Below are 123,211 nucleotides of genomic sequence, written 5' to 3'. Positions count from 1 at the left end.
TAATTAAACCGATGTGTACCCTGGCTAGGAGAGCAGGGAGCCAGCGCTACGTGTGTGCGCTGGTAACCAAGGTAAATATCGGGTAATGGTTACCTGATATTTACCTTAGTTGCCAAGTGCAGCATGGCTTCCACAGTGACGCGTGTCATTAAGATTGCTGCTGTGTCTGCTGTGTTTGATAGCTAAGCAGCGATCATAACAGCGACTTACTAGGTCGCTGTTGCGTCACAGACAATGGTGACGTAACAGCGACGTCATTGTCGCTGTCGCTATGTGTGATCCCAGCTTAAGTCTTTTTTCAACCTGTGTAACTACAGTATATAACTAATTGTATATAGTTAGAGATAAGTAGATAATTACAATTTTACCATTTTGTCCTTCTGTTATATACTGATAAATAATATATAATTTTGTCTTGTCCTCCTCATTACCAGTATATAAGGCATATGCCCAGCATCTCACCTGCCCGTGTACACACTGTAGATTTCTTCTTAGTGACTGTTCCAGCCAGGGAGAATAGATCAGCAGTGTTCAGCAATGCTAGGAGCCTCCTGCTGCCCGCTCTTTCCTCTGCACTTACCCCCATGACCCCCCGTATTATGGAGATAATGGAAGAAACTAATCTTGGTTGGACCTTTCAATGCCAGAAAAAGGAAAATGAAACTGTAGCTCCTTGTAATGCCAATTCTTGACAGCAAGTGTCACCAGTAACATGACTCAGGAATGTCTGACTAAAGGCCTTATCATTCACCCAACATCCCCTACCCACTAGGGTTCTTATCTAAAACAAACACAAACACTGCGTGACATTGGATATAAAGGCCACAGCAGCCCCATTTATTAATAACAAAACATAAGCAATATAACAATACAAATCTTCATTGAAGAACACCCGAAAAAGGAGGGGGGGTACCTGAAGGTTGACCAAACTGTTCCTTGCAACATCGGCCCACCTCCTGACCCTCAGCCGCAAAACACAGACTCGAGAGCCCTGGCCAGATGTTGCCCACACCATGTCCCGCTGAGACTCAACCCAGCAAGGACCCGTTTCACCAAACATTTGCACCGCTAGAGGTAACCCACTCCGGCACTGGGTTCCGTCCTCTCCTCTGTGCAAACCCCCACCCTCAGACACCCCCCTCCTTTCCGCCACTGCGACAAATGACAATCTTCCTCCTCTTCTTCGTCGATGTTGAATCTACCATCAGGGCCGGCGGGCGAGAATGATTCCAGTAACCGTTCAGGTAAGAATGCCCACCCACACCCCTGACCTGACCTATATACGACCCCTCAACAGCACCACCCCCTGACCAATCAAACTGACCCCTAGTCCTAACTGCCCATTAGTTCCTCCCCAAGATTTCCTGCTCAAACTAAACTTTCTACATTAACCCCTTACTGACCCTATTGCCTGGCATCCCTCCTAGTAATGGTGCCCTCCCTTGAGCCCCTTTGGGGCAGCAGTCCGGGCTATTCCTTGACTCCGGAATGTCTGACTAAAGGCCTTATCATTCACCCAACATCCCCTACCCACTAGGGTTCTTATGTAAAACAAACACAAACACTGCGTGACATTGGATATAAAGGCCACAGCAGCCCCATTTATTAATAACAAAACATAAGCAATATAACAATACAAATCTTCATTGAAGAACACCCGAAAAAGGGGGGGGTACCAGAAGGTTGACCAAACTGTTCTTTGCAACATCGGCCCACCTCCTGACCCTCAACCGCAAAACACCGACTCGAGAGCCCTGGCCAGATGTTGCCCACACCATGTCCCATTGAGACTCAACCCAGCAAGGACCCGTTTCACCAAACATTTGCACCACTAGAGGTAACTCGCTCTGGCACTGGGTTCCGTCCTCTCCTCTGTGCAAACCCCCGCCTTCAGACATTCCCCTCCTTTCCGCCACCGCGAGTGCGCATGACCCCTTGTGCGCGCGAGTCCTCCCACAACACCAAAGCCTTCTCAACCCCTTCCATAAGCCCTAAGGCCCAGATATCATTCCCAACCGAATTTAAATGGACCTTGTCCCGCCGCAACAAGTCGATTCCAACTCCAGGTGCCGAACCGAGACACCCCCGACCCGAGAAACAAAACGCCCAATCTCACGATTCACTTTACTTCGCGCTCTGTTAACAGCCTCCATCGACCTGGCGCGCCGCCATGCCCGCCGCGCAACAATATCAGACCACACGATCACTAGACCCGGGTGGGATGACAGGAGGCGCAGGCAGTCGCACTTTATGTCCTGGATCAGGTCCCTGGACGCCTGAAGACTCAAGTCATTCCCACCCGCGTGTAGCACTACCACGTCCGGTGGTGTATCCAACTCTGCATGGTGGCGCCAGGTAGGCAAAACTTCACTCCACAGCATACCCCTGACGCCGATCCATCGCACTGTTGCCTTTTCCCTGGGGACCCCCAACTAACGGCCGTTCGGTCTTATTCCCGCACGAAAAGCACCCCAGTACACATACGAGTGACCGAACACCCACACCAACAATGGTAAACCTACGAGACATAAGGTGAAAACATGGGGGGGGGGCAAAAAGGGGGGGGGACATGGGGAAGAAAGGGTAATGAGGACCAAGCAAATATCGCCCCGACCTGTCCCCCCAACATCTTACAACAAGGTTGGCCGCACGTAGGATCTATACCTAGCCGATTCCCAGCGTCCAATCTTATGGACAACCTGCGTGCCCAGGCCCCAACAAGCCACCTGAGTCGCAGCCCCAATCCGAAAGGAATGAGACGCGAACTCAGCCTCGTTGAGACCGCAACACTGCAGGCACCTCCGAAAGATGCAGACAAACTGGTAACTGGACAAGGCTGACCCGTCTTGATGAGACAAAAGGGACCCCGGGCGAGTTCCCCTCACCTCTAAAAATGACGACACCTGTTTAACGGGGCACTCCGCTAGGCCAGGTACACCCCATAGTTCCACCACACGACCTCTACCCAGCTGATCCATCTTTGACCGTCTCAAGCAACACCGTACCGCATCCACACCACATGCCACATGCTCCAACAACAAACCTCCGTGACTCCTCGTGTTCCTACTCACCAGTTCACTGATTCTGAATGCATCAAAGAAGGCCAAAACGAAAGCGGTCCCAAACAAACGGCATTCATACGCCGAAAAACACACATGGGGCAAAACAGACAACAAATTGCCCAGCAGTTCAAAAGAAACCGGGCGCGTAAGGTCTCAGCACGCCCTTGCCCTATGGTAGCCCTTCAATGCCTGGCGCACCATGAAATCCTTAGTGACGTCCTTCCAGCCCAGTAACCTAAAAAAGAAAGCCATGCCAGCCAGCCTGCCAGCAACTGCCGACCATGACAGGCCTTCTTCCTTCGCTCTACCCATCATGAATAAAACTAAATAAACCCTGTCACCTTCAGGTACATCACCTCCAACCTCGGCAACCAACTCGAGCCAACGATCCCACGCCGCAGTATAGCTGCGCCACGTACTGGGTGCCACCGATTGTTTGATCAATTCCCAGGCCAGCTGCAAACCAGGTCCCACAACCAGACCGGCCACACGGTCTCCTGCTGCTCCATGTCCGGCGCCAGCATTCAAAAATGGTCCCACTGGAAGCGAGATAAATCATCAGCCACGGAATTCCAAACCCCCGGCACATGCACAGCACAAATCCACAAGTTAAGCTCCAGACATTGCAACACCAAATGCCGCAAGAGATCCACCACCGGAGGGGAATCTGCTGTCAACTTGTTAACAAACTGAACAACCCCCAGGTTGTCACACATAAAACGCACCTTTCTGTTTCTCAGATCCTGTCCCCAAACCTCTATGGCCACAACAATAGGAAAAAGTTTCAACAAAGCCAAATTCCTGGTCAAACCGGAAACCCGCCAAGATTCAGGCCACCTGCCGACACACCATCTCCTGCCAAAATATGCCCCAAAGCCACTGGACCCCGCCGCGTCCGTAGAAAGGACCAACTCATTATTGGACACCACCTCACGAAGCCACAATGACCGTCCATTATACAATTGTAAAAAACGGGACCACACTCTCAGGTCCGCCTTGTGCTCGACCATCAAACGTACAAAATGCAAAGGATGCAACACACCGGTAGTGGCTTGAGCCAAGCGATGGGAAAAAACTCTTCCCATCGGCAAAATCCTACAAGCAAAATTCAACTTCCCCAACAGAGAGACTGCAAATCCCGTAAATGGATTTTATTCGCCTCCATGGCCCTTTGAACACAACGCCTCAAATCCCCCAGCTAGTCCTCCGGCAAGCGGCACTCCGTGGCAACTGTATCTAACTCAATTCCCAGAAATTTCAAAACCGTAACAGGACCTACCGTCTTCTCAGGCGCCAACGGAATGCCAAAGCGGCGAGCAACCTACCCTGTCCGACGCAAAAGGGAACACTGTGGAGATCCAGCAGGCCCCATACACAAAAAGTCATCCAAGTAGTGCAATACTGAATCCAAGCCCGCCTCCTCCTTAATTACCCACTCCAAAAAACAGCTAAACTTCTCAAAATAAGAACATGAAATTGAACAGCCCATAGGCAAACAACAATGTACATAAAACTTGTCCTCCCACAAACACTCCAACAGGTGAAAACTGTCCGGGTGCACCGGTAACAGACGGAAGGCGGCTTCCACATCCGTTTTCGCCAAAAGCGAGCCACGACCCAACTTCTTTAGCCATTCCACCTCTCTATCAAAACGAACATACAATACTGAAACCAGCTCAGGATCAATACCGTCATTCACCGACCTGCCAGTAGGATATGACAAATGGTGGATCAGCCGAAACCTGTTAGGTTCCTTTTTTGGGACCAACCCCAAGGGGGACACCACCAAGTCAGGCAATGGAGGAGCATCAAAAGGCCCCGCCATCCGTCCTAATTCCACCTCCTTCCGCAACTTATTTGCAACTATCTCGCCATGTAAGCTAGTCGACTGTAAATTTTTCAAACGAATCTCGCCAGGCTTAACAACTGACGGTATCTTGAAACCAGAACTAAAACCTTCACTCAACAACTCCGCCGTCACCCGATCCGGGTATCTACTTAGAAACGGCGCCATCCGATCTACCCTCACTGGGGTCCTCCCTTTTTGACGAAGACTCTGCGGCCTTCGCTTTTCACTTCCTGAAGCACTTGAGATAACTGTGGGCGCCGCCACAGCCCGAACATTCATGCTTAAATTGGCAGGAGGACCCAAAACGGCAGTCCTTTTTGTTGAACTGCCAGAAAACGCCCTTTTTGGGCCCCGGCGAGGTGCCAAATGATCCCCCGCCGGAACCCCAAGGAAAGGACTGCGATGACGACTTCGGCGCTGCCATCAGCCATATCCAGAGACTGATTTCTTTGTGGTCTCACCGTAAACTGGGTCTGATCGCTTTCCTCTGGTGAAAATGCTCATCATATCGTAGCCAAGCAGTCCTCCCATAGGTCATAGGTCCTGTACGCTTCACAGATAGAATCCAGATAGCAAAAAAGCGCCGAACAGTTGTCCGGAGCCATTTCCCCCACCACGCTGGCCAGTATCACAAACGCCTGTAACCAATTCTGAAAAGTGCAAGGAATAAGGCGATAACGCCGCCGCTCTTCCTCATCCTTTTTACTCTCATCCGGTTTAACCCGATCAAGGTTAAACTTCTCCAAAGGAAGTAACGAGAATATTTCAACATATTCGTCCTTCCATATTTTCTCCCTAAACTCCTGCTTCAAATGCGCCCCCAACGGCCCATCAAAGCAGACATACCAAAGCCAGGTTTGCATCATTGTCGCACACGGCTGTTAAGTCACCACCGGAGTCCGCTCCAGCAACTTGTACTACGATCGCCAGGTGACACCGTGTTCTTTTCGTAGATAGTGCTGATGATGGGAGAGGAGTCGATGCCAGCGGCGCCGGTGGCCGCAGGTTCCGCTCAGCCACTGGGTTGGGTTACTTTGAGATATGCAGAACCACTGGCTGACTGTAGGTGGTGGTTGTCTCACAGCTGAAGTACCATCATTCAGCTGTAAACAATGGGAAGACCCCACACCCTTTTTTAAGCGCCCTTTTGTCTGCTGACCACTGCCAGACATAGTTCTGAACTTCTGGTTCCTCTTCCACCCAGTTCTGTTTTGTGATTTTGTGTGCTGACTACGGCTTGTTTCCTGACTACGTCTCCTGCCTGCTGTTTATGTACCTCGTTGCCCGATCCGCATTTGACCTCTGCTTGTTTTCTGACTAAGTCCTGGCCGTCCGATTCTGTTCATGTTCCTCAATTCATGGTTTGACCCTGCCTGACTACTACTCTCTCGGACTGCAGCCTTCCACAGGTATTGATCACCTTGGGCCCTGTGTAATTCCAAATCCCTGTATAGGGGTTAAAGGATTTCAGGATTCTGGGGGTCCTGCTTAGTGAGTGGCTTCCCTCTAGCCCATCCTTTACAGCCCGTCTGAGTGTGTGGATCCAGGCAGGCGTTACACCGTGCCCTCTGCAGAAGTCCATATAGGCCGGGATAGTGGTTTAAAAATTGCTGGATAACCAGGTTGAACACGTGAGCCATACAAGGCACGTGTGTCACATTGTCACGGCGAAGGGCTGCAACCAGGTTTGCATCATTGTCGCACCCGGCCTTCCCTGGCTGCTGGTTGAGTGGAGACCACCATTGATGAAACTCTGTCACACTCTCCAGAGCTTACCGTCCACAACTCCTCAGCGGTGTGACTCACATTTCACAGACAATTCAAAGTAAAGAGTAGACCACCTGATGCCGTTGAGCTCTGCTGCCAGCATAGTAAGGAGGTGTGCGGGATTCCTTGTGCACAGTTACAACACCGGTGGCCTTACAGTACAGGTTTTGAGCGGAGGTTGAGGACCTATACGAGGTTGAGGAGGCAGAAGCAGTGGAGGAACTTCTACATACAGAGGAAGGATTGACACACAACTCGTGGGGACGGAAAGACATGTACAGCAGACCATTCTCCATCTCTCACCATAGTTACCCAGTGCCCAGTCAGCAACCTGTAACGCCCCTGTCTATGCTTACTGGTCCAAGTATCTGTGTTGAAATGCACCCTGTCACACACAGAGTTTCTCAAGGAAGCGGTGATGTTGTGTGCGACATGCTGATGTAGTGCGGGCATGCCTTTCTTGGAGAAGGAGTGGCGACTGGGCGTCGGCTCTTGAGGCACTGCGATGGGCATAAGGTTTCGAAAATCCTCGGTTCTAAAGGTTGGAAAGGCAGCATTTCTGTAGCAAAAAGTTTTCAGATGCTGAAAGTCAACCTCAAAGCCATTTCATGCCCTTCTAAAAGCATGTAAAACACAGCAAGGGACTCCAACCACAGTCTCCCTCGATTCCAAAAATTGGGCCACACACACCACTTCACTGGCATAAGTTGTCCCCCATTTTCAATCTTAAAAAGATGCTTTGCATGAAGCACTCTCAAAAAAATACACCAACTTTTCGCCTCCCCTGGATGACACAGGGGTAGAAACGTCCTCTGTGATCCATGACTTGTTCATCTTGGTTCTTTTTGAAAAAAGCAAGGGGACTCATACTACAGTCTCCCTCGTTTCCAAAAATTGGGCCACACACACACACCACTTCACTGGCACAGTTGTACCCCATTTTCAATCTTAAAAAGATGCTTTGCATGAAGCACTCTCAAAAATACACCAGACTTTCGCCTTACGTCTCATACGCCTCACGGGCATACTTGGGTATGTCAAAGTATCATGCAAATGAATCAAGGACCCAATGTTCCCGAGTAGAACATTGGATGTCACACTGCCTTGTATTCTTTCTTTAGTACCGCAGGACCCATCTCTTCCAACAGATAAGTGGGTGTGGTCCTCAACCCTCCTCTGCGAGAGTTTTAAAGATCACACCCATTTGGCTAAAAAGATTACATTTATATTAAAGGAAGATTGGGTCATATCTCAGGATCAGAGATGCACAGGAACAAAAAATAAAAAATGCCAGATTCAGGAGAACAGTGGCATTTACAACAGGTGCAAAGAGTATAAATTCATTCCAAGTGACAGGTCCTCTTTAAAGAGAATAAACATCACACAACATAGTCGGTTATAAATGGTTTAGTGACAAAATGTATAATTGGTGGAGGAAGGTTGAACTAGATGAACCTAAGTCTTTTTTCAACCTGTGTAACTACAGTAAATACAGTCATATGAAAAAGTTTGGGCACCCCTATTAATGTTAACCTTTTTCTTTATAACAATTTGGGTTTTTGCAACAGCTATTTCAGTTTCATATATCTAATAACTGATGGACTGAGTAATATTTCTGGATTGAAATGAGGTTTATTGTACTAACAAAAAATGTGCAATCCGCATTTAAACAAAATTTGACCGGTGCAAAAGTATGGGCACCCTTATCAATTTCTTGATTTGAACACTCCTAACTACTTTTTACGGACTTACTAAAGCCCTAAATTGGTTTTGTAACCTCATTGAGATTTGAACTTCATAGGCAGGTGTATCCAATCATGAGAAAAGGTATTTAAGGTGGCCACTTGCAAGTTGTTCTCCTATTTGAATCTCCTATGAAGAGTGGCATCATGGGCTCCTCAAAACAACTCTCAAATGATCTGAAAACAAAGATTATTCAACATAGTTGTTCAGGGGAAGGATACAAAAAGTTGTCTCAGAGATTTAAACTGTCAGTTTCCACTGTGAGTAACATAGTAAGGAAATGGAAGAACACAGGTACAGTTCTTGTTAAGCCCAGAAGTGGCAGGCCAAGAAAAATATCAGAAAGGCAGAGAAGAAGAATGGTGAGAACAGTCAAGGACAATCCACAGACCACCTCCAAAGACCTGCAGCATTATCTTGCTGCAGATGGTGTCAATGTGCATCGGTCAACAATACAGCGCACCACAAGGAGAAGCTGTATGGGAGAGTGATGCGAAAGAACCCGTTTCTGCAAGCACACACAGAGTTGCCTGAGGTATGCAAAAGCACATTTGGACAAGCCAGTTACATTTTGGAAGAAGGTCCTGTGGACTGATGAAACCAAGATTGAGTTGTTTGATCATACAAAAAGGCGTTACGCATGGAGGCAAAAAAACACGGCATTCCAAGAAAAGCACTTGCTACCCACAGTAAAATTTGGTGGAGATTCCATCATGCTTTGGGGCTGTGTGGCCAATGCCGGCACCGGGAATCTTGTTAAAGTTGAGGGTCGCATGGATTCAACTCAGTATCAGCAGATTCTTGATAATAATGTGCAAGAATCAGTGACAAAGTTGAAGTTACGCAGGGGAAGGATATTTCAGCAAGACAATGGTCCAAAACACCGCTCCAAATCTACTCAGGCATTCATGCAGAGGAACAATTACAATGTTCTGGAATGGCCATTCCAGTCCCCAGGCCTGAATATCATTGAACATCTGTGGGATGATTTGAAGTGTGGTGTCCATGCTCGGCGACCATCAAACTTAACTGAACTGGAATTGTTTTATAAACAGGAATGGTCAAATATACCTTCATCCAGGATCCAGGAACTCATTAAAAGCTATAGGAAGCGACTAGAGGCTGTTATTTTTGCAAAAGGAGGATCTACAAAATATTAATGTCGCTTTTATGTTGAGGTGCCCATACTTTTGCACCGGTCAAATTTTGTTTAAATGTGGATTGCACATTTTCTGTTTGTACAATAAACCTCATTTCAATCCAGAAATATTACTCAGTCCATCAGTTATTAGATATATGAAACTGAAATATTTGTTGCAAAAACCCAAATTGTTATAAAGAAAAAAGGTCAACATTAATAGGGGTGCCCAAACTTTTTCATATGACTGTAACTAATTGTATATAGTTAGAGATAAGTAGATAATTACAATTTTACCATTTTGTCCTTCTGTTATATACTGATATATAATATATAATTTTGTCTTGTCCTCCTGATTACCAGTATATAAGGCATATGCCCAGCATCTCACCTGCCCGTGTACACACTGTAGATTTCTTCTTAGTGACTGTTTCAGCCAGGGAGAATAGATCAGCAGTGTTCAGCAATGCTAGGAGCCTCCTGCTGCCCGCTCTTTCCTCTGCACTTAGCCCCATGACCCCCCCGTATTATGGAGATAATGGAAGAAACTAAACTTGCTTGGACCTTTCAATGCCGGAAAAAGGAAAATGAAACTGTAGCTCCTTGTAATGCCAATTCTTGACAGAAAGTGTCGCCAGTAACATAACTCCGGAATGTCTGACTAAAGGCCTTATCATTCACCCAACATCCCCTACCCACTAGGGTTCTTATCTAAAAAAAACACAAACACTGCGTGACATTGGATATAAAGGCCACAGCAGCCCCATTTATTAATAACAAAACATAAGCAATATAACAATACAAATCTTCATTGAAGAACACCCGAAAAAGGAGGGGGGGTACCTGAAGGTTGACCAAACTGTTCCTTGCAACATCGGCCCACCTCCTGACCCTCAGCCGCAACACACCGACTCGAGAGCCCTGGCCAGATGTTGCCCACACCATGTCCCACTGAGACTCAACCCAGCAAGGACCCGTTTCACCAAACATTTGCACCGCTAGAGGTAACCCGCTCCGGCACTGGGTTCCGTCCTCTCCTCTGTGCAAACCCCCACCTTCAGACACCCCCCTCCTTTCCACCGCTGCGAGAAATCACGGTCTTCCTAGTCTTCTTCGTCGATGTTGAATCTACCATCATGGCCGGCGGGCGGGAACGATTCCAGTCACCGTCCAGGTAGGAATGCCCACCCACACCCCTGACCTGACCTATATACGACCCCTCAACAGCTCCACCCCTGACCAATCAAACTGACCCCTAGTCCTAACTGCCCCTTAGTTCCACCCCCAGATTTCCTGCTCAAACTAAACTTTCTACATTAACCCCTTACTGACCCTATGGCATGGCATCCCTCCTAGTCATGCTGCAATCCCTTGAGCCCCTTTGGGGCAGCTGTCCGGGCTATTCCTATAGTTTACTAACCACTGATGTGTATTACTCAGTTTTCGATGCACACAAAGATCTTAGGAGGTGGTCAAATAGTTTTTCTATTAGAATGCTCTTCAGTGCAGTTTTTGTAGAAGATTTTAGTTTACTGAGGTTTTACCGGAAGACGTTGTAAAGTAGTTTGTAAGAGGTTTTTTTTTGTGACATGTACGGTACTTTCTTTCTTTCCCACCAGATGTTTTTTGATAGGCTGAAACTCTAAAACTGTTGGGATTGGCAGCACTCAAGCACTAGTTGACTAAACAGAAATGTGGATCTGCAGTTGGTAAAGGAGGTCACGTGCAAATTGACCTTCTAGGGATATAATAGATGAGAAAAAAAACACGGAACCAATGCGCTGCACACACACACACAAATTGTAGAGAATTAATCTAGCTGACGCATGATACTGGTGTAATTAGACTTTTATCTAGCCTGTTGGATAGGCCAGCCTCACAGGACCGACTATATAGGTGTCTACAGACCAAGAGTCTAAGGCCGGCTTTGCACACTACGACATCGCAGGTGCGATGTCGGTGGGGTCAAATCGAAAGTGAAGCACATCCGGCGTCACTTGCAATGTCGTAGTGTGTAAAACCTTTTTGATACGATGAATGAGCGCAAAAGCGTCGTTATTGTATCATCGGTGTAGTCTCCAACATTTCCATAATGCCGGTGCAGCGACAGGTACGATGTTGTTCCTCGTTCCTGCGGCAGCACACATCGCTGTGTGTAAAGCCGCAAGAGCGAGGAACATCACCTTATCTGCGTCCCGGCTGCCATGAGAAGGAAGGAGGTGGGCGGGCTGTTTACATCCTGCTCATCTCTGCCCCTCCGTTGCTATTGGCCACCTGCCGTATAACGTCGCTGTGACGCCGCACGACCCGCCCCCTTAGGAAGGAGGCGGTTCACCGGCCAGAGCGACGTCGCAGGACAGGTGAGTGCATGTGAAGCTGCCATAGCGATAATGTTCGCTACGGCAGCTATCACAAGATATCACACGTACGACAGGGGCAGGGACTATCGTACTCAACATTGCAGCATCGGCATGCGATGTCGTAATGTGCAAAGCCCACCTAATTACACCAGCATCATGCGTTAGCTAGATTAATTCTCTACAATTTGTGTGTGTGTGCAGCGAATTGGTTTCGCATTTTTTAATAGGGCTTTAAGGAAAAAACTCACATGAAACAGTTTTCCAAGCATTTTTGAAGCAGGTTGAGCAGTTTGAGATTTTTTTACTCCAGTTTTCTGGCAATCGATCCCATAGTGTTTACATAGATCTGCTGCTGGCGTGAGTAAAGCCTGCTTTACACCATACGATTAAGCATACGATATCGTATGCAATCGTACCCGCCCCCATCATATGTGTGGCACGTTCAATTTGTTGAACGTGTCACACAAATGATTTTTTCCCATCACACGTACTTACCCGTCCATACGACCTCGATGTGAGCGGCAAACATCCACTTCCTGGAGTGGGAGGGACGTTCGGCGTCACAGCAACGTCACGCGGCAGCCGGCCAATAGAAGCGCAGGGGCGGAGACGAGCAGGACGTAAACATCCCACCCACCTCCTTCCTTCCACATTGCCGGCCGGGAGCCGCGGGATGCAGGTAAGCGGCTGTTCATCGTTCCCAGGGTGTCACACACTGCGATGTGTGCTACCCCGGGTACGATGAACAACCTGACGTTCAATTTTTAGGAAATGAACGACGTGCATGCGATGAACGTTTTACCGTTCAATCGCAATCGCACGTAGCTGTCACACGCTACAATGTAACTTACGATGCCGGATGTGAGTCACGACGTGACCCCGCCGACACATCGTAAGATATATTGTAGCGTGTAAAGCGGGCTTAATAGTTGATCAGCGGGGGACAGGTGTCGAATCGCCACCGATCTGATATTGATGACCTTTTATCATTGATGAGAGGTCAATATGTTGTGACAAGACAACTCCTTTATTTTTAAAGGCTGGTTAGATAATTTATCAGCTTCAAGAACACAGCATGCTATTTTTTTACAGTCTATTTCCATGAAAGGTGTTAGTAAATCGAGACACTAACTATGTAAAGATTTTGAGAGACTTTGCTCCTGTTTTGTTAAAATATTAATCATACATATGTGGTGGCTGGCCACTGGGCTACAGTATTTTTAACTATAGAAACTGTGCCTTTCAGATCAGCTGTTCTGGGTGCCCATCATAATTTTAGGTGTACCTGTTTTGTTAAAATAAAATGTGCTCCACTGCAGACATTCACTCAATTTACTTTATAGTTAGTTTACTGGAAGGAATCTATGATATGAAAACAACTTAATTATAAGGGAAGGATTTCCCCTGTGACTTGAGCTTCTGCAAGTAATTGTTCCAGGAAGGCTAATACTCGCACACTGAGTATTTGGTGAATTTTTATTTCAGTATTTGTAAGACAAAACCAGGAATAGGACAATCAGAGGAAAATTGTAACAGAAGCATGAGCACAGGGCCGGCGTCACCACCCGGCATACCCGGGCAAATGCCGGGGCCCTGGACAGCCGGGGGGGGCCCATTCGCGAGTTCTGGGAACCGCAGTCCTCTGCAGGAAACTGCGGATGCTGTCCCTTTAAGGTACGCTGTCCACAGTGTTCCCTGTAAACTCCTTGTCTGAACTTCATCTGTGGGCGGAGCTATCGCGCAGCGTCCTGCTCCAGTCACTGTCCCACAGATGAAGACAAGGAACAGTGCCAGCCAGCGACCCCCAGCACAACGCTGCCCTCCAGCGCTGTGTGGGCCCCCTCTCCACAGTGATTTGATTGGTATGTTCTACACCCCTCCCCGCCCCCCGATTTATGGGCCCCAGTGAGCTGTATGGGCTTTTTCCCCCTGGAGATGTAGGTCCTGGCTCCCCCTCCCCCCCGGAGATGTAGGTCTTGGCCCCCAACTATGCGTAGGCCCCCCAGAGCTGTGTGTTCGAGCCCTCCAGAGCCGAGTGTGTGGGGCCCCCAGAGCCGAGTGTGTGGGGCCCCTAGAGCCAAGTGTGTGGGGCCCCCAGAGCAGCGTGTGCACATGTCTCACATCATGTCCCATCATAATCTAAAACCCCTTGCATTAAAAGGAGATAACTACAACAGTAAGTATGTGTCTGGGTGAAGCAGAGCCGAGTGTGTGTCTGGGTGAAGCAGAGCCGAGTGTGTGTCTGGGTGAAGCAGAGCCGAGTGGGTGTCTGGGTGAAGCAGAGCTGTGTGTGTCTGGGTGCAGCAGAGCCGAGTATGTGTCTGTCTACAGTAGAGATGTGTGTAATTATACTCTTTGGGCAGCAGAGTGTGTATTTACTCTGGGCAGCAGAGCTTTATGACTATGTACTGTTTGGGCAGCGTAGCAGAGATGTGTGCAGCAAAACTGTGTGTATATATAGTCTTCGGTCAACAGTGATGTGTATATATGCAGCAGAGCTGTGTGTGTGTTTGTGTCTGTACATATGCAGCAGAGATGTGTGCAACAGTGCTATAAAGGGGTGTGTGTAGCAGAGCTGTGTGAGTGTGTATGTATGGATCAGAGCTGTGCGTGCGCCCCCCCCCATACCCATGTGTGCAGCCCCCCAGAGCCGTATGTGCAACCCACCCCAGTAATGTGTATACCCCCAGAGCTGTTTGCTACTCCAGTAACATCTATGCCCTCCAGTAATGTCTATGCCCCCTGCCCCTCAAGTGATGTATATATTGTAGCCCCCAGCCTCTCTTGTGATGTATATACAGCAGTGTCAGTGTGCACTGTACACGGCCATGTCTGTTAGTGATGGCCATCATGCAGCACAGCCACATGCCCAGGAGGAGCTGGATGGAGACAAGCGGGAATGTCTGTATGCATGTATGATGTGTATCTATGTATATCACTGTATATGACTGTATAGATTTGTCTGTTTATAAGTATTTTTGTGAGTTTGTCTTCAAATATGTATATGTATGTATGCCTGTATGTGTATGTATCTGTATGTGCGTGTCTGTGTGTGGATGGGGCCCAGTGAGACTCTTCCGCCCGGGGCCCACAAAAACCTGGAGCCGGCCCTGCATGAGCACCACTTCTGTATTTATTACCCACTCCTGGTTTTGGTTACAAATACTCACCGTGTGCACGTGGCTTAAGGCTACATTCCCACAATGAGTTTTCAGTGTATTATTTGCTATGTCAAAGGGTTAGATGCCACTGCCGTGCATAAAGACAATCCAGGTATAACCAGAGAGTGATTTATTGTGAACGTGTTTTTCTGATGAAGGAGATGGAATCTCTCAAAACACACTCACAATAAATCACTCTGGTTATACCTTGATTGTCTTTTTTGCACGGCAGCATGAGATTTAACCCTTTTATTGCCTCTTCATTTCTTGCACACAGTCAAGGCACTCAGTGCCAGAAGCAGCAAATAAAAAAACAACAAAACATCTTTGAGCCTCCAACATACTTGACTGTAGATAATGTGTTATTTTCTTTTTAGACCTCATGGCTTTTTCTTTAAACAGTAGAATGATGTGCTTTACCTAAAAGCTGCTTTATCTTGGTCTCATTTGTCCACAAGATGCTTTCCCGGAAACATTTTGACTTACTCACATACATTGTGGTAAACTGCAGTCTAGCTTTTTTATGTCTCTGTGTCAGCAGTGGGGTCTTCCTGGGTCTCCTGTGTTTCATTTCATTCAAATACCAATGGATAATTTGTGCTGACACTGATGCACCCTTAGCCTTCAAGACAGCTTGAATTTCTTTTGAACTTGATTAGGGCTGCTTACCCACCATCTTGAATATCCTGCGCTGCAGCCTTTCATGTCTGCCATCCACATACAGGGAGATTAGCTATACTGCCAAGGGTTGTATACTTCTTGATTACGCTGTGCACTGTGGACAAAGGAACACCAAGATCTCTGGAAATGGACTTATACCCTTGAGAGTGTTGATATTTTGCTTCAATTTTGGTTCTCAAGTCCTTAGACAGTTTTCTTCTCTTTCTGACTTCCATGCTTCAATGAATAATACTACTGAAAAGACAAAAAAGCACGGATAGGGTCTTATCCTAATATGATGGAAGATATCGGAGTTGCTCACCTGAGTAGGTTGTGAGGGTAGTTTCACACTTGCGTTGAATGGCATCTGTTGTATTGCGTTTGTGACGGATGCAACAGATGTGTTGCATTTAGTGGCACAACGGATGCAATGGATCATACAAAACAACGGAATCTTTTTTTTTTTTCGTCTTTACAGTTTTACCGGCGGCAGACTATTGTGAACGATCAGCTGATCACTCACAGCAGCCGGTCGCCGGGTGATCAGCTGATCACTCACAGCAGCCGGTCGCCGGGTGATCAGCTGATTGCTCACAGCAGCCGGTCGCCGGGTGATCAGCTGATCGCTCACAGCAGCCGGTCGTTGGGTGATCAGCTGATCACTCACAGCAGCAGGTCGCCGGGTGATCAGCTGATCCTTCGGCTGCTGAGAATGTGTGAGGGGGCGGAGTGCGGGGTGGGTGGAGCCGAGTGGGAACATGGCGCTGAGGACGTCAGTGCAGCGAGGAATGCAAAGCTGGGGACAGGTGAGTGTGAGTGTGAGTGTGTGTGTGTGTGTGTGTGTGTGTGTGTCTGTGTGCGTGCGTGTATACATGTGGAGTGGAATGTGAGAGGGGGCGGAGCCGAGCGGGAAAGTGTCAGGCTCCCTGCACACGTAGCTAGGGTAAATATCGGGTAACTAGGCAAAGCGCATTGCTTAGTAACCCGATGTTTATCCTGGTTACGTGTGCAGGGAGCCAGAGAGAGCATGAGCAGCGAAATCCTACGGATTGCGCTGCTCAAAAAACGTTACATGCTGCGCTCCTTCCGCCCAGCGGAAGCAACGCAGCATTGGCCAGCGGAAGCAACGCAGGTCCATTAATCGCAATCCGTTAACGGATTCCACTGTTTCCCAAAATGGCGGATTGCAACTGAAGGAAAACAACGCAAGTGTGAAAGTACGCTCAGTCACAACCACTTAGAAAATCTTCAGAAAAACAGCTACTACAGTCCCAAAGGAGGATTTCATAAACAAAGAGATCAAGGGGTAAAAATACTGTGTTTCTGTCAAACTAAACGATGCAGGGAATCCTGGATAGTGATCATTATTATTGATACATTTAGGAGAAAGTATCTCCTTCTTCAGGACAAAAAGTCACAGACGTACCTTTGTAATTTTTTTCAATCATGAAGAAGGAGATACTTTCTCCGAAATGCATCAATAATAAAGATTACTATCCAGGATTTCCTGCATCATTTATTTTCACAGCAGCGCGGTATGTTAACCTCTTCAATTCTTCATTTATGATGTTCTCTATGCTTAGTGTGGCACACACAGACACACAATGCAAACATTGAGTCAACTTCTCTTCTTTTTATTTGGTTTCAGGTGTGATTTTCATATTGTCACAGGTGAGTTTCATTAAGCATCACATGCTTGAAGCAAAGTTGTTTACCCACAATTTTGGAAAGCTGCCACCGAATTTGTTTAGCTCATTTTGGGGGTTTTGTGTGAAAATATGTTCAATTTACATGTGTAACTGCAAATATTCTGGGTGAAATACATTCTGGAACAATTTAAAGGGTGCCAACACTTTCAGGCATAACTGTATATATATATATATATATATATATATATATATATATATATATATATATATATATATATATATATATATATATATATATATATATATATATATATATGTATATATATATATATATATATATATATATATATATATCCAGAGTTACAATTTATACTAGTCATGTACTTGAAACTTATGCCTCCGTAAGGCTAGATAAGGCATCAGGAGACTGGTAATAACCAGAGCCGCTTCCTGCAGACATTAATTTTTTTCATTAACAAACAATCTAGGGACTGCATGAAAGAAACAAAGAGAGCATTGTCGTACTGTAAAGAGATGATTTGTTAGAAATTGTGTCTGCTGCTTTAAAATGTAATATTTAAATGGTTATCCACTTTCAGAAAAGTGGGCTCCAGAGTATGTAAAGTACATAAAAATAATAATCTCAGCAGGTAGTCACCCTCACTGGGTCCAGCACTGGCTCTCCGTTGTTGCTCCAGTGTTTTGACTACAGCGGTGATGTCACGTCAACTGCGCACATCACCGATCTAGCCAATCACTGAGCTTAGCGTCGTGAGCTGTCACCCTCACTGCATGATCACTGAGCTCAGTGATTGACTAGAGCGGTGACTGCACTGTTGACACAATGTCACCAACATAGTTACCTGTTAAAGTTGACAACCACTTTATCAAAGAGTTTTTGGGGCAATTTTTTTGAGGAATGGTACTAAAGAGAAGACATTTTTTAAATAAACCACTAATACCTTTTGTAGCCAGTGTTGTTTGTAGAGCAACATGAAATTATTATATTACATTAATTATAAACATTTGTTATTTGGACACCTTAACAGCATAAGAAAATACACATTGAATAATCTGGATTTACTGAAGCAATTTCACTAGAATTCTGCAGTAAATTCCTTGAAAAGTCTCAAAATTGTATCACAATTCTGAGTTGAGCAAAAAATTTGCTGGGACACATGTAAGATTCATAGCATGGTGCACATCACTCATCAGACGCTTCAGATAGAGAGAAGCCTGTAATTGACATCATAGACCACATCTATGAGAGACATAATGTGAAAACAAATCCAGAAAATCACCGCGTCTGATTTGGCAAAAAAAAAAATTTGTGCAAATTATGGTGGAAAATAAATATTTGGTCAAGAACAAAAGTTCATCTCAATATTTTGTTCCATATCCTTTGTTGGCAATAACAGAGGTCAAACGTTTTCTTTAAGTCTTCACAAGGTTGGCACACACTGTTGGTGGTATGTTGGCCCATTCCTCCATGCATATCTCCCCTAGAGCAGTGATGTTTTGGGCCTGTTGCTGGGCAACACAGACTTACAACTCCCTCCAAAGGTTTTCTATGGGGTTGAGATCTGGAGACTGGCTAGGCCACTCCAGGACCTTCATATGCTTCTTACAAAGCCACTTCTTCGTTGCCCTGGCAGTGTGCTTGGGATCATTATCATGCTGAAAGATCCAGCCACATTTCATCTTCAATGCCCTTGCTGATGGGAGGAGGTTTGCGCTTAAAATCTCACGATACATGGCTACATGTCTCCATTCATTCTTTCATGTACATGGCTCAGTCATCCTGGTCCTTTTGCAGAGAAACAGCCCCAAAGCATGATGTTGATACCCCCATGCTTCACAGTAGGTATGGTGTTGTATGGTTGCAACTCAGCTTTAATGCTGCCACCAGGGGGAGCCAGAGCTCTGTAGCATAATACACTACACAGAGCAATGAGAACCAGGAAGTGAATTCACAGCGTTCTCATGCATTACCTCAAAGCACAGCTGAGAAGCAGAGCTGCAGAGCATGCAAGGAATAGTCAGACAGGCTGGGTCAAACACCTTACGGGCAGAAGCAGGACCGGAGGAACGAGCAAAAGTGGAGTCAAAGCCAGGCCAAGGTCAGTACCGGAGGAAGCAACCGAGTGGGAAAATAGGAGAGGGGACAGAGGACAGGAGGGACGACCAGGGGATGGAACACAGACAAGGGCACGGGGGCACAGGAACAGACAGATCAGGATATCACTCACAGGACCAGCAATCACAGGCAAAGCAGTGCTAAGCTTATAGCCGGAACTGGTTCACTGGAAATGCCAGCTTTTAAGGCATCCAGGGTCTGGAAGTGAGGCTCGAGAGAAGGCTCCTCCCCCTAGCCATGTGGACAGGGAGGCGAACCATGACATCAGCATTCTGTCTCCTCCAAACACGACGAGTTGTGTTTCTACCAAAGAGTTCTAATTTGGTTTCATCAGACCATATGACATTCTCCCAATACTCTTCTGGATAATCCAAATTCTCTCTATCAAAGTTCAGACGCGCCCGGACATGTACTGGGTTAAGCAGGGGAACACTTCTGGCACTAAAGGATCTGAGTCCCTGGCGGCGTAGTGTGTTACTGATGGTAGCCTTCGTTATCATGGTCCCAGCTTCCCAGCTTTATGCAGGTCATTCACTAGGTACCCCTTGTGGTTCTGGGATTTTTACTTCCCAGTCTTCTAATCATTTTGACCCCACGAGGTGAGATCTTGCATGGAGCCCAGATCGAGGGAGATTATCAGTGGTCATGTATGTCTTTCATTTTCTTATAATTACTCCGCTAGTTGATTTCATCACACCGAGCTGCTTGCCTATTGCAGATTCAGTCTTCCCAGCCTGGTGCAGGGCTACAATTTTGTTTCTGGTGTCCTTCAACAGCACTTTGGTCTTCACCATAGTGGAGTTTGGAGTGTAACTGTATGAGGCTGTGACAGGTGTCTTTTATATTGATAACAAGTTCAAACAGGTGCCATTACTACAGGTAATGAGTGGAGGACAGAGGAGCCTCTTAAAGAAGAAGTTACAGGTCTGTGAGAGACAAAAATCTTGCATGTTTTTTGATGACTAAATACTTATTTTCCACCATAATTTGCAAAACAAAATCTTGCCAAATCAGACAAAGTCATTTTCTTGATTTGTTTTCTCATTTTGTCTCTCATAGTTGTGGTCTACCTATGATGTCAATTACAGGCCTCACTCATCTTTTAAAGTGGGAGAACTTGCACAATTGGTGGCTGACTAAATACTTTTTTCCCCACTGTACCTCTTCATTGATCAAAAGCTTCTTACTCCACCACACCCCTTCATAAAGACCAGAGAAAATTCGGCAATCTTGATGAATCGGGGCCATTTGGAACATCATTCATTTTATTTATCAGAATTCCATTAATTCGCAGTAATACAAACTGTTTATTTGATAGCAATAACTACGGTAATATCTAATCTTCTACTATACGACATACAAAGTAACTAGAGAATAAACCACAGAAGCCACAAATATTGAAAAGCACACATCATTTAGTGAAAAGAAAACCTGGAGACAAAATGTATCTGTAGAAAAGAATCTTTAATAAAACAAAAAGGTATGCAGTAACAAGCAATATGCAGTATAACATAAAAACATACAAAAAAATATCCAATCCTTATCCATGTACAAAAGAAAATGTATATAGTGATGTTATGGAGACACAGACAAAATGTTTACTTTACGTTGATTTTCCCCTATCCATCACAGACGTAAGGCTGCTAAACACATTACACTAATGTATGCCAAATCTGCTAATATTGATGGGTCCAGCCACGGTGTTAAGGAAATACCACCACACCAAGAACTCTCTCTCCACATATGACATCAGGGAAGAGAAGGACACAGCATGTCTGATTTTGAACTACTGATTCTTTTGTTCTCTAAGAGATAAAGGTAATCTGTCGCCAGGTTTTTGCTATGCAATGTGAGAGCAGCATAATGTAGGGGCAGAGAACCGCATTTCAGAAATGTATCACTTATTTTACTGGTTGCTGCAGCTTTGAAACATATTGTTTACTGCAGATCTCTGAAGTTTGAAGTGTTAGCTCTGTATTGCCCCACCCACATAACTGATTAGCAGCTTTCTGTGTACACTGTGCATAGGCAGAAATCTGCCAATCAGGGGTGGGGGTGTGGCTGACTTACTTGGTGGCAGGACAACTAGTCCTTTAGTGATCATCTCTTGCTAATAAAATGGTGAATTTATAAAAAAAAACAACACTAATCAGCCCAGTGAGTAACCCATTGCTGGAATCATGGTCTCTGTCTCCACATTATACTGCTCTCAGATTAGATAGTGAAAACCTGATGACAGAATCTCTTTAACACTAGAACTACTGAGGTAGTCATTTTGACTACTTCGCACTATGTAGTTCTAGTAGGTGTCACGAGTCCAGTAGTTCTAGTGTTAAGGCCCCCTTCACACGCACGTGTCTCTGGTACGTGCTAGGTCCATGCCCGCATGTACCAGAGACACGGGCACACGTAAACCCATTAAAATCAATGAGTTTATGTACACGCACGTGTACAGCCATTGGGCCGTGCCTCCGTGTGGAGCACATGTGAGCCCGTGTGCTCCACACGGATGCATGTCCGTGTTCCTCCGGCAGCACGGGTGTCACGTGGCCCGCACACGTACCACACGGAACTAGTGTGGATGCAGGCCCACGTGACATGCGCCGGAGAAACACACGTGTCATTCTAAAAAAAAAAAAAACCATATACCTCCACGAGCCCTGCAGTCTCTGCCGCAGCTGTCACCTGCATCTATCCCCCAGTGAATTTGAACAACTCATCTTCTTCAATGGGGGCCGGAAGCAGCGTCAGCTGGGCGTGGCCTGTGCCGGACACTGTCATTCAGCACCACAGATAGCTCCGGAAGAAACAGGTAAGGCTAGTTTCACACTTGCGTTCAGCGCATTCCGTCACTATGGAGAATAGCGCAGTCCGTTAACGGACTACGCTATTCTCCATAGAGTTGTATGGACGACGCACTGTAACACAAGTGTCTGCGTTGCATCCGCTGAACGACGCAGTGTCGTTATTTTGACACTGCGTCGGGCGGATGGAACGCTGCATGTAGCGTTTTTCTGTGCTTGGCGGAGTGTCAAAAAAACGCAAATTGCAGGAATCCGTTAGGCGTCCGTTGTTTTTATAATGGACGCCTATGGTGGCGGATTCCGTTAGAATGCGTCATTTGACAGATTCCGTTAACGCAGCTGACTTTACACAACTGCGCATGCTCAGATCAAACTACAACAGATTGCGTTATTTTGTACGATCTGTAGCATGCGTTGTGCCACTATATGCAACGCATCCGTTGCATGCGTCACACAATGCAATGCTACGGATCCCATCCAACGCAAGTGTGAAACTAGCCTAAGGCGGGGCTTTCTGTTCTCTGTGTGTTATTACGTATAACACACGGCGAACACACGTAGTGCCATAAACACGGCACACGGAGGGGAACACGTACCCTTGACACGTCCGTGAAACACGTGCGTGATTTTCACGGACGTGTGAAGGGGGCCTAAGACAGAGGTGTTTGGTAGTGGCTCTCTCATAGAAATCACAGGAGCACTTGGCAAAGCTTTGTGAGTTGGCCAAGACAGCTACCATCACTAATTGACCTCCATTATACTTGTTACACAAGTTAAACAGGTCAGACACTCTGACAGAGTCAACTTGAGTTACGAACATAATGGAAGTCAATTAATGATAGGCAGTCCGGCTCTCTGCCCACATACAGGCAGCCCTAAACAGAGCATTTTCCAGGTGGAGGGAGATTTTTGCTTGCTTTTTTTTTTTTTTTTTTACACACAGCATCCCAGTGAGAACCATTTAGAGACTGCAAGCCGCTCTCACTGGGGCTCCTACCATTCACTGAAGTTAGTCGGCTCGTTTTTTTGGATCATTCATAAATGACACATGTGAGGACCCGTGATACTCGGCCAAGCACCAAGTGTACCCAAATACCCCGAAACTTGATTGAGTATCCAGTAGTGGCGAGCATGACGCTCGATCATCATTAGCTAAAACCAAATCTTCAAGGATTATTTCTTCAAACTAGTCTTTTAATATAAAGTGACGATTTATATAACGAAAATATGTTTCTAAAATACTAGTGACACTTTCTATTGATTGTGAGTGTTATATGGTACATTCATAGTTTTTACATAAATATCATCTGAGATATAAAGTAAATAATTCCCAAGGACACTTATATTCCACTGTTTTCTTTGGCAGACACTTATACGCTTTTCATATCTAAACCACATGCATATGGTCAGGTTTACTGGACAAAGCAATCGAGATTCCTCAATATCAGTTAGGTTATTGAGGGATGTGCATGCCAATATTGCTGATGTCTTTGTGAGGCCTCTTTCACACGTCAGTGAAAAACACATAAGTTTTTCACTGACGTGATAAAGGTGCGTATGTACCTCCATGTGCCATGACTTTGGCACATGTGTGATCTTCATGTACTATCCGTGATAATACATTGAGATCAGGCACTTATGTTCACCTGTCCATGCCGCTGCTGTCTGTGGTGATGATATCTCCCGCGATGCTGTGTCCAGCCGTCGCTGTATCCCCTCTGCAGCTACTTCTGGGTCGGCTATACAGTACATATGCATGAGCATAATTAACCGGACTGGAAGCAGGAGACAGCAGCGGCTGGAAACAGCATCACTGGAGACGGGTGAGTTTAAAAAGCTTTTTATTTTAAATGTACATGTTTTTCTGGTATGTGTTTCATGGATCACACTATAGTGTGGTCCGTGGGACATCAGTGATACCAGAAAAAAATGGACTTGTCTCCGTGCGGAGCACACGGACACACATGTGCGCCGCACGGAAACATGTCAGTGAGAAATCACTGATGTGTACACAGAGTCATTGATTTTAATGGGTCTGCATATGTCCATCATTCTGGTACGTAGAAAAACTGCAACACACGTACCAATATCAGTGACGTGTGCAGGCAGTCTAATATGAAGGTCGTTTTATTAAAACTTATGACTGTTCTCTCTATTTTTAGAAAAAACAGAGGAAATGGGTCTGCACTACTGCAATATAGTAGAAAGATAATAAATGGTTCCATGCACCCCACAAAGGTCATATATAGAAAAGCACAGAGGAAAATTTGTGTCTAAACGAGCACTGGAAGCACATAAATGCTCAATACTTATACTCATAATGCTCAGAAACATGTCCATATACAGTATGTTCTCACTATTTGCTCTTCCTCAGAGAAGCAGGACCCCCCAATTCTGGTAGGGCCAGCAATTCAATGAAAATGATGCAAATGATTGAAATAAGGCAAGGGGTTTACGTAGGTTTTGCACACTCCATAACTGACATTTTCTAGAATCTCATGTGATTACTAATTATGTGTGATGGGTGATCTGTGTGTGTAGTGATTGCAGATCACAAATAAGTGATGTTGAGCCATATTTTATACCATCAATGATGCATTTGGTTATGGCTATATAATTTATGAGTATTATTTCAGGATAAAGAATCTCATGAACTTTTCTGGATATTTAGATCAATAAATTGTATTTTCCATTTGTTGTTCGTAGAATTCCACACTACCTGAAAGATCTGATCAAATGTGCCTAGAAAGGAGTTATTCATGAAGACGCTGCCGCTTACCATCATCATCACCATACCTTTCGGGGACCTCTCACACTTTATGCCTTTACTGGTGAGATTTGGTTGAAAAGAAAGTTTGTCTTCTTGTACGAGAGCAAGTAGACGTGTACTTGCACTTCTGCCACCATTGTACTGTCTCTGGGCTGACATGTACATTAGTTGTAGTTCAGCATTTTCCATGAAGTGCTGAGGACCCCAGTCTCCTTTCCGTAGTCGGGAGGTTTCATGTTGGGAGTTGAGCAGAGTATAGAACCACTTACAGAAATCACATGTAAACTTTTCACAGTCAACTGGCCAAATACATGATGTCTGCGTGTAAACCTGTAAAAAATAGAAAAATAAGCCACAGCATGGTACTTATATTTATGATGACTGCTATTCCTTTGCTAATTGATGTTGCATTAATGATTTTCTACTGTACAAATAAAAGTTTGGCAACTTTCCAAAATACATAGTGGGTGATTCATTAATAAAGCGTTCTCTGGAGTAAAACACTTAATTCATTAAAGGGAACCTGTTAGTGCAATATGCACCCACAACCACGAGCAGTTCTGGGTGCATATTTCTAATCCCTGCCTAAGCATCCCTGTGAACACTAACATAAATAAACATAAAGTATTTCTAAAGATCGTTTATTATATGCTAATGAGGCCAGCAACTAGCAAGGGCGTTACTTCCCTTGGCTAGTCGGTCCACATAGCATGTTCGCACACCTCTGTGAGCATACTAACATGCTTATGAATGCGCAGTGACATCGCAAATACCTCACTCTTGATGGCTGCTGGTAGAGAATGAATGCGCACGGCGTATGATCCATAGTCCTCAGGACTTCTGATCATGCACACTAAACTGATACTGAGTGTAAGCTTCCTGGTTTCAATGAGGTATCGTGCGCAGAACCAGAAGTGCATAACCAGATCATACACCATGTGCATCCATCCTCTACCAGCCGCCAACAAGAGTGAGGTATTGGTGGCATTGCTGTGCATTCATTAGCATGTTAGTACACCCACAAGGGCATGCTAAAATGCTATGTGGGCCGACTAGCCAAGGGAGCTAACACCTTTGCGACTAGTCCCTGGCCTCATTAGCATATAATAAATGATCTTTAAAAATACTTTTTCTAAAGATCTCTTTATCTATGCTTCTAGATGCAGAGACAGTTAGGTGGGGATTAGCAATATGTACCCAGAACTGCTCGTGGTTCTGGGTGCATATTGCACCTGACAAGTTCATATAAAGGAGTGTGAAGCTTTTAATAAATTTGACACGTGTATTGCCAATTGTGTGTCAGCAGTAGAAATGTACATTTCTGGAGTAAGTTACACCAGTTCAGTCATATAACGTATGTTGAATTTGACAGACAGGCGAGACCACGGCATGTCCATGACCATATAAGCTGGCCAAAACTGGGGAGTAAATGTAAAATGTCACAAATATTTTTGTGTGACTTCTAAGATGTGTAAAAATAATCTGTTTTTGTAAGATGTCTAAAATTTCTGGCGTAAACACCTTGGTGGCTTGCCCCCTTAATGTTCTTATTACTAGAAAATGATGAGTGTGCAGTAAAAGTGCTAGAGTGCTCTTTATTCGAGTTGAGCAGGTTGAATGCTCTTTTGGGCTCAACCCGAGTAACGAGCATAATGCAAATCAATTATTGGGCAGATCGGCACTCTGAGACTGGAAGCAACTCTCAATGGGATCCCAGCTCTCATCATTCACTGAAGGGAGCTGGCCTTTTGTGTCGATCGCTCATGAATGACACATCCGAGCACCCGCGATACTCTGCTGAGCAACGAGCGTACTTAAGCACCCCAATGCTCAATCAAGTATCGATTAGTGGCGAGCACGCTCACTCATCATTATTCCTAACTATTTCTCTGCTTGCTATATGGTAAATACGTTTTCAGGATTCAGTCCATACCCACACCACACATTGCATAAGGCCGGAGTTCCACTTGCATATGACTCGCGTGAGTCTCGCATCGCATTGAATAGGTTAGTCTTGTCTGATTTACGCATCCACTCGCACCACGCTGAGATTTTTTCCTCAGGTTGCACACAGGTGAAAAAAATACTCAGATCTGCTCTGCCTCATTGAAAGATATTGGTCCGAGGACAATCCCTTTTTTCCTCATGTTACACTCATCCAAGTTATATGCTAGTGAGGCCGTGTACATACATTGAGTATTTGGTGAGTTTTTTACTTCAGTATTTGTAGCTAGAACAAGGAGTGGGTGATGGATAGAGAAGTGGTGCCATGTTTATATTATGCATTTCCTCTGATTATTCCACTCCTGATTTTGGCTACAAATACTGAGGTAAAAAACTCACCAAATACTCAATGTGTGCACGTGGCCTTACAAATACTGAGGTAAGAAACTCACCAAATACTCAATGTGTGCACGTGGACTTATAAATACTGAGGTAAGACTCACCAAATACTCATCATGTGCTTGGGGCCTCACCAAATACTCAACGTGTGCACAGGGCCTTAATGTCATCTTTCACAGAATTATCAAGCCTTACCTTGCTGGCTGTGAAAGGTGAAGTCACAACTTCATTAGCACTTATTTTATGTGTTGCAGATGGATGTACAGTCGGAGGTTGGAAGACGTTTTTGTTGTATTGCTAAAAATGTGAAAACAATATTACTATAATATATAAAAAAAATTATACTGATAACTAGTAGATCCGTATGATCAAAAATCTAGTTGAAATCTGCGTTAGCAATAGGACTATATCATACTACAAAAGTAGTCACAATTTATAAAACAGCACATGGTGCATTTAGGAGCACTTCCTTATAGACAGTCCTTCTTCAAGTGTGCTTTATCCCCATTGCAAAACAACGTAAATACACACTACCGTTCAAAAGTTTGGGGTCACCCAATTTTGTGTTTTCCATGAAAAATCATACTTTTATGTATCAAATGAGTTGCATAATGAATATAAAATATAGTCCAGACATTGATGAGGTTAGAAATAATGATTTTTACTTGAAATAATATTTTTTTCCTTCAGACTTTGCTTTCGTCACAGAATGCTCCTTTGCAGCAATTACAGCTTTGCAGACCTTTGGCATTCTAGCTGTTAATTTGCTGAGGTAATCTGGAGATATTTCACCCCACGCTCCCCCATGCAACAAGTTGGATTGGCTTGATGGGCCCTTTTTGCGTACCATATGGTCAAGCTGCTCCCACAACAGCTCAATAGGGTTGAGATCTGGTGACTGGGCTGGCCACTTCATTACAGATAGAATACCAGCTGCCTGCTTCTTCCCTAAATAGCTCATGCATAATTTTGAGCTGTGCTTTGAGTCATTGTCCTGTTGTAGGATGAAATTGGCTCCAGTCAAGCGCTGTCCACAGGGTATAGCATGGAGTTGCAAAATGGAGTGATAGCCTTCCTTATTCAAAATCCCTTTTACCTTCTACAAATCTCCCACTTTACCAGCACCAAAGCAACCTCAGACCATCACATTACCTCCACCATGCTTAACAGATGGTGTCAGGCACTCTTCCAGCATCTTTTCAGTTGTTCTGCATCTCACAAATGTTCTTCTGTGTGATCCAAACACCTCAAACTTCGATTTGTCTGTCCATAACACTTTTTTCCAATCTACCTCTGTCCAATGTCTATGTTCTTTTGCCCATATCAATCTTTTCCTTTTATTAGCCAGTCTCAGATATGGCTTTTTCTTTGCCACTCTGCCCTGAAGACCAGCATCCTGGAGTTCCCTCTTCACTGTAAACACTGACACTGGCGTTTGCGGGTATTATTTAATGAAGTTGCCAGTTGAGGACCTGTGAGGCGTCAATTTCTCAAACTAGAGACTCTAATGTACTTGTCTTGTTGCTCAGTTGTGCAGCGAGGCCTCCCACTTCTCTTTCTACCCTGGTTAGAGCCTGTTTGTGCTCTCCTCTGTAGGGAGTAGTACACACTGTTGTAGGTAATCTTCAGTTTCTTGGCAATTTCTCGCATGGAATATCCTTCATTTCTAAGAACTAGAATAGACTGTCGAGTGTCATGTGAAAGTTCTCTTTTGCTGGCTATTTTGAGAGTTTAATGGAACCAACAAATGTAATGGTACAGATTCTCAACTAGCTCAAAGGAAGGTAAGTTTTATAGCTTCTCTAATCAGCAAAACTGTTTTCAGCTGTGCTAACATACTTGCACAAGGGTTTTCAAGGGATTTCTAAACATCCATTAGAAATGTACTGCCTAGTGTCAGAAAGCTTGGTCTCAGTCACAGGTCATGGGTCTTGTAACAGGATAATGACTCAAAACTCAGCTAAAAACACCCAAGAATGGCTAAGAGGAAAACATTGGACTATTCTGAAGTGGCCTTCTATGAGCCCTGACCTAAATTCTATTGAGCATCTTTGGAAAGAGCTGAAACACATCATCTGGAAAAGACAACCTTCAAACACGAGACAACTGGAGCAGATTCCTCTTGAGGAGTGGCCAAAATAGCTGTCGAGGGGTGTAGAAGTCTTATTGACAGTTACATAAATCGTTTGATTGCAGTGATTGCCTCAAAAGGTTGTGAAACAAAATATTAAGATAAGGGACCATCATTTCTGTACAGGCCTGTTTCCTGAGTTTTATTTTTTTATCTATGTCTATCTATTTTTTTTTTTTATCTATGTCAAGTGTTTATTTCTGTTAATGTTGATGATTATTGCCTACAGCCAATGTAAACCCAAAAGTCATTATCTCAGCACCTGTATATTACAAACATCTGATTTAGAATCATGTTTCCAGCTAATGTTTTACTGTACAATGAATGTCAAAAAACAAAATCCAAAAAACTATATGATGGAATTCCATTTGGAATTGCTTTTCATTTTTTTCTGTACATTGTAAAATAAGCTACAACTTAAGGCTCTTGTCCACTTGCGATTTTCATATACAAGTGCGATCCGATAAATAATCGGATTGCACTCGCACCAGTGTTAATCAATTAGGCAGTTTCCTCTTTCCTGTTTTTTCTCGACACAAATCATGCTCTCGGTGCAATCGCAGCATTCTGCGTTTGCAGTGAGTCTCAGCTCGTGCACTCCATGCAACCCTATGGGAGTGTGTGAAACATTGCACGCAGAGACAGACAGCGGTGGATATGGGGACAAAAGAGTTCCCTCCATCTTCTCCGCACCTGTGATGCAATCGCAAAATTGCATCACGGTCACATGACCCTCGGCTGACACCCGCAGCAAATGGTAATTAGCATATCGCTTCCGATGCTCTGGCATCGGAAGCGGTATGCAAGTGGATATGAACCCTTATTCTGCAAAAAAACAAGTCCTCATATGGCTATGTTGTTGGAAGAATAAAGTTCTGAGCTTGGCTCCTAGAAGAATGGGAGTACAAATTCATCTGGTCAGCAAGGGGTTAAATTATGAGCACCAAAGCAGAAACATATAACTCCGGAGACGTATGGAGATGTAAGGAGTCTTGTCTACAAAATCCTAACCTGTATAGTATCCCGGTGTCGGGTGGTCTGCATTTATAGATGTAGTGCAGGAGAGCAAAATGACTTTCCTGTTCAAGTTGGGATGGTTTATACATTGGTTGTATACAGTATGTAGTTTTAGAAAGACACTCATTTGTGAGTATGATAATAATATATTTGTGTTTGCTAAAGACTAAAGCGCACTAATCACCAGGATTTTCCTATATAATCTAAAGCCAGTGCTATACTAGCAATATTAGGCTTATTCTATACATACCTTTAGTTGTCAGCTAAGATGTATAGGTTTTGAAACACAAGCAAGTAAAGTTTGTAAAATGAGCAGATTCTTGAATGACAGTAGCTGCCGATCAACTGATAACTGGAGCGAGTATTCATAGTGATTCCCACCCTCTGCCTCTCTGTTCTCCCCATTTTTTATGCTATGTTGGCTGAGATCCCGCCAGGGCACATGGGTATGTCATCAGCACAGGTTCTTCTGCAACCATTAGTAAAAAAAAAACGATTCTATAATAGAATTAGCATAAACGGGGAGGCACAGGGGCGGGAATTACTATCAGCAACTGACATATTGTCAGAGATTGGATAGGAAAGCTGCAAGAAATGCAACACAGCAGGAGACGTTGAATTAAAGCTGTAATAACACAACCCATAATCAAGATTGGCGCTGATTTTTTCTTTCTTAAAGCACTGCTGGGAATCTATTTACAATTTTTGAAACTCACATATCTGTCGGCAAGGAGTCTAAAGCCTGCTTTACATGTTACGATTCTGCATACAATATCGTATGCGATCGTAACCGCCCCCATTGTATGTGCGGCACGTTCAATTGGTTGAATGTGCCGCACAAATGATTCACCCCCGTCACACATACTTACCCGTCCATACGACCTCGATGTGGGTGGCGAACGTCCACTTCCTGGAGTGGGAGGGACGTTCGGCGTCACATCGACGTCACGCGGCAGGCGGCCAATAGAAGCGGAGGGGCGAAGATGAGCGGGACGTAAACATCCCGCCCACCTCCTTCCTTCCGCATTGCTGGCCGGGAGCCGCAGGACGCAGGTAAGATCTGTTCATCGTTCCCGGACTGTCACACACTGCGATGTGTGCTACCCCGGGTACGATGAACAACCTGACGTTTAATTCATGAGGAATGAACGACGTGCATGCGATGAACGTTTTACAGTTCAATCGCAATCGCACGTACCTGTTACACACTACAATGTACCTTACGATGCCGGATGTGCGTCACTTACGACGTGACCCCGCCGACACATCGTAAGATATATTGTAGTGTGTAAAGCGGGCTTTACAGAGATGAATGAAATCAAGTAGTAGAAGCAAGTAGATGGTGGAAGCCCTTGGTTGAGTTCCGTTTCCCTCCCTATAGTCTGACTTTTATCTTAGATGTACAGAAAATATGAAGATTCATGAAATTTCTGTGGAAAACCAGTGATAGACAAGCTTTGAAACATTACACTGGGGATCTATAAATATAAAATTAGACATGTATCATTCTAATATCATAAAGCTCCTCTGAGGCAATGTAGACTCACCGGATGCTCACAGGTTTGTGATGGTGACCTCTGCTCTTTTCTCTCTTCCCTTTGACTGCTGTGTATGGACAGTTTGGAAATATCAGCAGATAAGAGGCACAAAGGAATATTATTCAAAACCTTCTCTTGCTGCCGAAGTGACACATTGGAAACCGTATCTGGTTTTATTAATGATGGTAAAGTAACAGGATGTTTAACTGGAGTAAAGATCATTGATGGGATGATTTCCTGGAACAAATAGACTAAGTGTATTACCTATGTTTGTTTTGAAGCTCTAAAGGGTACATGTCATAAGATTTATGGGAGTAGCTCTAGACTCTACTCTCTATTTTAAGCCACACATCCAAGCCCTTTTCACCTCCTGCTGCCTCCAACTCAAAATTATTTTCCAGATTTGTACATTCCTTTCCCAAGAAGCTGCAAAAACCCTAGTGCATGCCCTTATTATCTCCCATCTGGGCTATTGCAACCTCCCACTCTGTGGCCTCTATTCTAACAGTCTTGCACCCCTACAATCTATTCAAAACTATGCTGCGCAACTAATCCACCTGTCCCTCCGCTACTCCCCGACCTCTCCTCTCTGCCAATCCCTTCACTGGCTTCCCATTGCCCAACGACTCCAGTTTGAAAACCTAACCATGACCTACAAAGCCATCCACAATCTGTCTCCTCCTTACATCTGTGACCTAGTCTCCCAGTATATACCCGCACGTAACCTTCAATCCTCACAAGATTTCCTTCCCTACTCCCTCTCATCTCCTCTTCCCACTATCGCATCTAAGATTTCTTCCGTGCCTCCCGCATTCTCTGGAATGCTCTGCTTCAACACATCAGACTCTCACCTACCTTGACAAACTTCAAAACGTACCTCCACTTCTTCCGACAAGCCTACAACCTGCCATAACCCTCAGTCCACTATAGCACCACACAACCATCTCTACCTTCACCTAATGTATCCCCACCCATCCCTTGTAGACTGTGAACACTCACGGGCAGGGACCTCTCTCCTCCTTTACCAGTCTGTGCCTTGTTTTGTTTACGATTATTGTTTGTATACCCCTTTTCACTTATAAAGCGCTATGGAATAAATGGTGCTATAATAATAAACAATAATAATAATTTATGCTGTCTAAACCACTGGCAGCATGAATCATGAATATTTTACCCTGACTAGAGATGGGCGAACCTGCAATTATTCGGGATCAGCATCACCAACCAAATTTTAAGAAAAAAAAACCCAGTTTGGGACTGGAATTAATCCCAAAAATTTGCTCAGATGCCGGTCCCCATATAAGTCTATGGGGATCCAAATATTGTGCTTTAACCCCTTAACGACCGCGGGCCGTAAAATTACGTCCTAAATGACATAATCTTACTGCCCGCGGTCCTCCGGCGGCAGCATGCCGCGATCGGCACACATCTCAGCTGATTTTCACAGCTGAGATGTGTGCCTGCTAGGCACGAGCAGAATCGTTATCTGCTCGTGCCGATTAACCCCTTATAATGGCGCTGTCAATACATGACAGCGCCATTATAAGCGCAATCGCGGTAAAGTTTTACTTACCGCCGAAACCGGAAGTCACGTGACGCGATCACGTGACTCCCGATAGTTGCCATGGTAGTACAGGGTCATGTGATGACTCCTGTACTACACATGAATTGGTTTCACTTTCGCTGTGCCCGGAGCACAGCAAAAGAGAAAGACAGCGTATCTGCTGTTTACAGCCTTCCAGCTGTGATCAGCAGATACTGCAGAGCGATCGGAATGCTGATCGCAATAGCCCCCTAGGGGGACTAGTAAAATAAAAAAAAAAAGTAAAAAAATAAGTTTTAAAAAATTAAAAAAAAACAAAAAAACCTAAAAGTTCAAATCACCCCCCATTCGCCCCATTAAAAATTAAAGGGTTAAAAAAATAAAAAATATACACACATTTGGTATCGCCGCGTTCAGAAACGCCCGATCTATCAAAATATAAAATCAATTAATCTGATCAGTAAACGGCGTAGCGGCAAAAAAATTCCAAACGCCAAAACGACGTTTTTTTGTCGCCACAACTTTTGCGCAAAATGCAATAAGAGGCGATCAAAACGTAGCATCTGCGCAAAAATGGTACCGTTAAAAACGTCAGCTCGAGACGGAAAAAATAAGCCGTCATTGAGCCTAAGATCCCGAAAAATGAGAACGCTACGGGTCACGGAATATGGCGTAAAACGTGCGCCACTTTTTTCGGACAAACTTCCGATTTTTTTTTAACCCCTTATATAAAAGTAAACCTATACATGTTTGGTGTCTACGAACTCGCACTGACCTGAGGCATCACACCCACACATCAGTTTTACCATATAGTGAACACAGTGAATAAAATATCTCAAAAACCATAGTGCTATCGCACTTTTTTTGCAATTTTTCAGCATTTGGAATTTTTTTGCCATTTTCTAGTACATAATATGGTAAAACTGATGGTTTCATTTAAAAGTACAGCTCGTTCCGCAAAAAATGAGCCCTCACATGACCATATTGACTGAAAAATAAAAAAGTTACGTCTCTCAGAAAAAGAATGGCGAAAAAAAAAAACGGAAAGCGAAAAATCGGCCGGTCGTGAAAGGGTTAAAATGGTGGTAAAAAGGACTAGTAGGATTAGAGCAGGCGCATTATACTTACTGAGTCTTCTGTGCTGCTGTAACACTACTCCTGGGGTCGCTCATTACCCTCGTACATATTCACTGCTTCCCTCGCCCACCAGCAGCTCCAGCATCTGTGATTGGTAGCAGTCAGACTGTGCCCTCACCCTGTGTGACAGCGTGTCTGATTGCTTGGAATCATACACGCTGTCTGCACCTATATAGTGTTGCAAAAAATAAAAATAATAAAAAAAAAAAAGAAAAAACTGGCATAGCGTCCCCACATATTGTGAAAGCCAGCACATATAAAGCATACGACTACAGGCTGTAGCCCCCATCCGTGTGCTTATCTTGTTGGGTATCAAAATAAATAGTATCCCATGTAGCTTTTTAAAAAAATTAATTAAAGAAATCATTTTAAAAAATGGCGTGCAGTTCTCCAAAATTTTGATATTCAGTCTTGTTAAAGCCGACAGCTGGGGGCTTGTATTCTCAGGGTCGTGAGACTCATTTTTTGCCCCCAAGCCTAAAAATAGCAGCCTGCAGCCACCCAGAATTGTCGCATCCATTAGATGCAACAATCCCAGCACAAAAATTGAAAAAATCCTTTAATTGAAAAAAAATACAAAAACCACCCTCTTTCTACACTTAACCCAAATGCACAGTTCTGATGTAATCCACATGAGGTCCCACCTGAGGTCACCTGAGGTCAGTTTACCTGCAGTCGCAGGTGGGGTACCGTGAGAACCTCCAGCTATGACTGCAGATTGACGTCACCGCTCACAGCTGCACTAATCCTATTCCAGTCCATGCTGGAGTAAGATTTTTTGCACAGCAAATTCATGAGGAATGGCAGTCGTCATGCTCCATCCTGCCCCATCTCAATTCACATCGTCAAAATTTTGAAATTTGTCAAAATTTTTATATTTTTGGTGTAAAGGCATTCATGACTTAAGCCCCTTATCTTTACACAATTATTATATATTGAATTCTTGTAGAAAACCATTGATGATGAAGCTTGAAAATATTACACTGGAGACATATAAATACACATTGACATGTGTGATTCTGATATCACGAAGGTGTATTGAATTAATAAAACTTACCGGAGGGTTGTAGGTCTGTGAAGATGACCTCTGCTCTTTATTCTCTTCTCTTTCACTGCTGTGTATGGACAGTTTGGAAATATCAGCAGGAATTAGGCACAGAGGAACATTACTTGCAACCTGTCCCTGCTGATGTGACACATTGGAGATCCTATCTGGTTTTATTATTGAAGGTGAAGTTACAGGATGTTTAACTTGAGTGAAGATCCTAGCTGGGTTGATTTCCTGAAACAAAGAAACTAATTGTTTTACCTAATTATTTTGAAAAGATGGGGATTATAGGTAGAGACCTAACAAGTCCAATGCGGCCCTCGAGCTTCAGCTGGTTTATCCCTGCTGAGTTCCAGTTTATTGAAAGGTATCTCCTTATGTACACACATGCATGAGACCTGTCAATCATCTGGAACAGTTCAGGGAGAAGCAAGTTAAGGTTGGTGCCCCACTGGTTTCATCTATCCCTATGCTCCCTGGCTTTTCAAACCATATTTTCTCTAAAATACCCTTGTTTCATAGAAAAACATATTTGACTGCAATCATGTAGCCAAACTCTTATTGATGGTGCTACTGGTTTGGGTAGCATGAATCGATTAATAAGTTTCTTTTAATATGAAGCCAAGAATAGTCACATGGTGCATATTACTAAGTGATTGTAACCTAAAACCAACAAGGTCTCCGCTTCTGGCTCAGACCCAACCGACTTGCCAAGTTGCTTCACTAAGCTGCCCGGAAGTGTTTCTTCCTTGGTAAGGTACTTAAATCCCCGCCACTGGCAATGCCCTGGTCTCTCTATCATGGGTATCCCATACCACACACCAGTTTGCTTTAACCAAGATTTGCAGTCATCATCAGTCATCATCACTATCTCCTCTCACTCAAACTCCATCAAACAAGATGGCCCCGTCCTGTACACCACTAGGCTTTCCGTGTTGCAGGTCCACCCTTGATAAGGTGTGGTCTTTTTCGGCTCCAACGTCTTTGGAGTCTCCACTTGTTTTCTTCCTCTGTCAATATTTAATGAGTGAGCCTTCTTCCTCCAACGTGCCCTGGGGGGCGGGCAATGTTGGATATGGAGAAAACTTTATAGACGTGGACTCCCCTCCAAATAGCGGAACCGGGGGCCAGACAGATTTTTGTGCCATTGCACTCCTCCAACACCCATGAATGGTGGAGTTTTTTTTATCACGCTGCGCCACTGTCCGTCATTCAGCTGTCCATATCTTCAGCCTTCTCAGACCGCAGAACAGTCACTGTCTTCACATCATCTCTGGCCTCCACGCTTCATGCTAATTCTCTTGAAGCAAGGCACGATCCTGCCGATGACTTCATTTGTCAGGGTGGCCTGGGGTGCTAGCTGTGGTTAAGGCTTGGTCCTTGGATACCACCTCCCATCTTCCCAGGGTGGGGGATATTGTGTGTGATGGTATGGTCGACCAGGTTAGGTGTGTGTGTTTGTGCGATGCAGATCATACCTCTGGAAAGGCTGTATATTGACAATGTCCCAGGCGAACCAGGTTTCAGCTAAAGTGAAGACAAACACGGAGGCAAGCTGTTATTTTCTAATAGGTCTTTTAGTTCAACACATTCAATTTGAAGCATCAGTCAGCAGGCACATATCTTTTGTACATTCTCTTGATACATGTTTTCAGCAATAAAGTTCAGTTTCCTACCCCGTGGACTACCTTAATCTTCCATTTCTCCAGAGAATTTCCAAAAGGTAAACTCACCATGGAGGGGATCGAGAACCTGGCCCTCTTCAGACAATAAGGGGGGTAAGGGGGTTGTGATAGTAGCAGTGAAGAGCTCTACACTTGCAGTTGCTGCCGAAGGTTTCGTGTGAAAATGTGGATTCCTGCCGCATCGCAATGTTGCTTACCCTTGCCAGGAAGGATCAGAGGCCTGGCTTGCAGTATGTCTTCTAGCTCAGTCTCTAGTAATGGTGACATTCATCCATTTCTAGCCCTTAATTCCCATATCTGAAGTTCAAATCCTTAGGAGGACTTCACACTATCTCATGGTCATTCTGCTGCTTTGGAGCTAACAAAACCATCCACTAACTGCAGCTTTAGGTATTTAACGGCCTGAACATCTGAACTCAACTAAAGGTCCAGTCACACTAAACAACTTACCAGCGATCCCAACAACGATAGGGATCGCTGGTAAGTTGCTAGGAGGTTGCTGGTGAGATGTCACACTGCGACGCTCCAGCGATCCCACCAGCAACCTGACCTGGCAGGGATCGCTGGAGCGTGGCTACACAAGTTGCTGGTGAGCTCACCAGCAACCAGTGTCCCAGCCCCCAGCGCCGCGTGGAAAATGCTGCGCTTGGTAACTAAGGTAAATATCGGGTAACCAACCCGATATTTACCTTGGTTACCAGCTCACGCAGCTACACGTGCAGAGAGCAGGGAGCAACGCACACTGAGCGCTGGTTCCCTGCTCTCCTAGTACAGCACACATCGGGTTAATTACCCGATGTGTGCTGCAGCTACATGTGCAGAGAGCAGGGAGCAGCGCACACCGCTTAGCGCTGGCTCCCTGCTCTCCTAGCTACAGCACACATGGGGTTAATTACCCGATGTGTCCTGCAGCTACATGTGCACAGAGCAGGAGCCGGCACTGACAGTGAGAGCGGCGGAGGCTGGTAACAAAGGTAAATATCGGGTAACCAAGGACAGGGCTTCTTGGTTACCCGATGTTTACATTGGTTACCAGCCTCCGCAGAAGCCGGCTCCTGCTGCCTGCACATTTAGTTGTTGCTGTCTCGCTGTCACACACAGTGATCTGTGCTTCACAGCGGGACAGCAACAACTAAAAAATGGCCCAGGACATTCAGCAACAACCAACGACCTCACAGCAGGGGCCGGGTTGTTGCTGGATGTCACACACAGCAACATCGCTAGCAACGTCACAAAAGTTGTTCGTTAGCAGCGATGTTGCTAGCGATGTTGCTTAGTGTGACGGGGCCTTAACGTCAAACCCTATCTCAATCTAAGCTGGAGTTAGTCCTGTTCTCCTTGGGCCTGGTTCCTCCCCCTGTGGGCTAGTCATACAACTTAACTACTTACTGCCCTACTGTCACCTCGCAGCATAGCAAGACCTATCTTACAATGTCCTACAAACTGTATACATTCTTATCAATCTATGCAATATATACATTAATATGCTTGTGTCTTCAGTGGCAGGAATCCGACCACCTCCTTACACCACCACTTTAACATTGATGGCCTAGCCTTACGAAGTTCATCAATGTCTGATTGGTGAGGGTGTGACCGAAACACAGAGGTAAGTTGCCACCACTCTCTATTCAGCATCCAGGCTCTAAAGGAATTTGTGTTTGTAGAATGGAAAAAGATTAGAGCTGCAGTATGTCACCAACTCATTCACTTCATGCCTAGAAGACTTGGTTCAGTCCTTAAAAATCATGTACATCTTACAAAATACTATATGCAGTAGGTTTTAATTTGTGGTGTATTCATTTTTGCATCAACTAATTTGAGTAATACTAAAATATTTGTAATTAAAGTTATATTACGAGGGGCTGCTGATAAATCTTTGGCTTTGTGATCTTTTTTTGTTTCTATGGTAATGAATGTTACATCACATGAAAGCCTTATGTGTCTAATATATATTTTCAAAATTTTGTGTTTGTTGTTTATGGCAACAGTGTTCTACACACGCGGGAAAACAAAAATGGTGGAGTCTAATGCGATATTCACAGCAACTAAGATCAGAGGAGGGATAAAATTCTTGTTTCTGCAAGGAATGTCGGTGAAGGATATTCTTGGTGATATGTCGCAGACATTGGGGTATCAATGCCTTTCATATTCCACAGTTAAAAACTGGGTTGTCAAATTTAAAATGGGCCACTTCAGCACCAATGATGAAGAAAGTCCTGGACGACTGAGTAGCTATTGTTCCGGAGATTGTCAATGCTGTGCACAACCTCATACTGGAGAATCGACGAATTTCAGCTAGAGCAATAGCAGACATCATGGGGATTTCCCGTGAACGTATTTGTGTCATTATCCATGAACATTTGGACATGAGGAAGCGATCTGCAAAGTGGGTCCCCAAATATTTGACAACAGATCAGAGAAGCATGCGAGTGAAAACTTCCCAGTCCATTTGTCAGCATTTCCGGACTGATAAGAACTTCCTATGTTTTTCTTATGTTTTGGGTCATTGTCGGGCTGAGAGACCCAGCCACGTCCCATTTTTAATATCCTGACAGAGGGAAGGAGGTAGTTACTCAGGATTTTACGGTACATGGCTCCATCCATTGTCCCATTGATGCGGTAAAGTAGTCCTGTGCCCTTTAGCAGAGAAACACCTCCAAAACATAATGTTTCCATCTCCATGCTTGACAGTAGGGATGGTATTTTTTGGGTCTTAGGCAGCATTTGTCTTCCTCCAAACATGGTGAGTTGAGTTAATGCCAAAGAGTTCAATTTTTGTCTCATCTGACCACAGCATCTTCTCCCAATCACTTTTGGAATCATGCAGGTGTTCATTGCCAAACTTCAGATGGGCCGACTGCACATGTGGCTTCTTGAGCAATGGGACTTTGCGGACACTGCAGGATTTTAAGCCATTATGGTGCAATGTGTTACCAATGGTTTTCTTGGTGACAGTGGTCCCAGCTACCTTGAGATCATTAACAAGTTCCCCCCGTGCAGTTTTAGACTGATTTCTCACCTTTCTCGTGATCCTGGATTTTCATCATATCATATTGATGTTGATTGACACTCATTTTGTATTTCTTTCATTTTCTTACTATTGCACCCACAGTTGTCTCCGTCTCACACAGCGTATTACTTATCGTGTTGTAGCCCTTTCCAGCCTTGTGCAGGTCTATGATCTTATTCCTGACATCCGTAGAAAGCTCGTTCATCTTGCCCATGATTAGATACAAGAAATTCATCAATCCAAAGTGTCTAACATATCAGGGTAAAATCCCAACTAAAGCTATGTGTCCACGGTAGAATGTACCTGCGGATTTTTCTGCATGAAAATCCGCGACTTTCGCGGCAAATCCGCACCTTATTTTTGCCACGGATTTGCCGCGGATTTACCGCGAATTTGCTGCGGATTTTGATGCAGATTTTTTTTTTCCCCATTCTATACCCAAAATCCGCACCAAAATCCGCAACAATAATTGACATGCTGCAGATTTTTCCGGATCAAAATCCGCGGCAAATCTGCCGCGGAAAAATCCGCAGCATGGACACAGCATTTCCAAAATGCCATTGAAATGGCTTGGAAGTGCCGCTGCTGCAGATTTTCAGAAAATCCGCGGTAAATCCGCGGCAAATCCGCGGCAAAATCCGCGCAAAATCCGCAGCGTGGGCACATAGCCTAAGTGTTAACACTATGTCGATGTCCACCATAGCAAATATATCATGAGCAGAAAATAAGTGAATTATTTTGAATAACAATAAAAATAGTTTTTATTGGATACACTTTAAAAAAGCTGACAATAGTACAAAATGATTAAAACAGAGAATAGAAAAAATGGGCCGGCTATGTAGACAATACAAAATAGAAAATGTTTTCCTAGCTGCTGGGTGTGCGCGCAGCATAGGCGGTGCTTGTGCGCTCGCATTCCCATTGTGATTGGTCCTTTTGGGCCATATGACCATTGTCACATGGTTCAAAAGGTCCTTGCAGTTCACCTGCGAGTATGCCCCTTGAGAAAGCGAGCACTAAAGGTGGTGTCACACACAGCGACGACGACCACGACGTCGCTGCTAAGTCACCATTTTCTGTGACGTAGCAGCGATGTCCCGTCGCTGTCGCTGTGTGTGACATCCAGCAATGACCTGGCCCATGCTGTGAGGTCGCCAGTCGTTGCTGAAAGTCCTGCTTCATTTTTTGGACGTTGCTCTCCCGCTGTGAAGCACACATTGCTGTGTGTGACAGCGAGAGAGCGACTGCGGTAAGCTGTAACCACGGTAAACATCGGGTAACCAAGAAGCCCTTTCCTTGGTTACCCGATATTTACCTTAGTTACTAGCGTCTGCCACTCTCACGCTGCCAGTGCCAGCTCCCTGCTCCCTGCATACGTAGCTGGAGTACACATCGGGTAATTAACCCGATATGTACTCTGGCTAGGAGTGCAGGGAACAGGGAGCCGGCACTGGCAGTGTGAGAGCGGCGGACGCTAGTAACTAAGGTAAATATCGGGAAACCAAGAGAAGTGCTTTCCTTGGTTACCCGATATTTACCTTAGTTACGCTTCCACGCGTCGCTGCTAGCTGGGGGCTGGTGAGATCTGCCTGTTTGACAGCTCACCAGCGACCATGTAACGACGCAGCAGCGATCCTGATAAGGTCAAATCACTGATCGTGATCGCTGCTGCGTCGCTATGTGTGACACCACCTTAAGGCTATGTGTCCACGGGAGAATGTAGCTGCGGATTTTTCTGCATCAAAATCCGCAGCTTTCCCGCAAAATCCGCACCTTTTCAAAGGTGCGGATTTGCCGCGGATTTGATGCGGATTTTGGTGCGGATTTTTTATTTTTTTTTTCCCAATTTTAAAGCCAATATCCGGATGAAAATCCGCAACAATAATTGACATGTTGCAGATTTTTCCGGACCAAAATCCGCACGAAATCGCGGGCACAGCATTTCCAAAATGCCATAGACTGGGAAGTACTTGTGCTGCAGATTTTCGGGAAATCCGCGGCTTTTCCGCGTGAAATCCGCAGCAAAATCCGCGCATTTTCCGCAGCGTGGGCATATAGCCTAAGACACGTGAAAACGAGCATTGGGTGGTTTCTTGCCAGTTCCACTGCAGGTATACTGATTTGAGCTGTTTATTTATGTTACTGTGTTGTATTTACATATTTGCTTGACATTTAGCACTTACTCAACACAGTAACTAATCAGCTCAACTTACCATTGTTTACCTTAGCCCTGCATGGGGCTGACTCATTCTCTGTATGGCTTCCCGATTTACAATCTAATACAGGCATTTTTAGCCTTTATTGCTTATGTGTATCTAAAGGTCCAGTCACACTAAGCAACTTACCAGCGATCCCAACAACGATAGGGATCGCTGGTAAGTTGCTAGGAGGTTGCTGGTGAGATGTCACACTGCGACGCTCCAGCGATCCCACCAGCAACCTGACCTGGCAGGGATCGCTGGAGCGTCACTACAGGAGTTGCTGGTGAGCTCACCAGCAACCAGTGACCAGCCATACGTGCAGAGAGCAGGGAGCAGCGCACACTGAGCGCTGGCTCCTTGCTCTCCTAGTACAGCACACATGGGGTTAATTACCCGATGTGTGCTGCAGCTACATGTGCACAGAGCAGGGAGCAGCGCACACTGCTTAGCGCTGGCTCCCTGCTCTCCTGGCTACAGCACACATCGGGTTAATTAACCCGATGTGTCCTGCAGCTACACGTGCACAGAGCAGGAGCCGGCACTGACAGTGAGAGCGGCTGAGGCTGGTATCAAAGGTAAATATCGGGTAACCAAGGACAGGGCTTCTTGGTTACCCGATGTTTACCGTGGTTACCAGCCTCTGCAGAAGCCGGCTCCTGCTGCCTGCACATTTAGTTGTTGCTGTCTCGCTGTCACACACATCGATCTGTGCTTCACAGCGGGACAGCAACAACTAAAAAATGGCCCAGGACATTCAGCAACAACCAACGACCTCACAGCAGGGGCCAGGTTGTTGCTGGATGTCACACACAGCAACATCGCTAGCAACGTCACAAAAGTTGTTCGTTACCAGCGATGTTGCTAGCGATGTTGTTTAGTGTGACAGGGCCTTAAGGCTAAGTTCACACATCCTGTGTTTTGCATCAGTCACAATCCGTCGCCTTGGGGAATTACGGTATCCTGCAAAATATTTTGCAGGAATCCTGTATTTCTCCATAGACTTCTATTAGCGACGGATTGCGACTGATGACCCTGCGTTGCATCCGCTGCGTCGCGGTCCGTCGTTTTTGACTGACCGCCGAGCGGGGAGCAACGCAGAATGTAACGTTTTTCGGGCCGTCAAAATTAACGCGCCGCGCAGGAATCCGTCGCCATCCGTCAAGCTTGTAATGCATGTCTATGGTGCTGGATTCCGTCGTAATCCGTCTTACAACGGAATCCAGCGCAGGATTCCGTCATGCTCTACTGAGCATGCCCAGCATGCTTGGCACGCCCACTGGGCTGTCCCAAACACAGACGGATCATGACTGATCCGTCAAAAAACGGACGCACAGCGGATGTAACGGACGCAACTGATCCGTTTTTTCACAGGATTCCTGTGAAAGGAATCCTGTGAAAAACACATCAGTTGCATCAGTTGACATCTTGAAAATGACTGATCCGTTGCTGACGGACCTGACGGATTGAAAACACAGGATGTGTGAACTTAGCCTAACAGGTATTCTGCTATGTTTTGGTATTGTATTTGTACAAAATACCTTTTTTCTATGTTTTAATCATTTTGTACTATTGTCAGCTTTTTTAAAGTGTATCCAATAAAACCTATTTTTATTGTTATTGAAAATAAGTTCACTTATTTTCTCCTCATGTTTCATCTTGCCCATGTTATAGAGGTTAGAGTCTGACTGATTAATTGAGCCTGTGGACAGGAGTCTTTTATACAGGTGACAATTTACCACAGCTGTCTTTAATGCAGGTAACGAGTTGATTAGGAGCGTCTAAAGGGGGCTTTACACGCTGCGACATCGCTAGCGATGTCATGCGTGATAGCACCTATCCTCGTCGCTCGTGCGACAATTGGTGCTCGCTGCCGTAGCGAACATTATCGCTACGGTAGCGTCACACGCACATACCTTGTCAGCGACGTTGCTGTGACCGCCGAACAATCCCTCCCTCAAGGGGGAGGTGCGTTCGGCGTCATAGCGACGTCACTAAGTGGCCGCCCAATAGAAGCGGAGGGGCGGAGATGAGCGGACGTAACATCCCGCCCACCTCCTTCCTTCCGCATTGCCGGTGGACGCAGGTAAGGAGATGTTCCTTGTTCCTGCGGTGTCACACATAGCGATGTGTGGTGTTGCAGGAATGACGAACAACATCGTACCTGCAGCAGCAATGATATTAAGGAAATGAGCGACGTGTCAACGATCACTGTTTTTTGAACGATTTTGCGATCGTTCATCGTCGCTCCTTGGTGTCACATGCTGCGATGTCGCTACCGGTGCCGGATGTGCGTCACTAACGACGTGACCCCGACGATATATCTGTAGCGATGTCGCAGCGTGTAAAGCACCCTTAACTGGTCTGTAGGAGCCAGAATATTTAACGTTTGGTAGGGAATCAAATACTTGTTCCAAAATGCAAATAAATTTACAAAATGTATACAATGTGATTTTCTGAATTTTATTTTGGATATTCTATCTCTCACTGTTATAATTAACCTACCCTTAAAATTATAGACTGTTCATGTCTTTTTCAGTGGGCAAACTTACAAAATCAGCAAGGGATCAAATAATTATTTCCTTAACTGTATATGAAAAGATTTTCGGGGTTACCCACCCTAGAGCAAGCAACATAGAGTAGACCATATGAAAAACACATTAATGCTGACTACTTTAAGTGGCAGCCAGACTGGCTTGCAAAGTCTCCTTAAGGAGAATAGTGTTCCCCCGTGGTCCCCACATAGCTTTCTCATGAGCCAGATCAAACACCCCCATACTTTGCACTGACGAGGGGCAAGCACCCCGAAACACCGTGTCTGCAAATTGGGATTCTGATCTGGCTTATGTCATATTGCAAAGGATTGTTGAAAATCCACTTGTGACTTTTAGGATCGCTACTTCCAATAGGTGGCGCTGTGCTAGAGTTTGTCTCCTTTACTGGAGAGACAATTTGAATACTTTAAGTGATTGACTTTGTGCTTTGTTTACAGTCATAGGAAATGCAAGTCAGATTGGGCATGAGAGTCTTAACACATAACCTTGTTACACAATTTTGTTGGGCCCTAAGGAACAATATCGGGGCTCCAATTTTTAAAGTGAGCTTATGCGGTGGCATTCCACGAGGCTCCAAAGAATTCAGGAACTTCCATGGCTTGTTCATTATCCAAGACTGAATCACTGAATCAATGGATAGTCTCCCCCGTATTTGTAAAGATATGGACCTGACACTATGATTTCTAGGCACTAGGATTGTGCATTCACAAAGTAACTGATGGTTGCTAAAATTGTTACAAATATCAGGAAGAACTTGGTCAATAACCTCCAGTTATGAAGACTTCATTTTGCAAAAGTCTTCTGGGATGGAAATTAAGCCAGTAGTGGAATCTGTAGGAATCCTGTAGTTTCTGAGGCATCGTAGATAGCATGTAAATTTGTCCACAGTAGTATTTCCCATTAATTAAAATCACATATTAGTGGTCAGAGTTAGCTTCTGAATATGTCTCCATAAGTAAGTAAGTAAGAAGATTTTAAACAGGCATTTGAGTCGCCCGACCACAGCGGTCGCCCCAGGGACACAGCTCCACCTCCAGGGACGCTGCAGGGACTTCTCCTTTGGATCTTCTGGCGACAGGTCTGTCAGGTTGATTACATCTGAGTCGTGACGCCACTCTCGGTTTGCGGTCAGGGTTATGGGTGACCGCCACTGCAGTTTTAACGAGCGTCTGGGGCTGATGGGACTTGCAGTCGGATGGTGTGGCCTCCCGAGAGTGAGGCTGGCCCCAGGGGCTCGGGTGTATGTGTGTAGAACAACAGGTTGCAAAATAACTCAGTCTCAGTCCAAAGTGTCTTTCTACTGGTTTTTACTCCCTTTCAGATGCTTCAAGTGGCACCCGGGCGATGCTGCGAAACACCAAGAGAGAACCAGGTATCCTTCAGGCTGGTATAAGGATAACCATTAGCTCACCTTCCTAGCACTTCTTGTTTCGGATAACCCCTGACTTGAAGTACCGTGGGGTTCATCCAGGGAAGTCGCAACTTCCTTTTCTCCCCTTTTGGGCCTGTTTGCTGGCATCGTGGACTAAGGAAGATGGCTCCAGGCTCGATCCTCCTTATGGGCCCCCTCGTTGCTGCTGATGCTTGGACTCTAGTTGGTTGGTGTGGAACTTGTTGTTCCCCCCACCGGCAGGTTTAGCAGACCAAATAAATGGACATCTACTCTAGGGACCTGTTCCCCGTGCGTGCCTAGCCACCAGGAGTCTCCGTACACGACCAGCTGACTTCCTCAGTGTCTTTCTCTCCAACTTCTGGTGACTGTTCTCCCCCGCCAACGGCCACTACACGTGCAGGGTCTGACTAGCGTGTCCGCTCTCCTGTGTCTCCACTTCAGACTGGCTACCTCCAGCTCCTTTTCCTGACTGCCGCGGCAACCTAGCTTCCAGCCTCTTTACCACATCCCTTGATTGGATGTGGCAGCATGCCCACTCCTGGGTCTGCCCAGGGGTCCCCTCAAAGGTGTATGAGACCTGGTCATCATCTGTCTGTGCCTACACACCCTATTCCAGCCTTTAGGATTACCTGTTTGCACTCACCCAGCATGGGTGCAGTACTCAGTGGCGCCTGAGCAGGTCAGGGGCGCCACACATTCAGCTCGTCTGCTGGTGTTGCTCCCTTAAAAACAGACAAGTACACTAGCCTTTAATCGGATAGCAATAGCCTAGAAACTTTAAACTACATGAATCACAAAAAAGAAATTCTCAAAGTATTTGGCTAAAAATTAATTTACTTTATTGAACAAATAGATAGTTGACATACAAAACATAAAATAGATAATATAAAATTCAAGTGCAAACACTGCTAGATTACCAGCACTGTGGAGAAATTTCTTAATATAGATAAATAAATCTCATCATTATTAGCATGATCTAGTCACAGCATAAATGTATTCATTATAGTATTGAGATTATATTTTTATATATATATATATATATATATATATATATATATATATATAGTTGCAGTCTACAGTAGTTGGAAGCATATTTGATACATTATAGGTTTGTACCTCCAAATAGCAGCAAATGTGCGGTCATATGTTAAAGAAAGGGGGGGCCATAAAGCGCATGTATCCATATGCACAGACTGTGTGCACAGATCAATTAATATATGGAGCAATAAAGTTTATAGTCACCTATAAATGTGCAAACACGCATAGTGCAGAGTGCACAATGATGGTGACAATATATTATGACCTGAGCACATAGAAATCAAATATCAAAATACAAGAATGCACGGTGGCTCAGTGGTTAGCACTGCAGTCTTGCAGTGCTTGGGTTCTGGGCTCGAATCCCACCAAGGACACTATCTGCAAGGAGTTTGTATGTTCTCCCTGTGTTAGCGTGGGTTTCCTCTGGGTTCTCCGTTTTCCTCCCACACTCCAAAGACATACTGATAGGGACTCTAAATTGTGAGCCCCAATGTGGGCAGTGTTGCCAATGTATGTAAAGCGCTGTGGAATTAATAGCGCTATATAAATGAATAAAATTATTATCACTACTTACAACAGGAGTACTTTCACCATGTCTGGTCACCTCAACATATGTTTCAAAATGGTATTTTCGTCAGGAGGTGTGGTCTCAATTCTAACGTGTTGGGTTTATAAAGGGAATCCAGCCAATCATTGTCATATAATTAGATCATGTGTTTATATCATCAGTTGCGTTCATTAAGAGTAGCAGCTGAAACAGTGTGTCAGCATGACGTTTCAGTATGTCTGATGATCCAGCATTACCAGCCTATTAGCAAGGCAGATAAACCTTGCGTTCCACCCCGTTAGTAACTGAAGCGCACACGCGGTATATCAGAGGCGGTACCAGAAGATCATGTGAGGAGGTTTTTATAGCGCATGCGCGTTGGGCCGTGCTCCGTGTAGTGAAGTGCTGAGCCTCATGGCTGACGGAGGGAAGCGTCTCCCGTCGCATAGCGACCAGGCAGACACACTCGCTCCTGTAATGCCGATGCAAAAGCACCTCGCAGAGGACAGGCTCAAGGGGATGCGCTCCTCATTCACAATAGATCTCAAGTAGTGCCAGTTAGCTATCCATATATAGTAATAGCTAGATCAATGCATAGATTGAAAATTAGCAAAAAGCAAACACATATCACAGTGACAGGAAATATTATAGATTTTTTTAAAAACATTATTTAGATAGAATGCATACATACAGTGCCTACAAGTAGTATTCAACCCCCTGCAGATTTAGCAGGTTTACACATTCGGAATTAACTTGGCATTGTGACATTTGGACTGTAGATCAGCCTGGAAGTGTGAAATGCACTGCAGCAAAAAAAAAAGTTATTTCTTTTTATTTATTTTTTTTTTAAATTGTGAAAAGTTTATTCAGAGGGTCATTTATTATTCAACCCCTCAAACCACCAGAATTCTGTTTGGTTCCCCTAAAGTATTAAGAAGTATTTCAGGCACAAAGAACAATGAGCTTCACATGTTTGGATTAATTATCTCTTTTTCCAGCCTTTTCTGACTAATTAAGACCCTCCCCAAACTTGTCAACAGCACTCATACTTGGTCAACATGGGAAAGGCAAAGGAGCATTCCAAGGCCATCAGAGACAAGATCGTGGAGGGTCACAAGGCTGGCAAGGGGTACAAAACCCTTTCCAAGGAGTTGGGCCTACCTGTCTCCACTGTTGGGAGCATCATCCGGAAGTGGAAGGCTTATGGAACTACTGTTAGCCTTCCACGACCTGGACAGCCTTTGAAAGTTTCCACCCATGCCGAGGCCAGGCTTGTCCGAAGAGTCAAGGCTAACTCAAGGACAACAAGGAAGGAGCTCCGGGAAGATCTCATGACAGCGGGGACATTGGTTTCAGTCAATACCATAAGTAACGTACTCCACCGCAATGGTCTCCGTTCCCAACGAGCCCGTAAGGTACCTTTAGTTTCAAAGCGTCATGTCAAGGCTCGTCTACAGTTTGCTCATGATCACTTGGAGGACTCTGAGACAAACTGGTTCAAGGTTCTCTGGTCTGATGAGACCAAGATCGAGATCTTTGGTGCCAACCACACATGTGACGTTTGGAGACTGGATGGCACTGCATACGACCCCAAGAATACCATCCCTACAGTCAAGCATGGTGGTGGCAGCATCATGCTGTGGGGCTGTTTCTCAGCCAAGGGGTCTGGCCATCTTGTCCGCATCCATGGGAAGATGGATAGCACGGCCTACCTGGAGATTTTGGCCAAGAACCTCCACTCCTCCATCAAGGATCTTAAGATGGGTCGTCATTTCATCTTCCAACAAGACAACGACCCAAAGCACACAGCCAAGAAAACCAAGGCCTGGTTCAAGAGGAAAAAAATCAAGGTGTTGCAGTGGCCTAGTCAGTCTCCTGACCTTAACCCAATTGAAAACTTGTGGAAGGAGCTCAAGATTAAAGTCCGCATGAGACACCCAAAGAACCTAGATAACTTGGAGAATATCTGCATGGAGGAGTGGGCCAAGATAACTCCAGAGACCTGTGCCGGCCTGATCAAGTCTTATAAAAGACGATTATTAGCTGTAATTGCAAACAAGGGTTATTCCACAAAATATTAAACCATGGGGTTGAATAATAATTGACCCACACTTTTATGTTGAAAATTTATTAAAATTTAACTGAGCAACATAACTTGTTGGTTTGTAAGATTTATGCATCTGTTAATAAATCCTGCTCTTGTTTGAAGTTTGCAGGCTCTAACTTATTTGCATCTTATCAAACCTGCTAAATCTGCAGGGGGTTGAATACTACTTGTAGGCACTGTAGGTATCTTGCATATACAGTAGTGTAGTGCAAAGCACATAAACCTGTCACAAATTGTGATTACAGATAACAGAATATATTACAATCAAATATAATATTATTCAGTCTGTTGGGAAAGACGTCATGACTTTCACAGTTTTCATTCTGGGAGACAACAAATTTTTTAACAGCATGTAGCAGTAAGATCTGAATGAGGTATATAGAAGTAAAAAAATATTAAAATCAAATAAAAACCAAACAAGTTAAAAACATCCCGATTCACTTATGGTTGGTTTTATGTTAAACTAATAGAATAAACTAATAAACTTCGGATTTGCCTCTTTCCTATGAATAAGAACAATCACAAACACCAGTGGTCAAAAACACTTTTCTCGAAATATATCCTTTTGTCCAAAAACCATATAATTGACCTATTATTCTATTAGTTTAACATAAAACCAACCGTAAGTGAATCGGGATGTTTTTAACTTGTTTGGTTTTTATTTGATTTTAATATTTTTTCACTTCTATATGGGCCACACAGCCCCAAAGCATGATGGAACCTCCACCAAATTTTACTGTGGGTAGCAAGTGCTTTTCTTGGAATGCCGTGTTTTTTTGCCTCCATGCATAATGCCTTTTTGTATGATCAAACAACTCAATCTTGGTTTCATCAGTCCACAGGACCTTCTTCCAAAATGTAACTGGCTTGTCCAAATGTGCTTTTGCATACATCAGGCGACTCTGTTTGTGGCGTGCTTGCAGAAACGGCTTCTTTCGCATCACTCTCCCATACAGCTTCTCCTTGTGCAACGTGCGCTGTATTGTTGACCAATGCACATTGACACCATCTGCAGCAAGATGATGCTGCAGGTCTTTGGAGGTGGTCTGTGGATTGTCCTTGACTGTTCTCACCATTCTTCTTCTCTGCCTTTCTGATATTTTTCTTGGCCTGCCACTTCTGGGCTTAACAAGAACTGTACCTGTGTTCTTCCATTTCCTTACTATGTTCCTCACAGTGGAAACTGACAGTTTAAATCTCTGAGACAACTTTTTGTATCCTTCCCCTGAACAACTATGTTGAATAATCTTTATTTTCAGATCATTTGAGAGTTGTTTTGAGGAGCCCATGATGCCACTCTTCATAGGATATTCAAATAGGAGAACAACTTGCAAGTGGCCACCTTAAATACCTTTTCTCATGATTGGATATACCTGCCTATGAAGTTCAAAGCTAAATGAGGTTACAAAACCAATTTAGTGCTTTAGTAAGTCAGTAGTTAGGAGTGTTCAAATCAAGAAATTGATAAGGGTGGCCATACTTTTGCACCGGTCAAATTTTGTTTAAATGCGGATTGCACTTTTCTGTTAGTACAATAAACCTCATTTCAATCCAGAAATATTACTCAGTCCATCAGTTATTAGATATATGAAACTGAAATAGCTGTTGCAAAAACCCAATTTGTTATAAAGAAAAAAGGTTAACATTAATAGGGGTGCCCAAACTTTTTCATATGACTGTATATATATATATATATATATATATATATATATATATATATAGTTTATAGTTTCCAGTACTTGTCAGATACTCACGTGATTGCTCCAATGCGTGAGAGTTTTCTGGATAACTTCATTTTTTGTGAAATTTGGAGCTAGAGGAATGCCCTCATTTTTAAGGTGAGCAGCAATGACGTTACGAAGAACTTTTTTACGATTCAGGAGCTCATAGGCGCTGTGACTGTTCTGTACTATGGCATCAATGGCCTCTACAAATAAAATAACAAGAGGTGAAAATATTATTTTTGCAGACATAATTAAATCAGGAAAAAATAAGCAATTCAACAAGAAATCAGATCAATCATAAAGACCTCACATAGGAAATCATTACAGTGGAAAAGAAAAACAGACCTCTCTGAAGCACTAAGAGGATATTGGTCGGAATATTCAGTGCACTGGCTATATGACTGCCAGAAGGGCTCCTACAAATGTCCGTAAAAATCCGTCCAAGCAAAGTCTCTCGCAGTCTACTGTTACATCCTGGCCTATCAGGTCGTCACAGGGTATTTTGCAATCTGCCCATCTGTACAATATCCACCTCCTCCTTGGTTACGGGTCCCTAACCTATGGTGTTGCCAAAACCAGCTAATCAAAATCCTAGGAACACTCTGCACCACACCCACCAGATACACCAGTGGACGGCCTGAGTGGAATAGGGTCTCCCACTTGGGGGGGTTGGTTAAGGGGAGGTCAGGAGTGTCAGGAGTAGGCCAGTGTAGTGTTGGGAGTGAAGGAGAGAGGTCAGAAGCTGGGCTCCTTGGAGGTACTAGGTAGCAGACGTTGGTCTGGGCCTGTTAGGTGCTGGACCCCCGGTCGCAGGGGATCGTGACAAGGGGCACGGTATTGTTGTGGAGGACAGCCGGCAGCCTTGTACCATCACCGGGCTGGGACCAGGGTACAACGGGGTACATGGACCCTAGGTCAGGGAGTAGCTTCACTCAACCTGACAATTTACCCGACGAGAACGGAGCCTTCAAGATCCGCTCTCCACCCGCTCCAAAATCGGGGTACTAGCGCAACGAGGGGGATAGGACTTTCCACAAATATGGTCCAGGAAATCACAAGCATGAACCCTGAGAGCAAGCTCCCTCAGTTAGCCACACTGGGGAGTGGGACCCGATTAGTTTCAAGCTATAGGGGCCAACTAAGGAGAGAACAAGGTTCCAAGGGAAAGGTCAGAGATCATCAGGCAACACCAGCAGAAACGGGACCCAAATGTGCTCCCCCTCAGCGGTAGCGTTGTCCAGAACTTTGGTTTACTAAGTTGTCGGTGTCAGCGTTATTGGACTGAGTGAGTATGCAAGTGACCCTTACCATCCCAACGGCACATCCCTGTCACCATCACCGAGTCCCTAGGCATCCCCCTACCCGTGGAGGGGTTAAACACCTGGCTGCCCACTCCTTTGCCACCGGTTATTCCCCAGCTGCAGCAGTGGTACTCCACCTTACCACACACCACAGGTGGCATCACGAACTGTCAATACACCATCCCCTGTAAATAGCCCCTTAATTCGAGTGGCCGCATGACCCCCGGGTCCGGACTCCCCTCGAGCCACCGCAGATCCGAATCCGAGCAGCCCGGCTGCTGACGTGGGGGCGACACACTACCAATCTGAACTAGACACCCTCATAGGAATATAAAAGGCTATCAAGTTCGGGACGGAAGACTTGCGGACGGTCCATGAATTTGCGGTGTATACTTGGTCTCATGGACATTTGTAGGAGCCCTAAGGCAATTGAGTGATCTTCCAAAAAATTTGCGATTTTGTGCCTGATTTATCAAGTTGATTTTGCCCGAATACTGGTGTAAAAAAACTTGTTAAAATGTTAAAAAAGTTTTGTTTAACTTAGAGTTGATGAACTTGATGTATCTTATTGGTGCATCCTTCCAAAAGGCTGGTCTAGAAATCCTTAGTTTAATGAATTAGACCTATAGTTTCCCAATGATCTTCTTTAGCTATATACTCTTATAGTATATTTAAATACACTATATGGACAAATGTATTTCGGAGGCATGCACATTTCGCCTACAGGAGATTTTATGTCTAAATCATATTTTTCGGAGTTGGTCCCCCCCATGTGCTGCTAAAACAGTGTCCACTCTTCTGGGACTAATAGACAAGATTTTGGAGGTGTTTTTGGGAATCTTTGACCAGTCATCCGGAAGATCAGTTTTGAGATCAGACACTGATGTTGGAAGAGTGCACAATTTTTAATGATACAATGAAGCTCCTGAAACGTTTTTTTTGTTGATGTTTATACCAGAAGAGTTTTGGACTCTGCAGTTATGAAGTCAGCAGAGTGTTGGGGACTTTAAAGGGAACCTGTCAGGTGAAATATGCACCCAGAACCACGAGCAGTTCTAGGTACATATTGCTAATCAATGCCTAGCAGTCCCAGCATCTAGTAGCATAGATAAAGGGATCTATAGAAAATGTATTTCTAAAGATACTTCATTATATGCTAATGAGGCCAGCGACTAATTGCAAAGGCGTTACTTCCCTTGGCTAGTAGGCCCTCTTAGCTTGTAAGCATGCCCCTGTGGGTGTGCTAACATGTTAATGAATGCCCAGATTTCAGAGGCATGGTCGCACGCACCTCTGCTGCCACAACGCCTGATGCTGGATTTTTGCTCACTGCGCATGATCCTTGGACTTCTGGTCATGTGCACTATGAAATAAGGTATATGTGTCCTGGCTTCAAACTGGTGTAGTGCACATGACTAGAAGTGTTGGAGACTTCTGGTCATGCACACTGACCCTATACCCAGCGTTCTGAGGCAGTGCAATGGACACAGGTACGCACATCACAGCCGATGATGACAGTGAGCAGTGGATATTGAATAGCATGATAGCACGCCCCTGTGGGTGTGCTAACATGCTAAGAGGGTGGAATGAGCGCAGGAACTAACCCCTCTGCGATTAGTCCTTGCACTCATTAGCATATCATATAGGATCTTTAGAAATACTTTTTCTAAAGATCTCTTTATTTATGCTACTAGATACAGGGACAGTTAGGCAGGGAATAGCAATATGTACCCAGAACTGCTCGTGGTTCAGGGTGCATATTGCACCTGACAGGTTCCCTTTAATACAAAAAAAGACAGTTTGCACTCTGATAATGCTAAAGTATGGAAACCATGAATGTGTGAACATGGACCTGCATTACTGCTAAGGAAAATCTAAGAAAAATGAGATATTTAGCATATATAAATGGCCATTTGTATATCTGCACAGTTGCCACTTCACAGCATGTCTTGTAACTGGGTACCTACACTGTGCTAACGCCTCTCTCTGGGTTAAAAACCTCCTGTGTATGGGCAAGTAGTTACCTGCTATATAGGATAAGATTACCTGTGGCAAGTGGGGGTGGGGTGCACGGTCAGAAGGTATGACCCTCTTAATATAGACAAAAAGACTGACTGCACTCACCAAACTGAGGTGTGAACAGGTGCATAACTGAACATGACATAAAATACAAAAAAAAGACAGTTTGCACTCTGATAATGCTAAAGTATACCTGTTCACACCTCAGTTTGGTGAGTGCAGTCAGTCTTTTTGTCTATATGAAGAGGGTCATACCTTCTGACTGTGCACCCCACCCCCACTTGCCACAGGTAATCTTATCCTATATAGCAGGTTCCAACTTGCCCATGCACATGAGGTTTTTAACCCAGAGAAAGGCATTAGCATAGTGTAGGTACCCAGTTACGAGATATGCCGTGAAGTGGCAACTGGGCAGATATACAAATGGCCATTTATATATGCAAAATATCTCATTTTTCTTAGATTTTCCTTAGCAGTAATGAAGGTCCATGTTCACACATTCATGGCTTCCATACATTAGCATTATCAGAGTGCAAACTGTCTTTTTTGTATTTTATGTCATGTTCAGTTATGCACCTGTTCACACCTCAGTTTGGTGAGTGCAGTCAGTCTTTTTGTCTAGGTTCTCTTTAATGTCTTCTGCTCCTCCTCAGCACTCTTTCACTTCATGGCTGAGCTCCTGTGCTTCCTAAATGCTTTTAATCATGAACGGATTTGTTAAACCAGTAGCTCCTATTAAAAGACCACGCTGGTGTCAGTAAGCTCTTTAGAGGGAGTCATTCTATCACAAATGTTGGTAAAAGTAGACGGCACAGCGAGTGGCTGGATGTTATACACAAGGGGCAGTGGGACTGTATAACAAACCTGAATTCAATTAAGATGTGTTTCCCAGTAAATACAATAGAACATATTTGTGTGAGAGGAAATAGCTAGACATGAGCGGACCTGTTTACGTTTGAGTTCTGCAGGATCAGCCGGACGTTAGATAAAGTTCAGGACCAGAATTTGACCTGAACCTCATTGGAAGTCACTGAGTGGGCAGTTCGGGTCTCAGCCCACATACAGCCAGCCATCAACAGATCACTTCTGGGGGAGGGGGGAAGGATTTTTTAACTTTCTTTTTTCTGGGTGCACACTACATCCGTTCACACTGTAGTTACCCCCAGTGTAAGCCGTTCAAACTCTGCAAGTGGTTTGTACTAGGCTGAGCACCGAGCGTACCCGAGCTCATGCAAGTGGTGTTCACACGTGAACTCCGAACTCAAATACTGATATTTTTTTTTTTGAAAAGTCAGTGATCGGTACTGACACTAAACTTTACTGTTCAGGTCGGCTCATCTCTAGAAATAGCAGCATGCTGGAATGTCACACACTCTTTTTGATGTCAAATATAAATTATTTATTTTTCCCACAGAGAAGCAGCTTATCAACTTTCTTATAGGTTTCTATGAACAGTCTCTGTGGGCTGAGCAGGGTTGTCAACCTGACTTTTTTACTTTTTTCTGGACAGCTTATCAAAAAATCTGGACAATGTTTTCTGTGGATGTAGAAACTTGACACTTAAGATCAATGTGAATAGTGTTTTTTATTGTGAAGAACTTGTAGGACCAGCACAAGTACAGATGTTTTGGTAAAAGACCATCAGTGTGCATGCAGAGGATCCTCAGAAAGTATGTTGGCAAGCGACTTGGCAACGGCGTAGCTGGGTATGACGCAATGTCTACTGCCAAGTTTCTACATCTACTTTAGACAGTTTTGGACCCTACGTGACTACCACCTCAGAAGTGCCGTGTGTATCAACTCACTTCATATTAGTAGCACATTGGCTTCTTTGTTAGGAACGCCTATCAGTAGCACATTGGCCTCTTTAGCCTTTAGTTATTGAGTAGATTCCTTTGATGTCGAGCTCTGTGGGATTTTTCTCCTTCTCCCTTGCTCAGATTGATTTGTTGACTAGCTCCGAGCAGCCGTTGTGCCTCATCTCATACCTGATGTACAAGGAGATGAAAAGATGTCTCACCAATGTTTTCTGTGGAGACATTGGAAAACCATAATAAATCGTTGTCGTCACGAATAACGAACCTAATACAAGACAATGAGGAACCCAAGCATTTTTCTGGAAAATTTCCTAGAAAAGTGATTGGGTTCCCCATTGACTTGCATTAGGTTCGTTATTCGTGATGAATACTGGAATAGTACTAGGTATTCAGTAAGCATAAGCCAAACACGAATATTTTACTATTCGCCCATCACTAATTATAAGTGACCTTGTCCATAGCCCATAATTCTGATAGAAGACATCAGCTTTATTCACAGTGAACCATAAAATGATAGGTAAAATAATATGTAAGTTTGTACTACTTCAGAAAAATCATGAAAACCTTATTTTTTTAATGTACAGCATTTAAAGTGCCCTATTTTTATGAACTCTCCTGGAATTTCTAGACTGTTGAAAACTCAGGGTCAGATGTCTGCTGCTAAAAGTTTTACAAAAGGTTAGGGTGCCCCAAAGAAGGCTGATGACTCTTGTTTGAACTAACAGTGCTGTTATGGATCTTAGGAAAGTTTCCCCCTATCACAGCTTCTCCTGCCTAGCATATTTCATGGGGGGGGTCACACCAGTCTCTGGCATACAAAGGCTCTGATGCCTCAGAGAGTACTCTCTACTGTTAGGCTGGTTTCACACTGTGTTTTTCCCTACGTTCAGTGGTCCCGTCGGAGCTTCTGACGAACTCCCTCGCAAAACAGGCCAATGGGGCCATTGACTATGTCTGGGTGTCTGACTGCAGAAAGTGTATATGCCTGAAAATGGTGTAAGACAGAGCACATGGTGACTCAGTCTGCTCCATTATAGTCAATGGTCCCATCGGTTCATAAATATGAAACCCGTTTTGTGGGGTGTTCGGACGAAAGCTCTGATGGAACCAATGAACGTAGGTAAAAACTGAATCTGAAGGGGCCTTTAGGCCCAGTGCCCACGTTGTGTAGTTTTGACGCATATTTTCAGAAATCTGCAGCAAAATCTGCATGCCATTGTGAAGCCAGCAAAGTCTATGAGAATTCAGAAGTGCTGTGTCCACATTGCTTTTTTTTCCTTTGCGTATTTGGTGCAGATTTGGTGCAGAAAAAAAGAAATCTGCACCAAATACACAAGGAAAAAATACTCAACATGGGCACAGCACTTCTGAATTATCATAGACTTTGCTGGCTTTATGATGGACATGCAGATTTTGCTGCAGATTTCTGAAAATCTGCGTCAAAATCCGCATCAAAATCCGCTGCTTGGGCACAGGGCCTTAGGCTATGTGCCCACGGGGGAAAGTGCCCTTCGGTTATATCCGCAGGACATTCCGCAGGAGCTCCCAGAAAACCGCAGCACAACTTTGTCTGTTTCAATGCTGCGGTTTATTTGCGGAATGTCCTGCGGATATCCTGCGGGCATTCTGCATTGAGGATATAGTACTATGGCTTCAGCACTGCATCCTCAATGCAGAACAAGTGCTGCAGTGATCGGGGGAGTTCATACTTACCTCCATCACATAGCACTTCTCTCCGGCGTCTGTCAGCATTTCTACACTGTGCAGGAGAAGGTGGGTGGGCCTGAACTAGCTCTGGCTGTCACATGACCGGAGCTCGTGCAGGCCCCGCCCACCTCCTCCTTCCTGCTCATGGATCCACCGCGCTGCAGCCTCCTGTGCACCGAGGGAAAGTGACCGGGTGTCTGCTGTCCAGGCAGGTAAGTATGGGAACATCCGCAGGAATAATTGACATGCAGTTATGCGCGGCTGCGGGAAATCCGCAACATATTCCGCAGTAGCACATTCCACAACGTGGACACAGACACTCCACATGTCCCATAGGATAACATGGGGAGTGTCTGTACATGCTAAAACCTGCAGATTTATCTGGAAAATCCAGATAAAGCCACAGGTTTTCCGCGGCAAAATCCGCAGAAGCAAGCTCCCGTGGGCACATGGCCTTAGACTGCTATCACCTACAGTTTGGAGACAAAACTACATACAGTTAGGTCCAGAAATATTTGGACAGTGACACAATTTTCGCGAGTTGGGCTCTGCATGCCACCACATTGGATTTGAAATGAAACAGAATTCAAGTGCAGATTGTAACGTTTAATTTGAAGGTTTGAACAAAAATATCTGATAGAAATTGTAGGAATTGTACACATTTCTTTACAAACACTCCACATTTTAGGAGGTCAAAAGTAATTGGACAAATAAACCAAACCCAAACAAAATATTTTTATTTTCAATATTTTGTTGCAAATCCTTTGGAGTCAATCACTGTCTTAAGTCTGGAACCCATGGACATCACCAAACGCTGGGTTTCCTCCTTCTTAATGCTTTGCCAGGCCTTTACAGCCGCAGCCTTCAGGTCTTGCTTGTTTGTGGGTCTTTCCGTCTTAAGTCTGGATTTGAGCAAGTGAAATTCATGCTCAATTGGGTTAAGATCTGGTGATTGACTTGGCCATTGCAGAATGTTCCACTTTTTTGCACTCATGAACTCCTGGGTAGCTTTGGCTGTATGCTTGGGGTCATTGTCCATCTGTACTATGAAGCGCCGTCCGATCAACTTTGCGGCATTTGGCTGAATCTGGGCTAAAAGTATATCCCGGTACACTTCAGAATTCATCCGGCCACTCTTGTCTGCTGTTATGTCATCAATAAACACAAGTGACCCAGTGCCATTGAAAGCCATGCATGACCATGCCATCACGTTGCCTCCACCATGTTTTACAGAGGATGTGGTGTGCCTTGGATCATGTGCCGTTCCCTTTCTTCTCCAAACTTTTTTCTTCCCATCATTCTGGTACAGGTTGATCTTTGTCTCATCTGTCCATAGAATACTTTTCCAGAACTGAGCTGGCTTCATGAGGTGTTTTTCAGCAAATTTAACTCTGGCCTGTCTATTTTTGGAATTGATGAATGGTTTGCATCTAGATGTGAACCCTTTGTATTTACTTTCATGGAGTCTTCTCTTTACTGTTGACTTAGAGACAGATACACCTACTTCACTGAGAGTGTTCTGGACTTCAGTTGATGTTGTGAATGGGTTCTTCTTCACCAAAGAAAGTATGCGGCGATCATCCACCACTGTTGTCATCCGTGGACGCCCAGGCCTTTTTGAGTTCCCAAGCTCACCAGTCAATTCCTTTTTTCTCAGAATTTACCCGACTGTTGATTTTGCTACTCCAAGCATGTCTCCTATCTCTCTGATGGATTTTTTCTTTTTTTTTCAGCCTCAGGATGTTCTGCTTCACCTCAATCGAGAGTTCCTTAGACCGCATGTTGTCTGGTCACAGCAACAGCTTCCAAATGCAAAACCACACACCTGTAAATCAACCCCAGACCTTTTAACTACTTCATTGATTACAGGTTAATGAGGGAGACGCCTTCAGAGTTAATTGCAGCCCTTAGAGCCCCTTGTCCAATTACTTTTGGTCCTTGAAAAAGAGGAGGCTATGCATTACAGAGCTATGATTCCTAAACCCTTTCTCCTATTTGGATGTGAAAACTCTCATATTGCAGCTGGGAGTGTGCACTTTCAGCCCATATTATATATATAATTGTATTTCTGAACATGTTTTTGTAAACAGCTAAAATAACAAAACTTGTGTCACTGTCCAAATATTTCTGGACCTAACTGTATGCACACCACAACTACTTGTGTTATCATGAGAAGCATGGTTCCTGATCATAGCATGGACTACACAAAATTAATCCAAAAAAAGAGATAACATCTCTCAAGTTTACTTGCTCTTTCACACTAATCCTGTGGAAAACCATGATCTTGCTGCTTTCCCTCCCCAAAAGCATTCAACTGCAGTAAAGCGCTGATGGCAGCCTGCAGCGGCGGTCTCATGCAGGGTCTGGAATGCTCTGAGCACACCCGGAGCCTACGTTGGGGGTTCAGAGCAGGTCCCCCATATTGTTGTTGCTGCTAAATTGTTGCACTTAAATGAAAAGTTTTATGCAAAGTGAAAATTTTATGTGAAATGAAAAATGTTATGTCAAAGTTTATTGCACTATTGAAAGTCTTGTAAAAAGGGAATGCAGATTGCCCAAAACTGAATGTCTTATGCTAATGTTTTAAGCATTTACAGTGTCAAAAGGTTTTATGTTACAAATGTGAAATGCCTGGAAAGTTGTTGTAACGTTTACCAAACCATGCCTCCCATAAAGGAAAGAAATGTTATTATTCTTTTCCTATACCAATTTTGCAATTGCCATTGTAAAACCTTATTTACAGCCCGCGGACGTACTGTGATTTGCTGTGGGGGTGTGTGTTGCCCTTGCGGCTTGAGGCGCCACAGGGTACTGCACCTCACCAGAGGGTACAGTATTCATCTCGGATACAGAGGTCATCACCGGTAAAAAACCAACAACACACTCAACCATCACATAACACGGGAGCTCTTCCACTGGGACTGGGCTAGGGTAGGTGCTTGGGGTGGCCATCATGAGGTATGGGACCTCTTGCTCACTAGTTCAGGAACCCGGGAGGTGGGGCACCAATAGGGGAGTTAGAAGCCATCACAAACAGTAGTCAGTCGGACAGGAAGCACCAGGTCGCAATCAGGAGGAGTCAAGCAGAGACACAGACAATTCAGGGCACATTGTCTGGAGCTGCAAGCTCGACCTGAGTTCTTAGGAAAGAAGGGAGATCCAAGGGTATGTGGGGAGTGCAGAAGGCACCCATGACCAGTTCCACGGCCCAGGAGTTGGGGGTGGAGGGGAACCATCGAAAGGAGATGCACAGAAGGAAACACCGGCCTCGACCTCCGAAGTATCCAGGATCGGCTGAGGCCCATCACAGCATAGCTCGGTGTTTCAATGGCAGTGTGCTTCCATTGAGTAAAGAACTTGAACTGCACCCTCTGTGTCGTCCCGTGACTGCTGGTGATGACAACTGGCAGTTGGCATTTTGTAATGATACTTTGGGGCTAAGATTGAAATTGAAGATTGCCTATTTAGAACATTTTCTATCAAAGGAGATCAGTTGTGGAAAAGTACATAGACTTGACATTACCACAATTAGTGGTGGTGTCTTCACAATGCAGCCTAGGTCACTCACAATCCCTTACTAACACCTACAGTTAGGTCCAGAAATATTTGGACAGTGACACAAGTTTTGTTATTTTAGCTGTTTACAAAAACATGTTCAGAAATACAATTATATATATAATATGGGCTGAAAGTGCACACTCCCAGCTGCAATATGAGAGTTTTCACATCCAAATCGGAGAAAGGGTTTAGGAATCATAGCTCTGTAATGCATAGCCTCCTCTTTTTCAAGGGACCAAAAGTAATTGGACAAGGGACTCTAAGGGCTACAATTAACTCTGAAGGCGTCTCCCTCATTAACCTGTAATCAATGAAGTAGTTAAAAGGTCTGGGGTTGATTTACAGGTGTGTGGTTTTGCATTTGGAAGCTGTTGCTGTGACCAGACAACATGCGGTCTAAGGAACTCTCAATTGAGGTGAAGCAGAACATCCTGAGGCTGAAAAAAAAAGAAAAAATCCATCAGAGAGATAGGAGACATGCTTGGAGTAGCAAAATCAACAGTCGGGTACATTCTGAGAAAAAAGGAATTGACTGGTGAGCTTGGGAACTCAAAAAGGCCTGGGCGTCCACGGATGACAACAGTGGTGGATGATCGCCGCATACTTTCTTTGGTGAAGAAGAACCCGTTCACAACATCAACTTAAGTCCAGAACACTCTCAGTGAAGTAGGTGTATCTGTCTCTAAGTCAACAGTAAAGAGAAGACTCCATGAAAGTAAATACAAAGGGTTCACATCTAGATGCAAACCATTCATCAATTCCAAAAATAGACAGGCCAGAGTTACATTTGCTGAAAAACACCTCATGAAGCCAGCTCAGTTCTGGAAAAGTATTCTATGGACAGATGAGACAAAGATCAACCTGTACCAGAATGATGGGAAGAAAAAAGTTTGGAGAAGAAAGGGAACGGCACATGATCCAAGGCACACCACATCCTCTGTAAAACATGGTGGAGGCAACGTGATGGCATGGGCATGCATGGCTTTCAATGGCACTGGGTCACTTGTGTTTATTGATGACATAACAGCAGACAAGAGTAGCCGGATGAATTCTGAAGTGTACCGGGATATACTTTCAGCCCAGATTCAGCCAAATGCCGCAAAGTTGATCGGACGGCGCTTCATAGTACAGATGGACAATGACCTCAAGCATACAGCCAAAGCTACCCAGGAGTTCATGAGTGCAAAAAAGTGGAACATTCTGCAATGGCCAAGTCAATCACCAGATCTTAACCCAATTGAGCATGCATTTCACTTGCTCAAATCCAGACTTAAGACGGAAAGACCCACAAACAAGCAAGACCTGAAGGCTGCGGCTGTAAAGTCCTGGCAAAGCATTAAGGAGGAAACCCAGCGTTTGGTGATGTCCATGGGTTCCAGACTTAAGGCAGTGATTGCCTCCAAAGGATTCGCAACAAAATATTGAAAATAAAAATATTTTGTTTGGGTTTGGTTTATTTGTCCAATTACTTTTGACCTCCTAAAATGTGGAGTGTTTGTAAAGAAATGTGTACAATTCCTACAATTTCTATCAGATATTTTTGTTCAAACCTTCAAATTAAACGTTACAATCTGCACTTGAATTCTGTTGTAGAGATTTCATTTCAAATCCAATGTGGTGGCATGCAGAGCCCAACTCGCGAAAATTGTGTCACTGTCCAAATATTTCTGGACCTAACTGTATACCACTTCTGTGTTGTTGGAGGATGGTTCACTGTATTCTTGGTTATCATTAGATTAATTGTAGATACCTTTCTCTGCAAATTCCAACCCTAGCTCACCTTCTTTTGTTTTACACCAATATGGCATGTAGACAGGCTGCCGGGAAATCAGCCCTCATTATACACTTTCATTGATGCGATCAGAAAGGATTTTCTGCTTCAAGCAACTCAACTTTTTTTTACTCCTAAGCACTAATATTTTGAATTCAGGCTCCCAAGCTCTCTAGCTATTTTCAGGTGACACCTCTGTTGGTCCTATGGTTCTCTTCTCGCTCTCTTTATATCTATGGGTCCCAAGGGCAGCATAGAATGGGCTCTACTACAGCTATGTTACTGGCTCTTGGCCCTTCACAGCTTTCCTCTGTTGCACTCTTCTAGCCCACCACCGACTCACTCCTCGGTGGCCAGTCCTGTCCAGGGATCCTGTACACACCTTCATAGATGTGCAGAATCATAAACCACAACCACATGACACATTAGGCTGAGTGCGCATGTTGCATTTATGTGTTTTTGTGTGTAGATTTGTCACAAAACAGCAAGCAAATCCAGATGCCAGCAAAGTCAATAAGAATCCTGAAGTCTCGTGCACATGTTCAGTATCTTCTCCTTTCAGATTTGTTGCAGAATATAATCTGCAACATGTCAACTACGTGTTTTTGCAGCGTTTTTTCCACATATTGACCTAAAAAAAGATGCAAAAATGTGCATTTTTGCTGCTGTTCTCTATTTTTCCTGGTAAGACATGCAGAAATGGTGAAGAAATTTCTGCAATCAAGTACTCAACATATGCACATAGCCTTACTCTCCACACCACTACTTTGCTCTTTGTTAGCATCCTTTCAGATCCCCATTAAAATATACCAACCACCGAAGACTCAATTTTTTATATATTTCAATCTTTTGGCCAACATGGTACATAGATACAGCACCCAAAATCAAATCAGCGCTAAGTACCCAGACACCACTTGCTGATTGACATTGTCTCCTGTAAGATGGACTTTGGCGACCTCATGCACAGTGACACCACTGACGACAACAGCTCAGACCCATCGGGCAAGGTAACGGATGCAACCCAATTGTGCAATACACCACCATGTAGAATATATCAATAAATATTTCTTACATATTCACACATTATCACAGGTGGGGAAACCTCAAAGTTCACCCCTTACACACTTATTAACACATTCAAGTGCTGAATCTACCTGATTACCAGTATAAAGGGCACATACCCAGCTTCTCACCTGCTCGTGTACATACTGTAGATTTCTTCTTAGTGACAGTACCAGCCAGGGAGAATAGATCAGCAGTGTCCAGTAACCCTAGGAGCCTCCTGCTGCTCGCTCTTTCTCGTGCACTCAGCTCCATGACCCCGTGTATTGTGGAGATTACAGTGGAGGAACAAACCAAACTCGTTCGGATTTGTAAATACAAGAAAAGGGAATCGAAACTGCAGCTCATTGTAATACTATGTCCATGCAGCAGGGGTCACCAGTGACAACCTAATATGTATCTTGTATTTCTGCAGGCACTGAATGATAATTATCCATGTACTTATATAAGAACTAGAAGGTGGCCCGATTCTAAGCATCGGGGATTCTAGAATTTACGTATTGTGTAGTTAATGTATGATTTTTGTTATATATATATATATATATATATATATATATATATATATATATATATATATATAGATAGATGTTGTCTGTAGTTACCAAGTGTTTCTGTAGGGGCTGTACATGTTCTGGGTGTGGCGGGGGGTGAGAGCGGTGTTGTTTGTGTGTGTTGCGTTGTGTGTCGTTATTTGTGGAGCGCTGTGTGTCTGTATCGTGTATGTGTGTTGCGCGGTTTGTGTGGGGTGTGTGTGTGTGTGTGTGTTTTGGGGGAGGTATGTTTTGTGCAATGTGTGTGTGTTGCGCGGTATGTGCGTATATTTGTGCGTGCCGCGGTCTTTGTGTGTGTGTGCGGCGTTGTGTGTGTGGGTGTCTGTGTAGGGCAGTGTTTGTGGTTCCCAGTGTGTGGCAGTTTGTGTGTGTTTTGGGGGGAGGTGTGCACCCCCCATCGTGCTCCATCCCCCATGCTGCGCACCCCCCCATCGTGCTCCATCCCCCATGCTGCGCACCCCCCATCGTGCTCCATCCCCACTCCCCATTGTGCTCCATCCCCCATGCTGCGTACTCCCCATCGTGCTCCATCCCCCATGCTGTGCATTCCCCATCGTGCTCTATCCCCCATGCTGCGCACTCCCAAACGTGCTCCATCCCCCATGCTGCGTACTCCCCATCGTGCTCTATCCCCCATGCTGCGCACTCCCCATCGTGCTCTATCCCCCATGCTGCGCACCCCCCATCGTGCTCCATCCCCCATGCTGTGCATTCCCCATCGTGCTCCATCCCCCATGCTGCGCACTCCCAAACGTGCTCCATCCCCCATGCTGCGCACTCCCAAACGTGCTCCATCCCCCATGCTGCGCACTCCCAAACGTGCTCCATCCCCCATGCTGCGCACTCCCAAACGTGCTCCATCCCCCATGCTGCGCACTCCCAAACGTGCTCCATCCCCCATGCTGCGCACTCCCAAACGTGCTCCATCACCCATGCTGCGCACCCCCCATCGTGCTCCACAGTCACACATCAGACAGTAAACACGCACACATCTGATCGCATACACTCACACACACACCCCACTTCTCCCTGTGCCCACTGGTGGGGGGGTCCCAGCAGCTGTGCTGCACGCCGTGCTCCTCTGCCGACACAGATCCGATCGCATACACTCACACACACTCTCACACATCAGAACACACTCACGCACATCCGATCGCATACACTCACACACACAGTCTCACACATCAGAACTAGAGATGAGCGAACCGGTCCCTGTTCGGCTCGAGGCGGTTCGCCGAACGGGGGGTCTGGCTCGAGTTCGGCTCGTCGAACGTTCGACGAACCGAACTCGAGCCCATAGGAAACAATGGCAGGCAATCACAAACACAGTAAAACACCTAGAAAACACCCTGAAAGGTGTCCAAAAGGTGACAAACAACTCACAACATAACACAAACACATGGGAAAGTGACAAGGACATATACTCATGTGAAAACAAAACAGCTGGACAAGGAAAAAGAGGGAGACACACAGATATATGAGTATATGCAAAGAAACATCGATTCCATTATTGTGCAACTTGAGCCCTGCTCATTTTAGGCTTCCAATCTGGATAAATTGCCTGAGCTCGCCACGTACGCCTTGAGGATCTTGTCGTGTCCTGCAGCCAGCGTTCTCTCGGAACCTGTCTTCAGTGCTGCTGGGGGTCTGCTGGCAGATAAGCACACGTGTCTGTCCACTGACAATGTGGACCTGGCTCTCAGAGGACTTTTCTTCCCCTGGGTCAGCCAGGGGAGGCGAAAGGCACGCGTATTTTTGAGAGTGCTTCATGCAAAGCATCTTTTTCTTTGTCAAAAGGGGGGCTCAACCGATGCCAGTCAAGTGGGGTGTGTGTGGCCCAGTTAGTGGCAACGAGGGAGACTGTGGTTGGAGTCCTCTCGCTGTGTCTCTAAAAGAACCAAGATGAACAAGTCATGGCTCTCAGAGGACTTTTCTTCCCCTGGGTCAGCCAGGGGACGGGAAAGGCACGCGTATTTTTGAGAGTGCTTCATGCAAAGCATCTTTTTCTTTTTCAAAAGGGGGCTCAACCGATGCCAGTCAAGTGGGGTGTGTGTGGCCCAGTTAGTGGCAACGAGGGAGACTGTGGTTGGAGTCCCCTCGCTGTGTCTCTAAAAGAACCAAGATGAACAAGTCATGGCTCTCAGAGGACTTTTCTTCCCCTGGGTCAGCCAGGGGACGGGAAAGGCACGCGTATTTTTGAGAGTGCTTCATGCAAAGCATCTTTTTCTTTTTCAAAAGGGGGCTCAACCGATGCCAGTCAAGTGGGGTGTGTGTGGCCCAGTTAGTGGCAACGAGGGAGACTGTGGTTGGAGTCCCCTCGCTGTGTCTCTAAAAGAACCAAGATGAACAAGTCATGGCTCTCAGAGGACTTTTCTTCCCCTGGGTCAGCCAGGGGACGGGAAAGGCACGCGTATTTTTGAGAGTGCTTCATGCAAAGCATCTTTTTCTTTGTCAAAAGGGGGGGTCAACCGATGCCAGTCAAGTGGGGTGTGTGTGGCCCAGTTAGTGGCAACGAGGGAGACTGTGGTTGGAGTCCCCTCGCTGTGTCTCTAAAAGAACCAAGATGAACAAGTCATGGCTCTCAGAGGACTTTTCTTCCCCTGGGTCAGCCAGGGGACGGGAAAGGCACGCGTATTTTTGAGAGTGCTTCATGCAAAGCATCTTTTTCTTTTTCAAAAGGGGGCTCAACCGATGCCAGTCAAGTGGGGTGTGTGTGGCCCAGTTAGTGGCAACGAGGGAGACTGTGGTTGGAGTCCCCTCGCTGTGTCTCTAAAAGAACCAAGATGAACAAGTCATGGCTCTCAGAGGACTTTTCTTCCCCTGGGTCAGCCAGGGGACGGGAAAGGCACGCGTATTTTTGAGAGTGCTTCATGCAAAGCATCTTTTTCTTTGTCAAAAGGGGGGGTCAACCGATGCCAGTCAAGTGGGGTGTGTGTGGCCCAGTTAGTGGCAACGAGGGAGACTGTGGTTGGAGTCCCCTCGCTGTGTCTCTAAAAGAACCAAGATGAACAAGTCATGGCTCTCAGAGGACTTTTCTTCCCCTGGGTCAGCCAGGGGACGGGAAAGGCACGCGTATTTTTGAGAGTGCTTCATGCAAAGCATCTTTTTCTTTGTCAAAAGGGGGGGTCAACCGATGCCAGTCAAGTGGGGTGTGTGTGGCCCAGTTAGTGGCAACGAGGGAGACTGTGGTTGGAGTCCCCTCGCTGTGTCTCTAAAAGAACCAAGATGAACAAGTCATGGCTCTCAGAGGACTTTTCTTCCCCTGGGTCAGCCAGGGGACGGGAAAGGCACGCGTATTTTTGAGAGTGCTTCATGCAAAGCATCTTTTTCTTTGTCAAAAGGGGGGGTCAACCGATGCCAGTCAAGTGGGGTGTGTGTGGCCCAGTTAGTGTCAACGAGGGAGACTGTGGTTGGAGTCCCCTCGCTGTGTCTCTAAAAGAACCAAGATGAACAAGTCATGGCTCTCAGAGGACTTTTCTTCCCCTGGGTCAGCCAGGGGACGGGAAAGGCACGCGTATTTTTGAGAGTGCTTCATGCAAAGCATCTTTTTCTTTTTCAAAAGGGGGCTCAACCGATGCCAGTCAAGTGGGGTGTGTGTGGCCCAGTTAGTGGCAACGAGGGAGACTGTGGTTGGAGTCCCCTCGCTGTGTCTCTAAAAGAACCAAGATGAACAAGTCATGGCTCTCAGAGGACTTTTCTTCCCCTGGGTCAGCCAGGGGACGGGAAAGGCACGCGTATTTTTGAGAGTGCTTCATGCAAAGCATCTTTTTCTTTTTCAAAAGGGGGCTCAACCGATGCCAGTCAAGTGGGGTGTGTGTGGCCCAGTTAGTGGCAACGAGGGAGACTGTGGTTGGAGTCCCCTCGCTGTGTCTCTAAAAGAACCAAGATGAACAAGTCATGGCTCTCAGAGGACTTTTCTTCCCCTGGGTCAGCCAGGGGACGGGAAAGGCACGCGTATTTTTGAGAGTGCTTCATGCAAAGCATCTTTTTCTTTGTCAAAAGGGGGGGTCAACCGATGCCAGTCAAGTGGGGTGTGTGTGGCCCAGTTAGTGGCAACGAGGGAGACTGTGGTTGGAGTCCCCTCGCTGTGTCTCTAAAAGAACCAAGATGAACAAGTCATGGCTCTCAGAGGACTTTTCTTCCCCTGGGTCAGCCAGGGGACGGGAAAGGCACGCGTATTTTTGAGAGTGCTTCATGCAAAGCATCTTTTTCTTTTTCAAAAGGGGGCTCAACCGATGCCAGTCAAGTGGGGTGTGTGTGGCCCAGTTAGTGGCAACGAGGGAGACTGTGGTTGGAGTCCCCTCGCTGTGTCTCTAAAAGAACCAAGATGAACAAGTCATGGCTCTCAGAGGACTTTTCTTCCCCTGGGTCAGCCAGGGGACGGGAAAGGCACGCGTATTTTTGAGAGTGCTTCATGCAAAGCATCTTTTTCTTTTTCAAAAGGGGGCTCAACCGATGCCAGTCAAGTGGGGTGTGTGTGGCCCAGTTAGTGGCAACGAGGGAGACTGTGGTTGGAGTCCCCTCGCTGTGTTTTACATGCTTTTAGAAGGGCATGAAATGGCTTGGAGGTTGACTTTCATCATATGCAAACTGTTGGCTACCAAAATGCTGCCTTTCCAACAACTGTGGTTATAGGCAATGAGGAACATACTGATGAAGATGAGACGCAGATACCCGATTGGGATGACAACTTAAATATTCGGTCAGGGCAAGAAGAAACTCGGTCTGAGGGGTAGGGGAGTGCAAACACAACAATTGATGATTAAGTTCTAGATCACACCTACTGTCAACCCACAGTCAGACACTCGAGGAGGTCAACAGAGGCGGTGGAGGAGGATGCAACCGACGTCGAAGTAACCTGGCGCCTTCCTGGACACAGTCGGAGCACTGGTAGCACGTCTACAACTGCATCCTCAGCCACCACTCTGCCTCTGAGCATTATTCGGGGTGGATCAACAGGTCGCATGGCCTCTAAGCCTTGCCTAGCCAGGTCCTTTTTTGACATAGAAAAAGATCGCCCAAATTATGTGATCTGTAAAATTTGTCATGGTTCTCTTAGTAGAGGTCAAAACCTCAGCAGTTTGACAACTTCTTCCATGAATCGTCACATGAATAAATATCATATGGCCCGATGGGAAGCTCACCGTGCTGCAATGCGGCCTAGCGGAGCGAACCATCCACCGCCTGCCCCTTCCAGTGCATCCGCGCGCTCGTCATCTTCTAGGACTGTGGGGACAGCTGTCACACCTGTTTTTCCACCCACAACTTCCACCACTGTAACCGCAACAGGCAGTTTGCTTGGTAGGTCGTCAGTTGGTTTGGAAGGGGAAACAAGTGAGTGTGTACAGCTCTCTCAGACATCGATAGCACCAACTTTGGATGAAGGCAACATCATGTCTCCGCCTGCACTTTCCTCACAAAGCTGCATTTTTCCAGGGACACCCGACTCAACACCGTCTACACACAGCAGCCAGATCTCTGTCCCTCAGATGTGGTCAAATAAAAGGCCACTTCCTGCGACCCATGACAAAGCGAAGAGGTTGACTCTATCCCTCTGTAAGCTGTTGACTACAGAAATGCTGCCTTTCCGCCTAGTGGACACACAGGATTTTAGAGACCTTATGTCTGTCGCTGTGCCCCAGTACCAGATGCCTAGTCGCCACTACTTCTCTAGGAAAGGTGTGCCCGCGCTACACCAGCATGTCGCACACAACATCACCGCTTCCTTGAGAAACTCTGTGTGTGAACGGGTGCATTTCACCACCGATACTTGGACCAGTAAGCATGGACAGGGACGTTACATGTCGCTGACTGGCCACTGGGTAACTATGGTGATAGATGGTGAAGGGTCTGCTGCACAAGTCTTGCCGTCCCCACGACTTGTGTGTCAATCCTCTGTCTGTCCAAGTTCCGCCACTGCTTCTGCATCCTCCACCTCATCTGGGTCCTCCACCTCCGCCCCAAGCCTGCCTGGTCAGGCCACCAGCGTTCTCACTGCGCAGAAGGAATCACGCACCCCTCATTACTATGCTGGTAGCAGAGCGCAACGGCATCAGGCGGTCTTTAGCTTGACATGTCTTTGAAATAGGAGTCACACAGCGACTGAGTTGTGGGCAGCTCTGGAGACTGATTTTGATAAATGGTTGTCTCCACTCAACCTGCAGCCTGGTAAGGCCGTGTGCGACAATGCTGCAAACCTGGGTGCGGCCCTTCGCCTGGGCAAGGTGACACACGTGCCTTGTATGGCTCACGTGTTTAACCTTGTTGTCCAGCAATTTTTAACACACTATCCCGGCCTAGATGGCCTTCTGACCAGGGCACGGAAACTGTCTGCAGTGCTCACTTCCGCCGTTCAACCGCCGCACCTGAGCGACTTGCATCGCTCCAGAAGTCTTTCGGCCTGCCGGTTCATCGCCTGAAATGCGATGTGGCGACACGCTGGAATTCAACTCTCCACATGTTACAGCGACTGTGGCAGCACCGGCGAGCCCTGGTGCAATACGTCATGATGTATAGCCTGGGCCAACGAGATGCAGAAGTGGGGCAGATCACCCTGATGGAGTGATCTCAGATCAAGGACCTATGCACCCTTCTGCACAGTTTCGACATGGCGACGAATATGTTTAGCGCTGACAATGCCATTATCAGCATGACGATTACAGTCATTTACATGCTGGAGCACACGCTAAACACTATTCGTAGTCAGGGGGTGGGACAACAGGAAGGGGAGGAACTACAGGAGGATTCATATGCGCAAGACACAACAACATCACCAAGGTCCAGACGTTCATCATCACCAACGCGGCAGGCATGGGACCATGGGGGACAGGGATCAACAAGGGCGCATGGTAGCAGGTGAGATGTTGAGGAAGGTGCAGGAGGACATGAAGATATGGAGGACGAACTGTCCATGGACATGGAAGACTCAGCAGATGAGGGGGACCTTGGTCAAATTTCAGTTGAAAGAGGTTGGGGGGAGATGACAGAGGAAGAAAGAACGGTTAGCACCTCTATGCCACAAACACAGCGTGGACTTGGTGCGCATGGCTGCGCAAGACACATGAGTGCCTTCTTGTTGCACTACCTCCAACATGACCCTCGTATTGTCAAAATTAGAAGTGATGATGACTACTGGCTTGCCACACTATTAGATCCCCGGGACAAGTCCAAATTTTGTGACATAATTCCACCCATAGAAAGGGACGCACGTATGCAGGAGTATCAGCAGAAGCTGTTACTCGATCTTAGCTCGGCTTTTCCACCAAACAACCGTGCAGGTGAAGGGAGTGATTCTCCCAGTTGTAACTTGACAAACATGGGACGGCCTCGTCATCTTCAACAGTCTACCCGTACCAGTAGGACCGTATCTGGTGCTGGTAACAGCAATTTTATGGAATCTTTTCATAATTTTTTTAGACCCTCCTTTGCAAGGCCACCAGAGACAACAAGTCTGACACATAGTCAACGGATGGAGAGGATGATACAGGAGTATCTCCAAATGAACATCGATGCAATGACTTTGCAAATGGAGCCTTGCTCCTTTTGTGCTTCAAATCTAGAAAAATGTCAAGAGCTCTCCAGTTATGCCTCGAAGATTTTGTCGTGTCCAGCTGCCAGCGTTGTCTCTGAACGTGTCTTCAGTGCTGCTGGGTGTGTGCTGACAGATAAGCGCACGCGTCTGTCCAGTGACAATGTGGACAGACTGACGTTCATCAAAATGAACAAGTCATGGATCCAGAAGGAATTTACTACCCCTGTGTCATCCTGGGGAGAGTAAATGCTTGTGGATTTGGAATGTGCTTGATGCAAATCAAAACATCCTGTTTGCAACTAGGGCACAAGTGCTGCCACTGATAAGGTGTCTGTGTGGGGCCCAATTTTTGGAAAAAAAGGGAGACTCCGCTTGGAGTAACCCTTGCTTGCTGTGTTTTTTAAAAATGATACAAGATGAACAGATCTGAAGGCAAGATGAAGCCAACATCATGTCTCCGCCTGCACTTTTCTCACAAACCTGCATTTTTCCAGGGACACCCTACTCAACACCGTCTACAGACAGCAGCCAGATCTCTGTCCCTCAGATGTGGTCAAATAAAAGGCCACTTACTGCGACCCATGACAAAGCTAAGTGGTTGACTCTATCCCTCTGTAAGCTGTTGGCTACCGAAATGCTGCCTTTACGCGTAGTGGACACACAGGATTTTACAGACCTTATGTCTGTCGCTGTGCCCCAGTACCAGATGCCCAATCACCACTGCTTCTCCAAGAAAAGCATGCCCGCGCTACACCGGCATGTCGCACACAACATCACCACTTCCTTGAGAAAATCTGTGTGCGACAGGGTGCATTTCAACACAGATACTTGGACCAGTAAGCATAGACAGGGTCATTACATGTCACTGACTGGGCACTGGCAAACTATGGTGAGAGATGGAGAAGGGTCTGCTGTACAAGTCTTGCCGTCCCCACGAGTTGTTTCAATCCTTGTTCTGTATGTAGAAGTTAATACACTGCTTCTGCCTCTTCAACCTCGTGTGGGTCCTCTACCTTTGCGCAAACCCTGTGTGGTCAGGCCACCCTTCCTTGCAACTGCGCACAAGGACTACCACACACCTCCTTACTATGCTGGCAGCAGAGCTCAATGCCATCAGGCGGTCAAAGTTTTACTTTGAAATGTATGGGAAATGTGAGTCACACCGCTATTACAGAGAATAGTAGTCAGGCAGGGTCAAAACATTAATTGAGGAACAGGAACAGAATGGGACGGCCAGGACTTAATCAGAAAACAAGCAGAGGTGAAATGCGTATCGGCCAACAAGGTACATAAACAGCAAGCAGGAAAAGTAGTCAGGTAACAAGCACACAAAATCATAAAACTGAACTGGGGGTAAAATTAACCAGAGGTTCATAGCTATGGCTGGCAGTGGTCTGCAGACAGGATGGGCATAAAAAAGGGTGTGGTGTCTTCCCATTGGTTGTAGCTGAATGATGGTATTTCATCTGTGAGATACCCACCAGCTACATTCAGCCAGAGATTCTGCATCTGTCAAGGTAATGCAGCCCAGTGGGTGAGCATAACCTGCGTCCACCTGCGCCGCTGGCATCGACTACTCTCCCATCATCAGCACTATTCATGAAAGGAACACGTTGTCACCTGGCGACCGGAGTACAAATTGACGGAGCGGACTCCGTTGGTGACTTAACAGCCGTGTGCGGCAATGATGCAAACCTGGCTGCGGGCCATCCTCAGGGCAATGTGACACACGTGCCTTTTATGGCTCACGTGTTGATCCGAATTCTCCAGCAATTTTTAAAACACCATCACGGCCTACATGGCCTTGTGCAGCGGGCACGCTCGCTATGTGCTCACTTCCATCGTGCGCACACAGCAGCTCAACAACTTTCATCACTCCGGAAGTCTTAGGGTCTGGCAGTTAAACGCCGGAAATGCGATGTTCCGACACGCAGGAATTGGAATCTGCACATGTTGCAGCGTGTGTGGCAGCACCGCAGAGCCCTGCTGAAATACGGTAAGACATATAGCCTGGGATAAGTTGATCCAGAGGTGGTGCAGATCACGCTGCTGGAGTGGTGTCAGATCAAGGACCTATGCACCCTGCTACACAGTTTTGAAATGTCGACGAAGATGTTTAGCACTGGCAATGTCATTCTCAGCGTGACAATTCTGGTCATCTACATGATGGAGCACACTGTAATTATTATTCGGAGTCAGGTGTTGGGACAAGAGGAAGGGGAGGAAGTACAGGAGGAGTCATATGCGGAAGGGATAACAAGATCTACGAGGTCCAGATGGTCAGCGGCACCTATGCGGCAGTCATGGTGAGGGAGAGGGATTAACAAGGGCGCATAGTATCAGCAAAAAGTGTTGATGAAAGTGCAGGAGCCCATGAAGAAATGGAGGACGAACTGGCGATGGGCATGGAAGACTCAGCAGATGAGTGAGAGCTTGCTCACATTTCGGTTGTGCGAGGTTGTGGGTAGAGGGCAGAGGAAGGATGCACGATTCTCACCTCTCTGCCACCAACACACCAAGGACTTGGTCCTCCTGGATGCACAAGACACATGAGCGCCTTCTTGCTGCACTACCTACATGACCCTCGGATTGTATGAATTTGAAGTAATCCTGAATACTGGGTTGCCACACTGTTAGATCCCCGGTACAAGACAAAATTTGGCGAACTAATTCCTGCCATAGAAATAGACGCACGTATACAGGAGTATCTGCAGAATGTGGTACGCAATCTTAGATCTACTTTTCCACTAAACACCAGTGCTGCACAGAGTGAATCTCAACACTTTGTCATGGATAGGAGGAAATGGTCTTTTACTTGTCCACATCGGAGGGACCGAGGGATGGCTGCTGTGCTGAGATGGCGTTGAGTACGGTGTCCCTGCACAGTTGCACTTTTGGTCATATCCCAAAATGAGTTGAAAAAGGACAGATGCTGTTGGAAAGGGGAACAGGTGTGTTGGAAAGGGGAAAAAAATTTTGGTCCGTGGATTTGGTGGTTAAACAACTGTAACATTTGCTGAAGAAACAACATCTGTTACAGTGGGACTGGCAGATTTGGATAAAGTGGTATATAATCTGTGACCGCTATATAACAAAAATTAATAAGAAAAGAAAGAGAAAGGTATATATCACCTTCAGCAGTCAGTGTCCACCGTGCTCCCAGTTGGAAAAGGAGAGGTTGGCAACTTGAAGGTTTGGTGGAGGATACAGAGCTGTGTGGCTATGAAACTAATAGTAGCCTGAACCGAGTTAGACGCCATTCGGATCTGGAGACTGTGAGCCCTGTTAGCGTCACAGGGTCCACATGCCCACCCAGCCCAGGAACTCCCTGTTAACAACACAGGGGCCATTGAGTACGCTGACCGTGTGCGTAGGGGCCACACCTGTGGACAGCAGGCGCATCAGCAGCAGCAGGCCTGTTAATGCCACTGGGCTGCACAAGCAGGACTGTTAGGACAGGAGCTGGTCTTAACCGTTCTGCGTTACCAACTGTGGTGGTGGCCTGCATCCACCACCCTATCCCTGCCTACCTCTGGCCTAAAGCCGCAATGGGTTCAACACATGGAGGTGTGCTCTTTCGGAGCATAATAGAAGACTGCGCACCTCCTTGTTGGCTCCAGCCCCTTTTATAACCTGGGTCCGCCCCAAACCAGGGTGAACCACAATGCACCTCCTGGAGACAAAAGCAGAGTGACACGTCATGAGTGGCATAACTAGCGTCCTATTTGGAAACGCAACTTCAATGATGACCTCATGGCTGCCATGACCCAAACACCTCACCAGTCATCGTCTGACCATCAATAATGCGGTGACAAGTCATAGGTGTGGGCCTCTGCAAGCCATTTGGGAGGACACCTGATGCCCTGTGGTCTATATGGGACCCCCACATCAGGGCCAGGGCCAAAGAGTTCATTACCGGACCTAGTCTCTGATGCAGGAAGTGCCTGAGCATGCTCAGTAGCATGAAATACAGTCTCTGAAAAAAGACTATCAGCTTTAGCATGGTGTCTAGGCACAAAACAGGACTTAGACCCGGCACAGAATGCAAGCACCTGTGCAAAGAGGCTTTTCACACTTAGTGTGGGAGCATGCGCTGTATCCCGAAATGAAGACTTAGCGTCAGGAATGGCACAGTCAGGGTGAGCATACTCACTAGGCGAAACACTGTAATTATGCTGCAGCTGGGGTACATCGGCACACGCATGCGCACTAGCTGCCTCTCCACACTTAGACGTGGAGGGGAAATTTGTCTTGGAGATGCTGTCTATGAACAGAAGGAAAAGCTAAAGGAAGCCTGACTTTCTATCCCTCCGAATTATGAAATGCAGCAATGAATTCCATGAGTTTGCTATAACATTAGCGTAGCTAAATGTGCATGAGGGTGTGATGTAGAGGTGCTAGAAATAGCTTGTCACCAGTGGGGCACTAATGGAATACAACAGCCAGTTCTATGATGCCACAAAATGGCAGTATTTTGTGCTATCATTATAGCTTATTAAAAACAGAGCACGAGGTTGTCATGCAGAGGTGCTGCACATAGATTTGCAGTAGTGTGAATAGACAAAAGTACAATAGCCACGTTTAGGATACAACTAGGTACAGTGAGTGTTTGCTAGTATAATGGCTGAGTTTAAAAAAGTTTGAGTGTGCAATGCAGGCAGACGTGCTGCAAATAACGTTCCAATACTGTGAATTGACAAAAGTACAATAGCCACGTTTAGGATACAACTAGGTACACTGAGTGTTTGCTAGTATAATGGCTGAGTTTAAAAAAGTTAGAGTGTGCAATGCAGGCAGACGTGCTGCAAATAACGTTCCAATACTGTGAATAGACAAAAGTACAATAGCCACGTTTAGGATACAACTAGGTACACTGAGTGTTTGCTACTATAAATGGCTGAGTTTAAAAAAGTTTGAGTGTGCAATGCAGGCAGACGTGCTGCAAATAACGTTCCAATACTGTGAATTGACAAAAGTACAATAGCCACGTTTAGGATACAACTAGGTACAGTGAGTGTTTGCTAGTATAATGGCTGAGTTTAAAAAAGTTAGAGTGTGCAATGCAGGCAGACGTGCTGCAAATATCGTTCCAATACTGTGAATAGACAAAAGTAAAATAGCCACGTTTAGGATACAACTAGGTACACTGAGTGTTTGCTAGTATAATGGCTGAGTTTAAAAAAGTTAGAGTGTGCAATGCAGGCAGACGTGCTGCAAATATCGTTCCAATACTGTGAATAGACAAAAGTAAAATAGCCACGTTTAGGATACAACTAGGTACACTGAGTGTTTGCTAGTATAATGGCTGAGTTTAAAAAAGTTAGAGTGTGCAATGCAGGCAGACGTGCTGCAAATAACGTTCCAATACTGTGAATAGACAAAAGTACAATAGCCACGTTTAGGATACAACTAGGTACACTGAGTGTTTGCTACTATAAATGGCTGAGTTTAAAAAAGTTTGAGTGTGCAATGCAGGCAGACGTGCTGCAAATAACGTTCCAATACTGTGAATTGACAAAAGTACAATAGCCACGTTTAGGATACAACTAGGTACACTGAGTGTTTGCTACTATAAATGGCTGAGTTTAAAAAAGTTTGAGTGTGCAATGCAGGCAGACGTGCTGCAAATAACGTTCCAATACTGTGAATTGACAAAAGTACAATAGCCACGTTTAGGATACAACTAGGTACACTGAGTGTTTGCTAGTATAATGGCTGAGTTTAAAAAAGTTAGAGTGTGCAATGCAGGCAGACGTGCTGCAAATATCGTTCCAATACTGTGAATAGACAAAAGTACAATAGCCACGTTTAGGATACAACTAGGTACACTGAGTGTTTGCTACTATAAATGGCTGAGTTTAAAAAAGTTAGAGTGTGCAATGCAGGCAGACGTGCTGCAAATATCGTTCCAATACTGTGAATAGACAAAAGTACAATAGCCACGTTTAGGATACAACTAGGTACACTGAGTGTTTGCTAGTATAATGGCTTAGTAACAATGAGTTGTAGTGTGCAATGCAGGCAGACGTGCTCTGCAAATGTCTTTGCACTAGTGGGACTATAGCAAAGTCCAATAGCCACGTTTAGGATGCCACTAGGTACACTGAGTGTTTGCTAGTAAAATTGCTTAGTTTAAAAAAGTTGGAGTGTGCAATGCAGGCAGATGTGCTCTGCTAATATCTTTGCACTAGTGGGACTATAGCAAAGTCCAATAGCCACGTATAGGATGCCACTAGGTACACTGAGTGTTTGCTAGTATAATGGCTTAGTTAAAATGAGTTTGAGTGTGCAATGCAGGCAGACGCGCTATGCAAATGTCTTTGCACTAGTGGGACTATAGCAAAGTCCAATAGCCACGTATAGGATGCCACTAGGTACACTGAGTGTTTGCTAGTATAATGGCTTGGTTTTAATGAGTTGGAGTGTGCAATGCAGGCAGACGCGCTCTGCAAATGTCTTTGCACTAGTGGGACTATAGCAAAGTCCAATAGCCACGTATAGGATGCCACTAGGTACACTGAGTGTTTGCTAGTATAATGGCTTGGTTACAATGAGTTGTAGTGTGCAATGCAGGCAGATGTGCTCTGCTAATGTCTTTGCACTAGTGGGACTATAGCAAAGTCCAATAGCCACGTATAGGATGCCACTAGGTACACTGAGTGTTTGCTAGTATAATGGCTGAGTTTAAAAAAGTTAGAGTGTGCAATGCAGGCAGACGTGCTGCAAATATCGTTCCAATACTGTGAATAGACAAAAGTACAATAGCCACGTTTAGGATACAACTAGGTACACTGAGTGTTTGCTACTATAAATGGCTGAGTTTAAAAAAGTTTGAGTGTGCAATGCAGGCAGACGTGCTGCAAATAACGTTCCAATACTGTGAATTGACAAAAGTACAATAGCCACGTTTAGGATACAACTAGGTACACTGAGTGTTTGCTACTATAAATGGCTGAGTTTAAAAAAGTTAGAGTGTGCAATGCAGGCAGACGTGCTGCAAATATCGTTCCAATACTGTGAATAGACAAAAGTACAATAGCCACGTTTAGGATACAACTAGGTACACTGAGTGTTTGCTAGTATAATGGCTTAGTAACAATGAGTTGTAGTGTGCAATGCAGGCAGACGTGCTCTGCAAATGTCTTTGCACTAGTGGGACTATAGCAAAGTCCAATAGCCACGTTTAGGATGCCACTAGGTACACTGAGTGTTTGCTAGTAAAATTGCTTAGTTTAAAAAAGTTGGAGTGTGCAATGCAGGCAGATGTGCTCTGCTAATATCTTTGCACTAGTGGGACTATAGCAAAGTCCAATAGCCACGTATAGGATGCCACTAGGTACACTGAGTGTTTGCTAGTATAATGGCTTAGTTAAAATGAGTTTGAGTGTGCAATGCAGGCAGACGCGCTATGCAAATGTCTTTGCACTAGTGGGACTATAGCAAAGTCCAATAGCCACGTATAGGATGCCACTAGGTACACTGAGTGTTTGCTAGTATAATGGCTTGGTTTTAATGAGTTGGAGTGTGCAATGCAGGCAGACGCGCTCTGCAAATGTCTTTGCACTAGTGGGACTATAGCAAAGTCCAATAGCCACGTATAGGATGCCACTAGGTACACTGAGTGTTTGCTAGTATAATGGCTTGGTTAGAATGAGTTGTAGTGTGCAATGCAGGCAGATGTGCTCTGCTAATGTCTTTGCACTAGTGGGACTATAGCAAAGTCCAATAGCCACGTATAGGATGCCACTAGGTACACTGAGTGTTTGCTAGTATAATGGCTTAGTTAAAATGAGTTTGAGTGTGCAATGCAGGCAGACGCGCTATGCAAATGTCTTTGCACTAGTGGGACTATAGCAAAGTCCAATAGCCACGTATAGGATGCCACTAGGTACACTGAGTGTTTGCTAGTATAATGGCTTGGTTAGAATGAGTTGTAGTGTGCAATGCAGGCAGATGTGCTCTGCTAATGTCTTTGCACTAGTGGGACTATAGCAAAGTCCAATAGCCACGTATAGGATGCCACTAGGTACACTGAGTGTTTGCTAGTATAATGGCTTAGTTAAAATGAGTTTGAGTGTGCAATGCCGGCAGACGCGCTATGCAAATGTCTTTGCACTAGTGGGACTATAGCAAAGTCCAATAGCCACGTATAGGATGCCACTAGGTACACTGAGTGTTTGCTAGTATAATGGCTTGGTTTTAATGAGTTGGAGTGTGCAATGCAGGCAGACGCGCTCTGCAAATGTCTTTGCACTAGTGGGACTATAGCAAAGTCCAATAGCCACGTATAGGATGCCACTAGGTACACTGAGTGTTTGCTAGTATAATGGCTTGGTTAGAATGAGTTGTAGTGTGCAATGCAGGCAGACGCGCTCTGCAAATGTCTTTGCACTAGTGGGACTATAGCAAAGTCCAATAGCCACGTATAGGATGCCACTAGGTACACTGAGTGTTTGCTAGTATAATGGCTTGGTTAGAATGAGTTGTAGTGTGCAATGCAGGCAGACGCGCTCTGCAAATGTCTTTGCAGTAGTGGGACTATAGCAAAGTCCAATAGCCACGTATAGGATGCCACTAGGTACACTGAGTGTTTGCTAGTATAATGGCTTAGTTATCAGTTGGAGTGTGCAGAGGACAAGAGGGTACAGTGGCAGGATTGTGGTGCTCTGGGTAGAGGAATGGAAGCCTGCCTTTCTATTCCCTCCTAATGGTGAAATGCAGGTAGGAAATCCCTGACCTGGGCTACACAGACGCTGTTGCTGTTTGCAGGACCTGTCACCTATGGCTCTCTGACCCTGCCGGTTGGAGCCCTTAAAAGGACTGCTATAAAGTGCTCTCCCTAAGCTGTCTAACGCTGTGTATGCAGCGCATACAGCTGTATCGGCTATAGGACTCAGGAAGACGGAGCTGCGACAGTGATGTCTGACACCAAAGACGCAGAAGGCAGATAATGGCGTCCGTGAAGAAAATGTCCGGTTTTATAATGCAGGGACATGTGACATGCAGATCCTATCACACATGCCGTTGCTTCTCTGGCTCAAAGTCCACTTAGCTGTGTGTGTGTCTGGGATTGGCTGACATGCTGGCCCGCCCCACAAGACGCGCGCGCTTAGGGAAGGAAGACAAGAAAAAAAAAAAAAAAAAATGGCGATCGCCATTATAGAAACAGCAGTGATCTGAAGGCGCTGTTCACGCACACTATACACTGAAATGTGATAATAGTTTGATTCACAGAGTGACTTACACTATTACAGCAGAAACCAAGCTATGATTTAGCTGTTTTTTGGCTGCTAGAACCGTTCTCGAACGTTTCTAGAACTACCGAGCTTTTGCAAAAAGCTCGAGTTCTAGTTCGATCTAGAACATGCCCCAAAATCACTCGAGCCGCGAACTGGAGAACCACGAACCACGAACCGCGCTCAACTCTAATCAGAACACACTCACGCACATCCGATCGCATACACTCACACACACACACACTGACGATATTGCACATACGCGCTGACACAATCACAACATCCGGAGATGCCACATGCTTCCGGCCATGTGATCCTCCGGCAGGTCCTGGAAGGTCACTGCACAGTATCGCCGCCGAGAAGCAAGCGATATCACGGGATGTTGTGAGTATGTGGATGCGATCTGATGTGTGTGTGTGAGGTGTGTGTGTGCGCGTGAGTGTGATCTGATGTGTGTGTCTGTTCTTATGTGTGTGCGTGTGTGTGTTCCGCCGCTGCAGGATGTGGATGCGATCTGATGTGTGTGAGAGGTGTGTGTGAGAGTGAGTGTGATGTGATGTGTGTGTGTGTTCTGCCGCTGCAGGACCTTGATGTGCTCACCTCGGGGCGAGAGGCCATTCCGTGTGGGGGGCAGAGCCTGGGCGAGCGGCCAATCCGTGCGGGGGGGGCGGAGCCGAGGTGAGGCGAGCGGCCAATCTGTGCGGGGGGAGGAGCCGAGGCGAGCGGCCAATCAGTGAGGCTGAGCGGCCAATCCGTGCGGGGGGGCGGGGCCATGGCGAGCCCAGCGGCCAATCCGCTGTTTGTCACCGTAAGGACATGGCCAATCCGTGCGGGGGGGGGCCGACCCGAGGCGAGGCGAGCGGCCAATCCGTGCGGGGGGGAGGAGCCGAGGCGAGCGGCCAATCCACTGTGTGTCACCGTAAGGACAGGTCACGGTAAGGACACAATTTTGGAGCAAGACAGACAGACAGAATAAGGCAAATATATATATACTAGAAGGTGGCCCGATTCTACGCATCGGGTATTCTAGAATTTACGTATTGTGTAGTTCATGTATGATTTTTGTTATATATATAGATGTTGTTGTGTGTAGTTACCAAGTGTTTGTGTAGGGCGCTGTACATGTTCTGAGTGTCGCGGGGGGTGAGAGCGGTGTTGTATGTGTGTTGCGTGTGTTGCGTTGTTTGTGGAGCGCTGTGTGTCTGTAGCGTTGTGTGTGTGTGTGTGTTGTGCGGTTTGTGTGGGTGTGGTGTGTTTTGGGGGGAGGTATGTTTTGAGCAATGTGTGTGTTGTGCAGTATGTGCGTATATTTGTGTGTGCAGCGTTGTCTGTGTGTGTGGGTGTCTGTGTAGGGCGTTGTTTGTGATTCCTAGTGTGTGTGTGTTGTGCAGTGCGCGTGTGTGTGTGTGTTGGGGGGAGGTGTGCACCTCCCATCGTGCTCCATCCCCCATGCTGCGCACCCCCCATCGTGCTGCATCCCCCATGCTGCGCACTCCCAAACGTGCTCCATCCGCCATGCTGCGCACTCCCAAACGTGGTCCATCCGCCATGCTGCGCACTCCCAAACGTGCTCCATCCGCCATACTGCGCACTCCCCATCGTGCTGCATCCCCCATGCTGCGCACTCCCAAACGTGCTCCATCCGCCATGCTGCGCACTCCCCATCGTGCTCTATCCGCCATGCTGCACACTCCCAAACGTGCTCCATCCGCCATGCTGCGCACTCCCAAACGTGCTCCATCCGCCATGCTGCGCACCCCCTATCATGCTCCATCCGCCATGCTGCGCACTCCCAAACGTGCTCCACCCGCCATGCTGCGCACTCCCAAACGTGCTCCATCCGCCATGCTGCGCACTCCCAAACGTGCTCCATCCGCCATGCTGCGCACTCCCAAACGTGGTCCATCCGCCATGCTGCGCACTCCCAAACGTGCTCCATCCGCCATGCTGCGCACTCCCAAACGTGCTCCATCCGCCATACTGCGCACTCCCCATCGTGCACCATCCGGCATGCTGCGCACTCCCAAACGTGCTCCATCCGCCATGCTGCGCACTCCCAAACGTGCTCCATCCGCCATGCTGCGCACTTCCAAACGTGCTCCATCCGCCATGCTGCGCACTCCCAAACGTGCTCCATCCGCCATGCTGCGCGCTCCCAAACGTGGTCCATCCGCCATGCTGCGCACTCCCAAACGTGCTCCATCCGCCATGCTGCGCACTCCGAAACGTGCTCCATCCGCCATACTGCGCACTCCCAAACGTGCTCCATCCGCCATACTGTGCACTCCCCATCGTGCTCTATCCGCCATGCTGCACACTCCCAAACGTGCTCCATCCGCCATGCTGCGCACTCCCAAACGTGCTCCATCCGCCATGCTGCGCACCCCCTATCATGCTCCATCCGCCATGCTGCGCACTCCCAAACGTGCTCCACCCGCCATGCTGCGCACTCCCAAACGTGCTCCATCCGCCATGCTGCGCACTCCCAAACGTGCTCCATCCGCCATGCTGCGCACTCCCAAACGTGGTCCATCCGCCATGCTGCGCACTCCCAAACGTGCTCCATCCGCCATGCTGCGCACTCCCAAACGTGCTCCATCCGCCATACTGCGCACTCCCCATCGTGCACCATCCGGCATGCTGCGCACTCCCAAACGTGCTCCATCCGCCATGCTGCGCACTCCCAAACGTGCTCCATCCGCCATGCTGCGCACTTCCAAACGTGCTCCATCCGCCATGCTGCGCACTCCCAAACGTGCTCCATCCGCCATGCTGCGCGCTCTCAAACGTGGTCCATCCGCCATGCTGCGCACTCCCAAACGTGCTCCATCCGCCATGCTGCGCACTCCGAAACGTGCTCCAACCGCCATACTGCGCACTCCCAAACGTGCTCCATCCGCCATACTGCGCACTCCCCATCGTGCACCATCCGGCATGCTGCGCACTCCCAAACATGCTCCATCCGTCATGCTGCGCACTCCCAAACGTGCTCCATCCGTCATGCTGCGCACTCCCAAACGTGCTCCATCCGCCATGCTGCGCACTCCCAAACGTGCTCCATCCGCCATGCTGCGCACCCCCTATCATGCTCCATCCGCTTAGGAGTGCGCAGCATGCCGGATGGTGCACGATGGGGAGTGCGCAGTATGGCGGATGGAGCACGTTTGGGAGTGCGCAGCATGGCGGATGGAGCACGTTTGGGAGTGCGCAGCATGGCGGATGGACCACGTTTGGGAGTGCGCAGCATGGCGGATGGACCACGTTTGGGAGTGCGCAGCATGGCGGATGGACCACGTTTGGGAGTGCGCAGCATGGGGGATGCAGCACGATGGGGAGTGCGCAGTATGGCGGATGGAGCACGTTTGCTCAGCCTCTCTCCTTCCAGCCTCCCTCAGCATCAGCCCCCCCCTCCCAGCCTTCCCCAAGATCAGCCTCTCTGCTCCCAGCCTCCTCCAGCACGCCGTGCTCCTCTGCCGACACTCACCCACACCCGATCGCATCCACTCACCCACACAACCGATCGCATCCACTCACCCACACAACCGATCGCATCCACTCACACACACAACCGATCGCATCCACTCACACACACAACCGATCGCATCCACTCACACACACACCCGATCGCATACACTCACACACACCCGATCGCATACACTCACACACACACCCGATCGCATACACTCACACACACCCGATCGCATACACTCACACACATAGACACTGACGATATTGCACATACGCGCTGATACTCACAACATCCGGGGATATCACATGCTTCTGGCCATGTGATCCTCCGTCAGGTCCTGGAAGCTCACAGCACAATATCGCCGCCGAGAAGCAAGCGATATCCCAGGATGTTGTGAGTATGTGGATGCGATGTGATGTGTGTATGTGAGTGAGTGTGATCTGATTTGTGTGTGTGTGTGTGTGTGTGTGTGTGCTGTTATGTTATGTATGTTCTGCAGCTGCAGGACCTTGATGTGTGGATGCGATGTGATGTGTGTGTGAGTGTGAGCCGGTGTACACTGGTAACTATGATACACATCGGGTAACTAAGGGACCTTAGTTACCCGATGTGTATAATGGTTACCAGCTTTCACGGCCTCCGTTAAGATCCCAGCATCGCAAGGTTATGTCTGGCGCTGCCGGGATCCTGACGGAGCCGGTGTAGAAGCAAGCGATATCCCAGCATGTTGTGAGTGTGTGGATGTGATGTGTGAGAGTGAGTGTGAGAGTGAGTGTGATCTGATGTGTGTGTACTCACCTGGGAATCGGAGCCCCGTGTCAGTTGGGCCACAGCGAGCGTGCATTGCGTGAGGGGGCGGGGCCTGCAGAGAGCCGGGGCGAGAGGCCAATCCGTGTGGGGGGGCGGGGCCATGGCGAGCCCAGCGGCCAATCAGCTTTGTGTCACCGTAAGGACACAATTTCGGAGCATGACAGACAGACAGACAGATAGACAGACAGACAGACAGACAGACAGACAGACAGACAGAATAAGGCAATTATATATATAGATACGTTGATAAGAGGGAGGGTATTTTCCTACAACTAGTTCTTTGACAGTATTTAGGCTGAGATTACGTGACCAACCTTGCACCAGTCGGTGATGGGTGTTCTATGTGTCATTTAGAACAATTCATCCTACCCAATTCTCATCCATAGGACATAGTCTTGAGGTGAACGCTGCAATAATTTCCACACAGACATATCATCTGAGTGAAAAGTCACTCATTGACTCTTATAGGGTTCCTGTATAGCCTGTTGTGAACCAGGACAGCACCAAAGCAACAGCGGTGTGAATTAGCTCTAACACTCCTAGCTCAGACAACATGATGAGAAGCAAGTTTGCATTTGAGTTGCTGTTTCTATCTGCTGTCATTCTCTAGAAATGAGAGCTTTTATCTTTCATAATGTACAACTGGTTTCCATGGAGTTTGGTCACCAGTGCCTGTCCAGACACCGGTGTACAATAATTCTATTCCAGGAGAGGAGTTAGCTCTTAACATCCCAGTCACCTCTCTCCTCTAGCCCAATGATTTCTATACTGCAGTTATCTGCTTACGTCCCTCTCAGCTCTGGACAGAGCTGCTATTATAAATATTGCAAAATCAGTAGCCCAGCAGCTTTCAAAGCAGCCTCCTAGTCACATGAACTTGTTCAAATGTCTTGTTATCTCTATATGTAAATGTAGTCATAACAGTGTAGGCTCAGAACAAACCACAGAAAGCTGAATGTGTGATATCAGAAATTTTTGCTGATCTTTATAGTTCTCCTTATACTACAGTTCTTCTACTCACCAGAACTCTCACTTAAGGAGGAGAGCCCATCCTGCTGAAGATCAGGAAGTAAGGAGACTGCACAGCTCTGAGCTGCTGAAGAAAGCTTCAGAATACCTTTTTAATAAAGCATAAACCAATCAGCCAAAACACCTTCTTAAGGTTATGTGCGCACTAGAAATGTCATTTTTCTCAAGAAACTTTCTTGAGAGACATTCTGCGAGGTGAAGAGTCCCGCAAAAAATGCACCAAATCCGCGGTAAAAACGCATGCGTTTTTACCACGGATTAGCCGCGAATTTACCGCGATTTCACCGCGGATTTTCCGCAGGTTGTTCCTGACACATGCAAGTATAGAAATTCCGGGGGTATTCCACAGGTAATAATGGACATGCTCATTCTCTCAAGAAATTTTCTTGAGAAAAATCCACAGCGTTCGCACAGCTATTTTTTTTATACATTGGTTTTGCTGGGAAATGTCTGCAGAAAGATTTCTAATCTTTCTCAAGTAATTTCCGCGGCAAATCCACGGGTAAAACGGTCTAGTGCGCACATAGCCTAATATTGTCCAGTCTCCTTCATGCTGACCCACAGGGTCCAAAACTCTACTAGACCTCTGAAGATGTCCTACTGTCGCCAACTGATGCTCGGCCAAATTGAGATTTGGAGAATTTAGTGACCTGGGAATTTCTGTGAACTCTGTTAATTTCTGTTAGTCCTCCTCCCACAATTCTCCAGGTTTCATATCTTCCCCAGGCACCCTGTCATCTTCATGACGTAATAGAACATGTGATGTATCAGACCAGCACACCTTCATCCATAGCACCTCATGCCCATTGTGACCAGAGCCTGAACTCCCACCTACAGATGTCTCTGAAGCTAAACTGATAGATAATTCAGCACAGCGTCTATATGATAGTCATAAGGCTGAATTATAAAATGATCTTAAAGAAAATCAGCCATGGGCAGAGATAGAACATTTGTCAGTTATTAAAGGCTCATTATGATGGAGCTCTATAGCACTCGCTTACTGGCCCATTCACACAGGACCACAAAAAGGGCAGAGTCTTAATCCACATACAGGGTCATGTCCAAGATAACACCGAGTGATATGCTGCCATAAATGACAATATATTATTTATATGGTTCCAACATATTCTGCAGAACTTTACATTTACTCATTAGTTGGGTGGTCAATGGGATATTTCCACCGGCTAACAATCAGGAATGAAAGTTCTAAGAACTTTGCTCAGCAATTACTGGAGAACCTAAACGTGCTTTTACTTTAGCTACATTTTCTTATATACAAGTTAATTACCAGTATATGAGGCACATCCCTGGTATCTCACTTGCCCATGTGTACTGTACATTTCTTAGTGACAGTACCAGCCAGGCATAGTAAGTCTGTGGTGTCCAGTATCTTCAGAAGATCTGGGTCTTCTTGATATTATAGTGAAAGCTTCCAATACGGAAATATAAATCTACAAAAGGGAAAATGTAACTTCAGCTCATTGTAATACCAGGTCCTTCCAGGAGGGGTCAACAGTGACTATTTACTTGTCACTACTGATGTGTACAAGTCTCATATACTGTATCTACTGGCAGCAGATGACTATGATGATGATGATTATCATGAATTTAAAATTGATGGGATTATGTTGTATGAGATCATTAAGAATATTTTGCACCAACTATATTCTAAAGTTTCGGTGAGTATTTACACTTACATTCAGATCTTTCCATTCAGTACAGTTATCACGTTTCATTTGTATTCTTAGATTTTGATCATATAGAGGACCTGGCTCCAAGATAAAAGTGTCCAGTGTTTGCTCATATTTTATCCCGCTGTTCCTTTCACTATGCCCTATTTTATTTTTTTTTAAAAAAAAATACTCCATATGGTTCCAGAGATATAGACATTTTTATTTAGTGGTCATTTGTCAAGGGACTTTTGGGGTGCGACTTTAGGCTGCTTTTTCAAACTACCCATTCAGCCACACTCATTTCATAAAGACCATAAAAACGATCCCTATATAAAAACGCCCATATCTCTAAAACTGTAAGTAGATTTAAAAATAAAAAAATAAAATAAACCCCGAACAGAATAAGAGAAAAAACAGGTCACTTAAGACCTGGAGACAGGTCCTCTGTATTGCAGATCCTTGAATTTGGAGCATAACTAGCAACTCCCTAACATACAGTGATATGTAACATTTTATTGGGACTGTGCAGCAATATAGTCACAGTACAATAGCGTTCATGTTTTAGTAACAATTTAGCGTTTGTCTGCCATTGCACACCAAGTCATATATAAACTAAAGCGGGCTTCACACGGTACGATTTCTCGTGCAATTGCACGAGCGATGGTACCCGCCCCCGTCGTTTGTGCGTCACAGGCAAATTGCTGCCCATGTCGCACAAAGTCGTTAAACCGCCGTCACGTGTACTTACCTGATGAGTGACCTCGCTGTGGGCGGCGAACATCCTCTTCCTGAAGGGGGAGGGACGTTCGGCGTCACAGCGCCGCCGGCCGATAGAAGCGGAGGGGCGGAGATGAGCAGGACGTAAACATTCCGCCCACCTCCTTCCTTCCGCATAGCCGCAGGATGCAGGTAAGCTGTGTTCATCGTTCCCGGGGTGTCACACGGAGCAACGTGTGCTGCCACGGGAATAATGAACAACCTGTGCTATTAAGAATAAACGATGTTTTAAAAATAAGCGACGAGTACACAATCGACGATTTTTTACCGTTTTGCGATCGCACGTAGGTGTCACACGAGACGACGTAGTGAACGATGCCGGATGTGCGTCTGTGGCGCCCCTGACCTGGTCAGGCACCACTGAGTACTGCACCCATGCTGGGGACAGTACAATACAGGTAATCCAGAAGGCTGACAGGGGTGTGGAACACAGGCGCATAGTGATCAGGTCTCACACATGTACCTTTGAGAGGACCCCTGGGGGTCCCAGGAGGGGGCAAAGCCTTGACCTTCACTGGAATAGTGGAGGGGGCCAAAAGCCTCCATCTCCTCTCAAGGGGTGTGGTGGAGAGTCTGGTTGCTAGGTGGCGTAGGCAAGAACAGGAGAGGAGGAGCAGTGAGTCAGTTAGAGGAGAACTCCAGAGGGCTCAGTGAGGAGCAGACCTGTGGGGTTGATGCTGTCTAACAGCGCCCGCGCAGTGGCTACTGACGGGGGAGAACGGTCAACTAGGAGTGCTGCCTGAAAGCCAGCTTCAGCTAGAGAGAAAGCACGGAGTGGGAAGTAAGGAGACTGCTAGAGAGCACCAGGCCCAACCGGGCGGCAGATCCCGAAGCGAAGATAGATCCAGCTTTCTTCTGCTAAACCTGCCGGTGTGGGGCTCTCAAAGCCCACACCACAACACCACAAAAGCCGCAGCCACGTAACCGCAGTGAGGGCCCATAGGTCACAGGAGGCAAGAAGCTGGAGTGGCCTGGTCCGGGGAACAAGCACACGGCAAACAAAAGGGGGAGAGAGGCTGCAGCATCTTCCCTGGGTGACCCCCATAGGGACTCAAAGTCGGGGTCACCCCAAACCACCAAGGGCTAAGGAAGGCGAGTCAGTAGTCACCCTCATAAAGTCAGCCTGAAGGATACCTGGTTCCCATCTGGTTCATCCCAGCTACGCCCGGGCTACTCACCCTGCCATCAAATGTGAGTAAAGCCCTTGAAAGACAGTTCTGCCTGTGTGAGTCATTCTGCGACTTGTGGTACTACGCACCTACACCGGGCCCTGGGGCTTGCCTCACTCTCAGGAGGCTATTCCAACTAACTGCACACACCATCAGCCCCAGGCGACCCTCAACCTGCAGTGGCGGTCCCCACTGACCGCAATACTGAGAGTGGCGTCACGATCAAAACCGAAGATTCCCTACCTGTGACCAGATCCAGCTGAGTGGAGTCCCTGAAGGTAATGCACCGACACAACACCTGTGGGGCTTCACATCTGGCGTCACGAACAGGATAAGGACTAGACCTGTTCAGACAGGTGACCATGTGCCTGGGCGGTCCGCTTGAAAAATTGGAAGCGCCGCCATATTGCCACCATGAAAAGCGCGCTGAAAAACAACAGCAGCCCGCGCTGGAAGAAGTTACCGCCCACGAAGAGGTGTGGCTACCCAGAGATCCCCTGGAGAGTTCTGACCTTGCCAGCTATGAGAGTGGAAGCGTCCAGAGACGTCGGGACAGAAAGGGAGCCACAAGCCTGCTGCTGGGAGAGGAGCTGCTGAAAGAGGCAGAGCAGAAGCTGAACAGCTTGCTATCAGAGGCAACGGCGAGTCCACAGCTGGAGAGTCGTGCAGAAGAGGGCGCAGAAGAAATGGCGTCTGACCGCAGAAATCCAGAACCGGGCTCCGCTGCCTGGTGGTATCGGGAGCTGGCCCAGTTCTGCGACCGACTGGAGAACCGGGTTGTGGAGCAGATCCGGGAAGAACGAATGGAACTGCTGGAGATGGCTGCCGCGGTTCGGGCCTATGAAAGGAGAGCCGCGCGCCGAGTGCCAGACAGGACGGCGATGACGCAGACCCCGATGCTGCCACCGGTGGGTGAGTCGAGTGATGCCCCGGCCAGCGCAAGTGCCCCGACCCCTGCTGCCACGCCCGCGGTCCCCGAAGAGGCGTCCGGTGCGGCGACGCAGAACCAGGCCGCAGCCACGCCAGGCGCGGCCCGCCAAGCCCCGGCCGCCGCAGCGATGCCCTGCTCGGCCCACCAAGACCCGGTCCCTGCAGCAACGCCCAGTCCGGCCCGCAAAGAACCGGCTGCCACCGCGACCCTCATCCGCGTCGCAGGCGTAACGCTGACCCAGGCCGCCGCCCTGCTAGGCCCGGCCCGCCGAGACCCCACCGCCGCAGCAACGCTCGTCCGCGCCGCAAGTGAGGTGCTGAACCAGGCCGCAGCCACGCCAGGCGCGGCCCGCCAAGCCCAGACTGCTGCAGCGACGTCCAGCCCAGCCTGCACAGAGCCCCCTGCAACAGCGACACAGATCCAGGCCGCCGCCATGCCAGGCCCGGCCCGCCAAGACCAGGCCGCCGCCATGCCAGGCGCGGCCCGCCAAGAAGAGATTACCTCATTATTTACCCCGGCCTGCAAGGCCAGAGCAGACACCGCTCCCCAGTCCAAAGAGGTCCCTGCTAGGAAGACCCTGATAGGAGAGGACCCCGAATACTGGAAGCTGAAGGCTGACCTAGAGGCCCAGTTCCCACAGGAGATGGTGGATCGGTATCTGCTCCCTCCGCATACCCCCAAGGAGATTCAAGCAACCCCTGCAGCCGCGCCAGAGAGTCCACCGCCCAGACCAGCTGAAGAAAGCCCATCCCCAGCACTGCCACAACCAGAGTGCAGCGAAGAACTAAGGGGGAGAGGAGGCCAGGAAGCTGAGGAGCTGACTCCGGAGCCACCAGCAGTGGATCTATATTCAGAACCGGAGATGTTGCCCTATTCCCGCTGGGATGAGGAGGACTTGACACCGTCCGCTGACGAAGATCTGCCTAAAAGTCTCACCTGGGAGTTTGCAAGCTGTACCACGCAGAGTTCAGGCCGCAAGACAAGGCGTCGCAATAGAACAATGCTGTCCCCTGCACCACAGTCTCCAGAGCAGAGAGAAGTTGCAGCCAGAGACCTACAGGAGAAAAGGTTACTGAGAAGGTCCAGAGCCCAGGTCAGAGGACCCCTTTTCAGAGGAGTAGTGGAGGATTTTAATCTGAGAAGTGGATATGGATTCATCGTAGCACCTGGTATCAAAGAAGGGATATTTGTCAACAGAAGAGATGTGAGCGCTCATCTGCCTAGAGGACACCCTGGCAGAAACCTAAAGATGGGGGATTCAGTACAATTCACTATGCATGAAGGCGAAAGAGGACTGTACGCGCTTGACGTAGCACTATGCTCCAGCAAACCTTACAGCCACCCCATGCTACAAGAAAGAAAAGACAGAGATAAAGACCCAGATGAAGATCAAGAGAGAAAAGACAAGGAACCTACAGATGAAACTACCACAGACGACGATAAAGAGCAGGAAAGCAGCAGGTGCCACCGCCATACAGGCTCAAGCCCTGGTAAAGAGGAGTAAAGTAAAGTAAAGAAAGAAGTTATCAGTTAAAGTTTTGAAAAAGTTTGTTTTGCAACGTTCTCAAGTTCAAGTAATGTGCCCACAAAAACTATTGTGAGAAATAAACCTTAAGGCTATGAACTGGCTATAGCCACAAACTCTCGCAGTGTAAATAGATACACCAAAGGGCACCACCGCCACCAGAGTCAGCCTGTTTAGGGGCTTGGCTCGTCTGCAACCAGGAGGAGCCCGTCCGTATATAGGGCCTTGGCTCACCTGCAACCAGAGAGCACGCCTGGTTATGGGGCCTTGGCTCACCACCACAAAGAGGGTACCTGGTCAGCACCAACTGTGGAGGCCGCCTCTGCATCCTGCCAGAAGAGGCTGAAGGCGCGGATCCACCAGGCCAGGTATACCCTGAAGACCACCAGCCCATGAAAGCCGCCTCTACATCCTGCCAGAAGTGGCTGAAGTCGCGGCCAACGTGAAAGGGTTTTGGGTGGGTTAACGGACTTGTGGGTGGAGGGTGGTGATGTATGGTACCTGGTGCTTTTAAATGTTTTACATGTTTTAATGTCTTATGCATTTTTAAAATGTTGTCTTGCAGCCCGAGGACGTGCTGGTGATAACTAAGGGGGAATGTGGCGCCCCTGACCTGGTCAGGCACCACTGAGTACTGCACCCATGCTGGGGACAGTACAATACAGGTAATCCAGAAGGCTGACAGGGGTGTGGAACACAGGCGCATAGTGATCAGGTCTCACACATGTACCTTTGAGAGGACCCCTGGGGGTCCCAGGAGGGGGCAAAGCCTTGACCTTCACTGGAATAGTGGAGGGGGCCAAAAGCCTCCATCTCCTCTCAAGGGGTGTGGTGGAGAGTCTGGTTGCTAGGTGGCGTAGGCAAGAACAGGAGAGGAGGAGCAGTGAGTCAGTTAGAGGAGAACTCCAGAGGGCTCAGTGAGGAGCAGACCTGTGGGGTTGATGCTGTCTAACAGCGCCCGCGCAGTGGCTACTGACGGGGGAGAACGGTCAACTAGGAGTGCTGCCTGAAAGCCAGCTTCAGCTAGAGAGAAAGCACGGAGTGGGAAGTAAGGAGACTGCTAGAGAGCACCAGGCCCAACCGGGCGGCAGATCCCGAAGCGAAGATAGATCCAGCTTTCTTCTGCTAAACCTGCCGGTGTGGGGCTCTCAAAGCCCACACCACAACACCACAAAAGCCGCAGCTACGTAACCGCAGTGAGGGCCCATAGGTCACAGGAGGCAAGAAGCTGGAGTGGCCTGGTCCGGGGAACAAGCACACGGCAAACAAAAGGGGGAGAGAGGCTGCAGCATCTTCCCTGGGTGACCCCCATAGGGACTCAAAGTCGGGGTCACCCCAAACCACCAAGGGCTAAGGAAGGCGAGTCAGTAGTCACCCTCATAAAGTCAGCCTGAAGGATACCTGGTTCCCATCTGGTTCATCCCAGCTACGCCCGGGCTACTCACCCTGCCATCAAATGTGAGTAAAGCCCTTGAAAGACAGTTCTGCCTGTGTGAGTCATTCTGCGACTTGTGGTACTACGCACCTACACCGGGCCCTGGGGCTTGCCTCACTCTCAGGAGGCTATTCCAACTAACTGCACACACCATCAGCCCCAGGCGACCCTCAACCTGCAGTGGCGGTCCCCACTGACCGCAATACTGAGAGTGGCGTCACGATCAAAACCGAAGATTCCCTACCTGTGACCAGATCCAGCTGAGTGGAGTCCCTGAAGGTAATGCACCGACACAACACCTGTGGGGCTTCACACGTCACGAAAACCGTGACCCCGACGATGCATCGCACGATAGATCGTCTCGTGTGACGCCTGCATTAGACCTGACGCATGTTGCTTGCCTGCTTGGAAGCAGAGCACCAATCACTAAACACTTTCAGATAAGGTCCCAGCAGTCAGTGTGCAGGAGGAGCAGCACAGCTGAGTTTAGCTGTGTCATATTACAAACTTTTCTATGATCTCTCCTCTTCTCATAGCACTGTGAGCTTCACTGTACTGCCCCTCCCCCAGCATTGCCTATGTCAGAAATCACACTTATGTCAGCTATGCTCACAGTAAAGGCCCTGTCACACACAGAGATAAATCTGTGGTTGCAGTGAAATTGTGGACAATCAGTGCCAGGTTTGTGGCTGTGTACAAATGGAACAATATGTCCATGATTTCACTGCAACCACAGATCTGCCAAAGATTTATTTGTGTGTGTGTGACAGGGCCTTAACACTAGAAGTCCCAGAAATTTTGAGCTCCCCCTGAAGTCCCGAAAGAGGGTCAAATAACCCTTAGTCAATTATATTATCAAATACAATAAACTGAATAGAACTAACTAGAAACTAAATGGCTAAACTCAATGGAAAACAACAACCTCCTGTGGTGCGACAGTAATGGCCTAATTACTCACCTAATCGTTGATCGTTAACCGGTCGTTCTAATCCCGATTGCAAGACGCAGGTTGTTCGTTGTCGTTCCTGCGGCAGCACACATCACTACGTGTGACACCGCAAGAACGAGGAACATCACTGTACCTGCAGCTGCTGGCAATGAGGAAGGAAGCAGGTGGGCGGCATGTTCCACCCGCTCATCTCTGCCCCTCTACTTCTATTGGGTGGCCGCTTAGTGACGCCGCACGAACCGCCCTCTTAGAAAGGAGGCAGTTCGCCGGCCACAGCAACATCGCTAGGCAGGCAAGTACGTGTGACAGGGACTAACTATGTTGTGCGCCACGGGCAGCGATTTGCCCATGACGCACAACCGATGGGGGCGGGTACGCTTGCTAGCGATATCGATTGCGATGTCGCTGTGTGTAAAGTGCCCTATAGTCCCCAGGTCAGTACGGTTACAGCGATACTAGATTTAAATAACTTTATTTTGTAAAAAAATAAAACTATTTGTATCACTGAATTTTGAATGTTATAGGTTTTTTTATTTTTCTGATGAAAGAGTCATGTGAGGGCTTCTGTTTCTTGCAGAATGAGTTTTCATTGGTATCATTGTGGGCCACAATATTTCATTGCTTTCTACTCTGCTTTTTGCAAAGGCAGAATCAAGAAGAAACAGCAATTCAGGAATGAAGGGAATTTTGTTTACTTACCGTAAATTCCTTTTCTTCTAGCTCCTATTGGGAGACCCAGACAATTGGGTGTATAGCTTCTGCCTCCGGAGGCCACACAAAGTATTACACTTTAAAAAGTGTAACCCCTCCCCTCTGCCTATACACCCTCCCGTGCATCACGGGCTCCTCAGTTTTGGTGCAAAAGCAGGAAGGAGGAAACTTATAAATTGGTCTAAGGTAAATTCAATCCGAAGGATGTTCGGAGAACTGAAACCATGAACCAAAAGAACAATTCATCATGAACAACATGTGTACACAAAAGAACAACAGCCCGAAGGGAACAGGGGCGGGTGCTGGGTCTCCCAATAGGAGCTAGAAGAAAAGGAATTTACGGTAAGTAAACAAAATTCCCTTCTTCTTTGTCGCTCCATTGGGAGACCCAGACAATTGGGACGTCCAAAAGCAGTCCCTGGGTGGGTAAAAGAATACCTCGATAAAAGAGCCAAAAAAACGGCCCCCTCTTACAGGTGGGCGACCGCCGCCTGAAGGACTCGCCTACCTAGGCTGGCATCTGCCGAAGCATAGGCATGCACCTGATAGTGTTTCGTGAAAGTGTGCAGACTCGACCAGGTAGCCGCCTGACACACCTGCTGAGCCGTAGCCTGGTGCCACAATGCCCAGGATGCACCCACGGCTCTGGTAGAATGGGCCTTCAGCCCTGAAGGAATCGGAAGCCCAGAAGAACGGTAGGCTTCAAGAATCGGTTCCTTGACCCACCGAGCCAAGGTTGACTTGGAAGCCTGCAACCCCTTACGCTGGCCAGCGACAAGGACAAAGAGCGCATCCGAACGGCGCAGAGGCGCCGTGCGAGAAATGTAGAGCCGGAGTGCTCTTACGAGATCTAACAAGTGCAAATCCTTTTCACATTGGTGAACTGGATGAGGGCAAAAGGAAGGTAAGGAGATATCCTGATTGAGATGAAAAGGGGATACCACCTTAGGGAGAAATTCCGGGACCGGACGCAGAACCACCTTATCCTGGTGAAACACCAGGAAGGGGGCTTTGCATGACAGCGCTGCTAGCTCAGATACTCTCCGAAGTGATGTGACTGCCACTAGGAAGGCCACCTTCTGCGAAAGGCGTGATAGAGAGACATCCCGCATCGGCTCGAAAGGTGGTTTCTGAAGAGCCGTTAGCACCCTGTTAAGATCCCAGGGTTCCAGCAGACGCTTGTAAGGTGGGACTATGTGGCAAACTCCCTGCAGGAACGTGCGGACCTGCGGAAGCCTGGCTAGACGCTTTTGAAAAAACACAGAAAGCGCCGATACTTGTCCCTTGAGAGAGCCGAGAGACAAACCCTTGTCCATTCCGGATTGAAGGAAAGAAAGAAAAGTGGGTAAGGCAAACGGCCAGGGGGTAAAACCCCGATCAGAGCACCAGGATAAGAAGATCCTCCAAGCCCTGTGATAGATCTTGGCGGACGTTGGTTTCCTGGCTTCTCTCATAGTGGCAATGACATCTAGAGATAACCCTGAGGACGCTAGGAGCCAGGACTCAATAGCCACACAGTCAGGTTGAGGGCCGCAGAATTCAGATGGAAAAATGGCCCTTGAGACAGCAAGTCTGGTCGGTCTGTGAGTGCCCACGGTTGACCCACCGTGAGGTGCCACAGATCCGGGTACCACGACCTCCTCGGCCAGTCTGGAGCGACGAGGATGGCGCGGCGGCAGTCGGACCTGATCTTGCGCAACACTCTGGGCAGCAGTGCCAGAGGAGGAAATACATAAGGCAGTCGAAACTGCGACCAATCCTGAACTAATGCGTCCGCCGCCAGAGCTCTGTCCGGGTGAAGAGACCATTCCCCTGCGTCCATGCCCTGGCGACTGAGAAAGTCTGCTTCCCAGTTTTCTACGCCCGTGATGTGAACTGCGGAGATGGTGGAGGCTGTGGCTTCCGCCCACAGCAGAATCCGCCGAACTTCTTGGAAGGCCTGACGACTGCGTGTGCCGCCCTGGTGGTTGATGTACGCAACCGCCGTGGCGTTGTCCGACTGTATGCGGCTCTGTCTGCCCTCCAGCCACCGATGGAACGCCTTTAGGGCTAGATACACTGCCCTTATCTCCAGAACATTGATCTGAAGGGAGGACTCTGTCGGAGTCCAGGTTCCCTGAGCCCTGTGGTGGAGGAAGACCGCTCCCAACCCTGACAGACTCGCGTCCGTCGTGACCACAGCCCAGGATGGGGGCAGGAATGATTTTCCCTTCGACAAAGAAGTGGGAAGAAGCCATCACTGAAGAGAGGTTTTGGCTGCCAGTGAAAGAGAGACGTTCCTGTCTAGGGACGTCGACCTCCTGTCCCATTTGCGGAGAATGTCCCATTGAAGTGGACGCAGATGAAACTGCGCAAAGGGAACTGCCTCCATTGCTGCCACCATCTTCTCTAGGAAGTGCATGAGGCGCCTCAAGGGGTGTGACTGGGTCCGAAGGAGAGAGTGCACCCCTGTCTGCAGCGAACGCTGTTTGTCTAGCGGAAGCTTCACTATCGCTGAGAGAGTATGAAACTCCATCCCGAGGTAAGTCAGTGATTGGGTCGGTGTCAATTTTGACTTTGGGAAATTGATGATCCACCCGAACCTCTGGAGAGTCTCCAGAGCAATGGACCGGCTGTGTTGACATGCCACCCGGGAGGGTGCCTTGACTAGGAGATCGTCTAAGTAAGGGATCACCGAGTGGCCCTGAGAGTGTAGGACCGCCACCACGGATGCCATGACCTTGGTGAAGACCCGTGGGGCTGTCGCCAGGCCGAAAGGCAGTGCCACAAACTGAAAAAGTGCATCGGCTCGCTCGGGGGGCGGAGATGTTCTGAAGAAACGAGTCGGAGGACGAGAGCTGAGCTCTATCCTGTAACCGTGCGACAGAATGTCTCTCACCCATCGGTCTTGGACATGTGGCCACCAGGCGTCGCAAAAGCGGGAGAGCCTGCCACCGACCGAGGATGCGGTTTGGGGAGGCCGAAAGTCATGAGGAGGCCGCCTTGGAGGCGGTTCCTCTGGCGGTCTTTGGAGGACGTGACTTAGACCACCATGCAGAAGAGTTCCTCTGGCCCTTCTCTGACCTGTTGGACGTGGAGGATTGGGACCTGGCTGAGGGCCGAAAGGACCGAAACCTCGATTGAATTTTTCGTTGCTTAGGTCTGTTTGGTTTGGACTGGGGTAAGGACGAGTCCTTTCCCTTGGATTGTTTAATAATTTCATCCAATTGCTCGCCAAACAAACGGTCGCCAGAAAATGGCAAACCGGTTAAGAACTTCTTGGAAGCAGAGTCTGCCTTCCATTCGCGTAGCCACATGGCCCTGCGGACTGCCACCGAATTGGCGGATGCTACCGCTGTACGGCTCGCTGAGTCCAGGACGGCGTTCATGGCATAGGACGAAAAGGCCGATGCCTGAGAAGTCAAAGACACAACTTGCGGAGCAGAGGTACGTGTGACTGCATTAATCTCAGACAGACAAGCTGAGATAGCTTGGAGTGCCCACACGGCTGCAAAGGCCGGAGCAAAAGACGCGCCTATGGCTTCATAGATGGATTTCATCAGGAGCTCTATTTGCCCGTCAGTGGCATCCTTGAGCGATGAACGATCTGCCACTGATACCACAGATCTAGCCGCCAGTCTAGAGACTGGAGGATCCACCTTGGGACACTGAGCCCAACCCTTAACTACGTCAGGGGGGAAGGGGTAACGTGTGTCATTAAGGCGCTTAGTAAAGCGCTTGTCCGGAAATGCTCTGTGCTTCTGGACAGCATCTCTGAAGTTAGAGTGATCGAAAAACGCACTCCGTGTACGTTTGGGAAACCTAAACTGGTGTTTCTCCTGCTGTGAAGCCGACTCCTCTATAGGTGGAGTTGGGGGAGAAAGATCTAGCACCTGGTTGATGGACGCTATAAGGTCATTTACTATGGCGTCCCCTTCAGGTGTATCAAGATTGAGAGCAACGTCAGGATCAGAGCCCTGAGCTGCGACCTCCGCCTCATCCTCCAGAGAGTCCTCATGCTGAGACCCCGAACAGCGTGATGAAGCCGGGGAAGGTTCCCAGCGAGCCCGCTTAGCCGGTCTGGGACTGCGGTCCGTGTCGGAGTCCTCTCCGTGGGACCTAGGTGTCACCCCAGGAGCACTCTGCTGCACCGACTGAGAGGGGCCTGGGGGCGATGAACTCACAGTGCCCGGGGCCTGTGTGACCGATCTGGACTGCAAGGCTTCTAGTATCTTAGCAGACCATCTGTCCATAGACTGAGCCATGGATTGTGAAAGCGACTCAGAGAGTTTCTCAGCCAAAACTGCAAACTCTGTCCCTGCCACCTGGACAGTGGAAGCCGGCGGTTCTACGTGAGCTGAGGGTCCCACCAGTGCCCCAGGCTCCGGCTGAGTGAGTGCCACAGGGGCCGAGCATTGCACACAGTGAGGATAGGTGGAACCTGCCGATAACATAGCCGTACAAGAGGTACAGGTTGCAAAATAAGCCTGTGCCTTGGCACCCTTGCTCTTTGCGGAGAGTGATCACTGAGGGTATATAGCCAAAAGCAAAACAATGCGGCCGAACAGAGAAAATGTATACAAATATCTATATATATATATATACACTTCGGCACCCCTAACCGGTGTGGCTTACCGACCGCCCAAAGCGGTTGTGTGTCCACCAGATTCCCTGCCTGGGCCTCCCAGAGCTGTAGAGCTCGTTCTGAAACCCTCCACCGGCAGAAGTGATTGTAAATATGGCTGCCAGAGCTCTCAGGGGAGGAGGGAGCCGTGGGCGTGACTAATAAAGTGCGGGAATCTGGTGCCCCACAGTGCTCAGTGAGGGGGGAGGAGAACACCTAAGTATGCTCCAGCCCTCACTGCCGACGTCCAGTCGACCGTCCCGCCCTTACCCCTGACTGGCAGGCCCGGGGGCGGGAGTTATGGTACTAGGCCGCAGAAGCCGGGGACTAAATTTAATAACGCGGTCGGCAAACAGGCGCGGTAGTCCCGGTCGTCACAAAAAAACAGCAGCCGCTGCGTCTGTAACACAGGCGCTCCATGCACCGTCCCCAAGGGGACACAGAGTACCTTATAGATGCAGGGCCTGTCCCTGATGATACTCAGTCTCCTGTCCGTCAGATTCCCCCAGGGGCTGCGGAGGGAGCCCGGTCCAAGTGAATGGTGACCGGTTAGGATCCCACTTCTCCCAGAGCCTCTAAGGGATGGGGAAGGAAAAACGGCATGTGGCTCCAGCCTTTGTACCCGCAATGGGTACCTCAACCTTAACAGCACCGCCGACTTAGTGGGGTGAGAAGGGAGCATGCCGGGGCCTCTTTTCTTCCATCCGATACAATCAGCAGCTGCTGCTGACTAAAATGGGAGCTTGAGTGAATGTGTGCCTCCTTCAACACAAAGCATAAAACTGAGGAGCCCGTGATGCACGGGAGGGTGTATAGGCAGAGGGGAGGGGTTACACTTTTTAAAGTGTAATACTTTGTGTGGCCTCCGGAGGCAGAAGCTATACACCCAATTGTCTGGGTCTCCCAATGGAGCGACAAAGAAAGGTTTTTTTTATCATGCAGTTTACAGTGTCATAAGCGTGATCAGACAGCTTTATTCTTCAGGTCAGTATGATTACAGTGATACCACCTTTATATATTTGTTTATGTTTTGCAGCTTTTACATAGTAAAAACAATTTTAGGCCCTGTGCGGATTTACCTGCAGAAAATGTGTCTAACGTTGCTGCAGTCATTCCCCAGCAAATCCTATGGGTTTTAAAAAATGCTGTGCGCACACTGCGTTTTTTTATTCCCGCAGATTTTCCGTTGCGGAATTAATGAGCATGTCACTTCTTTTCCGCAGGTACCTGCTTTTTTTCCCATAGATAATGGTAAAAATCCGCAAGGACCAATCTGCGGAAAATCCGCAGCAAAACCGCATGTGGATTTCACTGCGTTTTTTTTACTGCGGGTGTGGGATTCTTTAAGAGGGTCCGGATTTTTCTGAAGAAAAAGGCACTTTCTAGTGCGCACATAACCTTATAGAAAAAAAAAAAAGTTTTTGCATTGTTGTATGCTGAGAGCTGTAGCTTTTTATTTTTTGGTGACAAAGCTGTGGCAGCTTAATTTTTGCGAGACAAGATGATGTTTTCAGCTACACTATATGACTTTTTGATCCAGTTTTATTCCATTTTTTTGTCAGCAGTGTGATGAAAAGACAGTTTTTGCTTTTTTTTATGGTTACTGAGTTAACTAGTGTGATAGTTTTATAGTTCAGGGTGTTCCAGGCGCAGTGACAGCAAATGCGCACTTTTTTTGTTATTTTTACATAAATATACATATTTATTTGTATTTTTTTTCCTTTATTTTCTGATTTTATTTTTAAAATTTAACTTAGTCCATATATGGTACATTAACTTTTATTACTGATCACAGGTATAATATATTGCTATACATTATACTTGTCAGTGTGACACTGACCGAACGCCTGTTAGACCATGCTGTCGTCATGGTCTAACAGGCCACTGTAGCCTGGCAGACCTGGAGATCATCATTAGACCTCAGGCTACCGTAATTACGTTGTGGGGGTCCTGATCATGTGGGAGAGGGAACGCACGCCCTCTCCCAGCTCCCCTAAATGCTGCGATCGATTTGGGGCTGTGCATGCGAGGCCTATCCCTGACTGACAGCTGAAGTTCGGCTATCACTTAATCTCTCGGCGGTAATTGTAAGCGCACCCATTCTAAAAATTTACATCATAGATTATGAACACCTATCTGACCGTAACGTAAATTTGTCAAAGGACGTGAAGGGGTTAACTTAGTTATGGTGGTGACCTGCATGTAAATGGCTAAACCCTGGATGACCGGCTTCCTGAGAGCACAGCTATAGGGAAAAAAGAAGGGAATTTTGTTTACTTACCGTAAATTCCTTTTCTTCTAGCTCCAATTGGGAGACCCAGACAATTGGGTGTATAGCACACAAAGTATTACACTAAAAGTGTAAAGCCCCTCCCCGTCTGCCTATACACCCCCCGTGCTCACGGGCTCCTCAGTTTTGGTGCAAAAGCAAGAAGGAGGAAAAAATTATAATTGGTTTAAAGTAACTTCAATCCGAAGGAATATCGGAGAACTGAAACCATTCAACATGAACAACATGTGTACACAAAAAACAGGGGCGGGTGCTGGGTCTCCCAATTGGAGCTAGAAGAAAAGGAATTTACGGTAAGTAAACAAAATTCCCTTCTTCTTTGTCGCTCCATTGGGAGACCCAGACAATTGGGACGTCCAAAAACAGTCCCTGGGTGGGTAAATAATACCTCATAATAGAGCCGTAACCGGCTCCGTCCTACAGGTGGGCAACCGCCGCCTGAAGGACTCGCCTACCTAGGCTGGCATCTGCCGAAGTATAGGTATGCACCTGATAGTGTTTCGTGAAAGTGTGCAGGCTCGACCAGGTAGCCGCCTGACACACCTGCTGAGCCGTAGCCTGGTGCCGCAAAGCCCAGGACGCTCCCACGGCCCTGGTAGAATGGGCCTTCAGCCCTGAGGGAACCGGAAGCCCGGAGGAACGATAAGCCTCGAGAATTGGTTCCTTGATCCACCGAGCCAGGGTTGACTTGGAAGCTTGTGTCCCTTTACGCTGGCCAGCGACAAGGACAAAGAGTGCATCCGAGCGGCGCAGGGGCGCCGTACGAGAAATGTAGAATCTGAGTGCTCTCACCAGATCTAACAAGTGCAAATCCTTTTCACATTGGTGAACTGGATGAGGACAAAAAGAGGGTAAGGAGATATCCTGATTGAGATGAAAGGGGGATACCACCTTAGGGAGAAATTCCGGAACCGGACGCAGCACCACCTTGTCCTGGTGAAACACCAGGAAGGGGGCTTTGCATGACAGCGCTGCTAGCTCAGACACTCTCCGAAGCGAAGTGACTGCTACTAGGAAAACCACTTTCTGCGAAAGGCGTGAGAGAGAGATATCCCTCATTGGCTCGAACGGTGGTTTCTGAAGAACCATCAGCACCCTGTTCAGATCCCAGGGTTCTAACGGACGCTTGTAAGGAGGTACGATGTGACAAACCCCCTGCAGGAACGTGCGAACCTGTGGAAGACTGGCTAGGCGCTTCTGAAAAAAGACAGAGAGCGCAGAGACTTGTCCCTTAAGGGAGCCTAGTGACAAACCCTTTTCTAATCCGGATTGAAGGAAGGACAGAAAAGTGGGCAAGGTAAACGGCCAGGGAGAAACACCCTGAGCAGAGCACCACGACAGGAATATTTTCCACGTCCTGTGGTAGATCTTGGCGGACGTTGGTTTCCTAGCCTGTCTCATGGTGGCAATGACCTCTTGAGATAATCCTGAAGACGCTAGGATCCAGGACTCAATGGCCACACAGTCAGGTTCAGGGCCGCAGAATTCAGATGGAAAAACGGCCCTTGAGACAGCAAGTCTGGTCGGTCTGGTAGTACCCACGGTTGGCCGACCGTGAGATGCCACAGATCCGGGTACCACGACCTCCTCGGCCAGTCTGGAGCGACGAGGATGGCGCGGCGGCAGTCAGCCCTGATCTTGCGTAACACTCTGGGCAACAGTGCCAGAGGAGGAAACACATAAGGGAGTTGAAACTGCGACCAATCCTGAACTAAGGCGTCTGCCGCCAGAGCTCTGTGATCTTGAGACCGTGCCATGAACGTCGGGACCTTGTTGTTGTGCCGGGACGCCATTACGTCGACATCCGGCATGCCCCAGCGGCAACAGATCTCCTGAAACACGTCCGGGTGAAGGGACCATTCCCCTGCATCCATGCCCTGGCGACTGAGAAAGTCTGCTTCCCAGTTTTCTACGCCCGGGATGTGAACTGCGGATATGGTCGAGGCTGTGGCTTCCACCCACAGCAGAATCCGCCGAACTTCCTGGAAGGCTTGCCGACTGCGTGTCCCGCCTTGGTGGTTGATGTATGCCACCGCTGTGGAGTTGTCCGACTGAATTCGGATCTGTTTGCCTTCCAGCCACGGCTGGAACGCTTTTAGGGCAAGATACACTGCCCTTATCTCCAGAACATTGATCTGAAGGGAGGACTCTGTCTGAGTCCAAGTCCCCTGAGCCCTGTGGTGGAGAAAGACCGCTCCCCACCCTGACAGGCTCGCGTCCGTCGTGACCACAGCCCAGGATGGGGGCAGGAAGGATTTCCCCTCCGACAGAGAAGTGGGAAGAAGCCACCACTGAAGGGAAGCTTTGGCTGCCCGAGAAAGGGAGACGTTCCTGTCGAGGGACGTCGACTTCCTGTCCCATTTGTGGAGAATGTCCCATTGAAGTGGGCGCAGATGAAACTGCGCAAAAGGAACTGCCTCCATTGCTGCCACCATCTTCCCTAGGAAGTGCATGAGGCGCCTCAGGGGGTGTGACTGACCATGAAGGAGAGATTGCACCCCTGTCTGTAGTGAACGCTGTTTGTTCAGCGGAAGCTTCACTATCGCTGAGAGAGTATGAAACTCCATGCCAAGATATGTCAGTGATTGGGCCGGTGTCAGATTTGACTTTGGAAAATTGATGATCCACCCGAAACTCTGGAGAGTTTCCAGAGCAATGTTCAGGCTGTGTTGGCATGCCCCTTGAGAGGGTGCCTTGACAAGTAGATCGTCTAAGTAAGGGATCACCGAGTGTCCCTGAGAGTGTAGGATTGCCACCACTGTTGCCATGACCTTGGTGAAGACCCGTGGGGCTGTTGCCAGGCCAAAAGGTAGTGCCACGAACTGAAGGTGTTCGTCCCCTATGGTGAAGCGCAGGAAGCGCTGATGCTCTGGTGCAATCGGTACGTGGAGATAAGCATCTTTGATGTCTATTGATGCCAGGAAATCTCCTTGGGACATTGAGGCGATGACGGAGCGGAGCGATTCCATCCGGAACCACCTGGTTTTCACATGCTTGTTGAGCAGCTTTAGGTCCAGAACGGGACGGAAGGATCCGTCCTTTTTTGGCACCACGAACAAGTTGGAGTAAAAACCGTGACCCCGTTGCTGAAGAGGAACCGGGATCACCACTCCTTCCTCCTTCAGGGTGCCCACCGCCTGCATAAGAGCCTCGGCTCTGTCGGTGGGTGGAGATGTTCTGAAGAAACGAGTCGGAGGACGAGAGTTGAACTCTATCCTGTAACCGTGAGATAGAATGTCTCTCACCCATCGGTCTTTTACTTGTGGCAGCCAGGCGTCGCAAAAGCGGGAGAGCCTGCCACCGACCGAGGATGCGGTTTGAGGAGGCCGAAAGTCATGAGGAGGCCGCTTTGGGAGCGGTTCCTCCGGCGGTCTTCTTAGGACGTGACTTAGACCGCCATGCATCGGAGTTCCTCTGATCTTTCTGAGGCCTTTTGGACGAGGAAAATTGAGATCTGCCCGCGGTCCGAAAGGACCGGAACCTCGATTGTACCTTCCGTGGTTGAGGTCTGTTTGGTTTGGACTGGGGTAAGGATGAATCCTTTCCCTTGGATTGTTTAATGATTTCATCCAATCGCTCACCAAACAAGCGGTCACCAGCCAATGGCAAACCGGTTAAGAACTTTTTGGAAGCAGAGTCTGCCTTCCATTCACGTAGCCACATGGCCCTGCGGAGTACCACCGAGTTGGCGGATGCCACCGCCGTACGGCTCGCAGAGTCCAGGATAGCATTAATGGCGTAGGACGCAAACGCCGACGCCTGATTGGTTAAGGACACCACTTGCGGGGCAGATATACGTGTTACTGCATTAATCTGCGCCTGACAAGCTGAGATAGCTTGGAGTGCCCATACGGCAGCGAATGCTGGGGCAAAAGACGCGCCTATAGCTTCATAGATGGATTTCAACCATAGTTCCATCTGTCTGTCAGTGGCATCTTTGAGTGAAGCCCCATCTTCCACTGCAACTATGGATCTAGCCGCCAGTCTGGAGATTGGAGGATCCACCTTAGGACACTGAGTCCAGCCCTTGACAACCTCGGGGGGGGAAGGGATAACGTGTGTCCTTAAGACGCTTGGAAAAACGCTTGTCTGGACAGTCTCGGTTTTTCTGGATTGCCTCTCTGAAGTCAGAGTGATCCAGAAACATATTTAATGTACGCTTTGGAAACCTGAAACGGAATTTCTCCTGAGAAGCAGACTCCTCAATTGTAGGAGCTGGGGGAAAAATATCCAACACCTGATTGATGGTCGCTATAAGGTCATTCATTACTGCGTCACCTTCAGGCGTATCTAGGTTGAGAGCGGCTTCAGGATCAGAATCCTGATCTGATACCTCCGCTTCATCCTCCAGAGAGTCCCCCTGCTGGGACCCTGAACAGTGTGATGAGGTGGAGGGAATTTCCCAGCGACCCCGCTTGGTCGGCCTGGGACTGCGGTCCGTGTCAGAGACCTCACCCTGGGACCTGTGGGATACCCCAAGGGCACTTTGCTGTTCCAATTGAGGGGGACCAGGGGTCAAGGATTGGATAGAGCCCGGGGCCTGAATCACCGGTCTGGACTGCAATGCTTCCAGTATTTTAGCAGACCATTTATCCATAGTCTCAGACAGTTTGTCAGCAAAGGCTGCAAACTCCGTCCCTGTCACCTGGACAGTGGTAGCAGGTGGATCCACCTGGGCCACCAGTCGCAGAGGCTCCGGCTGAGTAAGTGCCACAGGGGCCGAGCATTGCACACAATGAGGGTCAGTGGAACCTGCCGGTAGTACAGCTGTACATGAGGTACAAGTTGCAAAGTACGCCTGTGCTTTGGCACCCTTGCTTTTTGCAGATGACATGTTGTCTCCTCTGAGAACAACCAGGAGGGTATATAGCCAAAAATCAACAGAGCGACCGTACAGTGCAATGTATAGCCTATAAGCCTATATGTATATATACACTTCGGTACTCAGTGGGGCTAGCACCATAGGTGCTGCTTACCGACCGCTCAAAGCAGTTGTGTGGTCACCGGATTCCCTGCCTGGGTCTCCCTGTGTTGTCTCTCCTCTCCAGCGTCTGAATCGCTGACAGGAATGGCTGCCGGCGTTCTGTGGGGAGGAGGAGATCGTGGGCGTGCCCAAGAAAAGTGCGGGAATCCAGTGCCCCACTGTACTGAGTGAGGAGGGAGGAGGATACTAATGTATGCTCCAGCCCTCCACTGACGATCCGTGCAGCGTCCCGCCCCTTCCCTGACTGGCAGGCCTGTGGGCGGGAATAAACGACACTAGGCCGCAGAAGCCGGGGACTAAAGTTATAAGTGCGGCCGGCAATAAGCGCGGCCGCGCGGTAGTCCCCCCGGCGCACCAACACACCCAGCAGTGCTGGAAAGTGTCTGGCACAAGCGCTCCATGTCCGGCGCACTAACACACCCAGCCGTGCTGGAAAGTGTCTGGCACAAGCGCTCCATGTCCGGCGCACTAACACACCCAGCAGTGCTGTAATGTGTCTGGCACCAGCGCTCCATGCGCGGTCCCCACGGGGACACAGAGTACCTCATAGTAGCAGGGCCTTGTCCCTGACGATACTCAGCTCCTATCCTGCAGATTCCCAGGGGCTGCGGAGGGAGCACGGTCCCAGTGCCTAGAGACCGATCCTGGATCCCACTTCACCCAGAGCCCTAAGGGATGGGGAAGGAAAACAGCATGTGGCTCCTGCCTGTGTACCCGCAATGGGTACCTCAACCTTAACAACACCGCCGACAAAGTGGGGTGAGAAGGGAGCATGCTGGGGGCCCTGTTATGGGCCCTCTTTTCTTCCATCCGACCTGGTCAGCAGCTGCTGCCGACCAAGCTGTGGAGCTATGCGTGGATGTCTGCCTCCTTCGCACAAAGCATAAAAACTGAGGAGCCCGTGAGCACGGGGGGTGTATAGGCAGAAGGGGAGGGGCTTTACACTTTTAGTGTAATACTTTGTGTGGCCTCCGGAGGCATAGCTATACACCCAATTGTCTGGGTCTCCCAATGGAGCGACAAAGAAATGAAGCTTGGGTCCTGTGCCCACACTGCGGATTTTGATGCAGATTTTTAGAAATCTGCAGCAAAATCTGCATGTACATTGTGAAGCCAGCAAAGTCTATGAGAAATCAGAATTGCTGTGCCCGCGTTGATTATTTTTCATTTGCGTATTTGGTGATTTTTTTTCTGCACCAAATCTGCACCAAACACGCAAGGGAAAAATAAGCAACGTGGGCACAGCACTTCTGAATTCTCATAGATTTTACTGGCTTCACCATGGATATGCAGATTTTGCTGCAGATTTCTGAAAACACGCGTCAAAACTACACAGCTGTAGGCACAGGACCTTAAGGCCGCTTTACACGCAACGACATCGCTAACGAGATATCGTTGGGGTCACGGAATTCGTGACGCACATCCGGCCTGGTTAGCGGCATCATTGCGTGAGACACAGACGAGCGACCGCTAACAATCAAAAATACTCACCACATAGTTGATTGTTGACACGTCGTTCATTTTTAAAATGTCGATCTTCTGGGACACAGGTTGTTCGTCGTTCCTGAGGCAGCACACATCGCTACGTGTGACACCCCAGGAACGACGAACAACAGCTTACCTGCGTCCTCCGGCAACGAGGTGGGAGTGACGATCCTGCGGCTCCTCTCTGCCCCTCCGCTGCCATTGGTCTTCTACTGGGTGACGTCGCTGTGACGCCGAACAAACCGCCCCCTTAAAGAGGAGGTTGTCCGGCAGCCACAGCAACGTCGTTTGTAAGGTGTGTGACGCGTACCAGCGATATTGTGCGCCACGGACAGCGATTTGCCCGTGACGCACAAACGACGGGGGCGGGTGCTTTCACTAGCGATGTCGCTATGTGTAAGGCGGCCTTTAGAGTCACCACTCAGTATACAGTGAATATAGCGGTTACCACTCCCTTGCACATTGATTGACAGCCGGCTCTGCAGGGTGTGTGCAGCATAAGCAGTCACAAGACAAGAAGTCACTGTGGTTCCAATGGTTGCTATGACGACGATAAGCAAGTTGCTGTGATTCCATCCCTGCTGGATTTCATGGCAATTTATCTCGCAGAAACCCATGGGTAGAAGCGCAGTCACCTTCACCTTCATTATATTATGATGTCGCACTGTGATACAAGTCTCTGACCGTGCATCATAATATTCTCCTAGCCTTAATATTAAAGTACATTTTTCAGTTTTTGTTTTTTTTTTATTTTATGTGCCCCCCCCTTCCCATTGTGGTCAGGATTAATAAGAGGCCTCCTCACTGGTTAGCAGTCAGGATCTGACCATACAAGCACGTCCCGCAACATCAGGCTAAGGGCATATTCACACAAGGTTACTTTCAAGATTTCTTTCATAAAACAGATGACATTTTCAAACAAACAGCCCCCACGATTTTTCAAGTTTTTATTTTTACTCCCCTTCTTCCGAGAGCCGTAACTTTTTTTATTTTTCCGTCAATCTTGCCATATGAGGGCTTGTCTTTTGCGGGACAAGTTGGACTTTTAAATGAAACCATAGGTTTCACCATATACTGTACTGGAAAACGGCAAAAAGAAAATCCAAGTGCAAAAATAAAAAGTGTGATTGCATGATTTTTTTGGCGATACTTTATTCACCATGTTCTCTATATGGTCGGTACGAGTTCGTAGACATCAAAGATGTACAAGTTTACTTTTATCTAAGAGGACACCATATAATTAATAAACAACAACTCACTGCACATGGTGGACAATATATCATTATCCAGTGCATGGATAATACATCAGATTGATTCAATATATGACATGTGACACCCACTGTGCAGGCCTGGACAAATAAGGGCTAATCGCTAATTAAGCAGTACAAAAGGAGAGAAAAAAACCCACGATCAAACGCCCAGATGTTTAATAAGAAAATATTTATTGTCATAAGGTGCACATGCAAAAGTGGAACAAGGACAGTGCAGGATTTAAAAGCCCCAAAGAAAGGTCACGGAGCCCTCCTATATTAGTGCTATATATGCAATACAATTGACACCGTCACCAGATTATAGCAAAGGGGTCCACTAGATGTCATTAAAACACCAGTGGCAATCCCTATATGGTACGGTGTGGCCTGACGAAGGCAACCTTGTGTTGCTGAAACGGCCGTCGGGTGGGTTGCGGCTCCCTTTCCTAATCTGACATCCAGCATCTGATTTGTGGGCATTATTATTAGGTAAATATATGGACCTTTGTGTTCTCTGCTTTAATTCCTTGCTCATGTTAAATTTCATATGCATATAGGGATTGCCACTGGTGTTTTAATGACATCTAGTGGACCCCTTTGCTATAATCTGGTGACGGTGTCAATTGTATTGCATATATAGCACTAATATAGGAGGGCTCCGCGACCTTTCTTTGGGGCTTTTAAGTCCTGCACTGTCCTTGTTCCACTTTTGCATGTGCACCTTATGACAATAAATATTTTCTTATTAAACATCTGGGCGTTTGATCGTGGTTTTTTCTCTCCTTTTGTACTTTTATCTAAGAGGGTAAAAAAACTTCAGAAATTGGTCCAAACAAAAGTGGTGCACTTTTTGCGCCATTTTCCGCAACCTGTAGCGATCTCATTGTTCGGGATCTAAGGCTGAGTGACGGCTAATTTTTCACGTCTCAAGCTGACCTTTGTAACCGTACCATTTTTGTGCAGATGCTATATTTTGATCACCTATTATTGCATTTTGCGCAAAATTAGTGACGACCAAAAATCATAATTTTGGCGTTTGGAATATTTTCACCGCTACGCTGTGTATCGTTCAGGTTAATTGATTTAATGTTTTGATAGATCTGAACGCGGCGATACCAAATGTGTATTTTTTTAACCCTTTAATTTTCAATGGGGCGTGACTTGAAGTTTTAGAGTTTTTTTTTTTATTTTATTTTACTAGTCTCCCTAGGGGCTATAAAGATCAACAGTCTGATTGCTCATTCATTTCTCTTGATCAGAGCTGCACAGATCAGCAGAATTGCCCGTCTTCTGTTACAGGCAGCACTCTGCTGGCAGTAACTAATGATAGCGACAGGAATCATTACATGACCCTGTGCTACCATGGCAACCATCGGCTCCCCGTGATCACATAACAGGGCCTCTGATGGCAACGGGTAAGTGCGCGGTACCTGCTATGGGCATTTAAATCGCGTTGTCACATTTTTACAATGTGACTTAAGGGGGTTAACAGGCGGGGGTGGATCGCGGATCCACGTGTGCCTGTACAAATCAGCAGACAGGCGCGAGATCGCTGCAGGCTCACCGCAGCAGCTGGCTTGATTACCCCATCATGATTTAGGACATACGTGAAGGGGTTAATAGTTTGAGGGTATTGTTTTCCCAAGTCCATTAAACAATGAAAAAAACACGGGTTTTTAGGCAAAAAAAAAAAAAAAAAAAAAATGCAAAAGGTTGTTTTTCTTTGCCTTCCTATTGACTCCTACTGTAAAGTATGAAGCATCATGTTAGTGGAAAAACTCCTGAAGAATGGTCGGGTCACTTTCAAATCGATTGGCGTCTTTGAAAACCTGAACGGTATAAAAGGATGCTAAAAAGCCTGAATGTGCTTGTGTTTGTTTTTTTAATACACAGAAACTAACAGGAAGGTTTTGCAGGTTATTTTCGGAGCAGACTTCCCTGACCATAAAATAGTGTGAACATAGCCCAACAGCTTATCCCTAGAGGCAGGCCAGTATAACTGCACTGGTTCCAAGCGTGGTTTAATGTATATTGTATAGAAACAATAATAAACATACAGGATGACAATGTCTGGGGGTCATTTCTGGCATTCGGCACTGGATCTCGCACCAACATATTAAATTTCCAATAAGGACTAAATAAGGAAATATAAAGCAGAACATGACGTCTGCAAAGAAAATAAGAGCATTTCTGTATAATATTACAGCCCAGTATTAGAATTACACTTCTGGGGGTCAGTCATTTACTGTAATCACAAGATTACCACTGGGAGTATTGATAAATATATAATACTATTAGAGTAGGTTCAGGTTATTTTTTGGCTACATTCATGAATCCTTCTCAAAATGTAGGATTCACACAAGACGGTCTAAAAGTGCATGTTTGATAAATTACGTCTATGGCACCACCGGGGGACGCGTCCAAATCTCATTTTCAAGGGTTAAGATTGAGGTTAAAGAAGGAAAATTCATGGGTTTTTTTTCTAGTATCGGGTTTGGCCATTAGCTCTGCAGGACAATGTCAGCTCCATTCAAATGCACAGGGTCGTGTTGTATAGGCACAATGGGGACAGAGAAGGAGCGTGATCACCAAACGAGCATTGCGGTCCCTTCTTTCTGAGGATCAATGGGAAGGTCAGCACACAGATCAAGTGGGAGAGGACTAAGTAAATGTGGGTCCGCTCCAGTCTTCAAAGATAAGCCGTCACATGTAAGCATAGAGTGACTGGTGATCTGGATGTGCGTGTGCACGATGTCCTCTCTGCTGTAGTCTTCGTCATCCAATGTGCCCGTTTGCCAAAATCCCACAGAAGTGGCTCAAGAGCTACACATACGAGTGGCCACCTCTCCATATTCACCACTTAGACACATTCGCCGCCTCACTAGGCGCGACTTGTATATGCTGGACCCATCCTAGGGTAGAGCTCAGGGGTTCAGCTATAGTACAACTCCAATTCACTGCTCTGTAAGGTAATAGCGGGCAACTGTTGAGACTCTTCGTGGGTTAATGTGTTCTGCCCAAGGATTTTGAGATTCACGTTCTTAATCTTCCAGTTTTTCCCCACTGGACAGCGAATTAACCCAAAAATCTGTTCAAATATTCCCAGCCAGACATTGTCTCTGTGGATGGTTCCTGCCACTGCCACCACCACCAGCCCGTGGGGAGACGGCACACATTTCAGGCCTCTGCTATCAATGTTGGGGTTAAATATGAGTTTCTCCTCTCGTGTCAGTGCAAGGAGACGTAGGCTAGCCATCTGAGAGCCGTTGTGTTCCTCTAAGGCCTGCTCTGCCGTCCGGTACGCCAGCTTTAGTTGTGCATTCTCCCAGAAGTGCTGCGGTCCCCAGTCGCCCTTGTCCTGCCCAAGAGATGGATTCTGAGAATTCAACAAGGGGTAAAACCAATTGCAAAATTGTTCACCCAGCAGCTTACAGTCTAACGTCTGAGGTTCAGATTCTTCTTTTTCAACCTAAAAAGTAAAACAAAAAACGTATATTTACTAATTTATGTATTCCTCTTACAGTTACAGACAATTTTCTTGCACAAATGCTCATTGGGAGTGAACAGTTATCAGATTGAGACCCCATCAATGTCAAACTGTTCATCGCCACTGATTTCTAATGTCCCTGATACACATTAGAAACCGTCAGCCTAACCCACCGATATGGTCAGGATCGGCCGACAGTCTAATGTGAGGGGCCCCTCGACTTTACCCAGACAGATAATGCTGGTGGAGAGAAGAATTCGGCCAGCTGGGTTGCCAGGGCATAAACCACCGGCAGTGAAATCTGACAGTGGCTCTCTCAGAAAGCACAAGAGCGCATGGCTGAGCCTAATTGTGTATGGAGGAGTCGGGAGGAAAAGTTTTTGGCCCAAGAATTGTTTGGTCGACAGCTATTTATGTATGGGGACATTAAGGATAGCACAGCCATGGCTATGGAAAAGGGCAACAACCCTTTATACAACTCCATTCCAAAACCGTAACATACCCCTTCACTCAAATGGAGCGGAGCTGATTCTGGGATGGATCTGGAACAGTTTCAAATAATGGAAAACCTGCTTCCAGTTTTGTAGCCCCTTCAGTTTGATCATCCACAGGGGGTTGTAGCAGTCGGACCACCAGTGATCACCGTTCCCCATCTGTTGTACTTTTAGAACAGTTCTTGTGCTTAGGAACCCATGGGTCCCGCTCTGAAGGACAGGGTGTCTATTTCTTACATTAGTCATCAATCCCTAACCTCATCCTCTTGGGGGGAAGCCCCGACAGTCCATGCATTCCTGGAGTTTATAGGTGGGTGAAGCGTCTTACAATCCAATATTCTGATCCCAGCCAAAAACAACAAATCAGCATTTTGAAGGGCCTGGGTGCTTTGGCAAGGTAAAGCAACACAGGAAGGAATTGCTATGGCTTGTGACCTGCGCATTTATTAAAGTAACAAGATGGGTGACGTTTACACAACTTAGAAGGGAATTCTGCGCCGCACCCATCACTTCTACTGATATACGGCGTGTCATGGTGTGATCAGCAGGTATCGTGTACCTCCCTTACTCATTAAAATGACAGGTGCATAATACCTGCTGAATGTGTGTATGATCAATTGGTATCAGAAGATGAGACATCCACGACCTGCTCTGGGGCAGAAGTGAGCAGATCCAAAGCTCAATAACTATCCACAATATAGGTGACAAGTTTCTGATCATCAGGGGACACGGGTGTTCGGGGTGGGGGGGGGCCCTTTCACCCGAGACCCCCACAGTGAACAAGTACATGGGAACCTGTAGTTCTATCTGAATGAAAAAGAGGAACCTCATGCATACTATCGGTCCATGGAAAGTCTATACGTATCAGACTGCTGTATCAATGTCAGTCCCATAAACTTTGACTGCATGGACATGGCCGACCGCCGGTATATGACACGGGGGAGAAAGGGGGGGGGGGTTGGGGAGTCAGGTCCTCTGTCCCACAGATCGGCAGCTACTCACCCAGATTATAGAAAAGCTGCAGTCTTGTTTTGAACCAGTGAAGAACAATACGGACTGAACCTGGGGTTTATATCTGACTCCTTACTACAGTATATGGATCCCTCATTACTACAGCCAGATCTGTGCAGTCACCGTGAGGAAACAACGCTCGCTCTCCGGCTGATGGAGACCTCGTCATCACCGCTGCTCACCTTATCACGGGGACTACTTGGATGTGGGGTACTCGGACCCCGCCAGTGATCGAGCGCACACTGGATGAGCTGACTCTTCTCATTTGTCGGCAGCACGGAGACATTCTCTGCAGCGAGGTACTTAAAAATGGCGCCGCGGTGAACCTTCCTTCTCTTCAAGAGCTCTTCTGCACTTTTACTATAAATGATTATCGCATCAAAGGCCTCTGGAAAGAAGATGGAAATAATCATTATCTGTATATTCTAGCAGAGCACCATAAGCTAATCAAGATCAAGGGATTTGAACAAGATCGGTTCAAAGGCCCCTTTATCCCCAAAAAACAGCGCCTCTCCGGTCTATGGGTTGACTCCAGTATTGCAGCTGATCAGAAAAGACAGGAATGTTTATGAAAGATGATAAAGCCAAACCTTTCATTTAATCTCATATCACCTACATATCACTCCCATTTTCATCATGAAATGTAAATAGGACATATGGGTACTGGGGGTGTGGAGAGGAGCCTACGAAATACTATGCAGACGCCGGCTGTGTTATACAGTCAGGACCTGCCTCTACCAGCCGCAAATGGACCTGCCTGTGATTAATCACTTAAAGGGAAACTGTCACCAGGTGTTTTTCTCCCCCCCCCCCCCCATCTGAGAGCAGCATAATGTAGAGACAGACCCTGATTCCAGCGATGTGTCACTTACTGAGCTGTTTGCTGTCATTTTGCTAAAATCACTTTCTTCTGCTGCAGATCTAGCAGTTATACAGAGCTCATGAATATGCTGGACTACCTGCAGCACACCAAGTAGTCCTGTAATGATAAATTTACTGCTGATTAACAGTGATTTTATCAAAACTACACAAAACAGCTCAGTAAGTGACACATTGCTGGAATCAGGATCTCTATCTCTACATTATGCAGCTCTCAGATTAGGTGGCAAAAATCTGGTGACAGATGCACTTTAAATGCCATTGTGAAGCTCTGACATCAGCAGGTAAATGGTGCCATCCTGGTGGGACGTCCTTTTTGGGTGCTCACGGGTTCAGCCAGGATGCCAATGGGTTGCTATGGCTACTAACGGACAGCGTCCCCCCCCGGGGGGGTTGTCAATGTGGACAGGTGGGGATAGGGTGGGACATGGGGCACTTGGTGTAACGGTGGACAGGGAAGGGAGGAGTTGCAGGGGTGGCATGGGACACTGGGGGTCACGGTGGACGGTGGGGACAGGGAGGATCAGTGGTGACACTAGGGAGGTACCACCAGAGTGTATCAGGGGAAACAAGATGGGTCAGGGGATGGGGAGAGAGAGTGGGTCAATGTTGACAAGGGGGGACACGGGGTCACGGTGGGACAGTGGAGGTTAAGAGGGGTACATGGGATGTCAAGTGGGTGAGGGGGCTGGTGGGAACTCTGCAGCCGCTGCCAGCTCAGGGGGCGCTATCCGTGCAGCTGCCCCTCTCTGGCTCCATGGTGTGGGCTCCTCCTGACAGGTCACCCGCAGCCGCTCACCTTCTCTGCTGAACACATGGATCAGACGATTAGTGACGGTCTCGGCCACAGAGAACAGGTCCTCGATCTCCAGCAGAGCCAGCAGCCGCCGGCAGCCCTCCTTCTCCCGGGGGCTGAGTCCCGCCATGTCCGAGAGCAGCAGACCGGGACTTCCGCCCCGAAACCTGACAGCTGAGAACGAAACTAACACGGAGGCGTGTACTTCCGGCTGGGTCCTTGTCACGTGATGATCCGTCACCCAGGCGACCAGATGCCTGCGGAAGATCTGTGGAGTAGCGTCACGCCGCCTGCAGTGCCGGAGCCCACCGCTAGTGGCGCTGTCTGGCTCCGAGCTCCTCTCTGCTGGTGGCCGGAAAATCATCACATCTGATCCATTCTTGTATTATCGCCGTCTCCTCCACATTTTGGTTTTCCCCTATTTCACTTGCGTTTTTTTTTTTTTGTTTTTTTTAAGTCACTTTTTATCTTTTATTGTTTTCTGTTCATCGCTTTCAGCCAATTTGTTATTTGCAACTTTTTGCAAAGTCTTAAAATTTGTTGTAATTGTGCTCTAGTCTAGTGTTCACTTGCGTCTTAAAGTGAACCTGTCAGGTGCAATATGCAGCCAGGACCACAAGCAGTTCCTGGTGCATATTGCTAATCCCTGCCTAACCGTCCCTGTATACACTAGCATAGATAAAGAGATCTCTAGAAAAAGTATTTATAAAGATCCTTTATGATATGCTAATGAACGCAGGGACTAGTCACAAGGGTGTTACTTCCCCTGATTAGCCGCCCTCTTAGCATGGTAGCTGTATAGTCAGCTAAAAATCTTGCTAAATTTGCACCAAATCTAAAATATATATATAGCGCTGTGTGTACATGTGTGTATGTCTGTATGTATGTACAATATGTGTGTATGTCCGCTAAAGGAATCCGCACCGTCACATTTATAATCACAAAATTTTGCACAGACACCCCATGTAACTCAGGGAACGTCATAGACTGTTTTGATGGGAAAATTTAACCTTGCGCTTTACAGTTACTCTCCAAAAATCCTGCATCCATTAAAGTCAATAGAGCTGCAAGCTATGTTATTAATAGCAGCTGTGATTGGTTGCTATAGGAACAAAATAAATTGTTAGTATAAGAAGCTTATGTGTGAGGTAATAAGATGTCGGTGGGGAAACAGATAGAGAGAGACAGACAGACACAGAGTAAGAGGCAGTCAGGGAAAGAGACAGACAGGGAAAGAGGCAGACAGACGGAAAGAGGCAGACAGACAGGGAAAGAGACAGAGACGAGTAAAGAGACAGAGACAGACAGGGAAAGAAACAGAGACGAGTAAAGAGACAGAGACAGACGGAACGAGACAGAGAGAGACACAGACAGACTGATGCAGACACACAGAGACTGGGAGAGAGACATAGATACAGTTACTATTCTTGGCAACGCCAGGTACTATAGCTAGTAAAAGATAAAACCAAAAATAACATTTTTTATTTATTTTGTATCTGGAGCAAATATAGTCAGTGATATCACAAGACAAGAATAGAAAAGAGACTTAATAATCACAAATTATGAAGTTTTTCTTGTTGAGGGATACAAACTCACAGGAGAGATCACAATCATGAGGCCGGGGCACAGAAATTATGCAGATAAAATCTTCGCTGCTCGGATCCTGTTTTCCTCTTTTCTATTTTAGAGCTGAAGTTTTCCTGTAAGAAAGAAAAAAGTCCAAATCCTGGCTACGCCGCACATACGTAGCCTGTGACCTGCATTGAGGTCTGTGGAACCACATCGGCTACTCCGGCCCGTAGCCTCAGGTCGGGCCACCAGAAACTTTTGCAATTTACTGCTTTGAATTAGCTGTAAAAATTATACAAATCTGAAGGGGTAAAATTGTTTGAAAACTTATATGTGATTTTTATATACTTTCCATTGCTGAACTCAGTAAAAATGTTGAAAAAATTCCATCACTTCACGGTTTTTACACAATCACTGACTCCATAGGCTTCCAAAAGAATAGAATTCCAAAAGTAGTAGGGTTAATTTCTCCTGCGCTGCCGTAAGGATGATGAAAGGGAACCTGTCACCAGATTAGTCCCCTATAAGCTGCGGCCACCACTAGTAAGCCCTTACATACAGTATTCTGGAATGCTGTATACAAGAGCCCAGGCCGCTCTGTATAACATAAAAAAAGACCTTTACTATCCTCACCTGTAGGGCGGTCCAGTCCAATGGGTGTCCCTGGTCTTGGTCCGGCGCCACCTATCATGGAAGGAACCATTGCCATCCTCCTTCCCTGCTCTGTGTGGATGATGCGTCCTACATCATCCACACAGAGTCCTTCATTGCGCTCTTGCGCACACGCACTTCTCCCTGCTGAGGGCAGATCAAAGAATTGTAGTGATCATGCGTGGGCGGTCTTTGACCTTTCCCCGTGCCTGCGCATTACAGTTCTTTGCACATAGGAGGGCAAAGAGAATTGCGTGTGCACAGGAGCGCAATGCAGGACTCTGTGTGGATGACATAGGATGCATAATTCACGCGAAGCAGGGAAGGAGGACAGCGATCACAAAAATAGAGGAGGTGCCGAAGCAAGATCAGCAGCACCCATCAGATCCAACCGCCCTGCAGGTGAGTATCATAAAAGTACTTTCTTATGTTATACAGATCATCCTGGGCTCTTCTATACAGTATTCTAGAATGCTGTATATAAGGGATTACTGGTGCTGGCCGCAGCTTATAGGGGACAGATCTGGTTACAGGTTCTCTTCAAGCTGCCCCCAATGTCTTGTAAGGGATGCAGTTTGCATCACTAATATGGTTTTATCAAACAAAGGTTCCCCGTATTTATCTGAAAAAACAAACATTTTTTTATGGTCATGTGAATTAAATAAAGACCTTTTCATTCAGTTGTAGGGGTGGCGCATTTTTTCAGTTTAGTCCCACTACTCTTCAAATTATTTACGTCCCCCGCATTGTGATCGAATGACGTGCCTGGCCCTATATCAGGGCAATCTGTTATTAACACCCGGGCTTGCGCAGTCACCCTCATGTTCCCAGGCATGCGCACTGCATCTTCCTCTTCTTTCTGCTCCTGACTGCAGCAGCAGAGCGGCGGGAGCATAATGCGCTTAGCGTGTGCGCTCCCAAGGAAACATGACAAAGTCCCATGCTTGCACACCGAATCTGGGTATATGTCCCCAGATTCATTTATTTTGTGCGCATACCCGGGGTTTATCACGTCCCCCTATGTGCGCATACCCGGGGCTTTATCACGTCCCCCTATGTGCGCATACCCGGGGCTTTATCACGTCTCCCTATGTGCGCATACCTGGGCTTTATCACGTCTCCCTATGTAGGCATACCCGGGGTTTATCACGTGTCCCTATGTGCGCATACCCGGGGTATATCACGTCTCCCTATGTGCGCATGCTCGTGGCTTTATCATGTCTCCCTATGTGCGCATACCCGGGGTTTATCACGTCTCCCTATGTGCGCATACTCGTGGCTTTATCATGTCTCCCTATGTGCGCATACCCGGGGTATATCACGTCTCCCTATGTGCGCATACTCGTGGCTTTATCATGTCTCCCTATGTGCGCATACCCGGGCTTTATCACGTCTCCCTATGTGCGCATACTCGTGGCTTTATCATGTCTCCCTATGTGCACATACTCGTGGCTTTATCATGTCTCCCTATGTGCACATACTCGTGACTTTATCAAGTCTCCCTATGTGCACATACTCGTGGCTTTATCACATCTCCCTATGTGCGCATACTCGAGGCTTTATCATGTCTCCCTATGTGCGCATACCAGGGGCTTTATCACGTCTCCCTATGTGCGCATACTCGTGGCTTTATCATGTCTCCCTATGTGTGCATACCCGGGACTTTATCACGTCTCCCTGGGAGCACACACGCTAAGTGCGTTTCTGCTCCCACAGTTCTGCTGCAGCTTCTGTCATGAGGAGAAGAAAGAAGAGGGGCACGGAGATCGCATGCACGGGAAGCTGAGGACAGTGCCAACGTGTGGGAGTTAATAGGAGATTGCCTTGACCGGGCCAGTCATGTCAATCAATCACATTGCTGGGAGGCGTGAATAATTTGAACAGCACCGTGACTGAACCAAAGAAATGCCCCACCCCTATGACTGAAAGAAAAGGTCTTTAAAGCATTCGATGCCTAGGTTACAGACCACCACTGAAGTCTATCAGAGGTAACCAGTTTCCTAGGCAAGGAGCAGAGCACTTACAGTGCTATGCAGAAGTTCGAGCACCACTGGTCAAAATTACTGTTGTTATTGAGAACAGTTAATCAAGTTGAAAATGAAATGATCTCTAAAAGGCATGAAGTTAAAGATGACACATTTCCTTTATATTTTAGGTAAGAACAAAAAAAAAATATTTTCATCTTTAACATTTTAAAAACTACAAAAATGAAAATGGGCCAGTGCAAAAGTTTGACCACCCTTGGAGATTTGTGTGCTCAGATAACTTTGACTATCATTTCAGACCTTAATTAGCCTGTTATGTTTGTGGCTTGTTCATTATCATAGTTAGGAAAGGGCAGGTGTTGCAAATTTCACAGCTTTATAAAAACCCAGCTTACTCTAACCTTGTGCAAATAAAACAACAGCCATGGGTTTTTCAAAGCAGCTGCCTAGCACTCTGAAAATCAAAATGGTGAAGGCCCACAAAGCAGAAGAAAGCTAGAAGAAAATAGCAAAGCGTTTTCAAGTTGCCCTTTCCTCAGTTCGAAAAGTAATTCAGAAATGGCACTTAGACCCACAACACAC

The 123,211-nt window shown here is 47.0% G+C and overlaps 2 protein-coding genes across 3 annotated transcripts; both read right to left on the bottom strand.

The window, feature by feature from the left end:
- Window positions 1-22,437: 22,437 nt before the first annotated feature.
- LOC142283171 (uncharacterized protein C3orf38-like) lies at window positions 22,438-65,618 on the bottom strand. 2 transcript variants are annotated; one of them, XM_075333090.1, is made up of 6 exons: window positions 65,481-65,618; window positions 52,145-52,317; window positions 35,867-36,091; window positions 32,139-32,366; window positions 27,639-27,740; window positions 22,438-25,430 (listed from the first exon to the last, which is right to left on the bottom strand). In XM_075333090.1, exons 1-6 carry the CDS (start codon window positions 65,602-65,604, stop codon window positions 24,978-24,980), a joined length of 1,305 nt encoding a protein of 434 aa, XP_075189205.1. In that variant the 5' UTR covers window positions 65,605-65,618; the 3' UTR covers window positions 22,438-24,977. The 2 variants fall into 2 exon arrangements, with proteins under 2 accessions (XP_075189205.1, XP_075189207.1); XM_075333092.1 differs by lacking the exon at window positions 32,139-32,366.
- A 46,885-nt stretch (window positions 65,619-112,503) lies between these two features.
- On the bottom strand, window positions 112,504-118,620 carry C2H3orf38 (chromosome 2 C3orf38 homolog). Its single transcript, XM_075333088.1, has 3 exons — window positions 118,428-118,620; window positions 116,932-117,137; window positions 112,504-115,226 (listed from the first exon to the last, which is right to left on the bottom strand). Exons 1-3 carry the CDS (start codon window positions 118,552-118,554, stop codon window positions 114,690-114,692), a joined length of 870 nt encoding a protein of 289 aa, XP_075189203.1. The 5' UTR covers window positions 118,555-118,620; the 3' UTR covers window positions 112,504-114,689.
- Between the last annotated feature and the right edge of the window lie 4,591 nt (window positions 118,621-123,211).

The sequence above is a fragment of the Anomaloglossus baeobatrachus genome, chromosome 2 (assembly GCF_048569485.1).
Source record: "Anomaloglossus baeobatrachus isolate aAnoBae1 chromosome 2, aAnoBae1.hap1, whole genome shotgun sequence".
Taxonomy (NCBI): Eukaryota; Metazoa; Chordata; class Amphibia; order Anura; family Aromobatidae; genus Anomaloglossus; species Anomaloglossus baeobatrachus.
This window is presented reverse-complemented; position numbering and strand designations above follow the sequence as displayed.

Excerpts from the sequence above, each read along its gene's own strand:
- LOC142283171 (XM_075333090.1), bottom strand. The coding sequence starts at position 65,604 with ATGGAGCTGAGTGCACGAGAAAGAGCGAGCAGCAGGAGGCTCCTAGGG. Across the intron at positions 27,741-32,138 it reads CACAAACCTGTGAGCATCCG|CAATACAACAAAAACGTCTT; the intron begins GTGAGTCTACAT and ends TCACATTTTTAG. Across the intron at positions 25,431-27,638 it reads CACCTTTCACAGCCAGCAAG|GTTTACACGCAGACATCATG; the intron begins GTAAGGCTTGAT and ends TATTTTTTACAG.
- C2H3orf38 (XM_075333088.1), bottom strand. The coding sequence starts at position 118,554 with ATGGCGGGACTCAGCCCCCGGGAGAAGGAGGGCTGCCGGCGGCTGCTG. Across the intron at positions 117,138-118,427 it reads CCATGTGTTCAGCAGAGAAG|AGGCCTTTGATGCGATAATC; the intron begins GTGAGCGGCTGC and ends TCTTCTTTCCAG. Across the intron at positions 115,227-116,931 it reads CAAGTAGTCCCCGTGATAAG|GTTGAAAAAGAAGAATCTGA; the intron begins GTGAGCAGCGGT and ends TTTACTTTTTAG.